At 42.9% G+C, this 135,535-nt stretch overlaps 2 protein-coding genes across 10 annotated transcripts; both read right to left on the reverse strand.

Annotated features, from left to right (window-relative positions):
* Window positions 1-8,091: 8,091 nt before the first annotated feature.
* LOC147885415 (gamma-glutamyl peptidase 4-like) lies at window positions 8,092-49,061 on the reverse strand. 4 transcript variants are annotated; one of them, XM_087396431.1, is made up of 6 exons: window positions 48,662-49,061; window positions 48,373-48,531; window positions 16,622-16,789; window positions 8,692-8,790; window positions 8,413-8,538; window positions 8,092-8,333 (listed from the first exon to the last, which is right to left on the reverse strand). In XM_087396431.1, exons 1-5 carry the CDS (start codon window positions 48,974-48,976, stop codon window positions 8,443-8,445), a joined length of 837 nt encoding a protein of 278 aa, XP_087252557.1. In that variant the 5' UTR covers window positions 48,977-49,061; the 3' UTR covers window positions 8,092-8,333; window positions 8,413-8,442. The 4 variants fall into 4 exon arrangements, with proteins under 4 accessions (XP_087252557.1, XP_087252556.1, XP_087252558.1 ...); XM_087396430.1 differs by lacking the exon at window positions 8,092-8,333 and having other exon boundaries at window positions 8,345-8,538; window positions 48,662-49,060; XM_087396432.1 differs by lacking the exons at window positions 8,092-8,333; window positions 8,692-8,790 and having other exon boundaries at window positions 8,345-8,538; window positions 48,662-49,057.
* Window positions 49,062-91,355: 42,294 nt separating this feature from the next.
* On the reverse strand, window positions 91,356-126,610 carry LOC147885416 (uncharacterized). 6 transcript variants are annotated; one of them, XM_087396450.1, is made up of 12 exons: window positions 126,442-126,573; window positions 126,189-126,243; window positions 126,012-126,085; window positions 106,777-106,862; window positions 106,606-106,683; window positions 106,389-106,501; window positions 104,924-104,989; window positions 103,849-103,950; window positions 103,131-103,713; window positions 102,842-103,047; window positions 91,941-92,104; window positions 91,357-91,688 (listed from the first exon to the last, which is right to left on the reverse strand). In XM_087396450.1, the coding sequence occupies exons 4-12, from the start codon at window positions 106,793-106,795 to the stop codon at window positions 91,553-91,555; spliced, it is 1,467 nt and encodes a 488-aa protein (XP_087252576.1). In that variant the 5' UTR covers window positions 106,796-106,862; window positions 126,012-126,085; window positions 126,189-126,243; window positions 126,442-126,573; the 3' UTR covers window positions 91,357-91,552. The 6 variants fall into 6 exon arrangements, 5 of the variants coding, with proteins under 5 accessions (XP_087252571.1, XP_087252576.1, XP_087252575.1 ...); XM_087396449.1 differs by having other exon boundaries at window positions 126,012-126,092; XM_087396446.1 differs by lacking the exon at window positions 126,189-126,243 and having other exon boundaries at window positions 126,012-126,092; window positions 126,442-126,579.
* Window positions 126,611-135,535: the final 8,925 nt, after the last annotated feature.

Here is a 135,535-nt window from a genome sequence, read left to right on the forward strand (position 1 = left end):
TAATTGTCCACTACTCCAAGACACCCCATGATGTGCACATGCGTGTCTAAATCCATTTTGAAGACACTTTTATCCTTCTTTCATCTAGGCACAACTTGCAAGTGGAACTTAATAGCTCTTACTACATGAGAGTACACAAATGTTTGCGAGCTCTTATGTAACCATTCGTATTTGTGGCCTCTCTTGGATGTCTTTTGTACTAGATAGCTCCAAATACTAGATCTCACTTCTGGTGGCTTGTTCTGCATTGATCCACAAATGCTTCCTCAACCTTGTCCCCCATGGATTGGTACACTGCAATACAAAGTATGGGTCATCTTCCTCATTTTCCCCAGAGTCAGCAAGACAACTGCAAAGTTATCCCCCTCTTTTAGATAGTCAATGAGGTCATCAAAAGGCTCCCCAAACTATGGTGAGTCATCATTTGTCTCTTCATTGTTTGTCACTCCTCTTCATGTAGAGGAAAAACTTAAACTATCTCCCATCTCTTCACACTTGCAATGTCCTCATGATTGTCATGATCCCCTATGATGCACACATTGCAAAAACAAGAAAGTTTTCTTCTTTTGAGAATGTGGTTGTTTGACAAGCCCCAAATGCTATGCAAACTACAAGTTCCTTTAATGGCCCCACAATCGTTTCTGTTTCTCCTTTGCACTTCATTCACTTTCCCTTCATGGAACACTCTACATATGACACTATTCTTGGTGACTAAGAGGTCTACAAGCTCCCTCAACTGAATGCTTTTATACGATAGTAGCCATCTCTTTTTCTCCGATCCCTCAACAATTATATGTTCAAATCTCCCCGATTTTAGAGCAACAGGGTTGTCTTCCCTCATTTCATTTGAACAGACATCATATTGCCTCTTCTTGAAACTACAATGTATGCATGTGCCACGAATGCATTCAATAAAGTGCCACTCAAAGTCTCCATTTGGATAGACTAGTGGCTCCCACAGAGACCTTAGGCTACCAAACTTGATCTTCATTATATTGCCTCTTCTTCAAACTACAATGCATGCATGTGCCACGAATGCATTCAACATATTGGCACGCAAAGTCTCGCTTTGGATAGACTAGTGGCTCCCAAAAAGACCTTAGGCTACCAAACTTGGTCTCCCTTGCAACACATGATGAGGATCCAGGTGGCCTATAGACTGCACATTCATCTGTGAGACATGGGCATCTATCTCCATGGAGCAATGATCCAACATGACCAAATCTCTAAGTCATTCAAAACTTGCCGAGCTAGGTCAAAGTCTATATGTGTTTTACAACAACACACATTCTTGTCTTTAAGTTTCTTGATGTACCAGGGCTTACAATGCTTAAATCTCCTTTTCCCAATCAAAACGTCAGGGTTCTAAGCCATAGACTTCATATGCAACTCTGTCTGCTCACCCAACATGCAGGAAATATAAAAAAATTGAAACAAATACTATGATTTTTGTACTCTATCAGGAAAACAAACACAAGTATATATAAAAAAATAATCTAATCAAGCTATTATAATGCAAAACAAATTGACGACCACAAAGCAAAATAATTCAACCATTGGGCTAGTTTAGAACAGACACATAACTTATGTCTGACAAGTACTAGCTCGGTGTTCCGACCATCTAATAATCACACTACCAATTGAACTAATCAAGCTACTAGAAAACAAAACAATTATACAACTAAAGGACAATCACATTAACCAACTGAATTAGATATTGTTGGTCCCAACCATCGGGCTGGTTTTGGACGATCACAATCTAAGCATGACCCAAACCAGCCTAGAAATGAAACAGATTTAACTACTAGTAAAAGAAACTAATTTAACTACTAGGAAACATAATAATTTTAACCACCAGACCAGTCATCAATTATTTTGGTTACAAAATATATTTCCATTTATTTTTTGTTTAACCACACTAGATCAAGACAATCACATAACTCATGTTTAGATTAAATCAGCTCGGTGATATATTGCAAGATGTTCCAACCATCGGGCTGATCTAGGAATGCCACATAAGTCCAAGCCAACCCGTTTTAGAAATTGATTGATATATGACCCGAACCAACCTAAAAATAAAACTTAAATAATTTAACTATTAGGAAACATAGCAATTTCAACCAACCATCGGGCTAGTCATCAATTATTTTTATTTGTGTAATATATTTCTATTTCAACCGACACCGGTTTAGGACTATCACATAACTCTTCTTTGATCTGAGCCAGGTCGGTGATATTTGCATGACGTTCAAACCACCAGGCTGGTTTAGGACAATCATATTGAGTCCAAGATAGCCCAATTAAAAAATTAATTGGTATATGACTTGAACCAGCCTGGAAGTTAAACATAACTAATATTTAACTACCAAGAAACACATCAATTTCTACCAGTGTCCTAGATAAAAATATGTTGTTGTTTCTTATGTTGCAAAATATATTGATGTTCCAACCACCACGCTAGTTTAGGATAATAATATTAAGTTCAAGCTAGCATAGTTTAGAAATTAAACAATAAAACTATTCTAAAACTCAATCACAAACAATTATCAAGCCAATAAAATATATTATTGTTCAACCGCGTTGGTTTAGGACAATCACATAGCTGGTGCTTGACCTAAACCAAAACAGTGATATAGTGCATGATGTTCCAACCACCAAGCTAGTTTAGTATAATCACATTACCAGTCCAATTCAGAAATCAAACAATCAAACATTCACAAACAACCATCGGGCTAGTGAAATATATTGTTGTTCAACTATGCTAGTATAGGACAATCACATAACTAGAGTTTGACCTACACCAGCACACTGATATAATTGCATGATGTTCTAACCACTGGGCTGGTTTAGGACAATCACATTTAGTCCAAGCTAGCCCAGTTTAGAAATTAAGTTAAATAATTAAACCATTCCAAAACTCATTTACACAAGGCAACCACTAATCTGTGTTGTATCAAGCATGTGTATGATGTGCTCATCCCACTGCTTGTGCACCATCCGCTTTTTTCAGGTGTCCTTATTTAGAGAAAATCATGTATTCTCATGCTAGAACGTTGTCACTAGATCAATAACTTATGCACTTAGGCTGTCTCTCCTTTTCTTGCATTCTATTGAAGCCTAAAGACTTCTCAGATCGAGATGATCTTGCATTTCTTCTGCTTTGCATCCAGCCGCTAGAATCATGTTGGTTCTTCTTATTGACAACATCTTTGACATTGTGCGCCCAAGCCGTTTCTCCTTTGTTTTAGAGGATACCGACACAACTAATGTCGTCCTCTTTGCCAGGAGGCAAATATACTTTAATATTCAAAAATTTGTAGGACAAGAGGTGAAATTTTTCAAAAGCGTGCGAGGATAGCAAAATTTCTAACTATCGGGATTCCTCCCCCTCCAACGATACACGTAAGTAAAATTAGATATACCAGTTTCCCTCAAGCGAGTGCAATGTGACCCAAATTGTTTCAAAATAGAAATAGGCAAAAGGGAAATTGGCTATATCGAAGCAAACATTGACCCATATTCTTTTTTCGACCCCACAAACTAATATATGTCATTTTTACTATTCACATTATAAGGGAAAGAAAATGTTGTATTTGTTATTGTTTCTCAATATCACATAGGTATGGGACAGTAAGATGTTGAGGAATATGACAAATGTAATGCTTGGGCCTATACCTCAAGTAACATGAGCTATGAATAAATGTGCCATAGCACTCTCTAATTGGTACAGCATATGAGAAAAAAATAATTTATTTCTCAAAAGTTCTAAATTGGTTAAATCTATGAGTTTAAGATCACTTAAAGATACTTTTTGATCATCTCAATGATGATACTTGAACTTGAGTGCATCATGGATCGCAATCTGAAAAGGAAATGTTTATGTCAAATATTTGCTCAAGTTTTAGAACTATCCGAGAGATGATGCTCAGTGAATGCCTTACCGATTCTTTCAAGCTTTTCTAAACCTCTTCAATTCCTATAATCAAACACGCAACAGCTAAGGTGAGTTGCAATCCAAGAAGGAGAGATGTTATGGAATTGTATTTTTGATATTTCTTGCTATGACATTATTTCATTTTTAGTCGTGTGACTATGGTAAAGTATTCCATAGGAGCGCACCCGACGAGGTGAGGGTCCTAATGAATGCTTTCTTCTTCTTTCTTCTTCTTTCTTCTTTCTCTTTTAGATAAAGTTCACAATATGCTTTGAAGCTCATGCTATTATATTTTTATGATTTGTTTGCATATTGTGAACTTTATCTAAAAGAGAAAGAAGAAAGAAGAAGAATGAGATTAAAAGCAACAAGAACAAGCTCCAAATCTCCATATCATAAAGACTCTTCTAAAGTCAGCAACAAGAATGATCCAGGGGTAGACTATGTGATGCTTACTGATTGCAGGGAGCCTTCTTGCTACATAGGCTATGATGCACGAGCATCAACGCAAGTGGAAGCATGCTATGAAGTTCACTCATGAATGAGATGTTTTCATAGCATTTATCAATGTTAACAATCTTATAAGGTAGGCTCCAATATGCATCATAAACTCAATCAACAACCCTAATGGGTTATCAGACTTCTCAAATATATCCTTTTTAAGTGTAGCTAAAAATTCCATCAAAGGTCTCCTACTAACAAGCTTGGAGTGCCATAGTGATGGAATTTATTGACTCCTAAGAAAATGCATACGCGCATATTTAATCCACCTAAAAGCGCTTTATGGGCTTTATAAGTTCCCATAATGTATGGTAAAAGAGTAATCCACTCTGACAGCGTGTAAGTCAAAACCTGGAATATCATATGCTAATTCTCTAGTAGTATTATACGTCAGATTTGCAATGAGTTACATTTTCCAAAAAAAAGAAAGAACGAGTTCTTTTAACAAAAATGTTACGCCTCACCAATCTTTGCTTGGATCAACAACACATGAGTATTCTACAAGGAAAGCACGAGTTTTAGCAAACTTATCAGTGGGTACTAAATAGCACAGGCTTGTGTGAGTTTGCACATTCCATCTCTTAGATTGTGTTGAGGTTTACTTATGAAGATGGAACCTTATATCTTAACATGTTCCTTAAGAAAAGACCAAGGAAAAAGTTTAAGGTTGTCATCCAAAAAGTTTCGTATTGCCCTTTCTTCATCCAATATTACAAGCAACTCTCTCCAAGTTTCAAGCAAAACCTCCAAAGTTTGGATCAAAGGACGATGTCTTAAGGGAATATGGAGGAGCTTCCTAAGCCATAACTTAAAAGGCAAGGGCCTCGTTCAAGTTCTAGGAAACAACCACACCATGGAAAGCACGAGTTTTAGCAAACTTATCAACGGGTACTAAATAGCACAAGCTTGTGTGAGTTCGCACATTCCATCTCTTAGATTGTGTTGAGGTTTACTTATGAAGATGAAACCTTATATCTTAACATGTTCCTTAAGAAAAAGACCAAGCAAAAAGTTTAAGGTTGTCATCCAAAGAGTTTCATATTGTCCTTTTTTCATCCAATATTACAAGCAACTCTCTCCAAGTTTCAAGCAAAACCTCCAAAGTTTGGATCAAAGAATGATATATTAAGGGAATATGGAGGAGCTTTCCAAGCAAAAGGCAAGGGGCTCGTTCAAGTTCTCAGCAACAGCCGCACCATGGAAGGGAGGGAAGACCAACCTACCAGCACTAATGTGCACCTCCTATTATCAATCCTTGATTTTCCATGAGTACCGTATATACAAGCAACTCTCTCCAAGTTTCAAGAAAAACCTCCAAAGTTTGGATCAAACAATGATATATTAAGGGAATATGGAGGAGCTTCCCAAGCCATAACTTAAAAGGCAAGGGGCTCGTTCAAGTTCTCAGCAACAGCCGCACCATGAAAGGGAGGGAAGACCAACCTACCAGCACTAATGTGCACCTCCTATTATCAATCCTTGATTTTCCATAAGTACCGAGGAAATGGGATATCCCCGATGCCTTGCAATACTCCAAGGCAGAAGGGTATGGGTCATTCCTTTCCGCACTGCCTATGTACTACCCTCAAAGGCATAAGGGAAGGGAGAAAGGGGAGGGGGGAGGGTATAGGTCTCGTCCAAATAAGGAGGGGGAGTATCTCAACCCCAACCTTGTATGTTTATTACCAGGAAGCTTAGCTACTATTGCTAGGCTTGAAGAGGATGAAGAGGGATCCAATCCAAATCTAGATAATGAGAACTTATAATAGCATCTCCACACAAGGGTGTCATTAGAATAACCGCAATATAGTAATACCTATTTGGGATAGGACAATTAACAATCTAACGCATGTGCACAAGAATATTACCTCTCTCTCTCTCTCTCTCTCTCTCTCTCTCTCGTGTGCCAATTGGGATGTTTAGAAGGATAGACTCCTACCTTTTCAATACGCCCCGCCCTCCCAAATCCCATGAGATCAAATCAATTATATCATATGATTGGATCTACTCGAACTCGACACGCCACGTACTTGAGGAGGGAGGTAGGAGTTCCTAACCAAGGTCCAATTCTACAATGATCACTCCCTACAAGTATTTGATGATGGAGTGAGTATCAAACCCCAATAATTGGAGGACAGATGAGTCTCACATGCATTAAGGATTGCATTGGGAAGGATCGAGGTAGTGAGAGCCATAGGCACAACCCAAGAGCAATGAATTTGCAAGCTATGCACATTCGAGGAGGTAGGGACAAAGGATCACTTCCTCTATACATGCCAAGTCTACTATGAGATTCATCACTGCATTTTCTAAGAGGGATAGGGGCTCGGACCACTTTCTCGCCTAATCCACCACCTTCATGGTCAAGTTTACTTGATTTGAGATGTGGTGACACACCAATTTTGTTGAGATAAATCAAAGAACAAGAGGTGACGATGATGCTAGAGACTGAGCTAGACCGGACACTCCATATGTCAAAAACATCTACACTTTCAAGTCGACACCCGGACAAGTGGAGTACAAGAGGAGCTAGCTGACATGAAGGTAGAGCGGATCAACAAGAAGAGGCGACCAGGAGCCATGGAGTCAGAGCCATAGAGACCAGACAATGCAGAGATAGACGAAAGCATGCACAACGGAGATCAAGCCTATCTCAACTCTACTCATGCGGGCCTGTTAAAGCCATGGTATCACTCTTGAGATGGCCCACCAAATACAAAGATCACAAAGGCCATGCCTCCCACCACAGCAAGAGACAACCCGATAGAGGCACATCCTCATATAACATCGGAGGACTACCGTGGCACCAGAATGTAGTTTATCCTAAGTAGCATTTTGAGGGAAAACTTTGAGTGTCTAAGGAGCAATGTGAATCAAAATAAGATGAGAATGGGGCGATGCAAGCAAGAAATTGGTTTCAAAAATTACCTCTTGCACCTTTGAGCACAAGTCAAAGCAAGGATCAATAGATATAGGGGGACCCCAGGGGAGGAATGCTAATAAATTATGACATGTAGAATAAAACTATGTATTGAGAGCTGAGCGCACAAATCATTTTAACAATGTAATCCATGCATCGTGATGTGTCATATCTACCCACCGATTTTATTTAGATGCGTGAGATAATCTTCTCAAGTTTGTTTCCCTTGAGAGTTTTGGCCACAAGGTTTAAACTTTGCAAGGGTTTCCAAACCGTCCTTGGGGGATGACCTCAAGAACAAGATGTTGAAAAAAGCGCAAAATTTTGACCTTGAGGCCAAATCTTTGCAAGTTGTCCAAACCTAATCTTGAGTACCTCGCATTGCTACTCTTTTGAATCTCTCATGTTGCAATGCCTAAGGAGAGAGAGAGAGAGAGAGAGAGAGAGAGAGAGAGAGAGAGGCCTAAAGCTTATCGTCAGTTTAAAGGCTGGGATAAGCAGACGCTTTAAAGGTTAGGCTAAGTTGTAGCTTCTAAATCTCTCTAACTTTAAACTTGAACATACATTTTTGTAACATGCTACAAGATATACTAAGAATTCCTACATCAAAGTTCTACCTTACAGGTGAGAGTGCAATATGTACATACAATCACAAGTCTTAAGTTTCAAAATGGTAGATGGAACTACTATCGACTCACGAGTATGAAGCAATTTAGTTGATATGTAAAATACTTCCTCTGAATCATAAATATCAAAATAGATAGTCTAAAAGGAATGCAGTTTAGAATTGTCCCTCTAGAGAGATCTATGTTTCTGCATGCCTCCATGTCTGAATATGAGTACCATCTTGAAGGATATAGAAGCAATTCTGGTCCTGAAAGACCACACATAAACTGATAGAAGAAAGGAGAATGCTCTAAGGAATGATACTTAACTAACCATTCAAAGTTTCAAGAGAATTTGTTACATACGAAAATATATAACGAATACAGAGGCCCCAGAATTCCCAAGCCATTTAGAAACACAGCTGGAGGTCGGTTAATCTAGCAGCATAAAGTAAGTTTAATCAATCTGTACCAGTGCACTATCATTTTTTGAGAAAATCCTTGCAAAGTTTCTGCCAAACCTCCTTATCTGGTTTATTTTCAGAAATCGATGCTTTGGCAGCCCTAGCCACCTCCTCCTGAGAGAACATAATATCCCGTGAGACTACAGTGACTTTCATAAGAAGGAACTATTATAGTTACAACCTGTAATGCCCAGATATAAAAACGCCCTAGAAAGGTGGTGAAGAAGACAGAAAACTGAGATTAACACACAGTTCTTACAATCGCACCTTTCTGCACAGGACCGACACGTAACTATGCCAAAACTTAAAAGAGGGGCATAACATTGGTGGCTTGTCTTGCCACTGCTGCTGCAAGGACCCTGATGACTGCATGCATACAAGAAATGTTCGGATGCATGTGCATGATGGTTGGAATCCATGAACAACATTTCACATTTTTAGGAAAAGTAGTTGTGTCATGCAACATGCGATCAGCCAATCACTTCTTCTTAGTTTAAGTTAAGTGCAGACAAGTTGTGATGTGAAAAGTGCCATAATGGATTCCATTTCCCACCTGTTTTCCAATCACCTCAGCCCTGTTGGGACTCATGGAGGGTGCTATACAGCACTACCCCTGCTCCTTTCCTTCCCCATTCCGAAACCCCTCCCTTTCCTTTCCTCTCCCATTCCTTTTTGAATCCCCATTCTTCCCTCTTCCTTTCCCGTTCCTTTCCAATTCCCTTTCCCTATCCCACACCCATTCGTTTCCCATTCCCATTCACTTTCTCTTCTTATGGAAATAGCAGTTTGCACCTCAGTGTTCTTAGGTGGTAGTTAAGGTGACTCCTCGTGGTCTGGCCACAGAAGCTCAAATGGAAGCATCCTCAACTCACATCTCTTATCATGTTATGCTTTCATGAGAGGAGTTCAATGATAGAGCAAGCATTGGGCGTCTGGTGGGTCCAGTCCCCCACTAGAAGCAGATCAAAGAAGGGTATAGGTGAGCCTTGCTTTGGAGGCAACCACATCCAGGAGGTGATGATATATGGACGCGGTGCGGTGTCTTTGTGATCAAGATGTCCACCCCACAGAGTCTCAAACAATTCTTCAGAGTTCTCCCATAAACCTCGAGCCACACTTGATTTTCTTTATACCATGGCAACATGGCTTTATAGTGGATGACATGGAGATGCACCACCAGATGAGGTACCTGGTGACTTTGAGATTCCTAGGCCTTACAAATGATTTCTCCTCCTTGATCAGTGCGAATTTTGGGGTCCCCAAGGATGGCAGACTCGGGGTGCCAAAGGTCCATTTGGTGGTTACGGTCCACGGACCCCTCCACCCTACTCTCTTGCATTTCTTTGGAGACCCTCCCTAAAGGGATAGTGCTCTGACGAATGGAGGTACTGCCACCATCGTAGGAAGCTGGGCCATCTGGCCCTGAAGTATTCTTGTCACTACCGTTCAGGTTGTACGGCCCACCATTGGAAGAATTGTAGGCTCTACCAAGGAATGGGCAGATGTCCCTCCTCCCTCCCATAGTGCCCTCAGGAGCTATCTTTGTTGCCATAGGGTTTAGTGCTGGTGGTCCCCTTATAGGTAGGTAGGATGGAGCTCTACGTGGATGTCTTGTTCATTCTCTTGGGCTTGCTCCTGTGGGGGGGCTCCATCTCCATAGGTACCCTAGCTTGCCTCCCTACCCACTTTGATCATCTAGCTCTTCGCTTTGTATTTTTCTTTGCATAATGTTGTTTTCTGCAATTCTGGGCTGGCATCCAAGCCATAGCTGGGGGAACCTGTGAAGATGTGTCATGCATTGGGTGGGAGGGCTCCTGCTACCGTGCAGGTGCCTCACCTCACCACCACAACCCATACTGACGAGACTTCAGGCAAGTCTTGGCTAGATGCCCAAGCTTCAATTGTCGCAGTACCTCCACTCGTCAGAGCACCATCCCTTCAGGGAGGGCCTCCAAAGAAATTTGTTCTGAAATTCTGGATAGGCATCCAAGCCATCCTTGGGGGAACCTATGAAGATGTGTCATGCATTGATGGGGGGTAGGAGGGTGGGAGAGCTACTGCTACTGATACGTACACTTTCTTAACGCTCTGGTTTTCGTTGATTCACTGGCTAATTCACAAACACAGGCGCTAGCATCATATTTTTCCTCCCAGCCTCTCTTGTAGACTGCAAGCATCTAAGGATACGTAATTTTCTTCATTCATGCTTATCCACAAGCCCTCAATTCCCTAGATGGTTCCCTCTGCCACATGTCATCATTTTAGACCTTTAGCTTGGTACACCATTTACCCCTCTCTTGGGGCACAATTTAAACATTTGCCCCTTGGCATTATTACACATTTAGGTGCACCTAGGCCTGAGCACTCAGAACCACCTAGTCGATGCCAATACACCCTCACCTAGGATCTTGGCAGTTACTTCCCTTGACCATTTGATTTACGCACATGAAATATTACAAAAGTCGGTCATCTAAGAGAAAATGCCCACCGATCTTTCCAAGATCATGCTATCTCAACTAGAGCATAACATTCCTTCCCTCTTCAAGCATCAGCGTCCTCGATGATGAAATCTGGGAACACTCTCCGTAACTGGTATACCGATTTCCATGTAGCTTCTGATAGAGGTAGACCATGCCATGCAACCAACACCATGGGTATCTTCCGATTGCGTACTTGCATTGTTCCTCGGTCCAAGATTCTTGTTGGTTTCCGTCTTGCATTATCCTCTATCTCCTGAAACAAAACAACACCTTCGATTAGTGAGTCACCAGTATGCAAAAATTTCTTTAAACGAGAAACATGAAACACTGGGTGCACCTTACACCCCTGTGGTATTTCTAATTTATAGGCTACCTTACCTATTCTTTTTAGAATTAACCATGGCCCACAATATCGAGGTGATAACTTAGCACACTCTCCTGCAGTCAAAGACTTAAGAGTGCGAAAGAACTCTGAGAAAAACTTTTTCTCCTTCCTTAAATTCTCTAGCGGATCGGTTTTCATCCGCATACGCCTTAGCTCTATCCATAGCTTGGCGGATGTTAGCTCTCGCAAGTGCTAGCATCTCCCGCATCTGAACCACAAAGTTCGCGGCACTAGGCACTTTCTGAGGTATTCCAACTATAGTTGGATTCGCTGGTCTATAACCATAGTTCAGCTCAAACGGACTGAACCCTGTAGAGGAATGTTTTCTATCATTGTACGCAAACTCCAACAATGGCAACCACTTGTCCCATGTATGTTGCCTCAATGACACATATGCTCTAAGCATATCCTCTAAAATTTGGTTGATTCTTTTGATCTGACCATCCGTTTCTGGATGATCCCCACTACTCATTTCCAACTCAGTCCTTAGTGTCTCAAATACCGCTGTCCAAAAATAACCGGTAAATTTGACATCTCTGTTTGACACTATGGATTTGGGTAATCCATGCAGACGAAATATATGTCTAATAAACAAATCCGCCACTTGCGGGGCACTAACAGACTCTCTAGTTGGAATGAAGTGAGCCATCTTGGTAAGACGATCAACCACCACAAGGATAGAATCATATCCACCTGGTGTCCTCGTAGGCAGCCCTACAATAAAGTCCATGGAAATGCTCTCCCACTTACTTAGTGGTATCTCCAAGGGCTGTAAAAGGCCGGGTGGCTTCACCCGCTCTACCTTACTTACTTGACACGAAACACGTGTCACATATTCATGAATATGCTTTTTCATCTTTGGCCAAAAGAAATCTCGCTTCACGAGATCATATGTCTTCTCGACCCCTGGATGTCCCGCACATGGGCTATCATGGCACTGTCGAATGACTCTCTGCCTGAGATCATTCTGATTAGGTACTACTACCTTGCCATTTCTTTTCAGCATACCATCCCTTATGGCATATCTTGCATAAGTTTGGCCTTTTCTGGATGCCAGGTCATCCTTTTTCCCAGGTTTTAACACATGAGCCTTAGGCCATAGACTCTGGACAAACTCGTCCACCTTTTGAGTTTCTCTAATCTCGGCCATTAGAGCACTCTCTAACACCCATCAACGGCTCAGCTGCTCCATCAACGAAAGCAGCTCTCTATGCTCACATCCTCATGCGATCCCTTCGTCCAACCTGAGGCTCTGATACCAAATGATACATACACTTTCTTAACGCTCTGGTTTTCGTTGATTCACTCGCTAATTCACAATCACAGGTGCTGGCATCATATTTTTCCTCCCAGCCTCTCTTGTAGACTGCAAGCATCTAAGGATACGTAATTTTCTTCATTCATGCTTATCCACAAGCCCTCAGTTCCCTAGATGGTTCCCTCTGCCACATGTCATCATTTTAGACCTTTAGCTTGGTACACCATTTACCCCTCTCTTGGGGCACAATTTAAACATTTGCCCCTTGGCATTATTACACATTTAGGTGCACCTAGGCCTGAGCACTCAGAACCACCTAGTCGATGCCAATACACCCTCACCTAGGATCTTGGCAGTTACTTCCCTTAACCATTTGATTTACGCACATGAAATATTACAAAAGTCGGTCATCTAAGAGAAAATGCCCACCGATCTTTCCAAGATCATGCTATCTCAACTAGAGCATAACATTCCTTCCCTCTTCAAGCATCAGCGTCCTCGATGATGAAATCTCCCTAGATAGTTCCCTCTGCCACATGTCATCATTTTAGACCTTTAGCTCGGTACACCATTTACCCCTCTCTTTAGGCACGATTTAAACATTTGCCCCTTGGCATTATTAGACATTTAGGTGCACCTAGGCCTGAGCACTCAGAACCACCTAGTCGATGCCAATACACCCTCACCTAGGACCTTGGCAGTTACTTCCCTTGACCATTTTATTTACGCACATGAAATATTACAAAAGTTGGTCATCTAAGAGAAAATGCCCACCGATCTTTTCGAGGTCATGCTATCTCGGCTAGAGCATAACAGCTACCATGTAGGTGCCAGCTTCTCTCCCCTTTCTCTAAAGTGTGCCAATTTTTATCTGCAGCTCCCTCGCCTTCACTAGTCTCTCTTCCCCCTCTTCTCCCAACCCCAAGCCTAGTTTTTGATATTGGTCCCCCCTTATTGTCCCTAATGAGGTCTCTAGTTTCCAAGCCCACCCCCTCATCAACTCTTGGTGCCTTTGCCTCCCTCCCTTTTAGCCGTCCCCTCCCGCCTTTTCCCCCCCTTGCACCCTCCCCCCCTGCTGGAATTGCCAGCCTCTCCCATCCCCTTCATTCCTACAACACCTCTTGTGACCTCTCTCTTTGTATAGAGGCTATCTTGCAATGGGGCTGCATGAGGACGGCAAATAGGAAGAGATGTTGGGGGGGCGATCCCCTGCTGCTCCCATCCATCGTCCCACGGGCATCATCTGATCCTTAAAGATCCGGTTAAATGTCTGTGGAGACCTCGCCTCAAATCTTCAAGCTGTATGTGCCTTAGATGCTATGTGGATCCTACATGGAGATAAGGCGAAGTGTGAGGTGACCTTTTCATTAGACATGCTTGATTGCCCTCAAAGTAGATGTGGATGGCGCCATTCCCCAACTTCAGCAGATGGCTGTCTCATACCTAGATTTGCTAACTTGATCTCAAAAATGTCGTGTGTCGTTTGTGATGCCCTTTTTGAGGCACCGGCCTAACAAGGATTGTTGCCCTCGAAAGCACCTGCCAAGATGGTCCACTCAGAGCTGTTATCGTAGGCTTCTAGCCCAGTGGGTTAGAACGTGTATGGCTTCCACAACTGTGTGCAATAGCAACTGTAGAAACTGATTCAGACAAGAGTTGCAGCCCCCTTTTTGTCATTCAACAGCTGTTTTGATGCTTCAAGTGCACATGTTCTCAACTACGGATATTAGCCACTTACTCCCAAGTCCTGGGCCCAAGATTTGGTCCTCGATGGTAGGATGTAGTGGAGAGTCTACATTTCTGTTGTGCTTGAGAGGTCTTTGATCATGGGGACCTGATTGATGGTCGGGCACTCTGGATGGACCCTTGCAGACATCCGGCTTGAGATACTCAATGTTTATGCATTTGCACACTGTCAGCAGAGAGCTTACTTCAGGTGCCAACTTACTAATTACCTATCACATGTGGACTCGTGGATGACTTCATTAGGAGGACGAGAAGCTGGGAAGCACGTCCTTTTCTGACATGCCTTCTGCAAAGAGAGGCACGTGGGAGAAATTGATCTTTTCTATTTGAGCACACGATGCTTAGTGGGATCCCGAGTTCCCCAATATGAGCATTGTTAATTTGTTTAAAGATAAGATTGTTCTTAGTCATTTTTAAACTTTCACCTAGGATAGGCCCACCAAATACAACCACTGCTTGCTCAATACATGGGTCTCAGTTCTTCTCTTTTTCTATCTCTAATGTTCTCTAGATATCGTCTTAGTGCCTGCCTGTGCGCAGCCTCAGATTATAGCCATTTTTTGCCATCGACATATCTTTTGACACAAACTTCTGAATGAGACAAAATAAAAACGAAAAACATAGATCTAAATGTCCTCTAGAATTTTATTTTTGCTGCCTGTAGCTCCATATATATTTGACGCACTGTCTGCAGGTCTTACAAATTTGCGCCTTCAGTCTGCCTTTCTATTCCTATGAACAAAGAAAGAAGTTGTCGTCTCTGGGTCCACCTCTAGAAGAAGAACTCAGTCTCTACTTGAACAGACCTCTCCTCTCTCTCACAACTAGGAGGATGTCTTGTCCACACACACAAGCAAAACACCCCAGCCCTCAGCCCAAGGAAGCAGGCTCTGATACCATCATGGTGGAAAATGGCAGCAGAGGAAGTTCAACGGGGTCGGAATAGAGCCATTTCTCAGAAGAAAAGAGAGAGGGAGAGTGCACGAGAGTTTACATTAAACAACAAGCTCAACTTTATTCATGAAAAAGACTTCATATATAGCCTTTCAAGACAAAAACCGCCTCACTCTCAATCACTCCCTAAACTATCGGAATCACACGAACTCACTCACACACACATCACAGCTTACTTCACACACGTACGCTCACCCATAAGCACTCATAGAGCTCTTGCAAGTTGCCATTCACCTCTAATACATCAATTTGCCCAAAAATATTTGTTCTAAGAACAACGTAATATTTGATCTGAGAACAAAGAAATCAGCATCCAAAATCCAAAAATATACAGCTGGGTGATTCTGTGTCAAGCCATGCATTGCCAGGTCACCCTCAAGCGCCATGAGTTAAATCCAAAAACAGACAAGCTTACCAAAAATAATCACATGCATCCCATACCACGTGGCATTAGTGCTCACCTTATATGGTCGTGTTGTTTGGCTGATCAGCCTGAGGCTTGACTCCATTATCACATTGGCATCTACGGTCAAAGAGTTATATTTTTAAGCATCGTCCCTCACTAAAGGTGGCCTAGCTTACATGTATATTTTGCTATCCAATGTCACATCCACACGTTTCTAGGAACACTTGGTTGTTTGCGTATCATCTCCATCCAGGACATAGTATTTTCCCAGAAAGTCGGGGGCGCTTGATTAGAGGAAAAACAGCCGAAGCTGGAAACATTACCAGGCCCTTGGCTATCATTGAAGCGTTTTGCTAATGCCTTTGCTAAGTACAACATCTGCAATGTCTCCTCCAAGGTCTAGACTCATCACAAACCTTTCTTGCCCAGAAGTCGAGGGGCCTCAATCGTGCATTGCAGCTTGTTCTCTTACCACAAAAAGATTAGCTCTCTCTTGGCAATCCAATTCATGCATGTATCAAAGATTGCCATCCCAACCATTGGACATCTCTGTATTTGAATAGAATATGCTTCCATTTAGTATGCTAAGAGCAAAGCTCTCTAGTCTCACAAAACCTTCAACAAGTGACAATCCAAATGCTTGATAGCATACGATTGACTTCACACACTGAAATTTAAATCATTGTTTGAGATGTACATGAGATTCATTACGCTAATTTCTGAATCCATTTGAATTCACTCATAAAAAGGAAGCAAATTCCATGCCAAGACAACATCAACTTTTTTAGTTGCATTAGAACCCCCCCCCCCCAAAAAAAAAAAAACCAAAATCCAAATGAACGATATAAACATGAAAATATTTTTAAAAGAACCCTTTCCAAATGAATGATATAAACATGAAAATATTTTAAAAGAAGGTTTTAGTCTTGTGCAAAGTATAAAGGGGCAACAAAGCATCAGAAATGTACCGTTATGATTCCCATAGCCAAACGAGTTTCCATAATATCCAATACGACATCCACCTCAAACTCTGGGTGGCCTTGAATACCCAATATATGGTCGTCCACAGCAAAAATCTCTATCGGCGTCCTCTTAGAGTAGCCTAGAAGTTCTCCACCACAAGGTATTTCTGAGACCTGTATCGAGGATACAAAGTTCATCTCTCTCTCTCTCTCTCTCTCTCTCTCTCTCTCTCAAAGGCTGTCCAGCTTCTCCTAAGAAAGAATAGAAACTCTGCATATCAGTTCCCAATAGGGGAGCTCAGGGTGAAAGCATAGATACCCTACATCCTACTGGCTGAAATAGGTATGACACCTCTAGAAGGGGAGGCGTTATGTCAATTTATGGCTTACGTCAACAAAGTTAGGAAGTGGATGTCAGTAGGATACCACGCAAGGCAATGGAAGCTACGCAAGTACACGGGATGGCACACAAAGGGGATGAAATGGCTAGAGTCATGGGGTATAACAGCAGCTGACATTCCAGAAGATGCATGTGAAATTAGGGAGATATTGACGCGAAAATGCTACAAATTATATGGCAAAACCCAGGGAAAAGAATGCAGTTCTACAAATAGGAAATTAATCCAATGGACAGCTATGGCACACAGTAATACCTCAGGGAAGACTAATCAATGTTCGAAAGGCACCTAATCTGCAAAATCAGGATCAGTTCATGTGATCTAGAGGTGGGGAGGGATAGGAGGGCAAGACCTAGGATCCCTAAAGAAGAAAGGACCTGCAAAATCTGCCCCATGGGGGAGGTGGAAAATGAGCAGCACACATCAAAGAAGGTTATGGGGACAATTAGAAATACTTTTAAAAATCTGCTAGAGCAGCCAGCCAAAAAGCTAGGAAGCTACTTAAAAGAGGGTTTGGAACACCGCAAGAAGGTACTAGGGCTAGCACACAGACTAGCCCAAAAGGTACTCGCCATGTAGCAAGTTTGTAATATTTTCTTTCACTGGATGTAAGGGATCACTATTAGTTAATAGGGATCGCCAGTCCCATAGATCCTAAAGCGTCTCACACGGACTTTAATACAATCATATCACATTATATTCTCTCTCTCTCTCTCTCTCTCTCTCTCTCTCTCTCTCAGGCAATACTTCATCGACACAGCTTCACCTACCAAGGAGAGCCAGTTGAGGTCGTGCAGTCATACACCTACCTAGGGGTAGTCTTTGTAGAACCAATCTTCACAATGAACCATGCAGCTAGAGCAAGACTTACACAAGGGCAGGGTGCTCTAGTTCAGCTAGAGCGATAGTGCTTTCAAGCACACTTCTGGGACCCCTCAACAAAGGGGTGGCTATTGGATATACTTATGAGGCCGACAGCCATGTACGTAGCACCCTTCTAGGGGAGTGACATATCGGCAACAGATTGGTGGTGAGAAGCCCTCAGTCCCCCATTAGACCGTACAGGCAGAGTTCGCCATGGCACCACTCCAAATTGATGCCATCCGGTAACATATCTTCACAAGGTTTGGGCTTTACCTAGTTGACCACTACCAAGGTTGCCACTAGAGTCTTCCAGACTAGCCAAGAGAGGGTTCGCACGGCTTGGTACACACACATATCCAGATGGCTTGCCAGTCGAGGTCTTCAGATGGACCATCTCCCTCTTTTTTTAGTACCGCTTGGATGCCCCTAATCCCATGGTCCCACGCGATGAGATCAGCGGTATCATACGGTTGGATCTACTCTAGCTCTATACGTCACGGACTGGGCGGGATTGGGAGTTCCCTACCAAGACCAAGTTCTACCGGGACCATTTCTTGAGTATTAGAGAATGGAGTGATCATCAGACCCTTGTATCTAGAGTCTCACACGCCTTGAGGATTGCCATCAGAAAGATGTGGGTCTCATCCCATCAGTTGAGGATCGAGGCAGGGAGAGCCACATGCACGCCTAGCAAGCAACGGATTTGCAAGTTATGCACGTTGGCAGAGGTTGTTGAGGACTCATTTCAACATCATGTTATAATGTGTGCATAGCACTAACACAAAGAGTGCTAAATAGCACTAGGGCAGGAAACCCTAACCCTAACCCTAAAGAGGTATGTGTATATTGATTCTTTTCAACCAATATAGTGTACTGTTAGTCATTTGTAGTGTGCTCTCTAGTTGTGCCCTCTATCCTCATCTCCACTCTTCTCTTCCTCTTCATATTTGTTTATGGTATCAAAGCTCGGTTGTACCTTCCACTGAGGCAACATTCTTGTTTGAGAGTGTAAGAGAGATTGAGATTAAGACGTTTCTTATTTCATTCCGTTACTGAGAGAAATTCCGTCCATTTTCATTCATTAAGAGTTCTTTCCTTCCAAGAGAGAGTGAGTGTTACTCTCGTCCATCATTTGAGAGATTTCATTCATGCTATTCTACTCTTTTGGGAAGAGACATTATAGATTCATTCGAGAGGAATCGAGATAGATAGATTTGTCTTTATAAGAAGAAAGAGAGCGCAATAGTTGTCTTCTGAGAGAGAGAGAGAGAGAGAGAGAGAGAGAGATAGTATCTCTATCCTCGTATCTCTATGCTAATCTATGCTCAGCCGACTAAGCAGCTAGTCAAAGTATCCTAGAACTACTACAGCGACTACTACAAGCAATAGCGCCAGTAGCAAGCAGATAAGCTACGACTACTACAAGCAATAGGACCGCCAATAGCAAGCAGATAAGCTACAGCGACTACTACAAGCAATAGGACCAGCAGCAAGCAGACAAGCTACAGCTACAACAAATTCAACGGTACAACAACCGGACTACGACCTACAAGATCAAATGGCGGACTAAGTAGAGGCATCTCCAACTGCGACAAAATGCGTCACAAACACGCAAGGCGGATAGAAGACCCAACTACAACGCTTACACAACAAGCGCAAGCTACACAAGAACAAGCAAAGCACTGAACTCAAAGCAAACAAAGAGTCTTCCGTACGCAGGTACATACGTACGACGATGCAGGTACAATCTTGTACGAGTGAAGGTACGGACGTACGATGGCACGTGTACTGTTGTACGGCATCAAATGTGGACGTATGATGGCGCAAGTACTGTTGTACGGCGTCAAATGTATGGGTAGATGTATGAAAGAAGTACGGATAGTTGCAGCAGGAAGACGAGTCAAGCCCTGAGCTCTGATACCACTATAGGATCGGATAGAAAGGAGAGAGTGCAGGTAGCAAAGGGTCGCAGAAGAACACCCGTCACGTCAAACTTAGATTATCCAAAACAAAAGAGTACAAGGTACAAGTACCTAGACCTAGGACTAAGTGTCCTAGGTGTCACATAGGACTAAGTGTCCTATGTGGCCTAAAAGACACTAACACTATAAGTGTCTTTATTTATGCCTACAAGGCACATACCATGGCCTATAGGGCATCACTAGAACCACCAGAGGATGGCCTACATTTCTCCCCACCTGAAAACTATATTTTTCTTGGTCAAGTCATGTAAGGGGGCTGCTATATCAGCAAAGTGTCGAATGATGTAATAGGAACAAAGCCCAATAAAGCTGCATACTTCATGTACCGAGGTGAGCTCTGGCCATTCTTATATAGCTTTAATCTTGGCTGGATCCATCCTAATCCCTTCTTTGGAAATAATGTGTCCAAGATAATGAATCTCGTCAAGAAAGAATTCACTCTTTTTGGCATTAATAAAAAGTTTATGATTTTTTAGTTCTTGAAACACAGTAGCCAAGTGCTCTTTGTGCATTCAAAGCGGGCAAAGTAGCAGACTCAACACACATGCGACTCGCAAGGCAGCCGCAACACACAACACAAGTCCACAAAAGCTCCGACTAAGCATCCACACGCTACTCGCAAGCACGAGCAACCAACTCTGACAACAAACAACATCAAGCTACGCAACTTCAACCTGCAAAGTGATCACTACAAGAGGCTTTGTAAACTACAACCAATCGGACGACTCTCGTACTCAGACCAAGTAACAAGACACAACGACCTACATGTTGGGGTAAAGGCTCTATGGCCACCCAAGTACAGTTAAGTACACTTAGTACTTTATTTGTTAAGTACACTATACCTTATCCTTTCATATAAAAGCTTCATTGTGTGCTAGGGGAGGTACACACATACCTTTTTTATCCCCACACTTCTTGTTGCTTGTTCTGCTTGTGTGTGTGTGTGCTCTCTCACATTCTCTCTTCCACAACTGGTATCAGAGCGTGGGCTAGCACATTCTCCTTCCTGCTCGTCTTCTCAGTTGCAGCTCGTTCTTCGTCTTTGGCATAGCCCAAACGTGGGTCTTAGCGAGTGTTGAGCAGCAGCAGCAGTTCGAGGAGCAGCAGCGCTAGCAGCAGCCAAAGCTGCTGCATTCGACGCCAGCAACGCCAGGCGCCACCAGCGTCGCCCAGCACAAGCGACGCCAGCCAGCACCGCCACTCATTCGACGCTAGCAACTCGCCTCACAGGAGAGCATCTGCTAGGTCGTCCAGCCAGGCGACGACAGGTCGCCCAGCCAGGCGCACCACATAGGCGATGCCCCAGCAGTAGCGGTCGCCCAGCAGCAGGCGAAGCAAATCAGGCCGCCAGCGTCGCTCACAGGCGATGCCAGCAGCAGCGGCTTCTTCGCCTTCTCCAGCACTCAAAATCAGGCGAAGCAAATCAGACCGCCAGCGTCGCTCACAGGCGACGCCAGCAGCAACATTTGTTTGCAGAATCAAGGGGCTTTTGTAGCCAGTGCCAAGAATTGGCCTGTACACGCATGCATTGTATTTATACTCCCGATTGGAGTTTGATTCTTGCAGATTTTGTATGCATTTGTGACCTACGGGGAGTGGAAAATGCATTGAGTACCACATTGAAGATTTAAGCACTGAATGTGCTAGTATAATTGTGGCTTTTGCAAGGTGGATGCTTATCAGTTCTGGGGGAAGCAACAAAATGCCTAATAGTTGTCAGTGAAACAGTTATGCACTCTAAATTCTGTGTTTTTTTTTGCCTCCAGTCAAGGGGCTTTTGCCCAATTTCTGTTCTAAACTGTTGTATACAGTTTTAGAAGTGTCTGGAAGCTTGAAATTGACATTTTTTGAACAGTCAAACAGTCAAATACTGATTCTGTACTTTCTGGTACAGTCGGGGACTGTCCTGTGTCAACAGTTTTGAATGAATTCAGTCACAGTACAGAGGTACAGAGTACAAAGTACACTGCTGTTTTTCACTGTGTATGCAGGGCAGATGCTTCTGTAAATTCAGAATCTTGCTGGTTGTACAATGGTGCATTAAATGATGCAAACAGAGTTGCTGTTCAGAAACTGCAGCAAGCAGTAAACAGTGATAAATCTCTGTTTAAGTGGGAGATACAGTGCAAGTGCAGTTCCTGTTTGTTCCGCTGCAGGAATTGGATCTTTGAGCACAGTTCAAGTGCAAGTGTGTACTTGGTTTGCAGGAAGTCAGGCACCTAAGTGTGGGTTATATTTCTTGCTGATTATAATGGCTTCATCCTCGGAATCTTCTCTTCTCAATATTAAAAAGTTACAGGGTGCTGCTAACTACCCAATGTGGAAAAAGATGGTCCTGAATGTTCTAATTCTCAGGCAATTTCATGCTCCTATTATACACAAAGGTGTGAAGCCCACTGGCACATCTGATGATGCTTGGGCACTAGCTGATCTCTCAGCAAAGTCCATAATTGAATTGTCACTCCATGAGAGTGTTGTTTGGAATGTGGATGGTGAGAAAACAGCCTGGGGTGTGTGGAAAAAGCTACAGGACACATATGAGCAGCAGAGTGTAGCTACAAAGATATATTGGCTGCGCAAGTTCTTCAATCTGAAGATGAAAGAAGGGACCTCCATGGATGCACATCTCAATGAGTTTAATTCAATTGTCACTCAACTTGCAAATCAAAAATATGTGGTGGATGAGGAAACCAAGGGTATGGCGCTCTTGATTTCTCTTCCTGAAAGTTGGGATACATTCACCACAGCTGTAACAAATGCAAACACTTTCATAAGTTTTTCAGATATCACAGGGCTGATTTTGCAAGAAGAGCAGAAGCTGAAAGCTCAAGATGCAGTAAAGCCTAACAATGCCTTAAATGCAAGGGAGAGAAGTCAGCAAAGAGGCAAATCTCAGGAAAGGGGAAAAGGGAGGAGCAAGTCCCGCTCCAACAAAGATGTTGAGTGCTACTACTGTGGTAAAAAGGGACATACTAAAAAGCAGTGCTTTAAACTGAAAAATGATAAGAGAGACAAAGCCAAAAATACTGATGCGTCAGATGCAAAAGCAATTGTACCAATAAGCAATGGTAAGAGCAGTGTGAAGATTGAAGAGCTTCATTCTACACACGGTTATGACAGTGAGGGAGAGGTTCTATTTCTCTCTACTTTGGATGCTCATTCTCTCCATGCAGGAAATCTTGCAGACATGCACTCTTGGATCATTGACTCAGGTGCCTCATTCCATGTTACACCTTACAAAGAATTGTTTGTAAGATATGCGGCAGGCAGTAATGGAGTCGTTTTTCTAGGGGATAATCATGCATGCAGTATTGTTGGTATTGGAGATGTCAGGCTTGTATTTGCTGATGGTACTCAGCTTATGCTTCACAATGTTAGGCATGTACCCGAAGTCAAGAAAAATCTGATTTCTACTGGCATGTTGGATGATGAAGGTTTCGTGACCAGCTTTGGTCATGGTTTCTGGAAGGTTACCAAAGGTGCCCTGGTTGTTGCCAGAGGCTCTAAGGTTGACACAATGTATACTCTTCATGCTAAAGTATGTAATCATGCTGATATTCATGCCACCGAGCTGCCGAATATTTCTATGTGGCATAGCCGGATGGGACATATGAGCATAAGTGGAATGGAGCAATTGGCTCGCCTTGGCTACTTACCGTCTCTTAAATTTTCTGATTTAAAGTTTTGTGAGCACTGCATATATGGTAGACAGTTACAGTGTCCTCATAAAAGGAGATTAGGACATAAAGATGCTCAACTTGAGCTTGTGCATACAGATGTGTGTGAGATGCCTAGTCTTTCACTTGGAGGTGCACGGTACTTTGTCACATTTATAGATGATTCCACAAGGAAGGTGTGGTTGTATCCTCTTCGATTGAAGAGTGGTGTCTTTCCAGTGTTTCAGAAATGGCTTGCTATGGTTGAAAACCAAACAGGCAGAAAACTAAAAGCTTTGCGGTCAGATAATGGTGGGGAGTATATGTCTAATGCATTCAATGCATTTTGTGATGCTAGAGGTATTAAAAGAGAACTCACTGCCCCCTACAATCCAGCGCAAAATGGCACTGCAGAGCGTATGAATAGAACCATACAGGAAAAGTCTCGCTCTATGATGTCACATGCTGCTTTACCTCATGGATTCTGGGCTGAAGCTGTAAAAACAGCAGTACACCTCATCAATAGGTCACCAAATAAAAGACTAGATGGCAGAGTGCCAGAGGAGCTTTGGACAGGAAAACCTCCTTCCTACAAGCACTTGAGGGTCTTTGGCTGCACTGCGTACGTGCACATACGCAGAGAAAATCGCAGCAAGCTTGATCCTAAGTCTCTTAAATGCATTTTTCTTGGATATGGTGACAGTGGTGAGATGGGTTACCGCCTATGGGATCCTGTGAATAAGAAGCTAATACGCAGTAATGATGTCTTATTTGATGAGTCATGTATGTTTAAGGCAGCAGATAAGCCTTCTGATGCTTCAGAGGTTGACACTTATGACTCGGGACATCCTGTACAGTTCAGGCAGGCTGCAAATCAGCCACAACAGCAGCGTAATCAGCCAATGCATGATGCTGCAGCAGGTCCAAATGGACAGCCCGCAGTGGCGGAAGATGTACTACGGGACATGCCACCTTTGGAAGACCTCCCAGGCCTAATTCTGCAGCCTGATCTACTAGAACAGCAACCTGTTCTAGATGAGCAGCAAGTTGGACAGCAAGACCAATGGGTCAGAAGGTCCACTAGACAAATGAAACCGCCAGACAGATTTGTACCAGGAGCAGATTTTATTATGCTTACAGATTGCGGAGAACCCTCCTGTTACAAGGAAGCAGTGCAAATGCATGATAAAAGGCTATGGGAACTAGCCATGAAGTCTGAAATGGACAGTCTCCATAAAAATGGTACTTGGGAATTGGTGCAGTTGCCTAAAGGCATGAAGGTACTGCCATGCAAGTGGGTGTATAGATTGAAAGTCACACTTGGAGCTAAGCCAAGGTATAAAGCCAGGTTGGTTGCCAAGGGCTTTAAGCAGGAGTATGGTGTTGATTTTGATGAGATCTTTTCTCCAGTGGTTAAGATGACCACACTCAGGATTGTACTTGCTTTGGTTGCATGTGAGAATTTGGAATTATGCCAAATGGATGTGAAGACAGCCTTTCTTCACGGTGATCTTCATGAGGAGATCTACATGCAGCAGCCAGAAGGATTTGCAGTCAAGGGCAAGGAGTCACTTGTATGCAAGCTTAAAAAGAGCCTTTACGGGCTGAAACAGGCACCAAGGGAATGGTATAAGAAATTTGATACTTTCATGAAGTCCCAAGGTTTCAGGAGAAGTGATGACGATCACTGCTTATATACCAAAAGGGCTGCAAATGGCAGCTTAATCATCCTCATTTTATATGTGGATGACATGCTTATTGCTGGTAAAGCTCGTAAGGAGCTTGATGATCTTAAGAAAAGATTGCAGGAGGCCTTTGATATGAAGGACCTTGGTGATGCAAATCACATACTGGGAATGCGGATACGGAGAGACAGGGGACAGCGTTTGTTGTATTTGTCTCAGACCGAATATATTGGCAAAGTATTGCACAGGTTTCATATGGAGGGGGGGAAGACCCTTAGTTCTCCATTGCCTCCGTATGTGAAACTCAGTGCAATGGACAGCCCACACTCAGATGCTGATAAAGCTGAAATGGCCAAGATTCCGTATGCTTCAGCTTGTGGCAGTCTCATGTATGCCATGGTTGCTACCAGACCTGATATTGCGTTTGCAGTGGGAGTGGTTAGCAGGTATATGGCAAATCCAGGCAAGAAGCATTGGAATGCAGTGAAAGGTATCATGAGATACCTGAAGGGCACACAGGAGTTATGCATATGCTTTGGTAAGAGAGATGCAAAGGTGCATGGTTATGTGGATTCAGATTTTGCTGGTCATCCCGATAACCGGAAATCTACTACCGGTTATGTTTATACATTCACTGGAGGTGCAGTGTCATGGATATCAAGGATGCAACAGTGCATAGCCTTGTCTACTACAGAAGCTGAATATATTGCAGCCACAGAGGCATGCAAAGAGGCCTTATGGTTATCTCGGCTAGTGGGAGATTTGGGCATTACAGGTGATATTCCATTGTTGCATTGTGACAGTCAGAGTGCTATTCAGTTGGCACACAATCCTGTCTTTCATGCAAAGACAAAGCACATTGATGTGAAGTATCACTTCATCAGGGAAGTGATAGATGATAAGCTGATTCAGCTTGTCAAGATTCACACAGATGATAATCCAGCAGATCTGTTGACAAAAGGCTTGCCTGCAGAGCGGTTTGCACATTGCCGACAGTTGATGGGTATAGGTTGAGCCTCATTTATTTTTTACTTGAGGGCATATTGCCTTTAAGTGGGAGGTTGTTGGGGTAAAGGCTCTATGGCCACCCAAGTACAGTTAAGTACACTTAGTACTTTATTTGTTAAGTACACTAAGTACACCGTACTTAGTGTTGTAACCTTATCCTTTCATATAAAAGCTTCATTGTGTGCTAGGGGAGGTACACACATACCTTTTTTATCCCCACACTTCTTGTTGCTTGTTCTGCTTGTGTGTGTGTGTGCTCTCTCACATTCTCTCTTCCACACTACAACCAAGCTACAGCAACGGATTGCACATCAATGGCTCATAGCTACAAGCTACAGCGACACAACAACAACACAAGCTACAGTTGAATGTAGACCATCAGCAAGAAGCAACACTCTACAACAGCTCAATGCAAGGCAACCAAAAACGATGCAATGGACAAACGGATCAGCCCCGGCTCACACAGAAGACCAAAAGCAAGCAACGCCAAGTCCACACAAAAAAGCAGCTGCGCCAACGACTCAATCCCAAACACGCGATGCACAACAAACTTCAAAACGAGCCCACACGCTCAGGGAACAGATTGACGCAGACACAAGCCAAAACACTAACGAACTACAACAGAGAAAAACAAGAACGGAAGAAGTCGGAGACAACAACAGAATCTCCACCTCCATCGGAATGTTCTAATTTTTCGACGAAATCTCGAGAGACTCCGAAAAATCTTCACATCTTATCCCTACATTGTCGATTCAACATATTGTAGGATTGAAAGATGAGGATATTCAGGTTATTGCCTCTTCCAAATATTTGCAAGACCAAATGCAAGCCCAAACATTTGAAAACCTTTATACCATCTAGCAAAGGCATGGTCAAATGCCAAAGTTTGAGGTTCATGAGATAGAGGACCAAACTTTTCCTTGAGCATTGGGGAATATAATTATTAATAGGTAATGAAAAATATTATGTAGAGCATCAAATATAGCATTTCCCACCAATGGAGAGCATAAGCTTAATTTGTGGATGACCCAATGGAAGGAATCACGAGATACTCATAGGAAAAATGCAAGAGAGAAAGGATCAATAGGAAAACCATTACGAGTGCCCTCATCCATTTTACTCAAATGGCTAGTAAGGCATAGACAAATCCTAACTCTGCACGGCTTGAAGGCAAGGGGATAGTAAAGATTGAACTTTGTACCCAAATTGTTGAAATGCTTCTTACAATAGGCAGGGAACGGCACATATTGAACTTTGTACCTGATTTGCTCACATGCGTTCTTACAATATGCACTTCTCCTTAGTAGCACTAACCAATCATGAACCCCCCCTTTTTTTTTTTTTGGAGGGGGAAAGGGGGGGGGGGGGGGGGGGAGTGGAAGGAAGTCAGTTGGTCAACTAGTGGACCCTTCCACGTGGCATCCCCACATCACCTTATCTACCACATCAACGTCGACCACGTCAACATCCACGCCAATTGGCCAGGTAAACAAGGCCACATCAGCATCCACATCATCTTTCACACCTCAGCACTCCACATCATCTGCAATTCTATCAGTGAAATGTGGCACAGAGTGCCAGCCAGGCACACTGACTTCTTCACAGGCACACTTTGCACTTTGCATGTGCTTGACACATCATCATAGTGCCCCATGAACTTTTATGACTCTCCACCTTGATCAAGTCATATCTCTTGATCCAGGAAGAATTTGAGGAGCACCCAAAAAGGTGAATCGATTGCTTTTTTGAACTCTATGTGCTTGAGACCTCACACGCAGGTTTTGGCACTTGCATCACATAATTTTTTGCCTCTACATCAACTGCTCTTCTATTATACATTGAAGCCTCTTCATCAACGCATCTAACCCCATCACACTAAAAGGAACAAAGGAAAAGAAACTATTTCTTACTTTTCATCGGTATGATAGTTGGTCTAGCATAGATTAGTTTGTCATAGAGGAGACGTTTGAATTCCTCCAAGAGCCATGCCCAAAATTCTCGACTAGTTCCTACTCAGAGTCAATCCCTTTGCTCACATGCAGTTTCACATCATAACATGTCCTGAAACCCGACCATCTATACTTCAGTGAGCATATTTCAGAGTTTTGAGAGGATTATTCACCACCCATCTAAATAATCATCAAGGAGCCAAAGTCTTTTCAGCCCCTTCTCTCCCTTTCTCCTCCTCCAGTTGAGTTCCTTCTTTCACCATCCCTAACTTTGGAGAATCCAAGAAGCTGAATGGGACTAATTATCCTACTTGGAAGGTAAAGATCCGGAGTCCTTTAGTGGCTCAAAAATTGTGGAAGCTTACAACGGGAGTGGAGGCGAAGCCAGAGGATATGATGGACAAAAAAGGGAGGACTTATACCTGTAGATGGAGAGGAACTCGAAGCATGGGAGGATAGAGCCCACGCCATGGCATGGATCATAGGGACTACGGTGGCCTCCGTGATTCCTCACATCCAGATGACTTAACACATAAGTAGAGGCGAGGGCCATTCTGAAGGATCTGTATGAGACAGATAATACATCCCAAATCTTGACTCTTCAGCATCAACTCTACAATATGAATATGGATGAGAGAGATTCCATACATGACCTCTTGACGAAGGTCAAAGTGGTGAGGGATCAACTAGCATCGGTTGGTCAAAAGGTAGACTCAGATCGGTTGGCCTTGATGGTACTTCGGAGGCTACCATGGAGTTTCAAGAGCTTCATTACGACTGTGACAATAGGACAAAAGGAGTTGGGTCCATTACTGCTCCAGAAAGAAGCTGAGGAGAAGCTCTACAACAATGACAACAATGACAAGGCGTTGTTGGCAAAGGAAAGGGCGAGCCTAACGGTGGCAAGCCCAAGAAGGATGCTTCTAGAGATGAAGAGGACATCCAAGAAGAGGAAGCACAAGAAAAAGTGTTTCTATTGTAACGAGCCAGGCCATTTTGCAAAGGACTGAAGAAAGAAGAAGGCGGATCAGAAGAAAAAGTAGTATGACTCAGATTCAGATGGTGATACAAAAGCCAAAGCTAATGTGGTAATCGGAGAGCTTCTTGGTGACATCTCCATGTGTTACTGAGGTCAGATATGCCGACCCAAAAGTCACAGTGAAGCTGTTTGACATTAAGATGTGCGCCAACGGAGCGTCAGAGACCTTTGTGAAGGTGAAGGACAGCGTGGAGTGCTTGGACACTTCCAAATACATAGTTGTTGATACTCACGAGGGTGAAATCCATGGAGTGCCCTAGGGTTTCAAGTTCAGAGGATTTTGTAGTACATGATTACATAGGTTATTTGTATGTGCATGAGGTGCATGGTTTGCTTTCAGAGCAAGCACACAGACACTGCCATTCAAGTATGTACTTGATGTAGCATGTTGTGGAGAGAATCTGCTCTTCGTATGTCTCATGTAATGCGAGATTGGAAAAATGGGCAAGGGAAAGCGTGGTGCTTCTTCAAATCTCAGACACAAATTGCTAGAAAGTGATTATGGACAAGGTGTACGGAAGCCAGAAGAGTACTTGCTTGAGAGCTTAGTAAGCGTTCATGGTCCAGGTTATCTAGAAATATTCTTGGGATTTCATTTCTCGAGATGGTTCTTTTGTTGCGGACCTTGTCAGAGGAAGGACGTCTTGAAACAGACCTTCAGAGCATGGTGCCTAGAAGACTCCAAGTTGTTCATTCATTATGAGGACACCTGGAAGATGGTGGCATCTCGAGTTCCAAGGCAGGAACGTGACTGAAGGTGGTGGTGCCATCTTAGATGGAACTGTGTACCAAGATGGTTTGCTTGTGCAAGACTGGACCTGGAGGAGCAAGAGCCACTGGTTGAAAAGCCAAGAACAAGAACCCACACCGGATTGTTCCAGACGGTTTCATCATGGGAGCTGTTGGGGAAACTTCATCAACGTGTTGGCATTGGGCCAAGATGTGTCGGTGAGAGAGCGTATTGGAAACGTCACCTCCCTCCTTGTAAGCCCCCAAATGAGGAGAGCATGGGGGAGGGAGACCTAGGGCAGGATATGCCCAGAGAAGAGACAGGGGGCTGCCACATGGGCAGCACCTCACAGCAACTATACAGGACTGTACGGAGCTCATGGAGCTGGCAGATATGGCACAAACATGGCAAGGGCAACAAGAACCTAGTGGGCCAGTGGAGAGAACAGGTAGGGCTCGTTGGAGCCAGAAAACTAGTCCAGCAATAGGGCAGACAAAGGGGCTTGGCTCCCTGCATGGAATGGAGGTCTGAGGCCTGGCTTTATAGAGCCCTTCACGTCGGTGGGGAGGCTGCAAGATTTCTTTTACCATTAGTCAAGATTTCGGTCGGGGAGAATTGGTTTATTACCAAGAGGGTTAACTGCGGTTAACCAGAGAACCATAGATCTGACTACAGTCAGAAAGTGTTGACTTCAGTCAACAAGGCTTGGCATGCACCAAGAGGGTTAACTACGGTTAACCAAGTTGTGCCAACTTCGGTGTTGGAGAGATGTGCCAGCTTCGGTTGGAGAGACTTGGCCATAATTAAGGCGCCTCGACCATAAGTCAACCAGAGAATATATATATATATTAAATGTGTGCACATGTGTTCAGTGGGGATGCCCACCGTGACTAGGATTAGTCCATAGATTATTATTTGCATGCCACAACGCTAACAATTAATGGGTGCCTATGGGACAAAGTATGGAATCAAGTAACTCATACAGACCACTGTGTGTTAGAAAAAAATACCCAACAGAGGGTACACACAGCGGAAGACTAATAGTAATGCCCAGGAGCTCACACAGTGTGCAGTGTGGGTGTGGAATCACAAACTTCTTTACTTCTGTGCATACAATGGGTGTGCAAACTCATCAATAGACAATGAACCAACCAGATAGAGAAACCACCAAATAATATATTTCCGTCCACAACTATGGACACAATACAAGAGAGACAGATCCAGAGTCCCACCAATGGTGTGGTCCTCTGATCTTACCACAAAGTCCTTCTCCTATCTACTGGCTATCTCTAGACTAGAGTCCGCGTGCTCCACCTCGAGCGTAAGTAAACTTTCTGTCTAGAATGTTCCTCTCCACCTTGCTGTCTGGAAACCAGCCTAGGTGGGCAGCCTCCTGTTAGCTAAGTCTGCAGCACAAGGTACTTCTTTCTCCTCCTGACTGTAGGCCCAAAGATAGCCCTGCTGCTGCTCCTTCTGCTGGTGGAATTGCTGCTCCAGATGATATAGTGATCTCAGCACCTTGCTGCCCTAGATGACAGCCAAGGTCCCAGCCCTTTCCTAGCTAAGTCTGCAGCCCTTCAAGCACCTCTCTATCCTCCTGTACCTTCGACTGTACCGTACGGACCGCCGTACGGATTGCAACAGGGAGGGGCTTTTTTCCTCCTTCGTCAGGGATCTGCGTCAAGAGAAGTACATTTTTTGAAAAAAAAAAATTCTGAACCCTGCAGAGGTACAACAGGTACACAAGTACTCTGCACAAGTACACTAGTACAAAAATACAGCAGGTACATCAGTTTTTTTTTAGGAGAAAGAGCACTCTGCTCTTCATTCAGGATCATTTTCAGTTCTCAAAACTGTGTTTTTTGAAAGTACAGCAAGTACCTCCTCGTGCTTGAGGTGACCAGTACCACAGTGTGTGGTTGATTGCACAGTTATCTTGTTTTGGGAAGGTAATGCCTTGATCTTGCAGAGGACTTTTATGCTTTTGCTAAGTGAAATCTCAGCTTTTGGGTGACATTATCAAAGGGCTTTTGCCTGAAAGCTTATGCAGTGTATGCCTTGAGGCAGTGTGGAGCCAGGGAGCCCACATTAGTCTTGTTTCCGCAGTGTATTCAGTGACATTTCTTGCAGGTCACATTTTCTGTACGACACCTTGGAAAATCTCAGTTGAGCCACGCTTGGCCAGGGCGCATCGAGTTTACTCGGTCCCTAACTGTCCATCGTTGACAGTGCTCAAAAGATTTTCTCTTCAGTGTCTGTACGTTGGGATCTGTGTTGTTATTGTGTACACACGGCTGTTTATGCATTGCATTGTCAGGTGAAAGTGCCAGGAGAGCGCTACATTTTGTATGCTACCTCAGTGTTAAGGTGTTCTTCACTTGGTTCAGGTGTCAGATCAAGGGGCTTTTGCCCAGATTTTGCTTGAGAGCACTTGGGTTACTGTCTGAGACCCTCAGATGCCTTTTATCCCCTTGGAAGAAGGGTGATTGCTTGGGATTTGTCCCATTTTCTGTTGCAGGTTTGTGACAGGCTGAAGTGTCTGGAGCCTCTTTTTTTTTCAGTGAACAAAACAGTGTATGCCAAGTGGTTTATGCATATTAAATCAGTGCAATACCTCATCTGAGGTGGGAGAAGTGATCAAGACAGCAGTGTTTTGTGCCTTGTCAGCTGATGATGCACTGTTAAAGCACTTGTGGAGCAGCTGCAGCATTCTGAAATTACTGTTTTTATGCCTATTTGAGCACGGTACAGTGTGTCAGAAGGTACAGTAACTGGAGAGAAATTTTCTGTTGTGCTGCAGATTTTCTGACAGTAAAAAACAGCACTATTGTGAGTGCTCCTGGCTCTTGATAGAGCAGGTTTTTTCTGAGAAATCAGAATTTTATTCAGTCTTTCTTGACTTACAGGGAGTCAGGTACTTTCCTTATCTGATATGGCATCAGGGGGAAGTGAATCATCAATTCTGAACATAAAGAAGTTGGAAGGGGCACACAATTATGCATTATGGGCAGAACAGTGTTTGAATGTACTTCTGCTTAAGAAGATTTCTAAGCCCATAAGGGTGAAGGGTGTCAAGCCATCTGGGATGTCAGATGATGAATGGGAGGAGCTAGATCTGTCCGCGAGGGCTGCTATCATGCTTACTCTCAGTGATTCTCTTGTGTACAATGTTCAGGCTGAAAAGACCTCTTATGGTGTATGGCAGAGGCTAGCAGAGTTGTATGCCCAAAAGAGTTCAGCCAGTAAGGTGTATTGGTTGAAGAAGCTGGTTGATCTTTGCATGAAGGAAGGTACAGCTATGACCTCACACTTGAGTGAGTTCAATGCCATCTTTACACAGCTGATTGCACAGGGGTTGAACCTTGATGAGGAGTTCAAGGCTACTTTCTTGTTGTGTACCCTTCCTGAGAGTTGGGACACTTTCAAGACCACCTTGTCTAATTCGAATGTCACTCTTATATATGCTGATGTAGAGAGCTCTCTCCTCATGGAGGAGATGAGCAGGAAAAATAATGCGGGCAGCAAGTCTTCAAATGCTTTGCAGGTACAGGAAAGAGGCAGGACTCAGCAGAAGGGGAGATCTGCTAGCAAGTCCAAATCCCGAAGTCAGTCCCGTGGTAAAAAGGATATTGAATGCTTTTATTGTGGCAAGAAGGGACATGTGAAGTCTAAGTGCTTCAAGTTTATACGGGATCAGAAAGCCAAGAAGGCTGAAGTAAAGGATGCAGGCAGTGGAAGTAAAGGCAAAGGCAAGGCCAAGGTAGATGACTTGGATGCAGTGAATGTTGCAGCAGAGGACAGTGACAGTGACAGACATGAGGTATTATGTTCTTTTGTTGTAATTGCACATACCTTGGTTATTGATGGCCATGACATGCACACCTGGCTCTTGGATTCAGGTGCTTCTTTTCATGTTACTCCTCATAGGGAGTGGTTTACTTCCTACACAGGTACTCATGGAGTTGTTCACCTTGGGAACAACTATGCATGTCAGATTGCAGGGATTGGCAGTATACAGATAGTGTTCCCTGATGGACGCACATTTATGCTTGATGGTGTTCGCCATGTGCCGCAAATCAAGAAAAATCTGATTAGCACTGGCTTATTGGATGACAGTGGTTACCACACCACATTTGGGGATTCCAAATGGGTGATTACTGATGGCCAGGTTGTAGTGGCTGAGGGTTTTAAGAGTGATACCTTGTACCCTCTTTATGTTTCCAGTGTGGGTAATCATGTTGTTGCCATAACCGAGCTGCCAAAGGTTTCATTGTGGCATAGCCGGTTGGGACACATGTCTGTTAAAGGAATGCAAGAACTGTCACGTTTGGGTTATCTGCCATCTCTTTCTTTTTCAGATTTGCCTACTTGTGATCATTGCATATTTGGCAAGCATTCTGTGACTTCTCATAAGAGGAGAACTCCCCAGAATAGAGCACCGCTTGATCTAGTGCACACTGATTTGTGTGAGATGCCACAGTTATCACTAGGGGGTGCAAAGTATTTCATTACTTTTATTGATGATGCCACACGCAGAGTGTGGGTCTATTTCTTGAAGCATAAAAGCGATGCCTTAGATGCTTTCAAGAAGTTTGTCGCTCAGGTTGAGAATCGGACAGGTCGCAGGCTGAAATGCCTCAGATCCGATAATGGGGGTGAGTATGTGTCACATGCTTTTGTGCACTTTTGCGAAGCTAAGGGCATCAAACAGGAACTCACAGCCCCTCATAATGCATCTCAAAATGGTGTAAGTGAGCGAATGAATCGAACTATTCAGGAGAAGGTTCGATGTATGTTGTCTTATGCTGCATTGCCCCATGGCTTTTGGGCAGAAGCCGTGCAAACAACAGTTCACATTATTAACAGGTCGCCAAACAAGGCTTTGGAGTTGAAAGTGCCAGAGGAGGTGTGGTCTGGCAAGCCACCCTCATATAAGCACTTACGTGTATTTCGCTGCAAGTGCTTTGCTCATGTACGCAAAGAACTGCGCACCAAACTGGAGCCAAAGTCTTTCAAATGCATCTTCATGGGTTATGGTGACGAAGGTGAAATGGGGTACAGGTTATGGGATCCCGTTAAACGGAAGATTATACGCAGCAATGATGTCATCTTTAAAGAGGATAGTGTACACAAGGAACCCGTGCAACCTGTGGAATACAGGAGGGTTATTTATGATAATGTTGGACAGCAAAGAATGCCCTTTTATATGCAGCAGCAGGCTGCTGCAGATAACCCTGTTCAAGAGGGTATACAGGCTGGAAATCAGCCAGATAATTTTGCCAATGATGCACCACTAGATATGCCAGCAGATGGGGCTGTAGAACAGCCAGATATGGTGGTACAGCCACCCGTCATGCATGACGAACAGGCTGGACAGCAGCCTAATCCGGAACATTTTGTTAGGAGGAGCACCCGTGTACAACGGCCTCCTGACAGGTTTGTTCCAGGAGCCAACAATGTGGCTGATTTTATCATGCTGACAAATTGTGGTGAGCCTTCCAGCTTCAAGGAAGCTATGGGAAGAACAGAGAAAAGGAAGTGGGAGAAAGCCATGCAATCAGAAATGGACTCCTTACTTCAAAATGATACATGGGACTTGGTGCAGCTACATGCAGGCAGAAAGGTTTTGCCATGCAAGTGGGTTTACAAAGTCAAAGTGGATTCAAATGCTTTACCGAGGTATAAGGCCAGATTGGTTGCCAAGGGATTTAAGCAGGAGAAGGGCATTGACTTTGATGAGATCTTTTCCCCTGTCGTCAAGATGACTACTTTGAGAGCAGTGTTAGCTCTTGTTGCTCATGAGGACATGGATTTATGTCAGATGGATGTGAAGACTACTTTTCTTCACGGAGATCTCCATGATGAGATCTACATGAGTCAGCCAGAGGGATATGCTGTTAAAGGGAAAGAGCAGCTTGTGTGTAAGCTCAAAAGGAGCTTGTATGGACTCAAGCAGGCACCAAGAGAATGGTACAAGAAGTTTGATGCCTTCATGCAGTCTCAAGGGTATCATAGGTGTGAAACCGATCATTGCTTGTACATCAAACGGGCAAAGGATGGCAGTTTGATGCTACTCATTCTATATGTGGATGACATGCTGATTGCCAGTAAATCTCAGCATGAGATTAGTGCTTTAAAGAAACAACTGCATAAGTCTTTTGACATGAAAGACTTGGGTGATGCCAACCATATTCTTGGCATGCGGATTACTCGTGACAGGTCCAGGACTTTTGTTTCTGTCACAGAAGGAGTACATTGACAAAGTACTGCAGAGGTTTAAAATGGAGGGGGGGAAGTCTATTAGTACCCCGTTGCCTCCACATTTAAAACTCAGCAGTAAGGACAGCCCCAGATCAGATGATGATAAGGCTGAAATGGCCAAGGTTCCGTATGCATCTGCAGTTGGTTCTTTGATGTATGCCATGGTTGCCACTCGTCCGGATATTGCTTTTGCGGTGGGAGTCATCAGCACGTATATGGCAAATCCAGGCAAGCGGCACTGGGAAGCAGTGAAAGGTGTCTTGAGGTATCTCAAGGGTACCAAAGACTTGTGCATATGCTATGGTAGGCAGGATGCATTGGTGCATGGTGTTACAGATTCAGACTATGCAGGGAATGCAGATAACCGGAAGTCTACTACCGGTTATATTTTCACATTTGCAGGAGGTGCTATATCATGGGTGTCTCGGTTGCAGAAATGCGTTGCACTGTCAACTACTGAAGCTGAATATTGCAGCCACTGAGGCTTGCAAGGAAGCAATATGGCATACTCGGCTGGTGGGAGACTTGGGCATTACAGGAGATATGCCAGTTTTGCATTGTGATAGTCAGAGTGCTATCATGTTGGCAAAGAATCCGGTCTTTCATCAGAAGACCAAGCACATAGATGTGAAATATCATTTCATCAGGGAGGTACTGGAAGACAAGCGACTTGAGCTTGTGAAGGTGCATACTGATGATAATCCTGCAGATTTACTCACTAAGAGCTTGCCTACAGAGCGGTTTGCACATTGCCGCCACATCATGGGATTAGGATGAGACCACTCTTATTTTATGGTCTTGTATACAGTAACTGTATATTGCTGTAATTTTTATTCTTTTCTCCCCTTTAGGCATATTGGCCTTTAGGTGGGAGGTTGTTGGGGTAAAGGCACATTGCCACCCCTTTATTAAAGATATGACACCTATGACTGTCTTAAGATAGTCATAGGGGGAAAACCTAATCCTAATAAAACTTAAGAGTTTGTGGTGTGGCTCATCACTTCACACCCGCACATTTGGAGTCTTCTCTCTCTCTCACTCTCTCCCTCTTGTACTTCTCCCACTTACCTTCTCCCTTCATGGCCAACCCATGTGCTGGTCTGTCCCGCCTCTGCTGCGCCACTCTGATCTGCCTAATTGCAGGCCCATCTGTACACGCCTTGCCACGTGGCATTGCGCCACTGGTCCAGGCCCTATGCGCCCTATTGTGGGCCTTCCTGCAGTCTCCAGCCTGCCCTGTTTGCAGCGCCATGGTTGCGCCTCTCTGCTGGAGCATCCTTGCCTCCTGCCAGGTCTATACCAGCCCCGTACAGCCATGTATGCATCCCATACCTTCTCCGTACTGAAGCACCGTCTGTCCTTGCTGGAAATCCCTATGCAATCAGGCTGCTGCAGGTCCCTGATGTCCACGTGTCTGCCCCGTACATCAGGAGCTCCACAACTTGCCAGGTACCCTTCCTGCTTTGTGTGAGGTGCTGCCCATGTGGCAGTCCCCCTCCCTTTCTCTTCTCTGGGCATCTTCTGCCCTAGGTCTCCCTCCCCCACGCTCTCCTCATTTGGGGGCTTACAGATGGGGAGGTGACCTTTCCAACACTGTGGGCCGGGGCAAAGGGCTCACTAAGGCCCTTGCTAAGTACTAAAATGCTATACTAGTACAAAATAGCAAAAAAGTAGCAAAATAGCATGAGGGTGGCATGAAAATATCAAGTGCTCAGAGCTAGAGTCCCAAGTGCATGAACCGGCTCCATGTATCCAAGCTCCATGGTGGCTCTCTGATGAGATGCAAAGAGCTCACGTATCTGCATCTATCGGGATGTCTCCCGTGGTGGTGGAGGGCATAGTCTCCTCGATCTCTAGATCCGATGGGCTATGTCAAGGGTGACGCCTCACCTCGATCGGTCTCTCCTAAGGAGAGCTCGTCCTAGTCGCCTGTCATGCCGTGTACGGTCTCTGTGTCCCTCGCCTAGCAGTGTTGTGTCGGCTCTCTCCACCGATCGATACATCTCTCATGTCGGCTAGCTCCTCCTCCTCTATCCCAGAGTGCCCTGGGGCTGAATCAAATGCATAGAAATCCGTGACATGTCTCTGCGCTCGGTCTACTTCGGCACCCTGCGGTGGTCCCAGGTTGCTGCTCCCTGATATGTCGTAGTAGTGTCTCCCTGTGTAATCGCATCTCCATTAGGTAGAGCCCAATATAGACCTGGTCCTGGAAGTAGATCAATCGTGAGAGTGGGCCAAAGCCGTACCCCTCCTGAAAAAGGCAGTGGTAGCACCCTTGGATCTCATAGTAGGCTGGGCAAACACATAGAAAGTGCTCCTCTGTCTCGACCACCCCCATCGAGCACAACCTGCAAGTCCGCTACTCTTAGGGTATACGTACACCTCTCCCTGCCTCGATCCTCAGCTGATGGGACGGGACCCGCATTTGTCCGATGGCAATCCTCAGTGCGTGTGAGACTCCTCTATCCTCGAGACACTGAGGTTTGATGATGAGCCCATCCTCCAATACTCTCAGAAAGTGGTCATAGTAGAGATCGGTCTTGGTGGGAAACTCCTGGTCCCCCCCCCCAAGTGCGAGATGTGTGGAGCTGGAGGAGATCTAACCGTATGATGCGGTTAATCTCATCCCGTGGGATCAACTTGGGCAATGCATCCATGCTATACTAAAACGGGGAAAGCTGATCCATCTGAATGCCATGACTGGCAAAAAATGCGGTGATCCATGCAAACCATGCTGTACCTACCCCACTCTCTACTACTCGTATGAAGGACTCTAGTGCCAGCCTCGAAAGTCTCTTACGAGGTAGGTCCCAAACTCTGTGGAGGATAGTCACTATCTAAAAAATGGCATCAACCTGGAGAGGAGTCATGGCAAACTCTGCATGTACTGTCTGATGGGGGATCGAGGGCTTACTCCTAATCATCCTAGAGCCCATAATCACCTGTAGCTGCTCAAATCTCCTCCATTCCGCTGATGAAATATCACACCCTCAAAAAGGTGCCGCATACATGGCAATCGGCCTCACTAGAGTGTCGAAAACCCAACACTTCGTCCGTGGATCCTGGAAATGCGCCCGGAAACACTGTCGCTTTAGTCAGGCCAAGGCACCATGCCCTCATGTGAGTCGTGCTCTGGCTGCATGGGTCATCGTGAAAATTGGCCCTATGAAAACTGCACCCAAGTGTGTGTAGGACTGCACAATCTCCACTGGCTGACTCTGGTATGTAAAGCTATGTCGGTGAAGCACTGTGTAAGAGGCGTTGAAAGATCATGACCTTGGTCTTCCCAAGGTTAACCATGAGGTCTCTCTCTCTGCAGAACACCATAGGGCATCTAGATGTCTCTGTAGTCCCTCTGCCGAAGATGACAGGAGGACTATGTTATCCGCGTATAGTAGAATCTGTATCATCAAGTCTACTAGTGGTGCTCCCTCGCCTCCTAAACGGTCTATGAAAGATGTAATCTCATCAAAATAGAGCCCGAAGAGAGTCGGTGAGAGAGGGCATCCTTGCTTTACTTCGATCGTGCTCTCAACCCAGTCTGATAGGCCTCCGGGGACACGAACTCTCCCTCTGAAGGACTCGTATGGGCTCACCACTCCCCAAATTAGAACCTCTGGAATCTGCATATCCTATAGTCTCCTGATCATGTGGGATCGCGAGACAGTGTCGAAGACCTTCCAAAAGTCTACAAAACAAGCGTAGACTTTCTGGCGTCTTGACCTCGCCTCCTCAATGATAGTTCTCAAGGTGAAGATGTGGTCTAGAGTGGAGTGTTGTCTCTGGAAACCTGACTGCCCTAGAGCACGCTGCCCATGTGCCTCTATATGGGTGCTGATCTCCCTCTCCAATATCGATCCATAGATCTTGGCCAACGTGTGGCCAATCATGAGAGTGCGATAGTTCCCACCCAATATCCATGGGGTCGCCTACCTTGTGTATCGGTACTATGGTGGTGGTACTCCATGAGGGTGGGAAGCCGTGACATGGCATGGTTAAACATCTGTGCTAGTACCAGAGCCAAAACCTCATGTCCATGATCGAAATGCTCAATCCGTAGCCCCTCATGGTCCTGTGCTCTCCGGTTATGAAGCCGGCTGAGTGCAGCCCGCACATTCTATGCAGTGAACAAGTGGCAAGTGGTGGGCTTGGGCATAGTGGACATATCCGGTGGTGCCTGCATCGGGACATCATAAAGAAAGCATGCATAAGTGTGCCAAACACCTGGGTCTGTGATCGGTATAGGTGGCTTCCCTCCGATAGAAACCCCCAACCAATGGTGGGATCCCCCCCCTTAGAAAGAACTGATTACCTCGTCCATTTTGTGGGTGAGGAAGGCCCGCCGCTTACAACGTGTCAGTCGCCGTGAGATCCGATGTGCCTCGGGTGATGTCAAATGGCCAAGGGCTCGCTCGCATGTGAGGTGAGCTCTCATCTCTTTGCACTTATTATCATATCAAGGATTCTGTGGCATCTTCCCTAGTGAGGCACGTGTAGATCGAGTCATGGGGAAAGACCTGATGGCTGCATCCATGACTACTGTGGCAAGGGTGTTTGAGGCATGGGCGAGGTCTACAACATCTCCAAGTAGTAGGGCTGGAAGTCCCTTCGCCAGGTTGCTCACATAGATGGGGTCCAAGGCACAATCAAAGTGAACCTGTACACGAGTGGGCGTGGGGGGGACCCTCCCTGTGACTAGCATACTGGTAGAGATACAAAAGGCTAAGTATGAGTGATCAGCACCGAGTGGGGGAGGGGGCACAATAAAGTCGTATATACGTGAGATAAGGGCCAAGGGACCCAATAGGTAGTCCATTGTGCTTGTCCCTCCGCCATATGGGAAACAAGTGAGACCACCGGATGATGGCCATCTCTGTAGACCATTGTAAATGATCAAATCATGAACAGCCCCTAGCTCAAGTAGATGTCGTCCATACTCTTTCACATGTGCATCTGCAGAGTGTCTCACTAACCCGAACTTAGCTGCATCTAGTTCTGATACTATGAGGGAATCCGATGCAAAGTCCACCTGCCTATTTTTTGTGCGTGCATTGAAGTCACCAAGAAGGAGGATGTCCCCCTGCCTAGAGAATTCAGTGATATCATCCAGAATCGACTCATACGGGCTATGCCCTTCTGTGGTGACCTCACGTGCATAGGATGAAGTATCTGGAGGGAAATAACACTGCTATGAGAATCGGTCGTGCGTCTGGTAGCTGGACTCGTATCCACATGTGTGGCGCATGCTCCTCTCTCCGTGCCACTGATATGAGAGGTCTCATGTGTGATCTAAAGAGGATAGCCACTCCCCCCGCCTCTCTCGGGGCTCCATGTGTCTCAATGTAGAAGACCATGTCTCTATCAGTGTATGTCTCCGAGAAACCACTTGGATCAGACCAGAGTGTGCCATGGCAATTCCTATTAGTGTCCCCTTGGCCCGACACCGTCATTATTGACCCTCTTCTTTCTCTTCCTTCTCCCCCCAGTCCTGATCTCCTCTCTCTCGGATGATCACCCTACCATCTCTGTATGCAGCCCATTTCCCTGCTTCTCTCGCTGCCATGACGTGTACCATACCTTCCCTCTGATGTTCCTACTGTAGGAGGGTAAGGTCATCATCCAGGTAGATCCGGGTTCCTTTCAAGGTCACCCTCGTGCTCATGAGGGTCTTCCTATCCATGACTGTTCGGAGCTTCATCACAAGTGGCCTTGTGGGTGCATAGGGCTTGCCAACTCTTCAAGCTGTCTCACATGTCAGGTTCACACCCATTTTGGTGAACAAAGCATTTGCATCTGCCATAGGAGTATCTCCTACCGCGAGGCCTTGGACTAAGACATTTAGGGCTTTACTGTTTCTTATTTTATGAACTCTTTCTTGGGGACAGCAGTACCTTTCTTGACCACATCGCTCCATTCCAAGATTGCAGCCTCTCTGGGTGAATTCAGCATGTTTACCCTTCTGAGTTTTTCATTCTCAGATTCTAGTTCATCTATGATCTTGCATCCTTCTTATGAAGTCCCCTTTGCCCCTTTGAGCTGCTTCATTTGTTCCCTAATGATGTTCAGCTCCTCGTGTAGGGATGGCTAAAGCTCCCCTTCATCTCCGTGTGTATTTGCCTTCAATTTTACATTCTCGTCTTGAAGACTAATCACCTGAGCTTCCAAGCTCTCTACCTTGGATGTAAGGAGACTGTTTTTCACGTCCATATCTCGCATCATATCCATCTGCATTTGATTATTTTCACGGGTGGCCCTCGCGGCTACTTTCTGCCCTTTGGTCCAAATTATGCTGTATTTCCTGTCTTTGTCCCCTCTAGTTTACTGATCGGGTGAGCTTTCCATGGCCTCTCTATTTCTCTGATTTTACTGATTTTTCTGCTCTTCTTTTGCAGGCCCCTCTTGGTTGGACTGCCCACCACCAAGGGCTTCCCATAGCAAGTCTTTCTTGATTTTGATAGGTCAGGACCTGGTTGGAGCAGAGGTATAGGACTGGAGTCAAGGCATTAGGGCTGTGAACAGCTCCCTTGTCTTGGTCAAAGGCCTCGTCCTGGCTAGACAGGGACTGGTGGCAGCCCCTAGAGCTGTTGGCGGGCCTGGAGCAGCCCTAAGATGACAACGCAGCCCACCCGAGCTAGGACACTAGGTACGGGGGCTAGTAGCCCATGTGGCCTGCGCGGGTCCTTGTGGCCTGCAATGCTGTAGTTGACAAATGGCAGGGATGGCACGACAGAGTGGCGTAGCAGATGGCAGGGGTGGCACGACAGAGTGGCATACAGATGGCATAGCAGATGGCACAGCTGCTTCAAGTGGCCCAACGGCCTAGTACCAACCGTGCAGCAGCAGGGAGCCCACGCGGGGGCTAGGAGGCAGCCCACGGGGGCCTAGAGGGACTGGGAGGGAGGGGACTGCAGAGAGAGCAAGAGAGAGAGAGAGAGAGAGAGAGAGAGAGAGTGTGGCGCAGGGAAAGAAGAAGAACCGCAGAAAAATTAGAACGAATTGTTCCATTGGGTAATAGTGGTATCAGAGCCAAGGCTCATGGCCTCCTTAGGCTGTGACGATCCAACAGCAAGGCGTGAACTAAGGCAAAACATATGGTGACAGCATAAGGATGCCTCTGACAGAGAGTAAGAGCAAATGGAAGCAATCACGAGCAACGTAATTGTCAGGGTATTGCATGTACACTCGTGGTGATCTTGGGCTTCTTGTGTCGAATTGCATGCCCGATAGCGTTCGAGGAGGCTACGCTATGGCGTTAAAGTTGCCTTCAGAAAGATAACTTTTTGCCTTGCGTGAGCACCGGTGGAACTATTTGGCGCCATAGAGAAGTCTATGCAGAGTGTGCACCATTGGAGTGAACAATTTGACGTGGTCTTATGGCGAAGGCAATGAGGCAACCCCAGACTTTCAAGCGACATGAAAGCGAATTGTGAGGGCCGCTCTTGCGCAGGTGCTTAGATTTGGTGACGGGGTACCTTTTGCTAGACCTTGACAAGAATTCCCGACAGAGAAGCTTGCAAAATGATATGCATAATCGTGCGTATGACATGGATCCGGTGAGAGTCAGGCGTGAGAGATACATGAGGCAAAATCTTCACGCATGCGCACTCTGTGGGTAATGACGTGGCACACTGACACGTGTCTAACCAGGTCTGACCAACTAACCTTGGTTTTAGCTAACCAGACCATAGCTGGTTAACTAGACTACAGTTGGATGAGGTCCAGTTGAGAGCCAACCAGGCCAGGCCTGACTAGTCTGGTTAGTGTAACCAGCCAGTTACTCGTGCAGTTAATGTTCCCAAAAAAAAAAAACAGTTGCAGAGATAGTTCTGGCCACCAGTTTCCACCTACCTGTCACAAAAACAACAGAAAATCAGTAAAATCCGAGATTTGCACAAGTAAAGAAATGCATGCCTTTGTGCACAGAGAAGGGAAAATAGAAGCATTCTGAGTGCTTTTTGCAGCAGCCAGAAAAGGGCCAACACAGTTGTTGATGCTTTGGCAACCTTGTGGGTTTGTGCTTTGAGTTGACAGCCCATTACTGGTACAAGTTCTGAATGCAATACACCTCTTGCTGAGGTATTTCTTTTGGGTAAGCAAAGGCTAAGTGTATCAGTTGCTTACACTGTGTGTGAGAGAGTTGCCATTCTCAGATTTTGGTTGCAGAAATGGCTTCACAGCAGCATGCCCAATCACCCCATGAGAGAATGGCAGAGTCTGACCAGGTACAGCAGGTAGAGGCTATACAAATAAATAAAGAGAATGCCTACAAAGAGTTGATTACTCAGTTGGGAGAGGCAACAAGCGATCCCTTGTTTCGCAGGATGGTACAACCTCTCTTTGAGGAAAAACCAGAGAAGCCTCCCTCTGGAGCAGATCAGGAAGAAGTGGTGGGCAAAAAGGGATCTGTAAGTTCTACTCCTCTTTCCACAGATGACACATTGGGAAAGAGTAAGAAGTCTCACTGTAAGGACAGAAAAAAGAGGAAAAGAGCAGGTCCTCTTCCTGAGAAGCATCATCACAGTTCATCCAGTTCGTCTTCTTCTTTTAGCTCTACCTCTTCATCCTCAACATCATCTTCTTCTTCTGGATCTTTAGAGCCAAAGAAGAAGAAGAAGAAGAAGAAGTCCGGCAGGAAGGCAGAGACTAAAGAATTTAAAGACGGTGGGAAGTCAGTAAGATTTGCCACTTACAATGGCCAGTATGGCCAAGCTGAAAAGGCAATGCAGTTCATAAGGCAGTTTGATGCTGCCTTCGGCTTGGAAAATTTCAGTGAGTCCTCAAAGCTACGTATGGTTCGTTTGCACTTGACTGGTACAGCCACTGCATGGTGGATAGCTAAAACAGCCAACTATGTAGCCCCCAGGAAATGAAAGGACTTCAAGAAAGCTTTCTATAAACTGTTTATTCCCAAACAGTTTCGGGATCATGTCCTTCTTGGTTGGGAGAGCATTCATATGAAAGCACAAGATACAATTGAGTCTTACAACCAGAAATTTTGGGACTCATACTTGCACGCTTCGCCTTTCAAGAAAATTTCTGACAAGACTCAACTCAGGAAGTACCGGGCCGGACTCACTCCAAGGATACAAGCCCAAGTGAGCACTAAAGATATTAAAGAAATATCAGATCTTATGCATTCAGCCAATGTGGCTAGTCTCGTGTACATGCAGGATCCTACTAGTGTGCCTTCACTACACGCAGGGAAACTGGGGGATAAAAAGCCAGCGACCCCCAAGTTTGAAACAAAAGAGTTTCCCAAGGCTCAGAAGAGGGGATTTCAGCCTCAGAAGCCGAGGGTAAACCAGGTACAAAGGCCTTATAGGTGGATGAGCTGGAGGAGGTGTACCATACTCTACGCAAAGGCCCTCAGGGCAAGGAATTTTACAAGTATCTTGTGAAATTCAAGAACTATTTGGCATTGGATGCCAAGTGGATGGATGAGGACATGTTGTCTGATCATCCACAACTTTTGGATGTTTACAAGGAAGCATTTTCGCTTGAGGTCAACTGAATAGAAGCCGAGGGGATGTCACTAGGCCCAAAGTCAAAGCATAAGTTGACCATTTATTGATCATAATTAAAGAGTTTTTCATTTGTGTTAATTATGGTCAAAGAGTTCTTTTAATGGTAAAAGAATTGACTACGATCAAAGATACTTGACTCTGATCTAGTAAGCCTAATTTCGGTCGGGGAGACTTGGTTTATTACCAAGAGGGTTAATTGCAGCCAACTAGAGAACCACAAAGCTGACTACGATCAGAAAGTGTTGACTTCGGTCAACGAGACTTGGCATGCGCCAAGAGGGTTAACTACGGTTAACCAAGTTATGCCAACTTCGGTTGGAGAGATGTGCCAGCTTCGATTGGAGAGACTTGGCCATAATTAAGGCGCCTCGACCTTTGGTCAAAACCCCCTTAATTATGATCAAGAGCGTTGACTCTGGTCAACTAGAGAATATATATATATGTGTGTGTGTGTGTGTGTGTTGTGTGCACATGTGTTCAGTGGGGACGCCCACCGTAACTAGGATTAGTCGACAGATTATTATTTGCATGCAACAACGCTAACAATTAATGGGTGCCATGGTGGTGCGCTTTAATTAATTGTTGCAGGTACTAAGAAGGGTTGATTTCCCAAGCGCTAAGGAGCTTAACAAGCGACCAGAAGATGTTCGTGTTACCAAGGAACATCGAAGACCCTAGAGATAGCCCTTTGTGGCATGTACTAAATTTTAGTTAGTTATTTTGACACTTGGCATGTTGACAAAGTATTGAGCCATGAGCTCTTTGTAAAAAGCAATTCACCTTTGGAATTTAAACAGCAGCTCTGCGCTGAACTATTGTATTCAATTTTTCTCTTAAGCAATAAAATCCTTGGAGGGGGTCCAGCCCGACTATTGTCCCAGGCCCTAGTACTGTGTAGAGTGAGAGAGAGAGAGAGAGAGAGAGAGAGAGAGAGAGAGAGAAGGAATGGCGCAGGGAAAGAAGAAGAACCGCAGAAAAATCAGAACGAATTGTTCCATTGGGTAATACCCCTTGGCAGGGCATTTGGCATCCAGCAAGCCAGCAGTTTGGGAGCAGCAGGAGCAGCAGAAGACTTACCCTCAGGCCTACATCCAGGAGGCAAAGGAGTCCAGTGGTGCTGCAGACTGAGCTCATCTAGGGCTGGAACCTAGGCTGTCGTCTAGGACAGCAAGGTGCTGAGGTCTTTGGACGCAGAGTCTACATACGCTCCAGGTGGAGCATGCAGGCTCAGTGATCTAGAGATATCCGGCAGATAGTAGAAGTACCTTGTGCTAAGATCAGAGGACGACATCCTGGTGGGACTCTGGATCTCTCATTTTAATTGTGTCCATAGTTTTAATTGGAAATATATTCTTTTGGTGGCTTCTGTATCTGGCTGGATACATTACTAGTCTGCACATCTATTTGAAGCACATGACATTAACAAGTTTGTGATTCCACACACCACATATTATATCAGTCTTCCGATGTGCATACCCTCTGCTGGTTGATTTCTAACACTAGGGCCACCTCAACTCAGCCAGCATGCACTAATGATGAGCCTTTTGGGTCCACCACCCACGAGGATCATCCAATTTCAGCAACTTACTCTCTTGGGGTTCCCACCCGAGGGGATCATTCAATCATTGCAATTAGTTCAGATGGGTCTTCCACTCATCCTGCATCTTCATTATATCCATCTAGTTCCTATGGGTCTTCCACCAACGGAGCTCAATCAGCTATATCAATTTCATCAGAAGATCATACAATTTTCAAGAGTCATTCTTGATGGATCTTCCACCCTTAAAGACATCTTATGCCCATCAGCGGTTAGAGTAGATAAGCCTCTTGGGTCCACCAGGCGAATGAAATGTTCAATTCCCACAGTTAGTTCTCTTGGGGCTTCCTTCCCTTGGGACACTCCAGTTGCAGCAGCTAGTTGTGATGGGACTTCCACCCATCAGGAGTCTTCATTGGCTACATTTAGTTCCTATGGGTCTTAAACCCATGGAGCTCTGTAAGCCACCCTGGTTTCAATCAGCATGACTCACATGTCACCTTCTCATTAGAAGTTTTCAGGACTAGTGGGCTCAATTTCCAGTCCCGTTAGCCTTGAAGCTCAGCAAGAGGAGGCATCAGAGGAGTCTGCCAGACCAGCTTCAGGCCTAGCACGAGGGAGTACCCTCACAAAAGAAGTAGCTGGTGTAGCTGTCCGCAATACAGGAGTTAACGCCTCCTTGCTAGTCAGTGAGGATAATCAGGCAGTTGCCTCCACCCTCCTCAATTCTGTAGGGAGGCAACAGTTGTAGTATCAGTCAGTAGAGAGGTTGACGACACCTTACCATTATTGTGTCCTTCACTCCATTAGGTTAGTCCTGCAGTTTCCTCTTCATCAGATCTCGGGCCAACCATGACCACACCAACAGTTCCCTTAGTGTTGGCAGCATTTCAGTCCTGAGTCGATTCATCGAAGGTGTACTTTCTGTTCGGCTTGGGAGTCTCTCGTACAAGTTCTTGAATGCTTATTTTCTAAAGTTTACAATGTAAACGATTGGCTTCGCAATGCGTATCACATGCCGCATTTAGTCATCATTGCATTGTATGTAAATGTTAAACTTTATTCATACTCGCGTTGCAGAAATTGCTTCGATTCAAATCACACTAGCGAGACGTGAAGTATACCTGGTCCTGATGTGACTCAATCACTCTGAGAACAGGTAGCAAGGAGACTCCATAAGGTTTTTTCATGAAAGCTTCAGGACAAAGCTTGATCTCTCTAGCGCCAAGCTCCCAGCCCACTGAAGCACGTCCTGTTTTTCCTCCCAAAGCCCTGCTCAATACCTGCGGACAGCTGAATGCCGTAAAAACAAGTGCACTCCTGATCTCCCGATTCTCTGTCCGCACATGGACACGATATATAATAACTGTGGAGTTTGATCTTGACACGCAAATGAGGAGCGGTTCTAATCACCTGGTGACCGAAGCAGACCCCTAGAACTCTCTTCCGCTTTAGATGCAAAGTGCGCAAGACATCGCAAAGCTTCAATATCCAATCCTCGTTGCCGTGAGCGTCGTGTCGACTTCCCGTCAAGGCAAAGCCATGGTAGCCGTCAAGCTCCTCCAAGGAAGGAAATACGCCATCAACGACGGGGAAGATATCCCAGGTTTCGCCGGGATCCTTGAGCAAGTCCACGAGCATCTGGCCATAGCCACCGTATTTGTTCTCAGAGTAAGGGGAAGCATAGCCGGTCAGGAAAACTGCGAATCTGGTTTGAACCTCGGCCATGCGATGAATTGGAGGCCCCTATAGGTCTAGGGGCCAAGGAGTAGCTTGACCGCTCTCTCGGATATTAGAATTAGAATATCTATAATTTCAAGAATACTTGTGGATCCGGGGCGGGCCACAACTTCATCTCCCCCAAGGTATGGGAAAAGCTTCAGGTACCCTTAAACCTCACCGTCGCTTTAGTAAGGGCTATCAATGGCCAACTCATAAGCACCTTGGGTTTTTGTGAACTTAAGTGTAACGGTTGTTCGCCAGGCAGAAAATTTACACTTTTATGTTCTCCCCACAGAAGCAACTAACAAACATATCATATTGGGAAGGACCTAGTGTTACGCCGTGAACTGTCAAATCGACTGGCAAGCACGAGCAACTTTCCTCATGAATGGTGGTAGAATTGTGGTAATCTCGTTGTGTGAACCAAGCTGTCACGTTCTTCAATGCAGAGATGCACATGTGTACAAATTGTTACAATACCAAAGAAACTGATTCTCCATTGTTTTTTGTAAATAATAAAAAATATAGTTACAATGTTGATTATGGCTGTAACTTTAGAGCCAAAACTATAGTAGAACTTCTCTGATTCTAACAATATGAGCCTAGAAAGGTTTAACTACTAGAGCGAAGGCGAGATCAGAACATGGAAGAGAAGCATTGGCTCTCCAAATGGGGTGGAAGGAGTGCCCAAGTGAGTGTATTTTGCTAGACTCTTCTCTACATGCTCCACACAATCCACAATCCATATGCATGCAAATGCCCATATTCACACACTGAATGACACGAGAGGGCGCAACCCTCATGTCTCTTGGGATCACATCCCTTGGGAATACCCCATTATTCTACCCTTAGCCTATGACCCTTTATGCCTACCATTGATTAATGCAATACCCATGCACAATGCTACCCTTTCCTAACCATCCTAGGACCTAATGCATACGTGCATACTTTATTATATTCAATTGGCCAATTTACAATGTTACAACCATAGGGTAATCGCCAGATTCCCTAAAATGATCCACAAGGATCTAATACAAATAATCATGTCGTGACGTGCCCTCTTGCTTAGAGAAGCAGATGTTCTCATCTGTGTGCTTTCAAATAATCTTCAACAAGTGCAAAGTAATCCTTCAAGTGATCTTCATCGAACCATTGGCCATCTTCCATAGGATATCCTTTAAACTTTACCAAATATCGAGATGTTTGTCTATTCCTGGTACTCCTTACCTCATGGAATAGTATTCGTTCTGGTTATATGCAAACTCTATTAGAGGTAAATATAATTCCCATAGGGTAGGATTGTCATGGACATAACTATGTAACAGCTAGATAATAGCTTGGTTAGCTATTTCACTTTGTCCATCAGTCAATGGGTGATATGTAGTGGAGAATTGCAAGGTGGGAACCACCTCAATAGTGCTAAGAGAACACAATTTCCTATACAAGCAGCACCAGAAGTGCCATTTTCTTTCCGTAAATAATCTATCCCTTTCTTGAGGAGACATGAATGGAAGTTTCACACATCCTCCTAGAGTAGGTTTCCCTGTTGGTTTGCTATTAATTGTTTGTACTCCCACTCACCTAGGAAATCGTCATCCATTTCAGTTAAAGTTGGTTGATCAAACAAAGGGTCTACTTTGTGAAGTTGACATCTCATATGTTACTTCTCTCCTTCTAGGATTGACTTTCCTTTCCGCTACCTCGGCCTATCTAATGGCGTCCTTTAATTTAGTCGGACTCAGGAGTTCGAACTCATGTCGGATGTTGGGTCTATGACCCAAGAGATACTTATATAATTTCTCCTCTTTCGTCTTTGTTGTGAACTCTATAGATAAACACCAAAATTTTGTAGTGTATTCGCTCACTCTCTCCCTATCAAATTGCCGTAGTTTCTCCCATTTAAACATTTGGTCCTTCTTATACTTAGGCGGGAGAAATGTCGTCTTTAATTCTTCTAAGAATTTAGACCACTCCTTGATTGGACTACTTTCTGATTGGCATACGGACCACCAAAGTAATGCATCCTTGTCCAAACGTAAAGTAACTAATGCTAACTTCTCATCTTCCGTACGATCAAATTGTACAAAATACAATTGGAAATGTCTAATCGACTTGAGGAGTTTCTCTGGATGCCTAGCCCCATCATACTTTGGAAACACAAGCCGCTCCTTAGGATCAAATCTTCTTTTCTTAGTCTTTTCTAAAGGGTCTGCATGATCCTCAAATAATTTCCTTTTTAAGGGCATTTCCCTTTGAATTGTATCACTTATAACTGCCGACAATCCTTGAAGGAATTATTGGATTGCGTTAACTGAGTAGTGTGGTGGTGATGGTGTCCTTGGTGGAGGTTCGGTAGGTGGCTGAGGGTTATGATGGATCAAATACGTTTTGGTAGATAGGGGTGTAAGGTGTTGTTCCCATGAGGTTTAATGTGAGTCGAGGAATGTTGTCAGGTGTGAATCCTTGATTAACTTCCATGTTTAGGAAATGCAAATGGAACCAATCAAGTTTTAAATTAAGCTTCCTGATGAGCTAAGAGTGGGTGAAATGAATTTAAGTGTGATAGAAAAAAAAGAAATTTAAATGTGAGCGAAAAAGAATAGTGGTACTTCCCCTCGCCCGTTTGATGAAGCGCCCACTCCACAATCTTGCCGTGACTCTTCGGTGCATCCTCGACCCTCGGAATGTACAAGGGCCCCTTTTCCTTCTCTTTCTCTTTTCTTTTTTAAAAAAAAATAAATTTTAAAATGACAATATGGGGGGGGGGGGGGGGAAGAGACAAGAGGAGATGAGAGGAAATATAATGGGGGAATTTCGTAGAGCAAGAGGGGGGGTTTTGAATTGCAAGGGAGGGATTTTTTTTTCCGAAAGTAAGAAGGGGGGTAAGAACGAATGATGAAAGGGGGGGGGGGGGGATTTCGAAATGCAAGGGGGGGGGGTGAGTAATGATGAAAGGGGGGGGGATTTAATGCGGACTATGCAAGGGGGCAGAGGTGGCTAGCAGGCTATACCGTGGCAGAGGCGGCAACGGGGTGACACATGGTAGCAGGTTGACACGTGGTGGTGGCCGCAGCGGGTCGACACATGGCAGTGGGGCGATGGGTCAGAGAGTGGCGGCTGGACTTGGGTATAGAGGACAGAGGGGCAGGTTCCAAGGGCTACTACGCCACATGGCTAACAAGCTACAAAGAGCGTGCAACGAAGGTAGTGTGCCATGCAGTTGCAAAGAGCGTGCAGCGGAGGTAGTGTGCCACGCGGCTAAGGCTCCAAGGGCAGCTCCCAAGCACGGGCTACAATGGAGATTGCGACCCTGCACGCCACACGCCACACAGACTTGGAAGCACAAGGCCTACACAAGGCTCCCCGCGTTAAGGACTGCACTTGATGGGGGTAGTTAATGTGGCCCGCGAACTGCACAAGGGCCTTGAAGGCCCGCGATTGGCAGCGTGGGGCCGATTCCCCACAAATAAAAAATTTGCCTATCGACAAAAAAAGAAAGCAACTTTCAGAGAGAGAAAGGAAGCCCCCTGGTGATTTCTTGATGGGTGAATCTGATTCTCTTCGATGACTTCATGTCGATGTCACTGATTGTTGCAACTTCCACATGGTAGGCTCTCACAGTCAAAGGATCTTGGCTCTGATACCATTTGTCACGTTCTTCAATGTAGAGATGCACATGTGAATAGATGATGCATAAATTGAGAAGCATTGGCCCTCCAAATGGGGTGGAAGGAGTGCCCAAGTGAGTGTATTTTTGCTAGACTCTTCTCTACATGCTCCACACAATCCACAATCCATATGCATGCAAATGCCATATTTACACACCATGAATGACATGAGAGGGTGCAACCCTCATGCCTCTTAGGATCACATCCCTTGGGAATACCCCATTATTCTACCCTTAGCCTATGACCCTTTATGCCTACCATTGATTAATGCAATACCCATGCACAATGCTACCCTTTCCTAACCATCCTAGGACCTAATGCATACGTGCATATTTTATTATATTCAATTGGCCAATTTACAATGTTACAACCATAGGGTAATCGCTAGATTCCCTAGAATGATCCATAAGGATCTAATACAAATAATCATGTCATGACACAAGCCCTACTCCTTTAGCTGCACCCTCGCTGACCCAAGACAAAGAAATTCTATGGGAGGGTGGACCTGAAGCTCCATCCACCTCCAACCCTCCAAACACCAACCCCCCGAAAAGAGTCTGACCTTGAAAAGGAGTAGAGGGCCAAGCATGGTGGCAACCCGGTGCAATTGACCATTACATCATCATTGCCATCCCCCACTCAGGAAAGTCATGTACAGCAAGTACAAGAGGCTATCCTTTATGCTCAACACTACTTCAACCGAAACTGACGACCAAAAAGAATCCAAGCAGCACAGGAGTCCCTAATCGCTAGAGACTACTGAAGGCATCCGTGCCAAGAAGAAGGGCATGATGCCACCCCGCAGTTCGAACTCTAGGCTCCAATCCACCTCCTCAACCGCAGCATCCCCCCAAGCACTGGGTCCCCACCAAGCTCTTGGAAGATCGAGATAATTACAACGGCAAGTAGGTCATTGTGGGGGTTAAAGGTCACTGTGCCTTAACCCCGGTTATGTACAATAATCAAACACATATATAAATGAATGAAAAAGAAGATTAGGGTGGTTCTGCACCCACCAAAACTTGTGTGGCTCTCTGTCTCCCTCTCTCTCTCTCTCTCCTTCTTCCGTTCTTGCTTCCGTTGAGAGCACTCTCAACTGGTATCAGAGCTTTTTTGAGCTTTTTCCTGTTCCGTTCGATGACAGAGACTCCATATTGACTTGTAGAGGCAACTATTGCTTGCTTTTGGTATCCACATTACTTCAGGAGCCTGGAAACACCTTCATTCCTGAATCTAGGATCATTTCATTGGATTTCTGAGTCACTGTGTCAGTTCCTACGTTTTTTGCCCGGGTGTTGGAACTCAAGTTTGGAGCAACCATTTGCAGATCTGTCAGTTTCGGTGGACTCAAGAGGTCCTAAAACTTCTATGTTGCTCATCATTCGCACTCCGGTGGAGTTTACAAACAGCTCTGTTTCCAAAAACGTTTTTCAGTCCGTGTGTTGGACCCAGTGATTGAGACCACGGTTTCCAAAACCGTCTGTCCCATTGCGTTCCGGACGCCCAAAAACCCCTACCTGTCAGTTCTTGCGCGATTCGGTGGAGGATTTTCAGAGTTATAGATCTCTGTGTATTCGATTTCGTCTCTCTGTTATGCATTTTTCATTCTAAGGTTTTGAAACCTTAGATTTATGCCACATGGCAGTGGATAAGTATTGACTCCCATTTCTCACTCATCGGTTGGGATTTTGGAGTTCTGGCAGAAGAGAGATATTTGCAGATTTTCTTGCCGAGTCCGATTATGCAGTGGCGCCCATGTTTTGAGGCATCTCAGGTTCTATTTTCAGTAGCGCTCATTACCGTGGACTATGATTTCTTGAGCATACCTTATGCAGATCACTCTGGTTGCAGTTTGAGTAGTGTGCTCTCATTCGTGGTATGCATTGGGTTGCAGTGGATGATTTATAGGCCATTTGGATGCATTGCGGTCCTTGTTGAATGCGCTGATAGGCCCAAATTGCCTTGTGGGATGCTATTTTTTATGGATGCTTTGCACATGGATGCTATTTTATGCTGAGGGACAGCTTTGACACATTGCAGGTGATGCACTGATAGTGCTATGCTCTCTTGGATGAGACATTATTGATGCATATGCCAGTGGACAGTGTTTATGCTTGAGTCATTTGGCACTTATTGGCATTTTCTTTTGGGCCAGATTTGCTCATATGGATGCATAGTATATGCACATGAGTCAGATGCTTTGAGCTTTGAGATTTGGTGATATTTCACTTTATTGTGGCATACACATTTGGGTGCACTTGGTATTTGGTGTGATTCTCTCTTGCAGGCACTAGCATTTGGGATTTTGCTTTATTTGCATCATGGCATCCTCTTCCATGTCTGAAAAGGAGTTTTTCAGCATTAAAAAGTTTGATGGGACAAACTTTTCTTTGTGGAAAGAACAGATAAGGGATGTGCTTATTCAAAAGAAGCAGATTAAACCCTTGGCAGGGATTGAAGCTAAGCCTGCAAATATGTCTGAGGATGATTGGAATGAGTTGGATGCATTAGCAAAGTCTACTATTAGACTTCATCTTGCAAAGTCAGTTTATTTCACAGTAGTAAATGAGCAGACTACAGAAGATTTGTGGAAGAAACTGTGTGCCACTTATGAGAAGGAAACTACCTCTAATAAAGTTTACCTCATGAAGAGGTTGTTTGAGCTGCAGATGAAGGAAGGGGTCTCCATTGCTTCTCACTTGAATGAATTCAATATTATTTTCAGCCAGCTTCAGGCTCAGAAAATGAATTTTGATGCGGAGACTAAGGCAATATTTCTCTTATGTTCATTGCCATCCTCATGGGATACCTTCCGTACAGCTGTCAGTAACTCTGCACCTGGTGGAGTACTGAAATTTGATGATGTTGTGGGTAGCTTGTTGGCCGAGGAGATTAGACGGAAGTCTATGGATGGCAACAAGCAGGATGCAGCCTTAAATGTGCAAAGGGGTAGATCACAGTTCAGGGGGAAGTCCCAAGAAAGAGGGAAGTCTCGTAGCAAATCCAGGGCACGAAACATTGAGTGTTACCACTGTGGCAAGAAGGGCCATATGAAAAAGGATTGCTACAAGCTGAAAAGAGAGCAAAAGGATAAGAAAAAGAATGCAAATTGGGGTGCAAATCAAAAGGAAGAGAGTCCAAGGGAGGACAAAGGAAAAGTGAAGATCGAGGAGATCAATGCAGTCACACATGATAGTGACAATGATGTTCTCTTCATGTCTACTTTATCTGCAGAGCTGCTTACCACTTCAGATGATGCATATTCCCAGGATTGGATTTTGGATTCTGGTGCTTCATTCCATGTTACTCCCCATAGGGAATGGTTCTCCACTTATGATAGTGGAAAGACAGGTTGTGTGCATCTTGGAAATGACTATGCATGTGACATAGTGGGAGCAGGTGACATAAAGTTTTCTTTTGCAAATGGGTCTGCATTTGTTTTGAAACATGTGAGACATGTGCCTAAGTTGACCAAGAGTCTTATTTCAGTGGGTCAGCTAGATGATGCTGGTTTTCACACCACTTTTGGCTTTCAGAGTTGGAAAATTCAGAAGGGCTCTATGCTTTTGGCCAGGGGTGCCAAGTGTGGGACTTTGTATCCCTTACATGTATCAGGGGTATTTGATCATGTTGTTGCAATAACCGAGCAGCCAAGCACTTCTTTGTGGCATTGCAGGTTGGGGCACATGAGCCAGAATGGAATGAAACTCTTATGCCGTTTGGGTTATGTACCGCATTTGAGTTTCTCTGATTTTGACTTTTGTGAGCATTGTCTCTATGGGAAGCAGACTAAATCAGCCCATAAAAGAAGGGGAAAGAAAGAGTTTGAAATGCTTGATTTGGTGCATTCAGACGTATGTGGTCCCATGCCTACACGGTCATTAGGCGGGGCTGCATACTATGTGACATTCATTGATGATGCAACTAGGAAAGTGTGGGCTTATGCTATAGCTCGGAAGAGTGATGTGTTCCAAGTATTTCAGAAATGGCTAGACTTGGTTGAGAATCAGTCAGGTAGAATGCTTAAATGCCTACGGACTGACAATGGTGGAGAGTATCTCTCTCGTGACTTTCAACATTTCTGTGATACTCGTGGGATTAAAAGGGAGCTTACATCCCCTCATACTTCAGAGCAAAATCCAGTTGCAGAAAAGATGAACCGTACCATTCAAGAAAGGTTGCAATGCATGCTTTCCAATGCAAGTCTTTCTGGTCGTTTTTGGGCTGAGGCAATGAAGACTGCAGTGCATGTGATCAATAGATCACCTAGTAAGAGTTTGGATGGTGGTATTCCTGAAGAGGCATGGAGTGGCAAGAAGCCCTCTTACTCTCATTTGCGTATATTTGGGTGTGAGGCATATGCACATGTGCCAAAAGAGCTTCGAAAGAAGCTAGATCCTAAGTCTAGGAAATGTATCTTTCTAGGTTATGGTGAAAGTGGAGAGATGGGCTATCGTCTCTGGGATCCAAAAGCAAAGAAGATCATACGCAGCCATGATGTGGTCTTCAATGAGAAGAAGATGCATAAGGCACCCATGAGGGATGTGGAAATGAGGAGAATCACTTTCCAGGATGTGAATCCACCTGCATATGTTGATAGGCAGCAAGCTATCCATGCACCAAATGTGCAAGAAATGGTACCACCAAGTACTCCCACAGGTATACAATCAAGGGTAGATGATGGATCATCTATTGGTGGAAATGATGAGCCAAATGTGGCTGATATGCAAGTGGGACAGCAAGCTGAAATGCCCTTGAGAAGATCATCTAGAGTGTCTAGACCGCTTGATAGGTTTGTTCTAGGGGTAGACTATGTGATGCTTACTGATTGCGGGGAGCCTTCTTGCTATAGAGAGGCTATGATGCGTGAGGATCAATGCAAGTGGGAGTATGCTATGCAATCAGAGATGAGTTCACTTATGAAGAATAAGACTTGGGACTTGGTTTCTTTGCCACATGGAAAGAAAGCATTGCCATGTAAATGGGTCTACAAAATGAAGGTCACAGGTGATGATGTGCCTAGGTACAAGGCCCGTTTGGTTGCTAAAGGGTTCAAGCAAGAGAAGGGTGTGGACTTTGATGAGATATTCTCTCCGGTTGTGAAGATGACCACACTTAGATGCATGCTTGGACTAGTGGCATCAGAGGATATGGAGCTTATGCAAATGGATGTCAAGACAGCTTTCTTGCATGGGGATTTGCATGAGGAAATTTACATGGTGCAGCCGGAAGGCTTTGAAGAAAAGGGCAAAGAGCATTTAGTTTGCAAACTGAAGAAGAGTCTCTATGGTCTTAAGCAAGCACCTAGAGAATGGTATCAGAAGTTTGATGCTTTCATTCAGTCCCAGGGTTTTAGAAGGAGTGAAATTGATCACTGCCTCTACACTAAAAGGGCTAAGGATAAAAGCCTGATAATCCTGGCACTATATGTGGATGATATGCTATTGGCTAGCAAGAATACTTATGAGCTAGATGCTTTAAAGGCCAAGTTGCATGAGGCCTTTGATATGAAGGATTTGGGACTTGCAGGTCATATTCTTGGTATGCGCATCACGCGTGATCGGAGTAGGAAACTCCTTTGGCTTTCACAAAAAGAGTATGTTACAAAAGTATTGCAGCGTTTCAATATGGAGAGGGGGAAGGCAGTGAGTACTCCATTGCCTCCATATGTGAAACTGAGTCATACAGATAGTCCCAAATCAGATGAGGAGAGGGCCATGATGGCCAAGGTTCCTTATGCATCAGCAGTTGGGAGTCTTATGTATGCTATGATAGCTACTAGACCAGACTTTGCATTTGCAGTGGGAGTTGTTAGCCGGTATATGGCTAATCCAGGAAAGAGGCATTGGGAGGCAGTTAAGTGCATCATGAGGTACATGAAGGGTACCAAGGAGATGTGCATCTGCTTTGGTAAAGGAGACATGCGTGTACTTGGGTACACAGATTCAGACTATGCAGGGCATGTGGATAGTAGGAGATCCACTTCTGGTTATGTGTTCACCTTTGCAGGTGGTGCAGTGTCGTGGATGTCTCGCGCACAGAAGTGCATTGCTTTGTCTACCACAGAGGCTGAGTATGTTGCAGCCACAGAGGGTTGCAAGGAGGCTATATGGCTTGATCGGCTAGTGGGAGATTTGGGGATTCATACAGGTGTACCGACATTGCATAGTGATTCCATGAGTGCTATTCAGCTAGCACGGAATCCGGTCTTTCATGCAAAGACCAAACACATTGAGGTCAGGTACCATTTCATCAGGGAGGTACTTGAGGACAAGCGCATAGAGCTTGTCAAGGTTCATACAGATGATAACCCTGTAGATATGCTGACGAAGAGTCTACCTAGTCAGCAGTTTGAGTATTGTCGTGTATTGATGGGCATTGGATAGTATGCTCACTGGTTGTTCTCCCTTAAAGGCACATTGTCCTTTAAGTGGGAGGTTGTGGGGGTTAAAGGTCACTGTGCCTTAACCCCGGTTATGTACAATACTCAAACACATATATAAATGAATGAAAAAGAAGATTAGGGTGGTTCTGCACCCACCAAAACTTGTGTGGCTCTCTGTCTCCCTCTCTCTCTCTCTCCTTCTTGCGTTCTTGCTTCCGTTGAGAGCACTCTCAGGTCATCTGGGTGCCGAAGTTTGAGTCACAAACCGTAGGGGTTCCGAAGGTAGCAACACAAGAACATGTGTCGACCCTAGATGTAGAATCACAAGAACCTACCGACGAACTTACCATCACAGTAAACAAGCCCTAGAGTCCCGAACATGCCCTATTACCACACAAATCGTACAACTCAACACGAAAATCACCCAAGGCAATGAAGGAGCAACACAAGAACCAACCCCTACAATGCGGGGTGTTACACATGAACCTCCCTCCAAACCCAAAGGCGAACCCTCAAGGGTAGTTGCGATCATACCATGCCAACCGACTCACAAGAGCAATTGTTTGCACCAAAGGTGATCACACAAGAACCTGCTTCTCTCGGACAAAGGACCATCCCGCAAGAACTTGTCACAATGCCAGTGTACCTCTAGCATCCAAGCTAAGACACAAGCTGGACACATGCTATATATGGCTTTTAACACGCTATGCGGCAGTGCGATGTTCGTCAACACCGCATTCCACATTATCATCAAGTCCAGGTCTAGGTGAGTTAGTACGGTAGGCATATCACTCGATGCACTTGCAGCCCACAAGTCACTGCCTTGCACATACACCCACGGCTAGCTCGGCGGTGTCTCCGGATATGTCCACCAAGGTTTGATGGATTGGTAACAGTGCTTAACACTTAGGTGAGACCCCAACCATTGTCATTTGAGGAGTTTTGTGCTTTATGTATGGAGGAGGAATTGAGGCTTAAAGCTTGAGATGGAGGCAGCAATGGGGATGCTACATTCTCTGCCACACTCTGAAAGGCAAAGGTGGTTCCTCCACCAAAAGTGAGTCCTCTACTAGTGGTGTGACAAAAAGAAGAAGGGCAGCAAGAAGAAGTTTCAGGGAGAATGCTTCTACTACAAGAAGAAGGGCCATGTGATTTCTGATTGCCAGGTCAAGAAAGCAGATGAAAATAATGGTACCCTGAAGAAGATGGATAAGGGGAAAGAGACAACTAACACATCAGAAGCAGAGTTGGATTTATTTCTGGTCATTGAGGAAGAGTGTTCCTCAGTTCAAGAAGCGTGAACCACTGATTCATGGGTGTTGGATTGTTGTGCCTCCCATCACATGACCTGCAAGAAGGGTCTATATTGTTCCATGCAACCTCTACAGGAACCCATCACCATGACTGTTGGAAATAACACAAAATGCCTAGTTGAGGGTATAGGTATGGTTTCATTTGTTTCTGTAAATGGAGATGTTAAGAAACTATCTAATGTGCTATATGTTCCACAAATCAAGAGATATTTACTTTCAGTTGCTTCCATAACTGACCTTGACCATGAGGTGAGGTTCAACAAGATAAAAGCAAAAATGTTGGATAGTGTTGGCAATCTTGTTGGCACAGGAGTAAGGAGGAACAACCTATATGAGCTAAGTGCTCTTATAACCACCACTGGAGTGGGCACAAGTAGACTTTGGCACGAAATATTCAGCCACATTGGATTTGCAGTGCAGAAGGAGATGCAAAAGCAATGTAAGGTTGCTCACTTACCTGCAGTAGCAAAAATCAAAGAACCATGTGAAGCTTGCATGATGGGCAACCAACAGAGAAAGGCATTCCCATAAGAAAGCAAGAATAGAGAAAATGCTCCTCTAGAGTTGGTGCATGTTCACTTGTGTCGTAAGATGCCTACATAGGCCTTGGGGGGATCTTCCTATTTTTTATTGATTGTTGACGACTATAATAGGAAGATGTGGGTGTACTTTCTTTGCAAAAAGGCTCAAGCTTTTAGTAAATTGAAAGAATGGCTATAGCTTGTTGAAAATGAAATAGGGAGAAAAGTGAAGAAAATCAGATCAGATGGTGGTGGTGAGTTTGTTTCTACAGAGTTTGCAGATTTTTGCAAGAGCAAAGGGATCAAGTGACAAATGATGGCACCACATACGCCTCAGCAACACTCAATTGTTAAATGCCGAATGCGGACCACTGTGGAGATGGGGAGGTGCATGTTGAAAGGTGTTGGACTACCAAACCACTTTTGGGCTGAGGCTGTCAATACTGCGGTTTACACCCTTAATCGCAACTATACAAAGGAACTTAAAGGTAAAACACCACATGAGGCTTACAACGGTAAGAAGCCATCTGTCTCCCACTTCAGAACATTTGGGTGTGAATGCTATGCGCATATACCAGGCAAACAGAGACAACCAAAAAGCATCAAATGTATCTTCTTAGGCTATTGTGATGAGAAGAAAGCCTATAAGTTGTATGACCGAGAGGCAAAGAAGATCATAGCGAGATGCGATGTGGTGTTTAGGGAGTAGCCACATGCAGTGGAGGCAGAGAAGAGCTCTTCCACTTTATCATCAAGTGAAGAGGTAATTCACTATGGACCTGTCCCAAGAGCTATAAAGGAGGAGGAAATATCAGATGATGAAGGTATAAGTCACCAACCTATTGTTACACCACCGAAAAATCCATTGCCGCGATGGGTAAGGCAACTCTACGACCATGATAACCAGATGCCTATGTCTATTGAGTAGCATGTAGATGGACCAAGGCAGTCTCAGAGAATCGAGGAGCAAAGGAGGGCTTCTACTCACATAGTCAATATGGCCTTAATGGCTGAGATTATTGCAGAAGTAAAGGAATTTGTGAGTTTGGAGGAAGCACTTGCAGACTGAGATTGGAAAAATGCTATGCAAGTAGAATATGACAGCATCATGAAGAGTGAAACTTGGGAGCTAGTAGATCGACCACCTAATAGAAAGGTTATTGGCACCAAGTGGGTTTGGAAGGAAAGTACAAGGCCGATGGGACTTTGGAAAAGTACAAATCCAAATTGGTTGCACAAGGATTTTCATAGGTTGAAGGGTTTGATTCTCAGGAATCTTTCGCTTCGACTGCCAAAGTGACCACTATTCACATAGTACTATCAGTGGCTGCTCATAAAAAGTGGCCAGTTTATCAAATGGATGTTAAATCAACATTCTTGAATGGTGACCTTAAGGAGGACGTGTACGTGGCTTAGCCACCTGGGTTTGACACCCGCCATTCTGAGAACAAGGTATGTAAGCTGAAGAAGGCTCTATACAATGGGCTGAAACAGGCCCCAAAAGCATGATACCAATGGATAGACAAATTCTTTCATAAATTAAACTTCAAAAGATGTGCCTCATATGCTAACTTGTATGTGTATAGGAAAGGTGGAAAATCTGCTATTATTGTTCTTTATGTGGATGATCTCCTTATTACAGGTGACTATGAAGACATGATCCAGCAGACTAGAAAAGCATTGAGCACAGAGTTTGAGATGACAGGCTTAGGCTTGATGCACTATTGTTTGGGGGTTGAAGTCTAGCAAGAGCCAGGCAAGATCTTCATCTCTCAGCATAAATATGCAAGGGAGATCTTGAAGGCTTTTGGTATGTCCAAGTGCAAGGAGATAGCTATACCTATGGAGGTAAATGCGAGGTTGTCTATGGAGGATGCCTCACCACCAGTAGACATCGGGAGGTACAAAAATTTGGTTGGCAGTCTCATCTATCTATGCAACACCAGACCGAACATCAGTTTTGCTATTGGCATTTTCAGCAAGTTCTCTAATAAGCCCCAGGAGAATCATTGGAATGCAGGGATGCAGGTGCTCAGGTATGTGAAGGGCACTCTTGATTATGGCATCACTTATGGTACGGGCACTTCTCCTGGTAACCACCAGTGGTCCAAGGTGCTCAAATTGTAAGGCCTCCATATGAGGAGAAGCCATGTGTGAGCCCAGGACATTGGATGGATCCTAACTTGCATGTCAGATGAGGTCTATCAATGAGACCGTTGATGGTAGAAAGGTGATTATGTGGGAGCCCCTTATTCTTGCTAGGGCCTGGAGCCCTTGAGGCGATGGTATAGGGAATATTTCTTGAATATTCCATGGATGACTAGTTAGTTCCATCGACTAAGTTGACTAGTCGGCTCCATCGACTAGGTTGACTGGTCAGTTCCACCGACTACGTTGATCCGACTATCACCCTTAGATCAGATCTTCCAGCTAGTAGCTCTTTACCTAGTATCTATCTAGATTGCCATCTAAGCTCCACTGTGGGAGTGCACAGGTGGACGGAGCCATCATCTATACTACATCAATATTGAAGGAAAATTTTGTTCCTCTCCAGTTTACTGTGTACTCTCTATTCTTTGTTCAGTTTCTGTTCCACTGCACCGTGTAATTTAACAGTTCAAACTAGACAAGAAATTAAATTGCTAAGCTAGACACATGAGCCAACATAAAAAAATTACAGAAAGTATCATGATATAATTGAAGGCGATGATGTAGTTAGAGTCAATGTGGTTGTGTAGTCGGGGGGAAGTGGGCTTTTTAGCTCATAGTGAAAGTGTGGAACATGGAAGTGTATGTGTGCATCTGTGTGTGTATGGGGGGGGCAGGGGAAGAATGTGTGTGTGTAAAAGAAAATTTGAGAAAAATGTGTGTGTGTGGCCCACCCCCAACCCAGAGGGTAAGACCACATGGTGGGGAGTAAGCCCACCATATGGAACTTACTCCCCATCTAGTAGTGTGTAGAGAAAAAATGGATCAATATGATAAGTGTCAAAAAGTGAAGTCACTAATAGAAGCGTATCCCAGTTCAACATTAGGGTGGTACCCATGTTTCTGCACATAAAAGGTAATAATTAGTAATCAAATTAAATTGAATCAAAACATTACCTATTGAAAAATATTTATCTTAAGCCAAAAATTATATAATGATAACATGACTACAAATTATACATAATAAAGAGTTATCCAATCAATGTGAATTAACTGTATGGCACTAGCCCATCCAAAGGCTAGTTGGGAAATCAATATGTGTGTTTAGATTTAATAGTCCCATTAATAAAGGAGCCATACAATTAATTCCACCATTTGGATAAAAAGTTATATATGAGACAAGTACAAAAATATTTATGACTTTTAGGTTGGAAATTACAAAAAATTGAGAGTTTGCAAAAATTCTATCAAAATTGAGAATTTATAATCATATTGAGTTTGAAATAGGAACACAAGATTAGAAAAGGGTGTTGAATCCATCAGGTAGTCTAGGTTCCAAGTTCAGGGTCCACCTACCTACCACCATCCAAGAAAAACTAGGTGTTAGAATATCATAGTTTCAATTGGGTAGACAGGTAATGCTTTGTATTCCCTGGCGTGTTATTGCTTTACCAAGGAACAAAGACATCCGTCAAGATTCACATATATCAAATTTCTTCAAATACGAGGATATCAGTGTCAAAATTTCATCATTAGTTAGCCACTAAAGTGTGTGAGACAATAAGGGGGGTAGTCCACTCCCTTAAAAGAAGAAAAAGACATGGTGGACAATCAACTCACTTAGGTTAGTCAATCTCAACATTTTACTTTATAAACCAAGGAATAATAACATATTAAAATAACCAAGTCTATAATAAATGATAAAAAAATCTAGACTAGAAACACTAAGGGATGAATCACCAATTTAATAGAATGCATATGTGGGGGGTATTCGACACCCAAGGGAGACTATTAATGCCTCTTTGGTATTTTTGAAATTTTGCACGCTGACCTCACAGTCTGCCCCACTCCTCACCCGTACACCCCATCTGTTCCTTTCTCTCTCCCACCTTCCCCCTTTTCCCCCTTTTTTCCCTTTCCTTACTCTCCTCAGACAGTATCTTGCTAGTTGTTGCTATAGTGATATCCCACCGATCATCGCCACCCACAGATCCTGCCAATCGTTGCCATCCACAGATCACGTTGGTCGCTGCCATAACTACATCCCACCACCATCGCCATCCACAGATCATGCCGATTGCTACCATAATCATATCCCATCGATCACTACCATAACACTATCACGTCGATCGCTACCACCATAACACTATCCCGTCGATCATCGCCTTCAAGAGATCCCACCGACTGTGGGGATAGCAAAATCTATATTAAGAGCCTTATCTCGACGGGTTGTTGCCATAGCAGTTTCCCCCTGACTCTGCCAAAATTCTATTGGAATTCTCATAGCTCCCTGCCCTCTTCCACACTGCAATCCAGCAATCAGTTTATGTCCTCAAACTCTTCTGATTCCCTCATCACTCGGTTGCCCTCATTCTTCCCCATGCATCTAGAAAATGAATTCTTTGAGTTTGAGATGGAGAAGGCCACCGGTCCCTCCGACTCACAAAGTATGCCCTTGGCCCCAATTTGCATGCCCTCCAAATTTCTAGTCGAGGATTTACAAGCGGAGGAGGAAGTGTCTATGCGACAGGCCATGCAGGAGGGTCTGACAACATCAGGCATGCCCCCCTCAAGGACATTAGGAAAACGTACCCCGGCTCCCACACAAGGAGAGTACAAAGTCGTGTGCTCACAAACGCACTCATCGCTTAGGGAAGCATGGCTCCAACAACTAGATGCATGCACCGTCCACTCTCGCTACACCTACGAGGGGCATGATTATACCCTCCACTACCACACAACAACAACTGACATGGCATTAAAGGAGTCATCAGTGCAAGACACACTAACAATGGTAGCTTTTTTATTAGATCTTCAGCCATCTAGTCTCTCACTTCTTTGCCCCTCTGACCTCCAAAATCTCACCACCCATCCCATTTTGCTCAATTTCCAAACCTGGTGCCGTAACATCACGGACTCCACTAGTTATTCAATGGATGATGATGTGATGCAATTAGCAAAGCCCGAGGAACTCAGCCCGTGGGTCTGCACCCTCGAAAGTTTGCAAGCTGACATTAATTGGATGCAGACCTACGGTCGAGTCTCCACAATACAATCTCAAGGGCATCTTGTGGCTTACCATTCCACCACCTACAACCCCCTCGGCATTATAATCCTCTTTAACCGTGTGCTACAAGCTCTTGGTGAGCAATTTTGAAACAATACATGTAGCATATCCCGAGGGAGTAGTCGAGGATGAAGGCCAAGAAGCCATATCAATATTTAATTCTACAGCCCCACCTACCAAAATCCCACAACCACATCCTTTGGATCCTGCCCATCCCACCTAGCAAGCCACCCAACCTCTCCTACCTCCCCTTCCTTGCACCAATCTACCTGAATATTCTTCCAATGCCTCTAACACCACCACCGCACAGCACAAGACCTCCCCATCCATCTCATCTATGGCTCCGAGCGACCTCCATGAAGAGGCTCTTAACACATTGCTCAAGGTAGCCTTTTTTTTTTAAACGTCTGATGATACAATGCCAACAAGCACACCAGAGGAGGAACCCATGCTCATTGAAGATGACAACGCTCTGCATTAATGGTTTGCGTCCTCGGAAACAAAATTGGGAAATAAACTCCAGAGATTGCTTACCCTTTCCTGTATTGAACTCTCTTCAAGTCTATCTCTTCACTTTACCAGACATTCTTGCCATATTGTATGTCATGTTCTTTTTTCTTGTCTGTCTAAAATTCTTTCTAGTTCATGTGGTAAAGTAGCAGGTTCAACGAGTTCATTTAGGATTTCCTTTCCAATTAGATTATCATCATCTCCTAACCTTCTTTTTAGGCTACTCACATGAAAAACTAAATGTACTCTACATCCCTATGGTAAGGCTAATTTGAAAGCAAGTTCTCCAATTCTATTAAGTATTGTGAATTGTCCACAATGCCCAAGAGACAACTTCAAACATTTACCTGTCTTTAGGGATTCAAAAGATTCAGGTACCCAAAGATAGACTTTCTCATTTACTTCAAACTCCGACCTTCTACGGTGGGGGTTTGCATACCCTCTTGTTCTATCTTGAGCCCTTCTTATGCTATCTTTAGCTAACTTAAGCATTTGATTCATATCCTTGAGAAAGCCTTTAGCCACTTGAGCCATCTCCTTTTCAATTCCCACTACCACTGGGGCTCTAGGTTGAAATCCTTACATCATCATGAATGGACTAAAATGTACCTGAATGTTTGGCATTGTTACATGCAAATTCTAATATGGGAAAATATTGTTCGTAATTAGTTTACCATTTACTTACATATGCTCGAAGGGGTTCGAAGCAATTCTCTATTACCTAATTGACCCTTTCTGTCTGACCATCGTGGACATAGCACTGAGACTACCCCTCGGGGAAGTCTGACCCACGGTGCTCATATTCAAAGAAGTTTCCAATTTCATAAATATAGCCCTCCAAAAATGGTTAAATTTGTTAACTTGATCACTAACAATTTTGGCCATAGCCCATACAATTGATAAATATGCTCCACAATAGCCTAGCTAATTATAGAGTTTTAACCTCTTCATTTGTTGGAATAAAATGAGCCATCTTGGTCAATGGATCCACAATTACCCACATAGATCATGTCCCCTCTGTGTCCTAGGTAATTCAACAATAAAGTCCATGGAGATACTTTCCCATTTGCCATATGGAATCTCCAATGGATGTAGGAGACCTCCTACCTTAAGGCACTCAGCCTTATTGACCTAGCATTTTGGCACTTTAATACATAATCTTGGACGTCCTTATCTATTCCAGGCCAAAAGAATTGCCTCTTCAAAAGTGCATACATCTTTTGAATTCCCGAGTGTCCAGCACTTGGACTATCATGACACTCAAAAAGAGTTTGGTGCCTAATGTCATTATTATCCAAGATGCATACTCTACCCTTGTAGAGCAAGTGGCCATCTTCAATCGTATACTTTTTTCATTTGAGTCATTTATCACCAACCTGTGGTGTGTCACCACTTCCATGTGACTCCTTTGAAAGCTCCTCGATTAGTTGGATCTCTCTTGTTAATTGCTTTCCATTTTTGAGAAAAGTGAGGATCAAACTCATATTTTCCTTTTAGGGACTCTAGGAAATCATTTTGGAATTGAGTAAAACTCAATTCATTAACAATTGGCTTTTGGCTTAGGGAGTCTGCTACCACATTGAACTTCCCCTTCTGATATGTCAATTGAGTATCAAACTCTTGCATTATTTCAACCCATCTAGCTTTTCTTCCTTTTGCAAAACCACTCAATGCTTTCTTGATCTCAAATTTGGCACCATACAAATAGGGTCTAGTAAGTTACAGTAAGTAGATTGGTAGAATATAGCAAGTGAAGTGTTCAATAAAGTGAGGGTGAAGAAATACTCTTGAAGTCGGAGCCGTGGGTGTCAATGCTGCAACCTCAATAGTAATTTCAAAAGGTGAGGTCTAAAATAAAAGGCAGGGTACCAGTCAAAGCACTTGTTATCATAGTACTTGTTACCATAGTCCACAAATAGTAAGGAGGGCACTTAGAAACCAAACTCCGGTGCCTCATAAAAGAAGACATGTAGATTCTGGCAAAGGGAAACCATATAGAGCATAGTGCAACCTTAATGGGTAAGATAAATCTCCATGGAATTTATAATTTCTCCAAATTTCAAATTCCAAATTATTGGTACTCAACTAATCACTGGGATATCTGCATGAAAATCCCAACTAGTAATTAAATGTCCAAAGAAAATGCTTTCTTCTATTGAAAGAAAAATCCTAGGTAATGTTCAAAACTCCAAAGGAAATACCCTCTTACTCCAACCTTCATATATACTCCTACAAGGGCTCAAGACAATATCCTAGAAAAGTATAAATTTTAGGGCTTTTTACTTAAAGAAAATCATCCTAAGAATTTCCTCATTTTAGCTCAAAAGATTCGCTCTTGAAGTGTGGGCCAAGGGAGCCACTACTATAATCTTGACATCAATTTTGAAAAGGAGACATCCAAATCAAAGAAAGAGTATTAAATTATGGGAAAATCCAATCCAAAGAATGTTTTAAAGGAGATCATTCTCATCATACTCTAGGATTTTGCTATTAACTCTTAAATATACCATTTTTATCCTCTAACAATCATTCCCATGTTCTTGATCCTTCTAAACATTTTAAAAAGATCTCATTAAAACTTTTAAGTATAGGAAGTTTTAGTCAATTGAGGCCACACAAAGCCATATGCCAAGAACCAAGGCATTCCACCATACTTAGGACATGGCCCTAGTATAAAATGGAGTTTAATCAAACATGGATCCATGAAATGAATTCATTTATTTCAAAACTTGATCTAACACTAGCGACATGTTCTCGGTCAAAATGAAATGGACAATCATTTCTGCTCTTAAAGCCACTATGATTCTATCAAGAAACATGTAGCTGTTAAATCCACATGATTTTAGCGATATGAGACATGATGGTTTTCAAAGGATTGCATGGCAGGATCACATTTCCTTTAAAGCGATCTTCGACCCATTTGTAGTGGAGCTTGAATATTTGACTAACCCTAAGCATGCTCATGATCTCCTCTATCTACCTCTACAACATATAAGTAGAAGAAGCTAATACAATTGTGGCCAAGACAAAGGATGAACAAACTACAGTGCTATGCCACAACACTTCCCTCCACAATTCTCTAACTCAATACTTCGACTATTGTGATTATAGTAATACGAGTGGTTAAACAAATCTTCATGCTAGTGTGCATGTGTATTTATCGGTTTGTTCCTAGAACCTAGGCTATTCTACATGATTCCCTACATTGAGGGCTTAAGCTACTCAAGCTATTATTTTATAATGTAAAATTGAGCTTCAGGACTTAGACTCAGCTTGTGTTCACTTTAGAAAAGGGATCCAGTTGTTGGATGTATTTCAAAGCTTTGTTCCTCGCTCGGCTGCATATCTCAATGTAAAGATTATGATGAATGGGAGAAGATGCACGATGAAAGCTATATGGTTGTAGTAGAGTGTTGGGTAGTCACGTTTGTTTAGAGCCTTTATTTTGTCCACGTGCATATGTAGGGACTTAGTGAATGCTTCCTTGAGCTGTGTGCTCAAGTATGAAGTCAATCCTAATATCTCTTCCTAGCCCTTGATCTTTGGTCTATTGGATCTAAGGGAAAATAATTACCTTGAGCCTCACACACTTCTAGTACTTCTATACTTTTCAAAGAGTGTCATCAAGATTCTCTAAATCTCCATTCTCAATGCCATTAGTAGGGGGTAGGAGTACTCCCCACTACCAATAACTCTCAGTCCTTCTCTATTTCTGGCCATTATAAATTGTGTATATTATTTTTTCCATCTTTGACAACCATTTCAATTATTCAAGTCATCTCCAATGTAATTGGAGTTTTAATTGCATCTCAAATGGTCAATTATGTCATGTATCCTTCACACTTTTAAGGCCTCCAGATTACAATGATCCCCATTCACATTTTAGAAAACCTCAAGGGCCCATATCTCAAAAAGAGTGAAGGTGAGGCATGGTGCTTCCAACACATAGGCTAATAAATAGAAAATCTCCTAAGCCACCAGTAGTAGTCCAAACCTTTTTAGGTACCGTGCAAAAATAATATACAAAAATCGATCATACTTCAAGTCTTAAACCTTTCTTTCATTGAGGTCACTAGCAAAGATGAAGCCAGAGCAAGACCGATTAAGTCCAAATATTTTTCATGCAAGGGAACTACAAAAATCCTCAAGGGGATGTGTGTGTGTGTGTGTGTGTGCACGTGCATGCACGTGTGTGTGCATGTGTGTGCATGTGTAAGTGTGTGCATACGTATATACCAAATGGTTTAGCATATACCAGACAACATGGTCAAACTAGAGGATAGAGGATTTGGAGGACATGTTCATCTTCTTAATGAGACATGTACACTTTATGTAAGGCATGAAGACGTTCCAATAATTCTTGACATAATAGCTACCGTCTTTGTTTGAAGAGCCGGCATCACTACGAGTGGCACCTTTTGAGCAAAAGAATACCTCCTTGGTGAGGCCTTAGAGTGGTTAATAGAGTTAAGGAGGAAGCGGGAGTTGAAGAAGTAATTTGAGTTAAGATGTTAACACCCCTGGTAGGCATCTTGTTTGCATTGCTCCACCTCTTTTGATGAGAGGTTACAAATGAAGGCAAGTAAATGAATCAAAAAGGAAGCAAGAGAGCTCAAGTAATCAAGACACCAAATCTTAAAATCAATAAGTGGAACCTTCATTTCTATGTGTCTAAGAAGAAGAAGGGGAACAAAGGAAGCAAAATTTTTGAGCTCTCTACTGTCAAGGGGCTTTGGTGGTTGTGGGAGGGATTGAGAGAGGGTTTTGAAAGAAGCCTTGTCTTCAAGGGATAAAAGGTCAAGGTTAATAAGGCTATGAAAACTAGAATTTGAAGGGGCTGACCCAATTGGGATGGGGAGGGTAAAGGCACCGTTGAGAACAAATATGTCATTGGTAAGGTCGAGGAGGATGGTATGGTAATCATTCAAAGCCTTTGTGTCATTGAGATTGATAGCGGCTAGGTTTGAGGCAACTTTTTCAAGTCTGGTGATGGCGCCATCACTTTTGCTTTGCGAGAATTTAAGAATCTTGATCTAATCATTAAGGGAAAGTGTTTTAATGAGTAAATGTGTGTTTTTTGAAAGGCCTCAAGATCATGCATTCTAATGAACGAAAAGAACTCAAGTTTCTAGAAACATGAGAGTACCGCTTGAGACACAAGAGAGGGTGTCGAGAGAGGATTATGGAGTGACATGGACTAAAGTGTAGTATCCCAGGAGTACTTCTGCAAAGACAAGAAGAGAATTAGTAACAAGATTTGTGTAAAATATAGGTAATACCAGTTTAATGAAAGGAGTCAAGAGGCTTTAAAAGCCTTGATGACTAAAGTGGACTATGTGCAACCGTCGAGAGTTGCAGGGGAAAGGACATGTGTGTGGAAGACAAGACAACAACCCCTTTTGCATAGTTAAGAGACAAAATGGTTTGGGAAAAGGACTATAAGAGTAGAATTAAGGAAGAGTTTGAGTATGTAGGTAAAGCACCTATGAAATTGCATAAAAAGTATGTAAGAGTTTTGATAAGAAGTGCCAACAATGTTTGCAAAAAATTAGAGCTTGGTCAAGTCCTAACAAGCATCTCTTTTATTGAAGAGGAGAGTCTACATACCTACCACCATCCAACAAGAAAACATGATAAGAACCAATTTAACAATACTTGGGAAGACAGGTGTCATAAACCCTCCTCCCTTGTTATTGGGGTCATAATAAATTAGAAGCTTAAACAAGAACTTGAATAGCTCGATGTAACATATTGATGCATTTTGGGAGAGTGATTAAAAAATAATAAAATGGAAAAAATGGCTGCCGGGGGCAGGGGGGTTGATATGTGAGTGGGGAGAGTTTGTAATGTGAAGGGAGAAATGGCTAAATCAATGAATGAAGAAACTTGTGAGGGGGTAAATCTATGAAAGGAAATGAAATTACAAGAATAAGATGAAAGAAGGAAGAACTTCTTGTGGTTAAATTCAATGAAAAGTGGAAAAGAAAGATAATGATTAAAGTGGTAGAGCAAGGGAGAAAATATTAGCGATTATAGAGGGGGAGTATAAAGGGAAGTTTTTAAAGGAATATTTTAAGGGGATATTGTAAAGGGAAGATATAAAGGAAAAGATTAAGAGAATAATAAAAAAAATAAAAGAAAGAAGGATAATATCAGGGGATATTATAAAGGAAAAACCAAAGGGTGGGTTTTTAGAAAGGAAAACATAAAGGACAAAGAGAAATAAAAGAGGACTAGAATTTTTGGAAACAGAGAGGGGAGAAAAAGGAAATGTAAATTTAGAAAAAGAGAGGGGGGGGTGGTCATAATGAGATTAAGAGAAGATAAATGCATAGAGAAAAAGCGTAGAGGGGGGCAAGGAGGGAAAAGGAAAAATAGAGCATGGGGAGGGAAAAAGAATATGTAGAGAAGGAAGGGGGGTAAATTGAACAAAGGGAAGGGGGAGGGGGGGGTGTGTGTTGTAGAAGGGCCTATGAGTCCATAATGAAGAAGGGTGGAGCAAGTCGATGGTGGCACAGCATGTGTGCAGGGGTGCTAGGAACTCGTACGGAGTAGTATGGTGTGGCAGGTACTTAGAAGGTGTGGAGTCACAGGGCTACCAGAAGAGCGGGCATGAAAGGTGATGGAATTGATGGGAGTCATCGTCACTCGTCAAAAACGAGGGAGTGACTTTGATTGGTCATACATGGGTCTCGATGTGTGCACAAGTCACAACAATAGCGTTTATGGTCAGACTGTAGGTCACAGGAGCCTGAGGGTTTCTGGTATGAGTAGGGCATTGGCACAAGGACTACTACAGAGGTTGCAGTGGGAGTTTGGTATGGGAGGAGAGCTATTTATGAGGCTAGTTGAGCTTAGTCAAAGGGAAAGGGAAAGGAGAAGTCAGAAGGGAAGCCAATGTAGTTGGGGAGTTTTTTCACAAATAGTTGGGGGAGAGGGAGCATGCAAAGTGACTTAGTTAGTTTGGTTAGAGGTAGGCTACTGAATGCAAAAACGTGGGCTAGAGTAGTACATGGTGCATATGGGGGTATGGGTAAAAGGCAAATCGATGGTGGGCAATCGGGTAGTTTAGAAATAAAGCGGGGTTAATGGAGGTGGAAAGCAGCAGGGAGGCGGAGGTTTGTGTAGTAATCAAGGTAGGTTTGGGGTTTTAATTAAAAGGGTTTAGGATTAGTTGCATAAGCTAATAAGAAATGAATAATATAAGAAAATTTTAAGAAATGAATAATATAAGGAAATTAAGAAAGGAATATTATAAGGAAAAATTAGGGAATTTCGCAAAAGAAAAAGGAAGAAGTAATAAAGGAAAATTAATGCATGTAAAATAATAAAGGAAAATAAAAATAGATGGATATAAAAAATAAAATTATAAGGTGGAAAAGACAAAAAAAGGAAGATTTATAAGGGAATTAAGAAATGTAAGGAGAGCATTAAGGAAAATAAGAAAAGGAAAATGAGAAGTAAAAAGAAAGAAAATAACAGGGAGAATAAAAATTTAAAAAGGAAAATTTTGAAAATTAATTTTAAAAAAAGGAAAATGGAAAATTTTGAAAGGAAAAAGGGAGAAATAAATTAAATGGAGAAAGGGTGAAAAGAGGAAATATTAGGGAGAGGAAATGAATTGGGGGGGGGTCCAAGGGGGGGTAGGGAAAGAAGATGGGAAGATAAATAAAAAAGTTTTACAAAAAGAGGAAGGGGTAGGAAGTGTGTGTGTGTGCATGCGCGCATGCATATGCACACATGCCATGAGTGGTGATAGCATGAGGATCCCCACATTGATAACTTTTGCTCCAGGCACTTGCATTTCAACAATAGCAACACTATGCATGCCTTGTATCATGTCAACATATGATCCTTGTCCAAGTTATTTCAAGTCAGATTTACCCAATTTTACCCAAGTTATTGAAGTAAATCTAATCAAGTTAATGTTTCTAGTGTCCATCTATAAACTCTCCTCCTTTTACACATGTGCATGGAGTTGATGTGAAGCAACAAGGATGCTTCATTCAATTTCTTTATCTTGAATGGATAATAAATGAATAATATAAGGAAATTAAGAAAGGAATATTATAAGGAAAAATTAGGGAATTTCGCAAAAGAAAATGGAAGAAGTAATAAAGGAAAATTCATGGAGGCAAAATAATAAAGGAAAATAAAATTAGATGTATATAAAAAATAAAATTATAAGGTGGAAAAGACGAAAAAAGAGGATTTATAAGGGAATTAAGAAATGTAAGGAGAGCATTAAGGAAAATAAGAAAAGGAAAATGAGAAGTAAAAAGAAAAAAAATAAAGGGGAGAATAAAAAATTAAAAAGGAAAATTTTGAAATTCAATTTTTAAAAAAAGGAAAATGGAAAATTTTGAAAGGAAAAAGGGAGAAATAAATTAAATGGAGAGAGGGTGAAAAGAGGAAATATTAGGGAGAGGAAATGAATTGGGGGGGGGTCCGACGGGGGGCGGGGAAAGAAGGTGGGAAAATAAATAAAAAAGTTTTTCAAAAAGAAGAAGGGGTAGGAAGTGTGTGTGTGTGTGTGTGTGTGTGTGCGTGCATGCATATGCACACATGTCATGAGTGGTGATAGCATGAGGATCCCGACATTGACAGCTTTTGCTGCAGGCACTTGCATTTCAACAATAGCAACACTATGCATGCCTTGTATCATGTCAACATATGATCCTTGTCCAAGTTATTTCAAGTCAGATTTACCCAATTTTACCAAAGTTATTGAGTAAATCTAATCAAGTTAATGTTTCTAATGTCTAGCTATAAACTCTCCTCCTTTTAAACATGTGCTTGGAGTTGATGTGAAGCAACAAGGATGCTTCATTCAATTTCTTTATCTTGAATGGATGTAAGGGCTAGTGGTTGTTGTCTTCTTGCATGAAAAGTGGGGAGAACATTCAATTCTTGGATGCTTCACTAACATACTTGTGAATTTTCTAGTTTGTGAGTAGTGGGTTTCTTGAGATCACTAAAGTATATCTAGTGTGAGTAGGTTAAGGATAGTGTTAAGAAGAATAGAAGCTATGTGTACTTGAGAGTGCACACTTGTGATCGCCCACTTGGGATTGTTAAGAAGAATAGAATCTAATTGTACTTGAGATTGCACACTTGGAAATCACCTCTTGAGTGTGAGCTATTGTTGGAGAAGTTAGCAAACTGAGTATTAGTGGTGACAACCTAGGAAAGGGGCCCATTGCATGTTAGCTCACATCCAATGGAAATGCTTAGGTAGAGGCTAGTGAAACTCACACAAAGGCACAACTATTCAGGCTTGAGACTAGGTTTACATAGTGAGACAAATTTGTACTTCTCCACCAGCAAATATGAAAGATAAAAAACAAGTTATCTAGCCCCTCTACTATTCCTATTAGAGATATCTAAAGACTATTAAACAACTAGTAATGGGCAAGCTAGTATCCAAATACTCTGCTACAAACAATCCTTGGAGATATTAAAACAATTCATCTAAATATGCAATGTAACTCAACTCAATGGGGATGAAAAATTCTGCTTGAGAGTCCAACCAAGTGGCATGAAGGATACTCCCTTGAACCTCCTCAACACCAAGGTCCACCAAGAAGAGGGCAATGAGCTTATGTGGCAAGATTAAAGGATTTATTTGGAATATACTCTAAAGAATCTAGCAATCACAACATATTTTTTCTTGAGAGGTCTAGATGACACATTATAATATTTTAACTCATGACCAATAAGGAAAAAAATTTCCCCATTTGTTGAGATAATCAAGGTAATCAGGGTCACACTCAAATTGGAAATGGTTGAGAATGATGATTGAGCTTTGGTTGTAGTGGCAATGATAAGAGTGTAATCACCACTCTTAGTTGCCCAAGAATAGAAAAGTTGAATATTGCGACATCTCCAAGAATGAAATCATTACTAATGATCTCATAAACAACCTCATGACCAAGTTAAGGCTAGGTCTAAAATGCATCCAACCTAGTCCTATTTGCTTCCCAAGATTGCACCCGAGTGTTAATAGAGACCACCAAATATTCTAATAGCAAATCTTAGAAAATTTATTTTTGGATATGTGGCAGATAGAAAACTGATGACATTATTAGCTACAAGTAAAATCCTAGAACATGGTTGGAATGTGATAGCAATATGCAACCAAGGGTGATTAACACATGAATGTTTTGACTTCCTCTTGGCACTTGGCATGCCATCTTTGGTGCTACCATCGCATATCCCACTAAATGCAAATTATCCTTCCATCCTTATACAATAGATGTGGAGAGGAATGGACACTTACACAATAAGAGATTGAAGAGGCAAGCCAAGATTTATTGTAGGGGAGGATTTGTAGAAAGCACTTTCTAGTTTCGACTTGCTCAATCACATTCAAGAATGATAATGAAACACACATTCTAGTTTTGACTTGCTCTACCACATTCAAGAATGATAATGAAACACACATTCTAATGTATGTACGAGGTCCATCTTTTTCTAATACATTGAGGAATGATGGAAAAACCATCAACTAGTTCAAGTGACGAGGCCCACATTGAGTGTTTGATTGTCCCTTGAGGATCCTAGGGTATGTTTTCAAACATCTCTATAGAAAATGTATTGTGGAACATTCAATCAAGGATTTTCCACCATGTAAGGAGGCAAACACAATCTCACTTCTCAAAACCATCCCCTTGCTATGCTCAAAATTCTTGGAGTAGAAATGGAAAATAAGACTAAGGAGCTAAATGTTCTAATGAAGGAGTGGTTAGCCTCATCAACCTCATCATTGCCATCTCTACCTAATCTAGGAATGTACCTTGAGACTGAGAAGATATTGTTCAAAATACCATGCTTTTGGATAGATAATGACCAAAAGATAGAAGCAATTCTTTGAAAACAAAGCATCCAAGGAGTTTGAATGCCTTGATCCCTAAATATAGAGCTAATCATGGATCTCCTATGTGCATTGAGTTTGCAAGTGTTGAATTACCAAATGAAAATGATAGAATCTCAATAATAACTTCCCTATCCAACACACTTTAGTAGGAATGAAGAAGTCAAACATCCTTGGAGCACATTGACATTGTTGGACTTGTCACAAATTTAAGCACACAAATCATAGTCCCATTGAGCTCCTTGCTTTGAACAAGTGGGCTTACCTTAAGCTATGGTGTAAGGAAGCTAAAAAATTCACAAATTTAGTTTCTATAACCACTAAGTAGCCACCCTAGAAGAAGCCAAGATGCACTTAATCAAGGTCACTAAGGTGATTCTCAAAAGGACACCATCTTGTTGGAATTGAAAAGTTTGAAAAGGAAGGAACACCTTTACAAGTGTTGAGCAATTTATCCCTTAGAGAAAATGAACTTTAATAGTGAACTTGTAGACCAAATCAAAGTTCCACATTTAAGACCCACCCGATGTGATACCCTATCCCTCCAACCGAGGTAGCCAAAGAATTAAAAAATTCCAGGACCTCAATGCAGCACAGCTCCGATGGGATTCTTTTTTTTTACTCTATAAGGTCCTTGACCTAGAAATTTGAGCTTGCCCTTATGGACTTTGGTATTGTACAACAGAACCAGGTCACCTTCCTTGATGTCTTTGTCTTTGAGGTTTCTATCAAACCATGCCTTCCTTCTTCATTTTTCTGTTGTCATGGCATGGTAGGCAACTAATCTGGTCTTTGTATGCTTCTCTAATCGGAAGAGTCTTTCTTTCATCGATGCATGATCTCCCATACATTTTTGTACTACTATGCGTAGACTAGGTATTACAAATTCTAGTGGGACCACAGCTTCAAGGCCGTACACCAATTGAAATGGTGTATTTCCTATACTAACCTTGAGTGTGGTTCTGTGTGCCCATAAGGCTGCATTTAGTTTCTCTTCCCAATCAGAATGCTCTAGTTCTACTACCTTGGTGAGGACAATACATAAAATTTTGTTGGTGGATTTGGCTTGTCTATTCCCTTGGGGGTAGTAAGGTGTGCTCTTTCTATGGATCACCATAAAGCCAGACAAGAGTTCTTGGATGACCTCATTAACAAAATGTGTGCCTCTATCTGACACAATTTCAATGGGACATCCAAATCGAGTGGTCACATTCTCATACAAGAACCTTGATGTGCTTCTAGCATCTGCCTTTCATCTGCCTTTCTGATGGATTTAGCTTCAGCCCACTTGGTAAAGTAATCAGTGGCCACAAGATGTAGCGTGCCTATGCGAGAAGGACTTTCCTTGCTATTCCTTCCCCTTGGAAATGTCCACTTGCAATGCCTTCATGTGCTTCACTGAGGATTGGCATGATCTCATGTGGCATCACACATCTCCTTAAAACCTGGTCCTTGCCCATCTTGTATAGTTGTCCTGGAATGAGTTGATAGGGTGTAGCTTTTAGAATTAGTTTCCTAGCATCCACTGCTTTCATTTCAGGAGGTGGTCTTCTTGCCTTTAACTACCCAATGATGTCTGCACACCAATCAGGCACACTGTCTATTTGAAATAATGCGGCATCTGGTAGGTCATCTTCTATGCCTTACAGCTCTTCTCCTGTCCTCAATCGTGACATGTGATGAGCAATGAAAAGTTGAGCTCCTTTTCTCACCTACGATTTTGAAATTGAATTCTTTAGCAATAGAATCCATTGAGTGATCCGGCCTGTGGTACAAGGCTGATTCACAAGGTATAATAAGGCTTGATGATCTGTGTAGAAGTTAAGGTCAGTAGCTAATAGATAGTGTCAAAATTTCTTCATGCTATACATCATTGCCAAGGCTTCTCTTTTTGTTGTGGTGTAATTCACCTCCGCATCATTTAGCTGTCTGCTTGCAAAGTATATTGGGTAGTCTTTGTTTTGTTTGCCAGGTTGACATAACATACTCCCTACTGCATAGTTGGAACCATTAGTATGTACATGAAAGTCTATGTCCCAATTTGGTGCCATTAGAACAGGGGTTGTGATCAATCTCCACTTGAGGGTTTCAAATGCTTGTTTGCATTTGTCTATCCAGATGAAGTTGACTAGGAGCTTATATAGGGGCCTTGCAATCATGGCATACGTCAGTATGAATCTTGTATAGTATCCGGCATGTCCCATGAAGACTTGGATTCCCTTGGCATTTAGTGGGGGGAGAAGTTCCATGATGATCTTTATTTTGTCCATGTCAGTTGCAATCCCATGTCGAGAGACTATGTGTCCCAAGACTACTCCATGTGTGACCAAGAATTGGCATTTTAGAGGATTCAAAGAGATTCCATACTCCTTGCATTTTTTAAGGACCTCTTTAAGGCATTTCAAGTGATCCTTTTTTCTTGAGTGTATGCACAAGTATTGAGGAAGACTTGTAGGAATTTGTTCAGAAATTCCTTGAAGGCGGTGTACATTACCCTTTGAATAGTATATGGGGCATTGCGTAAGCCAAATGGCATGACTTTGTATGCAAAAATGCCCCATTCTGTGGCAAATGCTATCTTTGTCTGATCTTGAGGTGCAATATTAGTTGGTTGTACTCGCTGAACCCATCCAAGAAGCTATACACTTCAAATCCCGCTACCCTTTCTAAAACTGTTTCAATCAATGGTAGGGTATAATGATTCATCGACGTTCTTGAGATTCACAGATATTCTGAGCTTCTTGTTTTTCTTAGGAACAATCACAATTGGTGACACCCAATCAATATGCTCGATCTCATAAAATGAAACTAGCTTGCATTAATTTTTCTAGTTCTTCATAGACATGGGTGCCATACTTGGGATTTGTCCTATAAGGTCCACATACCTTTGGCTTGGATCCTTCCCTTATTGTTGGCATGGTATGTACTATAGATTTTGAGGAAATCCCTTTCATTTCTTTGTAGGACCAAGCCATGCAATCTCTATATTCCATTAGCATTTCAATTCTTTTTCTTCTTCTAGAGTGATCTATTTACCAATGTATACCGTCTTTTCTTCTTCTCCGTCCAAGGCATGATTTAGTTTCCTTGTCTTGGCTGGTCCTTCATAAACTGGGGTATCCTTAATATTCTCTATTTCTTTGAGCTTTGATTCCCTGACTGGCCTAGGCATTGCTATTGTTGCTTCTTCTCTAGTGTAGCTTTTGAAGTAATCAGGAACTTCCCTTAGGCCTTCATGGCACTTTGAGGTGCTTGCTTGGTTGCTAGCTCCATTGGAAGATATTTGGTCCAATTCACGTGTTCTCTTGTTCTTCTTTTTTGTTACTATTCACCATTTCATTCTTCATTCTTACATTAGGTTTGAACTTTCTAAGCTTTTTGCTTTGTGAGTCTAGTGATGGCTTTTCAATAGGAGTCTCACTCCCAAGGAGTGGTTCTTCGGCCATACAAACACCTTCAAGCCCTTTAGGATCCCATTTAAAATTTGGGGACTCAGGTGCTTTTGTGGGGTTAGTTAAGTACAATTCAATCACTTTGGTCTGCATTCTTTCGATTCATTGAAGTGCTCTATCTTGGCCTTTTAGTGCTGTACACCCTCCTTTTATTTCCTAGACTGATTGCTATTGGATTGTGCTGGAGGATCGATCTTGCGGTATTTAATGGCCATGAGTGCTTGTAGGATTGCCAAGTCATTGTCAGCAACTTGGCCTTCTAAGGTTGCATTATCAGCTTCTATTTCCTAAGAAAAGGTTTTTTTCTTTTTAAGGTTAGAAAAGAAAATAAAAGACATCATTTTTAAAAAAAAAGGGAGATTATTGAGAAAATAAAGGATTGTGAAAGAAAAAAAGAAGGGAAGATAATAGAGAGAATGGCATGCTAGTTAAACATTTGGAAATTGAAGTACCAGAGAGAAGGTAGCGGGGGCAATAGAGTAGTTGGCACCATAGCCTTCTATTATGGACTCTTCAGGGTCACTGTCCCATTTGACACCTATCATGACGACTGGCATTTCCACTACTTCTGATTGGTGCTTCTAGTTCTATCATTTGGGCATCCACATCTGGCAACATCAGATGTCTTGTTTTACAATTATCTATTGTAGCCAACATCTATATCCAATTATTGATGTCACTTTATGTATCCCCCTCTATGGGATTTAGTGCATTGGTAGGTACAAGGGATGCATGATTGGTGGCTGTAGTGGAAGAAGTGTCTTCAACATTTCTAGGAATAGTGGGTTTGATTTCTCCTATTCCTAGATTTATCTTGACTGCAGTTTCTCTATTTTGGATAATGATCCTATCAGTGCCCCAATCATGGAGTACGGATGCTTCCCAAAGCCATGGTCTTCCCAACAATATCTAGTATGCTATGGCACCCTTGGGAAGATCCAAGATAGTAAACTAGAGCGTAAATCTTACTCTAGAAATTTTTGTGACACATTGTCAATGATGCCCAATGGCTTCATTTTTGTGTGGTCAACTAGGCGAATGTTAAATGTGGCCTTCTGCATTGGAGGTAGGCCCCATTCTTCATATAGATCTCTTGCCAGAATGTTTACTCCAACTCTACCGTCTACTATTGCCGAGTATTGACTAAAGGTTTTATGCTCCAGTGGGATGGTTACATTTTTTATGTAATCCCAAGCATCAAATTTTACCGAAATTACCTTTTTCTCTTCTTTAGGAGGGGGGAAGTATTGTGAAGATTCGATCCATCCCTTGAAACTTTCCCATATTGTAGGGCAATTTCTTCGTAAGGTCCCAATTGGTATTGTGACTGGGCAGCTTATCAAGCTTGCTACTGCGGTGCCATCTAATTGGGGATGTTTTGCATGTTGCTCTATTACCTATTGGAAGTTGTTGGGATCAATCACCGTGTTAATGCTAAGTGCTAATGGTGCTCTGATCTCTATTGTTTCCATCCTATCTGCCTTTAATTTTTCTTGTTCTTGTTGAACCCATTGCTTCAAGTCTTGGTAATGCGTCTTTTTAGTTTCAGCATTGGGGTATGCTTCCTTGGCTTCTTGGGTGGCACTTTCCATGGAGGTGCTAGGCATGGGGGTCTCACTATGTTGTGGGATTGGCATGGCTTGTTTTGCCAGAGGACTCTTTGATTTTTGAGCGAAAAGGAGTTTTTGTCGTGCCACTTCTTTCTATTGTCTTGTTATGATCAAGACTGGTTGTGATGCTACAATTCGTGTTGCCACACTATGATTTTCCACACTTATCATCCCCATGAGTACATGAGGTTTTACTTCCGTGGTTGGTTGAGGCTTTGTTCTTAGTGGGCAATCCATGCAAGCATGCCCAACTCCGCATTCCCTGCACACAAGTTGGAATGTAATGGGGTTACCCTTGTGTGGGCATTCTGCTATGCGGTGGTTTTCTCCACAACCAAAACACTTGATGGGTGTTCGATATGTGGTGGGCCTTACTTGATTAGCATACACTGGGATGAGTCCTTCAGCACCATCCATGTAGTACATAGGGTATTTTGTTTCATACTCATAGTGAGGTTCCAAGTCTTCAGGTTGGAGTTGTTGCACCGGAACTACTAGAGCAAGATTGGGAGCCCGTGGGTATTGCGAAGGATTAGGATTCCTCATTAGTTGAGGCACTTGTGTTCTCATCGAGAGTGGGTTGAGACGTGGCACTTCTGCATTAGGTGCCAGTGCTAGTTGTCTATACACTGGGATTGGCAACTCTGTTGGTATTGTTGTGGCTGGGTTGTGCTACCCTCATATTGTAGAAATAAGTATTTACATCATGCCCTGCAGCATTGCAAATGTGACACCATAACCGTGGGGGCTGAGCCACTTCTGGTGGGTTTAGTCTGTTCCTTAAGATTGAGCATTCTTTGGCTGTATGGTTGGCCATACAGTGTGGGCACCAAACATTTTCTCTCCATGGGTATTGTGGTGGCTGAGAGAGACGTAGCTTTTGCTCGATGGCCTGCATCATTTCATCTTTTACTCTTAGGGCCATGGCTTCCACTCTGTCCTTAGTGGTGCGATCTTTGTTGGAAGTGCTTCCCTTCTTCAAAGATTTCTTGTTGCGTTGACTTGATTTATAGCCATCACTGTCGCTGTTAGAATCAGTCACGCCATCCTCAATGTCAATTGCAGCTTCATGAGCGTTGCTAAAATGTGCATAGCTACTGACTTTTTTCATGTCCTTGTTGGCGAATGGATTTTTTGAGGCCAGAGATAAACCATGCTATGAGGTACTTGTCATCCGGATGGGGATCACACTTTGCTATTAATCTTATGTTCTAACCTTTTCTTTCTTGCGCATATCTATATGGCCTAATTGTAATGCGGGGTCATCTTGCAGCCTTTCTGTTTGGAATCTTCTTCTAAATTGGTCAACAGTGCCCATGTGGCTCTTTCCTCTATGAGAAGGTCAAGGTACCATTCCAAAGCCTCATCGATGAGGGCCATCGGGAACCAAGCGGCATTGGTTTTATTTGATTGGTCACCTCCAGCAGCACATGTTGCATCAAAGAGTTGAAGGAACCTATCGAGGCCCCCTCGTCCATTATACTTTGGCATTTTCAATTTACCAAAGTGTCATCTGCCATTGTTGTTGTTGCGGTTGCGTTGTTCTTTAAGGTGTTTTGAAGGATTTTGATCGTCGCTACTTAGTCCTTCTTCAATTGTTATTTCCTCCATGCTGCTTGTCGATGGTGAGAGGTTGAATTCTTGAAGAGCGTCGAGGGCCGAAGAAAGCTCACGAAAGTATGCAAGGGCTAGTCTTCATCTAAATGTGAGGTGCATACACAATGCTTAAGTATATCCTTTAAGTGAGTACCTTTGACTTTGAAATTCGCAATTGATTTCGACCTTAGAAGCCCAATAATGCAAAAAATATGCTATCGACGAGTCAAAATCAGTGCCTACATAATGGCGACTACCGAGTTTGAAAATGATGGTAAAAAGACTTAAAAATTGTTAGGGGGGTTATAGATGCATTAGTGTTGTAGGGATTGTCATGTTAAAAATATGCCTAGGATTGTTTCATGTGAGTGCGAAAATGTGTCGGTGCAGACGGTTTGTCAATCGAAGGTCACGGTGGAATCTTATGAGCGAAATAGTGCAAAAAAGAGGCCCACATGGGGGTGCAAATTGATTTGTGTTATGGATGCCTAAATGGTGTGAGATTGGCTGGAAAAAATTCCCATAGCTCAATGGTTCCATGTGTGAAGTTGTGGTTCAATCTAGGTCCAATTCGGGTCCCAAACGGGTAAGATATGGACCCTAAAAGCTAGGGGAATTGAGGGGGCCTTTTTTCTTAAGGCCAAGTGTGAATGGTCCTAGACCTTTGACCTAACTAGGGTTGTGAACTAACTGCTAGTTAGTTTGGACTTAGTTATTATAACTGGTCCTTAGCCTAACCTAGTTATCTAATTATATCAGTTAGTGTGACTGTAGTTAATCCAACTAACTAAAGTTAGTTACTAACTGATCCACATTTAAGTTAACCTAACCAATGGTCAACTAACCTAACCTATGGTCAACTAACCTAATCGGTGGTCAACTAAACTAACCTAATTTTTACTAACCTAACTATAGTTAGTTTGTTAGGGTTAGTTTACCCCTTTTTTTTCCTTTTTCTTTTTTGAGAGAAGGGGCGGGGGAGGGGGGGCGGCGGCGGTGGAGGAGGGGGGGGAGCACGAAGGGAGGGGGGAAGAGTTTAGTGTGGAGGCCTTTAAAGCCTCATGTGGGTTAGGGCACCGGAGCACCACTGGTGGGCGTCACTGGTGAGTGCAGGGTGAAAGGGGTTCTTTTTCACACATGTAAGCACATGCTCCGCTTTTGCTTCAGCACTAACCTCCCCGGCAACGGTGCCAAATGTTGTCTTTATTTTACCCAAGTGCAAGTTCCGAGGGTGTTGGTCACCTACATTCATGTCGTTGCTCGTTGTAGCATAGGTGTTCACAAGTGTAGCATAGGTCCTCGAGTCGTGTTCTGATGAGAGGTGTAGGCTAAAGCATGGAAAGCAGATCTCATGCGCGCGTGAATGAGAAAGAGAGCTTGATCGTAACGATTGGTGAAGGCTCTTGCCTCCACAGGAGTTCAACAGTTTAGAAGGGGGTTTCAAGGTTTGAAAGGGGGATAGGGTTGAGAGAGCTAACTAGGAGTTCCAGGGTTCAGAGGGGGTTGCAAGGTTTAGGAGGAGTCCAAGGTTAAGGAGTAGAGAGCTAGTCTCCTTCACGAATTCGAGGGATAAGGGTTGAGGAGGAGGGACAAGAAAGGAGGAGGAAGAGAAGGGAGGAGGAGGAGGAGAAGGAGGGAGGAGGAGGAGAAGGGAGAAGGAGATGGGAGGAGGAGGAGGGAGGAGTAGGAGGAGGGAGGAGGGAGGAGGAGGAGGAGGAGATGGAGATGGAGGAGAAGGAGGAGGGAGGAGGAGGAGGAGGGAGGAAGGAGGAGGAAGAGGAGGAGGGAGTACAAGGGTGAGGGAGGAGGAGGAGGGAGGGGGAGGAGGAGATGGAGGAGAAGGATGAGGGGGGACGAGTAGGAGGAGGAGGAGGGAGGAAGGAGGAGGAAGGAGGAGGAGGAGGGAGTACAAGGGTAGAGAGTGCAAGGGTAAGGGCATGCTAGAACATGTTAGTGTAAGAGAGCATGGATGCAATGGAGATCAATCGCATGAACACAATAGTGAGCTTGAACACTGAACCCCAAAGAGTGGGAGCTTCATTCCATTGAGAGATATTTATACATTTTGGTCTCTACACAATCCGTAGTAGGTACCTCCGTGGTGGGACCTCTTTTGTAGGAGACCTTTTGGACAAGAGTCCCTCCACTTTTGGGGGGGACCTTTTGGGTCTCTACACAAAGTGGAGGGACCTTAGAAAATGTAGGCTTTCAATCTTTCTCTCTCTAGATTTAGTCTTTATCTCTCTAGATTTAGTCTCTCTCTCTCTAGATCCTGATTTTGCAAGTATGATTGGATCTTTTCTAGAGAGGATTTTGGATATCCTCATCCTTTCAGATTTATTATACCATCTTTCAAGATCAAGATATTACAAGCAAAGCTTTGCCGCTACTGTACACACACAATGCTCTCATAGTTGTTGTCCTAGACTGCACTTCTGGCCCTTGTTGCCACAGGGTTAACAAGGTTGTCTATCTGGCTTTGTATCAACCTACAAATTATAGTCTACAAATCTCTTCCCTCGTTTAGAAAAGATGCAATTGCTAATAGATTATTATGTCAATGAGTGAGAGAGAGAGAGAGAGAGAGAGAGAGAGAGAGGGAGACTTCACAAAATGTGCCAGCTCATCGGGGTGTAGGAGAGGGAATAGTTGAGGTCCTCTGGGACAACAGAGAGAAGAATCTCGTTGCCTCTGTGTTGCTCAATGGATGCGACAAACTCGTCTGAACTCCCGACGAAGCCATGGGCTGCTATAGCAAAGGAGTTCCCCAAGGGGTAATCGCAGGGGTAGGCTCGAGAGGATTTGGCCAGTGGGGAGTCCACCCAGGGGTAGTTGCAGGGGTAGGCCCCTGAGGAGTCAGCTAAGTGGAATCGAAGTCCTCTAGAGAGTACAGATCATGACATCTCCTCCTACGATGGGTTCCGTACTCTTCGGACGTGTGACATGCTAACATGTCTAATTTGGGGGGATTGGACAAACACAGACACAAACACGAAAATAAAAACAAACACAAGAGCATGTAAGAAGGAGAAAGATAATTTTCTTAAAAGATAATACTTACAATTTACTTAAAAGAAAATTTATTACTTGAAACTCAAATTCAATTTACTAAAACTGTGAAAGGCAATTATTTACTTAAGATAATTTATATCCAAAAGAGTTTTCATATACAAAAATCTCGCAAAAATAGTATTGTTAAACAAAATTTCTCTCCAAAAGAGACATTCTCCAAAAATGCCAAAAGAGAGGAGATCTACTGCTCTGCATTACTATCCGAGGTACTTTCCTCCTCCTCACCACTAGATGGGTCACTCAGGACCTCATCTTCCACTTCTTCTAATATATAATTATACTCTTCTTGGACTATGTACTCGTGGTCCAAGAAGATGTCTACATAAGCTACTATGTCTTTTATAGTATTATCATGATATATAGTCAGTCGTAGTGATCTCTCCAAAGCTTACGGAGATCCCGTAGGTTGTTCTGTGCCTCCCTCAGTCCATGCCACTCCATATGCGATCGGTCAAGACCCCACCCACGCGCATGCACTTCGACGTTATACTTCACCCAATTTGCATCATGTGCAATCTTTTTTGCTATATGTGATAGCAGAGTCCAGCAAAAGGAAAAGGTACGATTGCTCTGAAGTCAGATGGAGTTGTAAAACAATTGTCCGATGTTCTTTATATGCCAGATATCATGAGGAACTTGTTGTCTGTTTCTGCGATCACGGATCAGGACCTCAAAGTTCACTTCGATAAGAATGGCGCACAGATTTTGGATCTTCAAGGGAAGGTTGTGGGTAAAAATACATGGCACAACAACATCTACAAACTCTCAACTTTTAGTGCTCGAGCCAATGTGAAGAACACTAAGCTGTGGCATGAGAGGTTTGGTCATCTAAACCTTAGTTCTTTAAAGGAGATGCATAAAAGTGGAATGATTACAGACCTACCAGAAATTATAGATCTGCCTGATGTATGTGAAGCTTGCATGATGGGCAAGTAGCATTGGCAACCCTTTCCTAAAGAGGCCAGTAGGGCAAATGCTCCTCTAGAGCTCGTTCACACGGACCTCTGCGGAAAGATGGAGACGGAAGCTTTGGGTGGTTCCTACTACTTCATGATGCTGATTGACGACAAGATGCTCGAATGTATTTATGGAAGTCGGGTAATGCGACAATGTGTCTCGTCCATAGCCCTATGCACAAGTTTAGTAATAGTCATTGGAAGCCTCTTTTAAAGAATAGCAAATTGTTCAAAAAAATGATTTGAAAAATACATATTTACTTGGCTGAAGATGGCCTTTTGATATTTGCAAGCAATGACACTACCACACTCACTACCGATGGAGCCGCTGTCATGTTTCGATGCTCGTGTTTGACCATAGGAAGCAAATTCAATAGAATGGCCTAGCACAAACTTTGCATATAACATTTTTTCACATACACTAGACTTGGTTTACTCTTGTAACGATGACATCCAAGGTGTTTTTGGTGGTGAAAGGCATCATCTTTCTATTGGTTTGGATGTTATCTATGTTCCTACTATGCTTTTGTTGGATGAGCCAAATTTTGAGCTCGAAAATGCAGTAGCTCTCAGTGTTAATGTTGCATTGTATGGCGAAAGCTCATCCATAAACCATCATCTTGAGAATCCATGAACCGGGCTATAAAATTACAAATTGAATCTTTCTTGGTCTGAGTATTACTCATCATGGATTCCTGCATCAACTCCTACAACTTCTTCTCTTCGAAACTGATCACAAAGCACATCTAGCTCACGTGATTGTTTTGGAGTATACCATCAATGTTGTGGCCTCAAAGGTGAGCTTGCAACTCTTCATGAGTGACCATGACAAAGGCTAAACTTCTTCTCTTCAAAGATGGGCACAAAATATGTCAATGGAACCTTATAAATAAGGATCATATAGATGGTATGTGCACTTTCATTTTCCATAGATATATAATCTATTGCTTCATTGTTTTTCTTCATACATCATTGTTGAGACATTTTTTACATTTTGCTACATCACATCCTTCAATTGCAAATTGACCTTTGATCAATTTCAAAAACTTAAAAATTATCATCATCGCCACAATTTCTCATGCACTCCACACATCATGTCTTTGAAATGTATATCGACCTTGGGTCAAAGTACAAGACCGGGGGGTGGTTTCTTTGGTAGACACTGGATGGCCAGAATTGCAAGATGTTCAGCAATATGTGAAAGAAGGCAAGGGCATTACAAGACAAGAAGTCCTCATTTGAAGGAGCTTAATCAAAAGGCTATGGCACTATGTAGTCAGTTTGATTTTTGCAAGTCTATTCATATAAACAGAAAAGAAAATCAAAGGGCAAATGAGTTAGCTACTCAACATGTTTTCATCAACAACATTGCTTCACACACACTCCACACATCACATTGGCATCACATCATTCACAAATGATAATGGAATAGTGCCACTATGCAACATTTTTTAATGCACCATCTCAAAAAGATATTTTGCATTCTCACACATAGCTTAATTGTTGATGCAATTCTTGATGGGCCATCATCCATGACTGGCATTGGCATTGGACCAAATAGATTGTATCTCGTCATTTTGGAGATGACAGTTTTTATGCAGTCCCATTTCCAACCTAAGGGTAGGGATTAGCCAAGGCAGTTGCAAGTGCCTCTTCTCTCCTCATTGGTTGTATGGTCGCATCAATTACATCCATTAAACATGTCATGGCTCCTTTGAGACGAGTGCCTTGGACTTGTGCCTAGAGCTTGTGTGAATGGGTGTGGGGATGATGCCATTGTGAGAGAAGAATATAAAAAAGCCTAAGAAGAAGGTGGTTAAAGAATATGAGCCATGTGTACATTGCACAATTTTTAATTTAAAAAAATTATTGCCACATGGCGTAAACATAGCAATCGTTGCTCACAATCTCCAAGAAAACTTGAATGCTTCAAAACTATCTGAAATTGTTAATACGTATAGTAGCAAATTGATGTTCAACTAAAAACAAAAGATAGTCAAGTTAGTTAAACTCTTATAATCAAGGATGCAACATTAATCCTATAAAACCATTTACCTATCTAAAAGTGACAAGTGATGTATATAAAAGCAAATTGAATACACACAAAATGTACAACTTCAAGAGTTTACAAAATTGTAAACACATGGTGTCAAAAGGTAGATCTCAAAAACACGCCAACATCTCCTCTCTATTACATTGTGACGTCATCATCATCATTGCGTTGGTGAAATCTTGTCAATATATTTTCCATTGTAGATATTTCTCTAAGAGTAGGCTTGCATAGACTATTTTGAAAATCCATCAAGAGCTTGATCACAAATCTTGCATGTGAGTTGTCTTGTAATGCACCTAGTTGGCTATTTCTTTGTCCATTGTCTACTCTTTCCTCAATCAATAATTCCTAGCCACGTCAATCTACCATCCCCCATGAAATCTAGCGTACAATTGTAGGCATTCAAATCTTGTGTATGAAACTCCACTAATTCTAAATACTCCTGATACTTTTCTCTACATTTTTTCTAGCAACAGCTCATTACCCTTTCCATTAGGTCATCCACAAATTATGCTTTTCCTCCCCATTGATGGGCAAGTTTACATATGATGCCTTGGCTAATATTTTCAATTGACCCCCCTTCGCTCAAGGAATGAATTGGTCCACTATCTCAAGCACCTATAACTTTGGCATTTGACCATGTCCTTGTCAGATAGTAAAAAAGTCTTCAAATGTTTGGGCTTGCACTTGGTCTTGCAATATTTGGTAGAGGCAATAGCCCGAATATCCTCATCTCTCAATCCTACAATATGTTGAATTGATAGCTGATGGACAAGCATCTGAATCTCAACCTTCAACTAGTCTCTGTCTCTCTCTTGGGTTCTCATGATGCATTGGTGTACAATGATCTAAAGTATGCAATAATCATTATGTAAGCACTCAATCAAATCTAAACAATGAAACATAACAATTATACACGCTATACCAATGTGAGTCAATAACTGCACCTACAAAAATAGCTATCTACACATGCAACACAATTGTCATAATGCAAAATATTTAAATTGAACAATGAACATTCACACCGGTGATACCTATGGATTTCTGTAAGACTTAAGAGAGAAAATAGCTTCCAAAAATCTCTATTGAAACAAAAGCAAATGAATTTATTTCAATGGAACATGCTTTACAAGGTACACATTGACATATTGCATATTTTTCTTCATGAGACAGTTGTAGGAAAATGAATTCAAAGCTATTTACATCAGGTGCACTTACAAAGACATCAGACCTGGAGTCAAAGGCTTAATTACTTCATATACAAGCTTTTGAGTAAAACAAAGATGACATGAATACAGTTACACATGGAATCTGCTCACATTTCATTTGACCCATTTTTATGCCAAGAGAAGGAAGCACTATGAACAGTTCTCTGCAATCTGACAACTCCTCACTCCCAAAAATTGCCTTGGACGCATATTCTTTCTTACAGCTTTGAAAATCCACCCCATGTGAGATTCACAGACACTACAATAGGCAATGGTCCAGGAATAGCTGCACAAGATCTCACAGTTTAGAAATCGTACGAAAGATTTCCACAATAGATCCCTTACTTATATAAGATACTAACTCTATACATTGCAACACATTGGATGGATCATGTGTGCAGGTTTGTGAGCCAAAAGTAACAAACCGTATTTCTATTAGTCTTGAGCACACTGATTAAAAACCTGTTATTCCTAGCTTTTCTCTGCATCTGAATTGATTATCCTTTCTTACAGAAAAGAACATGAATTTCATCCATACCCAGGAAACCAGCTGTGCTGGGTCTCTGGTTGCCCCCGCAGATTAAGTCCATGTGCCCTATGAAGGGTCAAGGTTTCATGTACATAGCCAAAGTTGTTTACATATGCACCCATGGGACCATCAGATGACATCACGAGCATGTCACTTCGTTGTGCTATGAGAAGCTGTCATGACCAGTGAATTTGGTAAATAGAAAATTTGAAAGTGCTACCAAAAAGGAATACTAAGAAGCAATCTTAAAGAACTTTCTTAAATGAAGCCATGAGGCACCCCAAACAGGTGTTTCTTCTCAACCTCAACCAGAGACCATTGACGTAAGGAACACGTGGGACTGAGCAAGTCCAGTTACCAAATTGCATAAGCCCTCCCTTGGCCCTATTGTAATCATTTCTCCCAAAACATGCATGGTACGCCTGTGCTGAACTGATCATGAGGAATCATAGGCTTCAGGGGGGCAGTTGCACAAATAAGCCAGCTGTCAGCTAATTGCTTTCTCTATGCCCACAAATCTTCCATAAGGGTGTATCCTATCGTTTGGTATTAGTACAGACCAAGCAGCCTGTTCAGAACTTTTATGGTTAATTCTTATGTATCAAAAAGTCGTGTGATATTTCTAAAACCAATAGACATTCTGTTTATTCATAATAGACGTGTGTCACTTGTGCAAATAGGATCATAATCAGAGAGAGTACACTTCATGCATCATCATGAACATGATAGCTAAATCTTTAAATTATTTACTCAATCTAATTGATATGCAATAAGAAATAAGTCAACAAAAGTACAAGGCTGTTTACCCATAAAGTTCAAAATTAGAGTTCAAAATTAGCACAATTAAAGGCAATTTACAGACATGGACCTTTAACAAGCATCTCATAGTAATAACAATTAGACTATTCCCTTAGATAATCAATTAGACTACTCCCTTAGATAGTAATAACAATTAGACTACTTCTATATATCAGGCATTCGATGTCCTCTCATCACTCAACCCTGTGATTGTTTTGGTGGGAGCATGCAGCTCTGAATTCTTTATCAGAAAGTGCACTTCCTGCATCATCATGAACATGATAGCTAAATCTTCATATATTTAAGAAGACCAGGGCCCAAAAATCAATCTAATTGATATGCAATAAGAAATAAGGTCAACAAAAGTACAAAGCCGTTTACCGATGAAGTACTGACTTAACAGAATTGAAGAGGATTTACAGGCATGGACCTTTAACAAGCATCTCATAGTAATAACACTTAGACTACTCCCTTAGATAATCACTTCTTGGTCTGAAAATGTTGAAGCTTGAGGCTTGAGTCACTCCAGCTTCATTATGAACATATATCATGCATTTTTATGACCTCTCATCACTCAACCTGTAATTGTTTTCGTGGGAGCATGCTGCCCTGAATTCTTTATCAGATAATAAAGCTAATATGAAGCCTTGGAAAAAATAATTGTAGGGTTATGTAAGTTAGTCAACTTTGGGGTTTGAACTTTTAAGAGTTAGCTTATATAGCAAGTCCCTTGTATTTTAGTAGTTGATGGTTCATCCTGGAATTTTCATCTTTTAGTCCTGCTTCTTGCACTCCTTTCACTGGCCTTGTATGGTGCTTGTTGATCATGAAGAAAGGAATTCCTTCCTCTGAGGAGTAGCTCATACCAGCCTCTCTGTTTCCTGCATCCTTTGATAGTTCTTGTTCACGAGCAGAGAATAAAGTATGCAAGTTGAAGGTAGCCTTGTATGGCTTAAAACAGGCCCACCCGGGCGCGGGCGCAACATGCAAAGATTGATGCGTACAGGACCAATCAGAGTCTATGTATTAGTCCAATTGAGAGCACCCTGTACATCAAGCATGGCATCCATTATGTGGATGATATGCTGCTCACTCACACCAGTGAAAAAATTGCAGATTTTAAAGCTGAACAACAGCCTACATTTGAAATGACAGACTTGAGGTTGCTGCACTAATATTAGGAGATTAGGTTTATGCAGACTGATACAGACATATGGCTGACACAGTCCCAATATATTCACAGACTGTTAGAAAGGTTCGAATTTCAGAACTGTAAGCCTGTCCCCACACCATTGAACCAGGGCTTAAATTGTCTATGCATGATGGTGATGGACCTTTTGATGCCACTTTTTACAGTCAAGCAGTGGGATGCCTCATTTATTTGTGCTTCACCAAACCTTTAGTTTGTGGTGTTGCAGTTGAGCAAATATATGCTAGCCCAAGGACACAATATTTGAAAAAAGAGAAGATGAACGAGTAGATTTGAATAGATGCTGTCCAAACAGGCCGAATCCTTCTACTGGATGTCAGTACCTTCCATAGCACCTTCATGAGACAAGAAAAAGATGGACGTAGTGATGCCGAAGTGCTCACTATCCTTGAGATCTCACCTTCTCAAGAGACGAGGATGTTAGATGAGATTGTGTGGACAGGGGATTGCAAACCCCCCCCCCCCCCCTTTTTATAGCCCATCGGAGGCCCAGAAATAGGACTGATCATGCCAGAAATAGGCCGACCAGCCTGCAGGCCAACCTGCCATGTCAGCCAACTTGACACGTGGTCTCCTTCATGAAGATATCTGAAGACTGATCTCTTTCGTGATGGCCTTTTGTCATACAAATTGGTACAGAACCTCAATGTGCATTCTACAAGCATGGAACATACGATTCATTGCAATAGCAGTCAGTGCAACTCTCTTCGTTGCAGTTCAGGATTGTTGAGTCATCCTAACCAGACCCATATCATCCAAGATCCAGCCAAGCCATACCGCTTCACATGTCACAATGCAAGCGGCCCACTAATCTCCCTCCACCAGAGAGAATGCATCTGTAGCTTGCTTTTTGGTCCACCAAAAATCACGGCTACCTGCCAGCTTTAAAAAATCACCTGAAGTAGACCTCCAAATGTTTCGCTCTCCTTCCAATCTCAATCACATAAGCCACTGAGAGTGTCCCTTCAGCTATACTTGACACAATACACTTGAATACCTCTGATGTGCTTAAGTAAACACATAGGGTTCTCCCTTGATTACTGCAAATATGATGTCAGGGCTCATACATACTAAATGAATCAATGAGCCTGCAAATCAACCTCCGATATTCTATAATATCCACCAAAGGGGATGTGTCTTCCTGGGATAACTCATCATGTGCCTCCATTGGAATTGGAGCTGATATGCATTCCGAAAACTGTAGAGCTAAAGAATTTCTGTAAAGTACTTCCGCTGTGAGATGAGGATACTATCACTCCTTTGATATACCTCAATTTTTAAGAAAGAAATACAACGAAAGAAGCTCAGTAAACTCTCTCCCTGGATTTCTTTAATCTCCTCCCCATGGTCAGATGTTGGGAATAAATCAACATAAAAAAAAAGCAACCCTTTTACCAAAAGAGATATAGGCTGGCACCTAAGGGACTTACCCGATGAGTCTGAAGTTGTATTGGGGCCATTTCGGGCCGTGCAGCAGTTTCTGGAGTCTACAGCCTTGTTCCCTGAAGGCTATTCCAATAAACTTCCTCTTCTAGGTTACCATTCAAAAATGTCAACTTCATGTCCATCGAAACTACTTGCCATTTAAAGCGTTGCGAGTGCGCGAATACTTCTGCTTGAGCATACTCTTCCGCTACAAGTCTAGCCTTGTACTTGCTAAATGAGCCATCAAACTCAAACTTCACTTTGAAGACCCATTTTGTACCTATGACCTTCATCGTGGAAAACTTAGCCACAATGTAATGATTCTACAATATAGATTCTATTCCAACCTTCATGACCTCCTCCTAGTTTCGGTCCCCCTCCATTTCATCAAACTTCTTCATCTCCTATCAGGGGAAAATATGCTACTTTGGCTTCGTCCTCATGATCTTACACTGTATCTATATTGGATTTAGAGTACTCTTCCTATGTACTCCCCCCCATTGTCATCATGTATCATCCAGTAAACCTCTCATCTTTGACATGTCAGTCCCTCCCAAAAGTGCAATGGCTCAACCTCATCTACTTTCTCATCATTTGTGTTGTCATCTAAGTGTAGCATCACAAGGACACTGCTTGTCCTAAACTTGGCTTTCTTTGGAAAGGGTTTCCTTGCTTGCTTTGCCATCATGCAAGAAGCACAAATCTCCAAGGGACAGCACACAAGCCTTCTACCATTCCACTTTCTCCATCTCATACAAGACACTTATGTGAGGATGTTAATACCATCTCATGGCATAACATTCTAGAGTCAATGTTGACCCGAGTAGTCAAAGTCATCGGCTTGCAGCAGATGATCTCGAATCCATTGGTCTACAAGAGTTATACCACTTCCTGTTGTTAGGCATGCACCTAGTGGCACCACTATCCACATACCACATATCCTCTCTGGTCATGTCCACATAAGCAATAATAGGTATGTTTGTCGCTACTTCTTCCTGCACACTTTGGCACAATGTCCTATTCTGTTGCAGTTCTTGGCCTTCCCGCTCTTCATACAATCTGGAGATCTCTCTTATTGATAGTCCTTTTTATTTAGAGCCTTGCTTCCCCTTCCCTTGCCCTTTGCCAGGAATTGAAAGCCTTGTTAGTATCATTGTCGTCAGACATTATCATCCGTAATCCTCCTCTCATGACCTTAAGTGATTTGGCTCTCCTCCAACCCATTTGTAGGTCTGTGAGAAAGCCTTGATGTTCGGGGGAGCTTACTCAACACAAGCTTGGTCGAATTCTTACTATCTAGTAGCTATTCAAGTGAAACCAATTTATCCCATAAACCTCGATCTTTGTAAGGAGCTCCCCCACGCTTTCACAGTCTCCTATCTTGAGACAATATTACAGGTTCTAGAGGTTCAAGGTCCTTGTTGAGTTGTCGGTCTCTTACTGATCCTTCTAATTTGGCCCATATTTGGTCATCAATAGGTGCCATCTAAATGCCTCATCATCACTAGGTGCCATCTAGACTAAAGGGATTGCATTTGGATGAGAGTCGCATATGCATTTGCTGAGTTCCCCCATGCATCCAACATAGGAAGATCTAAAGGCAACACTATGGCACATGTTCCCATTGTCTAGGGCTGTACAGAGGTACGATCTATAATCTTCCTTAGTGTCCATGATGTCAAGAGACTCTTGACCTTGATCTTCCACAGAGATGGTCAAGTCCATCAAGCTTACCCTCCCCCAAGTTTGGGATGGATAAGAACTTGGTTGTTGCCATCTCAAATTCAATTCTTGCTTCATGGAAGAACTTTGCATTGAGAACAGCGACTCAAGTAACCTCTTTCCATCCAAATGCTGCATGGATCACCCTAATGAGACGTAGATTTGCTGCCCACTTTGCTGCAGATTACTCATCTGAACAGCAAGCACTCCTTGTCTTCCTTGAGTTGGATCGGCCCATCGGTGTAGATCAGCCCCTCAAGCAAGTTGGTGTGGCATTTGTTGTGGATGTAATAGGCATCTAGCATACCCTAGCAAGCTTCTCTTGGACCTGCTTTTCCATACCTCTCAATTGAATCCACTTGGCCTGGAGAAAAATCACCATGCAATTATGCAAGACAGCTAAACTCCAGGGTACTTCACACATCTTGGGAAAGAATATGAGCAAGTAGATCTAAATAGAAGCTACCCAGAAAGGCCAAAGGAGAAGCTCCACAAATACACCAAGTAGCCACGCTCTCCTTCTAGTCGATAATGGTAGCATCCATAGCACCTTCTTGAGGCAAGAAGAGTGATGGACAACGTGATGCCCAAGGTCTCAGCTGGGGTAGTGAGATGAGATCATGTCGAGAAGGGAGGGAAACCTCACCTTTTCTAGCCCATGGAAGGGCCGACCAGCCCTAGACTAGCCTTACAGGTCGGCCTGCCGCATGGCAAACCTACCACACCAGCCGACTTGACATGGGGCCCGACTGTCACATTAGCAGGTTGCCTTGTGGACTGCTGATCAGTGCCTCAGCGGTAGATGCAAAACAGCCACGTGGACAGCCTGCCTTGCTGACACACCATCTGCCAATTTGTCTATTACAGATGGAGGAATATGACACGACCCCGCAAGATCTGACCCTATCACTAACCTAGAATCTCGTCCTCGATCCAACCACAATCATAGCGCAAGTGCCTTGATCCTCCCGACCACCCCCGAGCACGTGGGCTATAGCTCGACTCATCCATAGGCCCGTATCTAACCCAGGCATCCCATACCACCTGAGCCCGTCCAGAGGACCTTCGATACACCACCTACGATCCGCCATGTAGATGGCCAGAGTCCCGGCCTGGGTCCAAGTTCCATCCATCAGTTGAGGAGCGCTCAACTGATCTACACAATAGCACTGGCCCTCCCTCTATATAGAAGGAAACCCGCTATAGATAGCATAATGCTATGAATAGCTCCCTCCATATAAAGCGAGCACTATATATCAATCAATCTCTATATATAGCAATCTCGGCTAAAAATAGCCATCCAGCCCTATGCTATCCCATAACCCACGTTCACCTGCTTTCCAACCCTAGGTACACCATGCACATGACATACTCCCCTTCCTCTAAGAACTCTCCTGAGTTCATCAGAAAGCCCGAAAACTCTCTGTGAAGATGAATTGTGGCTTTGGCCTTAGATTCTCTTTGGTTGGAATCTCATGGAAAGTATAGCATACTCAAACTGATAGTCAGAGTATAGTCATTGATAACCAACCCAAGGAAAGTAAATCTCTCAATCTAAACAAGGTTACGGATCATCGGCATCCTCCTCGAGAAATCAAGTAACGCCTGAATCCACACAGTTAATTCCGTTGACATATCCGTACACAAGCATGGTAAAATCCGTACCTGAAGGTAAATGATTCTATCAACCTTATCTATTGAGTATCCTTGAACTCAAAATCTTAGGTTGAGATCGAGGAATCATTGTTCGAACAACCCCATCAATTGAACCCCTCGAGGCCAATTTTTGGGTTGCAATTTCTATCAACCCTAATTTTTGAATTACTTAGTATTCAGAAAATCCCTCAACCGAATACCTTTGTAATTCAAATTCTTGGGTTGAAATACATGACAAACTTTCCATCGCAGAACAATTAGGTATCCGTTCATAACTCATGGTGGAAGAATCTTCATGGAAGTATCAATGGGCAAAATCCTGACAAAAAATATGGTCCCCTTGATCTATCCTCGAAATGCCCCTACATGAGGATAATCAATAAAAATTCAGTCGGCTATATCCACTCAATGGTATTGTTCTAGACATGTATATAGTCAACCATCATAGGAATAGCATCCTATGTGATCCAAAGACTACGGAAATATACAATCCGAAATCTCTAAAAATAAAATCCACTATCGGATATCCTGTATAAACTTGTGCACAACAAACCGCTCCTATCACAGGATCATCCAGTTCTTAGGATCTCTTATCTAGGAACATCAAGTTCCAAACAAGGCACTGACATACCATCATAAGAAGATATGTGGTAACCCTCCCTAAGATTGAGTCTAGACTATGGAGCTCCAGGGTTGAGCCCAAAAAATACATGGCTTCTCTCAGGGTAAAGAATCTTAGTCAGCCCTCGTAAAAAAAAATCTAATCAGGTTGCCCCCAGTTCAATTCAGCCTACTTGTACTTCACCCTAGAGGTCCTTGGGTATTATTTCATGCTGGATTATACCACCACATCAGAGAATCTTAAATGTAACATACCTTAGTGTCCCATACCACCAAAGTATACTACAAATAAAAAACTCGGTGGACAATATGAGTGAATCAGGATAGCCAATCCCTCTTTACTCAGACCATCCCAGATTGAGTCAGGGTGGCGAATCCATTCTCAATCCTTTTCTTAATGTGATTATATCACCCCCTTGTGTTACAATACCCCAACCAATAGGTCAAAGAAGAAAACAAGTAGGTAGCATCCCTAACAACTCTTGAATCCTGACTATCCATGACCTCGGACTAAAAGAGTGAGAATCAGAATGACCCTGCCTTTGGACATGGTTCAAAGAAGGTATCCAACAAGACGAATCCTGGTCTAAATCAATAAGAACCTTCATGTGTCCAAACGGTAACTCAAAGAAACGCCATAACTCACAATCACATCGAGATCAAAACTTCAAATAGAAACCAAACAGGAATCTACGCACCAAGATTCGAGAAAGGGAAATCCAATTGTCTTAGTTAAGTCCAGTTTAAGATGTAACAAAGCTTCAAGCATCCTCAATGTACCATATACCTAAAAAAAACTTCAAGATATATGGAACAAAAGTATATATTATATAATTTGAAAAAACCAATCAAATTATAAATGCCACTGAGTTACAAATCATAACCAAATTAACCAAAACCTGGTCAATTTAATAACAAGACAGTTTATAATTCGTACAAAATTGGGAGCTTCTTGAACCAAACTTGGTTCAAAAGATCCAGTCGAGCCAAAAAAATAATTGGGTGTCGGTCAAAACTGAGGATGTCAACCTCTTCATCGCGTCTCAATAGCACGGAAGCGGTATAAAGACTCTAAAACAAGCTGTCTACATTTAGAATAGCATGAGCCTTCTTCAATATATTTCTGGTACTGAGGGGTTTTATAGTAGTGAAGAGCTGCCCAAAGTTTATCCATCAAGGAATCCATCTCTAGTAGCAAGTCAGGAGGTCTACAAGGAATAACCTCCGATGTAGCCTCGTCCTCCATCTCAATAAAACAGTAATCCAACGTAGGTGTCTCATTACTTTGATGTCCTTCCATGGCTGGAAAATATCTCGCACGGCAGAGGGACTAGAAGAAAAAATAGCTGCGTCCAACACGTGCTCTTCACACTAGCAAAAGAGAATCTGGTGCTGCGTGGAATCAAGGAAGAAGGCGAGTAGAGGACAGCAAGAAAGATGGCGGAATCTGATAGGCTGATCTCAGACGGAAAGAGGGTGGGAAATTCGCCTTCATGCGCTGAAGTGCTGAAGTGAGAAAGAGAGAGAAATCCCCGGTATATAAATAGCCAGGAAGGGCCATCAAAAGCTAGGCAAATTTAGGGTGGGTGCTTGATTTAGAGCAAGTGCTTTCCTTGCTAGGGAAAAACAAAAAAGTAACCTGCTTTTTAACCAAAAAACAGTCTCGCTTTTAATGGTTCCGCTTTTCTCCAGCCAGCCAAAAATAGCCAAAACGCACTAAATTTAGAACAAATGCTTTCCTTGCTAGAGAAAAACAAAAAAGCAACCTGCTTTTTAACCAAAAAACAGTCTCGCTTTTAATAGATCCTGTCCCGCTTTTCTCCAACCAGCCAAAAATAGCCAAAATGCGCTAAAATCAGGCCCTACGTTCCTTCCCAAATCCAAGCGCCCCAATCATATCGCCCATGTCTCCGATGCCCGAATCTCCTAGACAAGCCGCTTTCTAGGCTTATGAACGCTCTCTCTTTCCTCCTACTTCTCAACTGCAGCAAATCTAGGTCTCTAGGGTATCTCATCCTTGAGAACCTAGAGCGAATTCTTTCCCTAACCAGCCTACTCTTACCCACACAGCCAATCACATTAACAACCCAAGCGTGGGAAGTTATAGGTCAGAATATCCATCCTCATATCTCTTGCTGAAAGCATCAAGTCTTCTAATTGCCTACCCTTCTCAGGGAATCACAATTTCCAAACACGTAGCAACCAAGAGAGCACACAGCCTATGGACTTCTATTTCTTCCACAACTCTCCCAATCATGAGCGCACATCATCAGCCAACGATTCAGCCCATACATGAGCCGAAATTCAGATTTGCAAGAGCAATCTCAAAAAGCGTACCTGGAAGACATCTTTTCTGCATACCTCGCGTTGAATTCAATCGTGATAGGACGGCTCTGATACCAGATGACACGACCCCGCAATATCTGACCCTATCACTAACCTAGAATCTCGTCCTCGATCCAACCAGAATCATAACGCGGGTGCCTCGATCCTCCCGACCACCACCGAGCACGTGGGCTACAACTCGACTCATCCATAGGCCCGTATCTAACCCAGGCGTCCCATACCACCTGAGCCCGTCCAGAGGACCTTCGATACACCACCTATGATCCGCCATGTAGATGGCCAGAGTCCCGGCCTGGGTCCACCCAAGTCCCATCCATTAGTTGAGGAGCGCTCAACTGATCTACACAATAGCATAGCACTGGCCCTCCCACTATAGATAGCATAATGCTATGAATAGCTCCCTCCATATAAAGCAAGCACTATATATGAATCAATCTCTATATATAGCAATCTCGGCTAAAGATAGCCATCCAGCCCTATGCTATCGTAACCCACGTTCACCTGCTTTCCAACCCTAGGTACACCATGCACATGACAGAATACAAGATGCAGATGCATCCAAACATCACATAACCTGTTGCTCTTGGCTTGTCCTCAAATGGAGACTTTATAGGTGAGCATATCGATCTAGGTGGATGTCCAAAGGGTGGAACATTGATCCTCCAAAAGTATTTTCTAACACGTGATAGTCACATGTGCTTGGTAGCTGACATCTATAAGTGTGTCGTGCAGAGGATCCCATTGAAGTGGTTTTGGAGAAAGCTATATCTTGGAATACATATGCTTGATGAAGCCACGGAGAGGTCAGACCACATTTGGGGAAACCAGCTGTGTCTTACCTTCCCAAAAAATAACAAAGGGCCATTTTTACAGATATTGTTGAGTTATAAGAAATAAAACGGAGACGGGCATTACCCAGATTTATCACAAAGCAACTTACAAGCCACAAATTTATATGAAGTCATAGTCATTTGACATTTGAACGTAGTAAGAGTTAGAAAACGAGCCAGTTGCATTATAACATGCTTTTAATAAATTCACTTATTTGAATCTTATGGAACGAGATTCAGAAAGTTGCAAGCACCCAAGAGAGTTGGAGGTCACACTTTATGGCCGTGGAAAGACAACATACCATGCATTTCTTGCACCTAATATGATCCAAGGATTCTAACAACTGAATCTCTCTTCGAAGTCGAGGAACCACACCATCTATCTCCAATAGTTCCTGGCGGTTCACATCCTGCACAGGTATTTTGCTGGCAATATAGTATGACAATACATCTGGCTTTTTGACCATGTCGTAAATGCTTGGAAGTTCCACGATTTGCCTCCACATATCTGAAACATGTCCAAGGCATGTGATTTTAGAGAGGAATAAGATGTAGGTCCAAGATGTTTGACCATAAGATCCAAATATTCACCTGCAGCCCAACAAGCAAGGCTATAGGCATCAAACATCCTGTATACCCAGTGCGGCCAGGCAGTGCGCTGAGCTCGAAAAGCCCATTTTGACTCATCTAAGGCCCATGCTTTGCGAGCACCCTGCCACCCTCCTTCATCCTTAGGTCTCTTAAGAAGAGATGGCCTCTCATCAATTGAACCCCTAATAGTACCACGATCACTGAAAACCTCACTTGCTTCAGAGCTTCGCCAAAATCTCTCCTCTTGCCTTGCATTTCCCATCTCTCTTCTATGACTCCACAACCTCCTCTCATTAATCTCATCTTCTCTTCTACTCTCATCATCGAACCTGTCTGTAGGATTCAAAACTGTTTTGATATTTTCTCTACACTGCTTAAAAGAAAAATCAACCTCCTCATCTTCACGAATATCATCTTCAGACCCCTCCGAGCCAATTTCAGTGTGACTGTTATGAATGTCATTGGAGACCACTCTGGAAACTTTTCCACTCTGGAAGTTTGGAACAGAAGCTAGCACCGCAAATGCATCCTTTGGAATACGCACAGGTATATCCTCTGGAATGATCTGCACATCTGCACATGGCTGAGTATCCAACAGCTGGTAAGAATTTAAACTTGCACAAGATTCAGAGTTGCTGCTCACAAAGACTTGCATGATCCAAACAAAAGAACTGAAAAGTGCATTAAGTTAACAGAGTTTACAAAGACAGCTTCTTACAACGCCATCAACGTTTACCCACGCATGGAGCGTACGAAACCTCTGTCGACCTCGAGTGACCACGTTGATTGAACCATCTTCCAAAACTCGTCGCTGCCTAATCTGCTTAGCAGAGATAAAGTGTCACAAGTACTGAGAGAAACGAATCCAAGTAATCAAACCTTGCATTAAAAGAATAGGATTTACGAGTAAATATATTGTTGCGGTTCTTTAAGGTTCCCACTCCTCCAATTGAGAATCTTTTTAAGGCAGAGACATTCACACAGAGATTTATCTGGTGTAAGAAAACGTTACCTAAGAGTGAAGGCAGACTAAGGAAGTAAATCCATTCAAGATCTCTAACATATAAACCTTCTGAAGCCCAAATGACCACAAAATTTATACCAGTACAAAGTCATCAGTCCAATTTCGGCACATAGAAAAAAGTAATTAAAGGGGAAGATGCAAGTAAATCTAGCACATCATTTTGTCAAGCCTTGCATAACATATTAGTTTTGCAACTTCAGAAATTCATATAAAGAAATATTCATACAAGAAGACAATATCGGGCCCATACTTCAGACATGTAAGGTAAGCTAGCAATACTTATCAATCATAAAATACACTCTCTCCTCTGCTGTTTCGTTTTAGTTGTTTCGCCCAATATTTATTTTTTCTATTACTCCAAAGCTGCTCTTACATAACAGCAACGCCCAAGTTTATGAAGATTGCGCTTCATATTGCAGTTTTCCATTGAAAAAACCTGGTCAGTCCATGTTTCATGAGCAGGATCAAAGTTTAAGTTGCAAGTCAAACGTTAAATTTCAGTGAAAATTGTTAAGGAATCTATCAATTAATCGGTTGAACTACAGACTGTTCAACATTGTATCACCCATGAACCTTTCAAAGTTACAATAATCAAGGTATATGCAGTAGAAGCATTAAAGGAAAACTTGCCACTCTAATGAGTTTCAATCACATACACAACTAATCATCAAAACATTAAAAGAATTTGCAAGAACCCCTCCTGCAACTTGACTCATGAAACATTCTTCACTAGCAGGTTTATTGCACACATAGAGAATTAGCAGTGTACCTCTGCTGTTGTGCCAACCAAAGCAAAATGAAGACCATTATCCTGAGTCCTTGCACGAACATGGATCTGCATAAATTCCCATAGTCATCCATTTGTATGAATAGTTCATATAATGTGCACAACTTTTCTTTAGGATGACACATTGGAGGACGATGAAAAAAACGGAAAATACTTCTTCGCAAGTCAAGTCATATTATTCCACAATACTTTGCCGTATTGGTTTTTTTAAAACCTCAGTGATAACAGCACATCATGTTTTACAAGAGGATATTCTTAGACTACCATTACAACTTTGAGCTATCACATTGTGAGGTCTACAGTACCAAAATCTTTGGGAGAACTCGAAATCATAATTTCTAGAGATTTGTCTGACTGGACTGACAAGTCAATTTAATTATCTCTCTCTTTTGGCAATCCAATCCATAAACAATATTCAGTCAAAACTCAACGTAGATAGTGATGTATGCATGAATGTTCCCCTTTCTGAGATTTTAAGGAGGAGGTCTTCAGGAATTTATGTTCGGTAATTATCTCATAAATCTTTATGATCAGTAATTCATACAACTGATAGTGTATTCATATACTGATCTTTAGCTGCAAACCAAAGATCATCATCAAAATCCTTTAGGGTACCTAAGAGGTTGAGGAAGCATTTGACAAAGGGTCACTCGTTTTGAGTTCATTATTCCTACAGCAGGAATTTTTTGTGAGAATCCTGGAAATAGCTTAAGCCAAAATCCATTTGGATGATTTAGGGATAGGACATGATGTCTGTGTACCGAAATCGATGGTACCCACAGACATGCCTTTCCATCATCATATCAGTTATTCTCAGTGAATGCCTTACATGCAATTCTGTTGTTCAGCAAGTACACCACCAGAAAAAAAAGGTCCCAAACCATATTTTTCTCATTCAACTCTGGTTGAGTGAGGATACATCATACATGCTGAAGGGCTGCTACAAACATGAAGATGAAATGAGATTTTGGATGTGATAAAAAAATACTCATAAGCGCTTTCCAAAATGGAGGTTCCTTTCAGTGACAGCTTGCATGAAAGCTCAGAAGATCACACATTTTTATGAGTAAAGAGTGAATGACTCAAAGACCAAATACCCATCCAAACCTTGTCAACAAAGCCACTTATTTAAGGCGAAATTAAAGCCAGGGCAATAGCATTCAAGAGCCTAGAAAGCTGCCTAAATGAAACTCACTTTCGTAAATTGACTCATAATCACACAGACTTCCACAAAGTAAGCTTTAAAGCAAGGATGTACCATTCAGAGCTGCACTTTGGGTAGCTTTTGGAAGGTCTGAGTAAGGTATAGATGACAGGGCCTAAGCTTCATAGAAGCCATTGCCACATAAAACTACCAGACCAGCATATGCAAGCTCCAAATTTAAACGACCAAAACCTGTAGGCCATGTTTTTACATAGGTAGTAAGTACATGCAAGGAGGGCATACAACGCCTAGGGTGCACGGTGCTTCTTCTTGATGCATAGCAAGCTCCACGGCAGCTTTGAAACAAGGCTGGAGTACTCGTAACGGCAATGTAGCCTCTGGAAATAGCACGATCCCTGTTCCAGACACATCATTTATAATCATTGTCCATTTGGTAGCAATATGCAATCAGAAAACAGACTTGCCAAAAACCAGTAGAAAAGACACTGGAAATGTTTACCCTCTAAATAGAACATTGGTAGAGTGAGACAAGTCCCACCATCCAAAAAGGATCTCCTACAAGTAATGTCATCCACTTCTGTAACACCCCAAAAAAAAAAATCAGGAAGTTCCCATTCCCTTTGAAATCAAAATACTAGGTTGACAAAAGAAGAAAAGTGCATTGTCTCACCACCGAGATACGAGTGCATGCAAGCAAGGGATGTATCAAAAGTGAAACCACCAAGCGGTCCTGCTCCACCACCTTTGACTTCAAAACTGGATAGGAACAGCATGATTTAAATGAGATGTGTCAGCAGCCTAAAACAATGGTGGGTGCAAGTGTGTGCATGCATGTGTGTGTGAGAGTGTGTGTGTGGGGTTGCTGCTTTTTTTCTTCTTCTTTTGGTGGGGGGGTACATAAATGAATCCAGGAACATGCCTCAATCCATAGTGTCAAAGCAAATCAAACGGTCCAGTTTAACCTCAACCACTCACTGTAAATATCTAGTGATCACATTGTGATGCACCAGACAATATAGAATAAAGCAGAAACAAACCATGTACAGGCCGCATTTGATGAGAGTTCAAACTACAACAATGTGCAACATGATCTCCCACTAGAAAAGAGCACTCCTAAACATGGTCTATTTCATCACTCATCAGCACAAGGATCGTCTTTGTGGCTTCTATGTTACGAGTGCACACTTCAATCATATGGCTCTTGTTGGTCATTTATGCAATGGTATCAGAGCCACTGTGATTTAATTTGAAACGCAGGTGTAACTTCATCATCCATTGAAATGGTCCGGTGAGGGATACCACGATCCAGCTTTGGCATGCAAAGAGGGCTGGACTGTTGCAAGGCAGAACCTGGAAGGGTATGCATAGCCAAGAATAGACTAAATTGCATTTCCCTATTTATGATGCAAAATCTTTAAAAGGATTGCCAATCAAGTACACCATCTTATCCTTCTCCCTCTCCCCCAATATGCATACCACCAAGGATGCTGCCGGAGTCATGTGAACTCCTTTTAGAAAAAACACATGGTGTTTGCTTGAAGTAGGTGGTGTGGATGCGTCAGTGATGATAAAGGTATGTGTTCTATTGGTTGTCACAAGCAATTACGTTTGCCGATAATCCGCTTGTTCGATAGGACAGCACAATTGGTTCTCATTGTTAGAAGAAGATTGTGAAAACGAGGAAAGCGAATTGGAATTTGGGATTGTTGGAATTATCGCCATAATTCATGGCAGTTGAAGCCGGCCTTCGATCAACAAAAGGGCAGTGATCTTCTTCTACTCAGTCATAAACTTCATAAATGACCACAATGCAAGCTTCAATCACTTCAATCACTTAGCACACTAAGAAACAAACTTCAACAACAACAAAGGTGAGGCTAGAATGCCCCTACTCAATGAAAATAGTACACAGTGCACCCACTAGCCCCAAATGCCTTAGCGCCCCTTACAATATTTATTTAATGCTTCTGAATGGAAATGCTTTACAACAAGGGTTCAACCCTGCACTGTTCCTCTCTCCAAATCCTCTACTTGTCTTCAAGGCATCTAATCCAAGTGCACCACTAGAATTCCCACTAGCAAGGCATACTCAAGCATCCATACCTCTGACAAACTGAGCTCAAGGCAGCCTCAAGGCTATCACATGCATCCATACTGTCCCTAGGCCTTCCACAGGATCACCCTTGCCTCTGTTTTAGACTCAGTTTGAGTGACATTGCAGACATTTACTATTTTTGTAGTGTTATTTAGGCAGTTTTGGGCATTTGTAGGACATTTTGGGTGCATTTTGAGCCTTTGATTGGCTGTGACAATGAGTTGTCATTGTGGACAGATATTTTGGCAGATGTGGGTTGTGCATTTAAAATCCCAGGAAGGGATATTCTTGTCACATTTGCTGCATTTCGTTTTCTTTGGCAGTTATGGCCCTAAACAATCCCAATGAAGTGTTTGGCATCCTCACACATGAGGATAAGTTGGATGGTACCAATTACTCTTTATGGAGTTTTATGGTACGCAATATTTTAGTTGGCAAACATTTATGGGATTATGTCATTGGCGATGAGACACGGCCAGAGAATGTGGTTGCACCTACCACTCCTCCTCAACTATGGAAGAAAGTGCAGGACAAGTGCTAGGTGCAGAAGCTGATGCAGTGGTGCCTCCCACACAAGAACAGAAAAGGTGGGATTCACGTGATGCACAAGCACTTTCAGTAATCTCTCTTTCTGTCAAAAGGTTTATTATTCCGCACATTCGGTCATGTAAGACCTCAAAGGCAACTTGGGATATTTTGGCAAGAATGTTTGCAGCCCGCAATGATGCCAAGGTCTCTTTCTTGAAGAGAGAGTTGACTCATACTCATATGGATGAGGGTGACTCTATGTCTGAGCACCTCACCAAACTTCAAGATTTGCGAGAGCAATTGTTGAATATTGATGAGATCATTCCAGGTTCACAGATGGTTACTACCACTTTAAATTCTCTTCCTGAGTCTTCACCTGAAAATCAGAAATGCAAGTCAAAAAGGCATAGTCTCTTCCACTAAGTTGGCTCAAGCATCACCACCATCATGTGCATAAGGAGCTGAATAGATGACACTCATGCTTGAAATCTTTGTTCTTTTTCTTGGCAATTCTTTTCTTGCATTCTCCTATGTAGTGACCCGGCTTCTTACAATAATGACAAATGCCCTTTCTCTTGGGCTTCTCTGCATCATTCTTAGCCTTGTGAGAAGACTGTCCAGAATCAGCGTTATGCTGATGTGCCGGCTGATTTGCATGCTGCTTATGCTGCCCCTTCCATTTGGACTTAAATCTCAAAAGCATGGCATGCTCACCAACCCGTGAGGCCATGTTCTTCTTGGTTTATTCTTCCTGCAACAAAAGCCCTATCAACTCATGAAAGGTGAGAGGGTTGCCACCCACCCTCAAAGACAAGCTCAATGAGGTGTGAAAACCAAGATAAGACTTCAAAACACTCTATAATTGATGCTTTGCCTCCCTTGGAGTCACCTCCCCCTCATGCCTGTGAAGGGTGCATACTTGGGAAGATGCACAGGTTTCCCTTCAAAAAGAATGGTGCAGTAAGAGCTGTTCGAAAATTACAGCTCATTCATAGTGATGTATGTGGTCCCATGAGGACTCCTACATTGGGTGGTTATCTCTATTATGTCACATTTATTGATGACTACTCAAACTACACTTGGGTTTATGGTTTAAAGAAAAAATCAGATGCGTTTAAGCATTTTCAACACTATGTGGCAAAGGTTGAGAATGAAACAAGACTCACATCATTCTTTATGTAGACGACATGCTACTCACAAGGTCACATGAAGAAAAAATTGCAGATTTCAAAGCTGAATTGAAAGCTACATTTGACATGTCACAAATTAATGACTTGGGGGCAATCCAAAGTGTGGGTCGCCACGTGGCATGCCCATGCAACTCAAATTGGAAAGGAAAGCTTTGGAACAACGTGGGCTGGTCGACGGACGGGAAGCGGGAGCATGAGCTTGGAGAGGGATCTTCTTCACGCAAGAGAAAAGACACACGGAGGAGAAAGCTTGGGCGCCATAGTACGCACTACAAGTACGGCCAGCTTAGCAAGGCAACCTATATACAGGCATGTACACGGAACGGTCCGTACAGTTTGTATGGACTGCTGGACGTAGTACGGAACAGTCTGTACAGTTTGTGTGGACTGCAGGACATAGTAGTTTCCATCTATTGTCCTTTGCATGGCCCTCATCCAATGCTCATTGTCTTAAACATCCTCAAAACTACTTTGTTCTGTTGTATCACCAATGAACTCATCCAAGCTGCATCAACACAATTAGCTCCACCTGCCCTCCTTGAACCAACCCTTGTCCTACTAGAGAGAACGGCTGAAAGCAGAGTCTGTAACAGCCATCTAGGGACTGTTCTAGCTTCCTCTCAAGCAGCCCTCTCTTCCTTGACGACTCCTTATGTGTGATAGGCTGATCTTGGACCTACTCTGAAGCATCCAAAGGCTGCTGTGCGTCAGCATGTGTAAGCTGAATATTCTGATTTACTACTGGCTGCTCTGAAGGCACTGCCAGTGGAAGCAACCCTTCAAACACACCCTGAGTGCCCGTATGCAACTGTCTATCAAACTCGGATCTGACTTTTCTACAAAAATTCACATCTTTACTGACAAAAGTCCTTGAGGATTGTAGAGACGGTAAGCCTTGCTCTCACTACTGTAGCCAACAAAAGTGCATTTAATTGCTTTATCATCAAGCTTCTCAACTCACTACAGATATGTGCATAGACTACACACCCAAGCACCCCGAATTAGTCCACCTTTGGTTTTCTATTATACCCAGCATCAAAGGGAGTCACAGTTTTGAAGGCTTGTTGGGGCATTTGCTTCAAAAAATGTGCTGCATACATTATTGCCTCCAACCAAAATCTTGTTAGAATTATAGATATAATTCAGCAGTGACCAATGTAATATAATAAGTTAGTTAAGGGCACTTTTCCCTCCTTTAGAGGTTTTTCCCCCTAACTGCAGTTAGTTCACTAACTATGGTTAGTGACTACTAAGGTTTTGTCACTAGGACAAAACCTTATCCTTCTCACTTTGTGTTGTACTCTTTACACTCTATTCTATTGCAACTACAGCTTCCAAGCTTTCTACTCTCTCACTCCCTCTTGCTCTCACTATCCCCCTTTCCTTCATTTGGTATCAGAGCAGGTCCAAGAGCTTTGAGCTCCTTGCTCCCTTCAGTTCCAACACTCAGCCTCGATTTTCAGTCTGCTCCAATCTGTCCGTACAGTCCGTACGACTGTACGGAATTCTGACGCAAAGTGTCGCCATTTACGTACATCGCCGTACAAGTGTCGCCATTTGCGTACATCGCCGTACAATTTCGCCTGCCGTACAGCTCCGGTACAGCCTTCTTACTGCTTCCGTACAAGTCGACGTACCACATCCGTACGTTTCGGAAAAGGCGTCCGTACATCTCCGTACAGGCGTCCGTGCATCTCCGTACAGGCGTCCGTACATCTCCGTACACTGACCGTACAGTGCCGTACAGGGTGTCGTGTCTGTCGCAGGAGCATCGGTACACTCCACCGTACTGCCGTACACACTGACCGTACAGTTCGTACAGTCTGTCCTTGCAGATCTGCACCAGTCGCTGTCAGCCTCGGGTGTTCTTTGACAGGCTCATTCTTCAGAAAACTACAGTGTGGTGCAGTTGTTTTGGAGTAAATTTGGGGCATTTTGTAGATTGCAGACATTGCAATCATTGGGCAAGTTTGGAGCTATATCAAGAGCAAAATTGCAGATATAGTCTGAAATTTGGGGCTTTTGTATTAAAATTGCAGATTTGGGGCTTTTAGCTTTTTTACCCCTTTCTGGCTGCAATTTCTAGCCACAAATTGGGGCTTTTGTGTTTGGAGAGCATTTTTTGGAGTATTCAGTACATACTGCCTTTCTTGGAGTGTTTGGAACACTTTTGGCAGATTTTGGAGAGTGTTTTATGCTTGGACAGATTTCTGACAGCTCAAGTGCAGAAATCTAAGTTGCATATACAGCCTATGCTTGGCTGTGTTTTTGGGAGTTGTGCATTTTATTCCCAGTAAGGGAATTCAGCTTTGTATCTGCTTCAATCTCTTTCTCAGATATGGCCCATCAAAATCAGAATGAGTTCCAGTTCAGTGGTCTTTCACAGGAAGACAAATTGGATGGTACCAACTACTCCCTCTGGAGTTTCATGGTACGTAATATTCTGATTTCTCGCAATTTATGGGATTATGTCAATGGGGATGAAATCCGACCAGCAGATATTGCACCTGCTACCCCTCCTCAGCAAGGAGGTGGAAGAGGTCGTGCACAAGGTGCAGCTGCAGGACAAGTTGTTGGTGCAGCTACAGTCAATACTCCTGAGCAAAAGAGATGGGATTCACGGGATGCCTTAGCCTTGTCATGCATCTCTCTTTCAGTGAAAAGATCAATCATTCCGCATATCCGGTCGTGTAAGACCTCCAGGGCAGCGTGGGATATTTTGGAAAGCATGTATGCAGCACGGAATGATGCCAGGGTATCTTTTTTAAAAAGAGAGTTGAGCAATACACATATGGAGGAGGGTGACTCCATGTTAGCCCACCTCACTAAGCTACAGGATCTTAGAGAGCAGTTGTTAAACATAGATGAAATTATTCCTGATTCAGAGATGATTACAACCACTCTGAATTCTCTTCCTGAGTCTTATCTCAGCTTTCACACTTCGCTGAATTTATCATTGAGGGGGGGTGCAAATCCTCTTTCTTTTCATGAGTTGATAGGACTTCTGCTTCAGGAAGAGCAGACCAGGAAAAATTTGGCTTCACGTGCAGGTGAACAAGCCATGCTCTCAAAATTTAAATAAAAAACAAAGGGACAGGCAAAGACAGCAGCAAATCAGCCTTCCAGTGGGTCAGGACAGCCTTCACAAAAGGCTAAAAGTGATGCAAGCAAGCCCAAAAAGAAGGGTTTTTGTCACTACTGCAAAAAGCCAGGTCATCACATAGCAGAATGCAGGAAAAGGATTGCAAAGGAAAAGAAAAACAGCTCAGGAATGGCTGTTTCAGATTCAGCCCCTTGTGCATCTGACAGTGGGGATGCTGCAGCCAACTTTGTTGGTCAAGATTATGCCTTTTTATCTTGCATTTCTGATTCTAGGTTGGCTGTTCCAGATGCTCGGGATAGTACAGCCTCTTGCAGTGATGATACATATGCTTTTTTGACTTGCAGTTTTGACTCTTCTACAGATGCATCTGCTTTCAGTGTTGATGAAACACTGAACACATGGTATTTTGACAGCGGTGCATCCAAGCACATCACTTCGAGGAAGTGTCTTTTTACTTCCTTGCATCCACCTCCTGTTGGTGAGAAAGTCACTTGTGCCAACAACTCCTCATATTCAGTACGTGGCACAGGAGAAGTTGAGCTCACTGCAATTGATGGCTCAATTTTCAGACTTTCTGATGTCTTATATGTGCCTGGCATAACCAAAAATCTCCTTTCAGTGTCCACTCTTAACAGAGGGGGATTTCAGGTCATCTTTGAGGATGAAAAATATGCTGTCCGGGACAGGGAAGCTAACTATGCCTTAATGTTATCTGGTACTCTGCTGCGTGGGCTTTTTCAGCTTGATATTTTTGAGAAAAGAGCAGCTCATGCTTTGGCAATTTCTACCCCTACAGTTGCCATGCAAAATGCAGAATTATGGCATGCCAGATATGGCCACATGCATTACAACAGCTTAATGACACTTCAGAAATTTTCAATGGTTGATGCATTGCCACCTCTTGAGATACCTCCTCCACATGCCTGTGAAGGGTGCATTTTAGGTAAAATGCATAGATTTCCCTTCAAGAAGGATGGTTCAGTTAAAGCTGTTCGCAAATTGCAGCTTATACACAGTGATGTCTGTGGTCCCATAAGGACTCCGTCATTGGGTGGTCATCTCTACTTTGTCACATTTATTGATGACTACTCCAATTTTACTTGGGTTTATGGGCTGAAAAAGAAATCTGAAGTATTCACAGTGTTTAAACACTTTTCAGCCATGGTTGAAAATGAAACCGGGCTCAAGATACAGACATTACGCACAGATAGAGGTGGGGAATACCTATCTGCAGAATTTGATGCTTTCCTCAAACAAAAGGGTATTGTGCATCAGCTCACAGTCAGGCTGACCCCTCAGCAAAATGGCAAAGCTGAGAGGAAAAATAGAACCCTCATGGAGATGGACAGATGTATGCTGAAAAGCAAACACATGCCTCATAAATTCTGGTTAGAGGGTTTGATGTGTGCCAATTACATTTTGAACAGGGCTCCCACTAAGGCTTTAAAAACAAAAACTCCTTTTGAGGTCTGGAATGACAGGAAGCCTTCAGTGGATCACTTCCGAGTCTTTGGATGCCTTGCCTATGCACATGTGCCAGTTGAATTTAGGCACAAATTGTCAGATAAAGCCATCAAATGCATATTTGTTGGATACAGTGCAGAAAGCAAGGGGTATCGTCTCTACAATCCTGCTACACGCAAAATCATTGTAAGTAGAGATGTGATATTTTCAGAAAATTCAGCTCACACTCAGGCTGATTTTCAAATGCCTTCATCTTCAGAAGATGTCTTTCAAGGGTTGCTACCCATTGCTTTGGGTTCCCCTGCTGATTTTTCTGATCCAAATCAGAATTTACAGCAACCTTCAAATGCTTCAGTTCCGCCACAGGATGTCATGCCTCCTCCACAGGCAGTGGAACAAGTGGTGCAGCAAGAAATTGCAGACATACATGCAGCAAAAACAGTCCCAAACTGGCTGTTACAGACTCTCCGGGAGAGTAAACTTGATGCTCCGTTACCTGGCAGGACTCGCAGTGCAGCAAGGCACATGGAAGGTGCTAATTCAGTGGAATCAGCATATGCAGGTACTCTCCTTGATGAAGAGGAGCCTGCCACATTTGAAGAGGCACAAGGTAATGTGCATTGGATGAATGCCATGCACGATGAGTTGCAGTCCATTGCAAAAAATCAGACTTGGGATGTTGTGGACTTGCCACAGGGTAAACATGCTATTGGCACACGATGGGTATTTAAAGTCAAACGGAAGCCAGATGGCTCCATTGACAGATATAAAGCCAGGCTGGTTGCTAAAGGCTATGCTCAGAAAAAGGGCATAGATTATGAGGAGACTTTTGCTCCTACATCCCGGATGACCACCATCCGATCAGTAATTGCAATGGCTGCACATTTTGAGTGGAATGTTCATCAGTTGGACATAAAAACAGCCTTCTTAAATGGGGACTTGCTGGAAGAGGTGTATGTCAAACCACCTCCGGGTTTTGAAATTACAGCAAATGCACTTCAAGTCTGCAAGCTTAATAAAGCTTTATATGGGCTAAAACAGGCCCCTCGTGCATGGTATGCCAAGATACATGCCTTTTTGACCAGCAAGGGGCTGCACAATAGTCCTACTGAGAGCACCCTCTACATCAAGATGGATGGGGGGGAAATCTTAGTCATCCTTCTTTATGTTGATGACTTACTGCTCACAGGGTCCAATGAAGAAAAAATTGCAGATTTCAAAGCTGATTTGCAGACCCACTTTGATATGTCAGATTTGGGGCTGCTTCACTTTTATTTGGGGATCCAGTTCTCTCATGAGAGACGTGGCACTGTTATGTCTCAGTCCAAGTATGTTCAGAAACTCTTGGACAGATTTAACATGCAAGAGTGTAAGCCCATATCTACTCCTATGGAACCGGGGCTGAAACTCACAATGCATGATGCAGGAGAATCAGTTGATGCCACATTTTACAGTCAAGCTGTTGGATGCCTCATATATCTCTGCAATACTAGGCCTAATATTCAGTTTGCAGTATCTCAGGTGAGCAGGTACATGCACAGCCCCAAAACTATGCATTGGCAGGCAGTTAAGCGCATCTTCCGTTATTTGCAGGGCACCAAGTCTTTTGGCTTACTATTTCCCGGGGGGGGTGACTTGCAAATGCATGCCTACAGTGATTCAGATTGGGCTGGTGATTATGACACTAGGCAGTCCACTAGTGGCAATTGTTTCTTTTTGGGCAAATCTTGCATTTCATGGCTGAGCAAGAAACAATCTACAGTGGCTACCTCATCATGTGAAGCTGAGTACAGGGCAGCTTTCACAGCAACAGTTGAATGTGTCTGGCTGAGACGTTTATTTGCTGATCTTCATCTGTCTTTGGAGGGTCCTTCTCCAATTCTCACTGATAGTCAGAGTGCCATTGCAGTGGCAAAGAATCCCGTGTTTCATGCTCGCACGAAGCACATTGAGGTTCACTATCACTACGTCAGAGAGAAGTTGCATGCAGGAGAGATCAGTATGATCTTTGTGTCCACACATGACAACGTTGCAGATATTTTCACGAAAGCGCTACCACGTGAGAAGTTTGAGGCATTTCGCAGTGCCCTGAACTTATATCCGTTTGGTGATTGATCAGCCTTGTACATGACATTGGCACTGCAGGGGGGTGTTAGAATTATAGATATAATTCAGCAGTGACCAATGTAATATAATAAGTTAGTTAGGGGCACTTTTCCCTCCTTTAGAGGTTTTTCCCCCTAACTGCAGTTAGTTCACTAACTATGGTTAGTGACTACTAAGGTTTTGTCACTAGGACAAAATCTTATCCTTCTCACTTTGTGTTGTACTCTTTACACTCTATTCTATTGCAACTACAGCTTCCAAGCTTTCTACTCTCTCACTCCCTCTTGCTCTCACTATCCCCCTTTCCTTCAAATCTATGTGGCAACCTCTTCCCTTTGATTATGTATCTAGCCGTTTCCATCAACGACCTGTTCTTCCTCTTAGCAACACCATTTTGCTGAGGTGTATGAGGGGTTGTGCATTGATTGCGTAATCCCTCTCTCCCTCAAGAATTCTTTGAAGGCATCTGACATGTATTCCCCTTGTCACGAGGGCGTGATTTCTAGCGCACGCATGTTGGAAGGACCCTAAGAAAGCAAGAAGTAAGGTCCCGGGTTGCTTGGTGTGCTAGAACCCTAGCAATTAATGCCTTAATTTGTGGTTTGGACCAAGAAGGGGGCAAAGTACCCTTAGTTTTCAAGTTGAGCCATTGGAATGGACCCCAAGGGGGGGGGGGGGGGGGAGCGGGGTGGACAAGGGGCAAATTAACGAAATTGTGGGCTGCCACGTGGCTAGCCCATGCAAATGAATTTGGCAAGGTTGCCCATGGAAGCTTTTAGGAAGAACCACGAAGAAGAAAAGGTGGCTAGCCAATGGGCGACGGGCAACGAGTGACGGGCAATGGCACGGGCTGAAGCGTATGCACAAGGAGAGGCTTCACAAGACCTTGGCTGGCTGTCGCAAGTGTTTGGCTGCCCACAAAAGGCTACTTTCCCTGCTGACGGACTACGGGAAGAGAGCCGCTTGGGCATCGTATGACTTGCGAATACTGGAGGCCTTGGCTGATGACGAGCTCCTATGCGGGTGAATTGCCGGGAGCTAGTGCTGCCTTTGAAGCCTTAGTTGAAGATGCAGTAGGAGCTGTGGGATCCGTACATAGTTGCAGTACGCTCTTCCCTTGGCCATAGAGTTTGGGCTTGGTTGGTGTTGTGACTGGCAGCTAGAACAAGCTAGCTGATTTCGAATGAGCCCCTTGATGTGAGCATCTAGTAAGGCACGCACAAGCACGAGTTGGGGCCCCTTGCTGGTCGATAACGCTGGTAGAGCGCCTGGTTACCTATAGGGTCACGCCCATTGGCTATTAGCTGCTCTGAAAAGGGCCTGGTTAAATAAGGTCTACAGGACACAGGTCGGGGTCTACTGATTGAGACCAGCCTGGTCAGCAGTGGTTGTTTTAATGTCTCAGTTGAGCTTTGAAGGAGATGCTGGTCACATAGATCAGCTCACTTGTGTGAAATAGCTTTGGGAGCTTGCCTTGTTACAAAGAGCTTACTGTAAGCTACTCTGAAAAATCAAATGGGCACACAGGGAATCTCAGCCTATTGGTGAGCTGATTTTGGTAGAGCTGGTCACACACTCTAATGCATTTACTGAGCAGGGGAACTCTCAGTGTGAAGTCCTTCTCCTAGTCCAAGCTTCCATGGATGCTAACTGGATGTTTATGCTTCTATCCTTACTTAGAGGGGATAGGTGGTGGAGAGGGCACTTGAGGCAGTTGCAGGGGATTGTGAAATGGATGCCTGTTTGCCATGTTTGGTGGGAGCCATTCTCGATAGAGAACATGCATTGGTTATGGATGCTTGGTGGGAAGTGTAATACGTATTGTTGTCATGTTTGTCCAGCTGGTACAAACCCTGATTCAAAGTGCCTGTAGTGACTATTTGATAGTCTTTTTCTCTATCCCTAGCAATGCACTTATTATCTTCAAAAATGACAATGAAGCTGTTTTCCCATAGAGGACACGCAAAGTAAATTCTTATTTATCCTTGGCACATAGAGGACAAATGGACAGCATAAATCAGTCCCATCAACTAATGACATCAAAATCCTCCCAACTCTTATCATAGGATACAAAGAATCGTTGACACAAGCCACTCTTTTGCCAACAAGAGCAGGCTGCAAATCTGCAAAAAAATACTTCCTCCAAGTAATGTGCCTGAAAGCATCACTATTAAAGTATCATACAACATCTTATGCATCAATCACACTGAGTGAGACAACCTCATGATTGGCATCACACCTGGCATCATAGTTTTTTCCATACGTTACCATACGCATACATCATACGGGATGATTGGAGTATGGTTCAGCCCCGGGGCTGAATCATACGTGACCCTAATTTTCCAAAAAAACACCAAGAAAATATACATTGTACACATTTAATTGAGAGAGAGCTACAGAACATTCAACTTCAGACTTCAAACTTCAAACTTGTATTGATTTTAAAGTCATGATTCATGGAAGAGTCCAAGGCCGAGTCCAAGGACCAGAGTCATCTGGATTCTAATATATAGTGCTAAATCAATATTATATACCTAGATGAATCCAGGAACATTCCCAAACTCATCCTCTAAAAACACAACATAGTGCAGTTTCAATCTCACGAAAACATAGCAGTTTCAATTGATATATAGTGATAGACCAATATTACACCAAAACATCGTAGCAGGTAGTAGATACTAGAAAATTGAAAGTAGCCTCTAGGTACTAAACCAAAGCATCAAAGGCAAGCTGCAAAACATCATATAAGAAAAGGCTGCCAGGCTATCGGGCTGCCAGCTTGCAGGCTGCCACAGCCCGGAAACAAAGCTGAAATGCATCACAACTGATGAGGCTCAAGCCTCAAGCTGCATCCTCATCAACAGCAGCATCAGTGCCATCCTCCTCATCATCCTCATCAACATCATTCTCATCTGCCTCACCATGGAACTCCAAAATACTCGAGCTTCTTGAAGCTGCAGCAACATCCATCCTTCCTATAACAAGAGGGGCTGGAATTTCCTCTTCTCCCTCTATAGTCTCTTGCAAAGCAAGCAACTTCTCATCATCCTTCTCCTTGTTGATCATTTCCAAGGTCACTTCTATCTTCTCAAATCCCCTTTCCTTAATTTTGGAGATGAGACGCAAATTAGTATGAATGTATAGTAATTTTTTTGTATTCTTTGGAAGCAGCCTATTACTTCTTTTGGTATGTATAAGAGAGAACGTGCTCCAGTTCCTCTCACAAGGAGAAGCACATGTGCCTTGCGAGAGCACTCCAATAGCCAACTACTGCAAATTTGGATTGTGAGCCCCAAATGTCTCCCACTACTTCACCTCTCGGTGCATCCTCTTATCACCCTTCGCAATTGCCCAAGCAAATGTGCCTGACATGGACTTATAAATATCTAACTCATCAATTAAGATGCCCTGCCTCTCAACGTCATACTATCCACCCATTATACACCTCCTTATCACCATCTAGATTTTTCTCTCTCCAAATAGAATGGAGAAAAAAAGATGTTGCATGCAAAGGAGAGTGCATCATATCCCACCTATTAATACACAAGGCTCTAACATCAGCCAACTTTGAGGAGTCTATCCATCCATAGTTTATATCTTCTCCACCATTCGATCAGTGAGCTCATATACAAGTCCCATGGTAGCCCCTTCCCTATCAGCCAAACGAAGGATCTTCAAAATAGGTGCACATAACTTCAATAGCCTCCTGCCAGAATGAGGAACCCCATACAATGGAAGACACATGTTGTGCTTTAATAGTGCATGACACTTTCTTCTGGCAGTACTCATTACTAACAACCATACAACGCAATCCATTGTAGACTCTGTCATCCAACAAGTATGCTAACATGTAAGCATGAAAGCAAACCGAGTCTATGCAGGCTTCACCAATTCCTTCTTGCTGAAAGTTCTATATAATGCTAATACAGTGTGCTTCCAAGTAACAAACGTTGCAATCATGTTGGCATGTGCAAACACTGGCTTCACCCAAGCAAGCTGTCTTGCACCACATTTCTGGCCCAACATCAAGAATGGTGTCTTTCAATATCCCGAAAATGTACTACCCTGATTTGTAATGCCCACTAGCATCCATAGACTTCAAGAAGGCTGAGCCAAAAATGCATGACTGGTAGGCTTACGCCGAGTGTCAAACCATCCATCACATACTATGCTACATCCATATTTTTTCCATTTCTCTCGAAACTGCAACGACCCTTGATCAATGCATACCACCTCATTATTTAGCTCCTTCATGCGCAAAGCTTTATAAGATGGAGGCTTAAAGTTAGGCCCAAATGGCCAATTGCACATACCATTTTCAAGAAATAAGGACTCCTCACCTTCCAATGAGGATTGTCCTTTGCAAAGAACTTGCACTTGCAGCACCACTTTCCAAGGCATCTCCCAAATTAGCCACATTTGCATCAACCCCTTCTGCAAATTTTTTTAGCCTTGCCTTTGCTTCTTGCAACCTTCTGCATGTTTCTTTTACGTGTTCAAGGGGAGAGGTATAAAGGTCAACCCCAAGGCCTATCAGCCCAAGAAATGTGCTCTTATGTGGGTAATCTTCCAATTTGCTTAGCCATTCATAAAGCTCATTTGGTAAGGTGGACTCTCCCTTGAATTCTGCAACACTATTTTGTCCTTGTAGTCCTTGCCCATACTAGAACCTTGTTCCATTTCCTTTTGGATATCAACCTGAGTGGTCTTCACAAACTAAGTGAAAGACATAGCCTCTCTAACATCTGAAATAAGCCATCAACTGTTTCACCCCTCTTAAGTGACACTTGGTACACTTTGGATGACCTTCTGGAATCGGCACATGAGCTGGACTTATTTCTGTAGCACCTAACAGATTTGCATTCCATGGGGGCGCATGATAGGAAGGTTGTTGTGGATGAGACTTTCTAGCCTCTGCCATAAATCCGCCCTTTCCTGAGTTCAAACCACCCTGATTTGGTTCCATAACCTTCTTGGGCACATCATCCCTTAGGATTTCCTTCCCTCTAGGTCAGCTCTATTCCTTACCTTATTCACATCACTCCTCATATTTCTTAGCTGAGTGAAGGCATAGTCAAACTTAGTCTTGGATTCTCTTTCCACATCATCAAATTTCTGTTACAGCCTGACATTGAGCTGCCCAACTTGACCAGATAGCTTTTGTTGCTGATCCATAAGATGCTGCATCACTTTATTTTGCTTCTCCATATACTTTGCTATTGCTGCTGGAAAGAGGAGACTTGAGAGGTGATTGGGAGGTAGACCTTCTTGCCAAACCCTCATCTTCTGGCCCTTGCTCACTAATATGGACTTCATCCCCAAGTTCCAAGGCTCCAGCATGCTCTTCTCCCTGGCTCATTATCTGAGCTTCATCATACTCCATCTCAGATCTTAGATCTCGAGATATTTTACCTTTCCTAGAATCAGAAGCAAATTTCTTTGATTCCATTAGATTTAAGGAATTGCAAGATAGAATAGAGTAGAATGGCCTGCAAAATCAGAAAGCCCCAAAAAGAAATCCGAAGTATCTGACGGGATATTACAAACTGCGCCACTTGTGAGCTGATTTTCAAGCAAATTTCAAGGCAAATCATCTTCAATTGTTTCCAAACCTAGTTCATATGCTCCAAAGGCTGAGGCGACTCCTTGAAAGCAGGCATATCATTATTTACAGCAGGGAAACCCTAATTCGAAGCAGAAACGCAGGTACAGCCAGTCAAAATGCTTATAACTCCTCCACTTAGGCTCCAATGTCCACCAAACCTGGTGACCAGTTTGGTGCAAGAAGTACCAAAATCGGAGCAGTAATCAGCTAGACCGCAGTTCAGGCCAATTTCGCCTACGCCAATCGAATTTCGAGCAATTTCCTGGTCAAACCTACACCATTTTGTGTTTCTTGCACGTAGGAGTTATCAGGGAAGCAAGAGCTATCCAATGATGCCAAAAGCCCAAATTCTGAGTACCCTGAAAATTTTCTACATGCAACTCCTACATGCAACTTCTATATGCAAGTTCTACATGTAGAGAGAGAATCCGCAATCTTGGCCAGGTCCTTGATGTGCTTTTTGTATGCCTGAGAAGTTCCCATGAACAGGTAGATCTCCTCTACATTTGTGGGCTACTTCCAGTCCATGAAGTCTTTGGCTTTCACAAAGTCCAATCAAACACCAATGGAGTTGATAAGGTACCCCAAATAATGTACCTCTTCCAAAAAATAAGCTGCTCTTCTTGGCGTTGATATACAACTAGTTGTCCTTTAGAAGTTGTAGGACCTGTCTGGCATGCTGCTCATGCTACGTGTGGGAACATCAATCTATTCAATGTGGTGGTGCACTCATGAAACCAAAGGGCATGACGATCAACTCGCACTTAGCCCTCTTGGTGTGGGAAGCTAACTTAGGGATATCCGACTCATAAATTATAATTCAATGATACCCACTTTTCAAATCAATCTATGAGAACATCTTTGCTCCCTTGGGCCATTCCAAGATGTAGTCAGTTTGGGGGTGGGAAACGGACTCTTCACTGTGAACTTATTGAGTGCATGGAATTTTTGCACAATCTAGCTGAGCTATTACAAAAAGGATGGAAGTTGTGTATGGAGAATTGCTTGATCTAATGAAGCGATGCTCGAATGAGGGTTTGCATAGCTGCCAACATAGATTCAGCACTGCTGAGGCAGTCAATAGAGCGAGCGAGAAAAAGCGAGCGAGCCCAAAAAAGCGAGCGACAATTAGTTGAAGTGGTTGGAAAATCAAGCAAGCAAAGAAAGAATCTAAGTTTTTTATAAAATAATTGCTTGAAGTACAAAGTATTCAAAAAGGTGGTTATCTGTCACAAAATTTATATTCTGATGCACACAAGTTTTTTAGATGGTACAAAAAGGCATGATATTCATCTAAATCATGCCTTGTCATTTGATTTGATATGTAACATTATGCCATTTATATTTGATAATCAAAAGATGCAGGGATGTTAAAAACTCATTTTTTGGGCCAAAACAATCAAATGTTGACATCTTGCCAAAATATAGGGATGTGAAAATGTCCTCTTTTGGGCCAAAACAGGGAGCGCGTTAACGCGCTCCCTGTTTTGGCTCAAAAAAGGACATTTTTAGATCTCTGTATCTTTTGATTTACAAGTCCAAATGGGGTCATGTTACATATCAAATCAAATGGCAAGGCGTACTTTAGACGATTATCATGTCTTTGTGCACCATCTTGTAAAATTTAATGCACCAAAAAATGAATTTGTGACCAATTTACTGCATTGGTAAGATTAGTGGGAGGTAAGAATAAATCATTAGGGAAGGATATTTTTGTAGTAACAAAGAAACATGGGTTTTGTTCCAAGAGTAAATAGAGTTAAAAAACCTAAGCATTTACATATGCATGGAATCTAGACTAATCCATGCAAGGAGTCCTTGGAAAGATGATCTCAATTACTCTAGTGGAAGGAGAGAACTTGATTGCAGTAGGGTTTGTCTTTGATACAAACAATGACTTGGAAGTTAAACATACAAACTGTCTCATGGATGATGTGAAATTAGTGTTAATGGCTTTAAAGTTATATGCATGTTTAACCTTCTAACATTGAGGGAACATATGCACTTTTGAATAAGTTATTATTTTTTGCTACTAAAATGGGGGATTTATAAATCTTTCATTGTTTTTTATCCCTCGCTTTTTTTGGCTTGCTCGCTTTTTGTCGCTCGCTTTTTGGTAATCCTCAGCACTGCTTAAGATATTGTCAAATGTCCCACGACATCTAGAGGTGCACATTCTCACAATTACAGTGCATACATCAACGGTTCCCTCGGGGATGACAGTGTGGCTCACAGAAAGAGGGAAATGCTTTCCACTTCACAGCAAAGGTGGGCTCCTAAGCATATTCGCAAGTCAAGACTTGGTGGTGCGCCAGGTCACTCCACTCTGCTCACAACGTCCATCCTGCCTAAGGATGGTAGCTAGAAGAAATGGCTGCTTCCCCTTGTTAGCACCTTGCAGATGGCTGAATTTGTATGGATTTTCGAAGCATACCATGAGAGGTCCAATCATTTTAAGCGGGGGAAAAAGGAGCCACCTTATTAAAGTATATCCAGAATACCTGACTTTGTGACACCTTAAAAAATGATGAGTACCAACAAAGCCATGAAGTTGCTTTGACCACCAATATCCTCAATGTTTCATCTCTTCCATCACCATTAAAAATTAACAAATTTGAAGCTTTTATACCAATGTACCATGCATGCAAGCTAGCTGCTGGATCCACACATGTACGTACCAGGGTCTAAGTGCTCACATAAAACCAGGAGTGTGGAAGAGTATACATACATTGGGTGTAACTTGTGGCCCCCTCTGTAGAGAGCATTCCGGTGTTACTGAGTAAAAATAGGCAGGAATTTTATAAGACTAGGAAAGTGGACTGCCTTTGTGGGTGAAGATTGGGCTTTCCTATGAGTTGGAGCGATACAGTCTGCTGCTGTTGAATTGGGGGCTTGGCTGAGGTACAAGGCTGTGCTTGCTGATGATGTGTGAAACAATGAGGTCCTTTTATAGGACTACTCTTCAGGTAGCCAGCTTGAAGCCAAACAGGGTTGAAGTGGACCTGACCCTAGTGGTCACCCTACTACCAGTGGACCGACCTGTTGTGGGTGGGCTCAGGTGGAATGCCTGCCTCTTGTATGACCCCATCTTGTGCTTCACTGGCTTATGACTGCAGCATGCACTGCCATGGCCGACTGAGCTTCAATGTACAGCTTTATTCGACAGATGTCCATTCAGCATTCTTGCATCAAGCATCTTATCAGTCACCGTGCAAGCTCCTATAGAGTTCAAGAAAACTGTACAAGCTGGGTAACAGTGAGTTAGATACTAAAACGTTTGTACATACAGACTCTTGAACTTTCCCAAAGCTGCCAAGGCTTCCAAGCAGCTCTCCCTTGCACTATGAAGTATCTGCAGTCCAGTACAAACAGTCTACTGCATTCATTGCAAGACTGTTTGTACCAGTGAATGGAGTAGCACGGTGAGCTGAGGGCCTGGGGGCTTGAGGCAAGTCCTGCATGCCTGGGTCCAACACGGCCCTGGTATCTTCTCCAAATCCCTTCTAGTGAGCAAAGGGGAGTCCACCAGTGTTGTGGTGCCAAATACATAAGAAGGGGGGAAATAGTTCTCCATGAGATGTCTAGTGGGTGTTGTGCCTCAACCCTCAAAACAAAAACTTGTAAGACTCTAACCGGGTGCTCTTGGCCAAAGTTTTATAGGTACACATACACATGCAAGCGAGTATGTGCCTTATGCCATTGAAAAAATCAAATCCCCTATTAATCAGTTAGGTAAAGCATAGAAGGGCTCGTGATCATCATTTAAGCTAAGGAAGGCAAAAGTGGAAAGTGGCCTCATCCCTACAATGATTACCTCCCTGTTCTGCGGTGGTGCGCTCCTCCAATAGTGGATGCCAAGGTCCCTCTTTAATGCTTATATCAAGGCCGCTGCCCCCTTGAAATACAATTAAAAGAATATAAATTAGTGGTAGAGGTATATTCATGTGAGGGGAGGGGCACCTGAGTCCTAGTCCCCGTAAAACATGTTTACCTCTTCAATTGAGACCTCAAGCAATCAACCCCTCGCAACAACGCTTCAATTGAGGCTTCAAGCATTGGATTAACTGAGCGACGTGCCGAAGAGATCAGCTAATTAATGAATAAAAAGGAAGGAGGCCATTTATGGTATAACCGCCTTTAAGGAAAAAACTCTCTCAAGAAAAACGAAAGAATTCAAGCCGTGGGCATGGATACAACAGAGTAATGTTATCAGACCGTAACTTGTCCCACCCTGGTCTTTATACCTGTCGTCATCGGTCCCTGTGGCTTCTCCATCAATGCCAGCGTCAAACTCCCCTTCTAGCTGCTCCGTATCCAGTTCGAGTATGTGTAAAAGCTCATTGTAAGGCACGTTTTCCATTTCTCTGCCTATCGGGTGGCCATCTTCCCCTGATTTATTCTTAAACCACAAAATCGAATAAATCAAACCACAAAATCGCATCAGCGCAGCCAACAAGGTGAATAATATTTAATCATTCATAAGCCTCCCCAAGATTAAAAAAGCAAACAATAAGGAAATGGTGTGGACGAATACTACACGAGATAAAGGGGGGAGAAAGAGAGGGAGAGAGAGAGGGGGGAGGCAAAAAAGGTGGAGATGGCGTGTAAGAAGAAGACTTGAGGAGATAAAGAGCTGGAGGGAGAGAGAGAGAGAGAGAGTGCTTGTAAGTCAACCACTTTAAAGTGCATTCAAGTCTAATGAAGAAGAGTCAACATATTATCCAATAGCAAAAATGTAGTTCTAAAAATTCAAAAAATACCTAATTTTTGCTTTCCCAAATTTGAAGCGTTGCTAGCCAAAAAATTGGGACAAAAATAGCATGCAAGAAGAGCAAGAGAGAACGGGGGAGAAAAAAATGGGGACAAAATAGCAAGCAAGAAGAAGAAGAAGAGAGAGAGAGAGGAGCTGCTGAATTGATCCGGAGACTTCTCTTTGAGCCCTTCCCTCCTCATTTAGCATCTCTTTGCCTCGAGCTGTGAGCTTCTCTCCATTGGATCTCTTTCTCTCCATTTCTACATGCTCTCCTCCTCGTGGGAGCACTTCTTTTGCTGTAATTCTCATTTCCAGCTCTCATTTGCTCGCTTTCAAAGCCTGTCACTGCTGTTCATCATTGGGTAAGCCGTTGTTGCATTGGCTTTTTTCAATTTTTGCTTCATTGCATTTTGGAAAGGCCTCGTGTTGCCTTTGGGGATTTTTCTTACAACAGGTACACCTTGGGACAGCAGAGTCTTTTACAGACATAAGCTTTGAAGCTTGGGTAATTTTTTGGCACTTGATTCTGAGAGGTTGCCTTTCTCTCATTTGCTTTGCCAGTTGGTGCATTTGCCTTGTATTTCAGAACCAGATCTGGTGGCAAAGATGATTTGTTTGGGCTGATTGGGGCTAATGACAAGCTTGATGGCACCAATTACCCCATGTGGTCATACATGATGGGACATGTTTTGGTTGCCAAGAATCTATGGCATATTGTTTCAAGTTTTTAGGCCAGGCCTACACACACTGTTACTGGTGCTACACCTGCAGCCTCTACTTCTTTAAGTGATGGGTCTTCAGGTGATGGTTCTACTGCTACAGCCAGGACTCCTACTCCAAGTGCTTTGCCTCCTTCACAAGAGCAAATTCAGTGGATGGTCGAGATGCCAAAGCACATGCCTTGATTGCTCTTTTAGTGAAACGGGTTATTATTCCTCATATTCGGTCTTGCAAGACAGCTAAGCAAGCATGGGATCAGCTTGAATCTTTGTATCAGGTGCGGAATGAGGCAAGGGTTGCCTATCTCCGCAAGCAATTGAAAGATTTAAAGCTTGATGAGGGTGACATGGATGCCTATCTCACTAATGTGAAGGATTTGAAAGAGCAGTTGGCCAACATTGATGAGATTATGCCTGATTCTCAGCTGGTTTCTAATACCCTTGATGGGTTGCCTGATTCATATCAAGGCTTTGCTACTACATTGAGGTTGGTTGTAGGGGGTGATGCCAATCATTTTTCATTTGACCAGCTTGTTGCTCTTCTTCTTCAGGAGGAGCAAAGTCGTGTGAATTGCAATGCTACTATGGCTAGTGATCAAGCATTTGCTACCCATCATAAAACACAAAGGTAAAGGCAAGGTTTCAGCTAGAAAGCCCTCTCATTCCCATGCTGATCATTCACATGGTGCCTCTTCTTCAGAGGATAACAAAAGAAGAAGAGATGTAACTATTGCAGGAAACCTAGGCATGATATTTATGAATGCAGGAAGCACATAGCATCTAAAAAGTTAAAGAAAGAGTCTAGTCTTGCAGTATCTGGTTCTTCTAGTGTAGAAGATCAACATGAGTCCGCTAATTTCACACAAGACCACCATTGGGCTTTCTTGGTTACATGTCAGTATAATCCTAATGTTCATGATGCTTGTATGGCAGTTTCAAATGTTCGTGATGTCTGGTTCTTTGATAGTGGTGCTAGCAAGCACATCACTTCCTGCAGGAAGTTATTCAACTCATTGGAGCTTACATCTAAGGGGGGCAATGCCACATGTGCCAATAATGCATCATATATCATGAAAGGTATTGGGCAAGTTGCTCTTACTTTTGTCTCTGGTGGTATTGTCACTCTAGAGCATGTGCTTTATGTTCTAGGCATTCGTAAGAACCACATTTCTATTTCAGCCATTGCTACATGTGGCTTTCAGGTTATTTTTTATGGTGTGAGGTGTGCAGTGTATGATGTTACACATGCCTCTACCTTGGTTTTGACTGGCACATTGTCTAGCGGTATTTACAGACTTGATGCTTATGACAAATGTTCAAATGATGATGTTGCACTTGCTGATGCACATGCCTTTGCTATTGATTCTACCATGGCAGATACTCATTTATGGCATGAGAGGTTTGGACACCTCAATTTTGGAGCCCTAGTGAAGTTATATAAGAAAGATATGGTTGTGGATCTTCCCAAAATGCATATGCCTACCAAACATGTTTGTGAACCATGCTTACTTTTGGTAAGATGCACCATCTGCGTTTCCCAAGGATGGGAGAGTTGGTGCTTCACGTAAGCTTTATCTGGTTCATAGTGATGTTTGTGGACCCATGAGGGTTGCAGCCCTTGGGGGGTTCTACTATTTTGTTACTTTTATTGATGATTTCACCAGGTACACTTGGATTTTTGCATTGAAATCCAAGTTTGATGTTTCTTCATGCTTCAAGCACTTTATTGCTGTGGCTGAGAATGAGAGTGAGCTGCACATTGCTCACCTTAATACAGACAGGGGGGGTGAATACATGTCGAAGGAGTTTACTTTTTTTTTGGCTTCCCCTGGCATTAATCATCAATGCATGGTGCCTTTTACTCCTCAACAAAATCCCGTGGCTGAGTGGACGAATAGATCAACGATGGAAATGACCAGATGCATGTTGAAAGGCAAACGTTTTCCTATTGGATGCAGTCATGTGTGCAAATTGCATCTTGAATAGATGTCCTACAAAGGCATCGCAGACTATCACACCTTATGAGGCTTCGATGGGTCGTAAACCTTGCATTTCCCACCTGAGGACTTTTGGATGCTTAGCTTATGCTCATGTGCCTTCACAGAGATGCACTAAGTTGGATGATAAAGCTGTTAAATGCATTTTTCTTGGGTATAGTTCAGAGAGCAGGGGCTATAAGCTATATCAGCCCCGCACAGGCAAGTGTTTTGGTAGTCGGGATGTTGTGTTTGATGAATCTTCCACTTGCCTTTGCTGGACTATTAAAAATAGCCCGTTGTTGATGCCCCATACATATTTGACAACTTGATGCCTTTGTTTCCATCCGATGCTCGGGATGATGTTCCATCTGAGGTTGTCCCTCCTCCATTTGTTGGTCATTTACAGCCCCATGTGCATGAAGAAATTCAGCCTGATATGCCTATCATTGATCAAGATCATCTGCATTGGGCTCTTGACCAAGAAAGAGCAGAAATTCAGGAGCCTAAAAAGGTACCCTGTTGGCTCCTTGACACATTAAAAGACAGCAAACAAGACACTCCTTTGCCATCCCATATGAGAGCAGCTGTTCGGAAAGAGCATGCTAGTTTTGCTGCTTATGCTTTGGTTCCTACAGCATGCAATGAAGAGCCATTATGTCATCAAGATGCCTTTTAGAATGATTGTTGGATGAAGCCCATGCAAGCTGAATTGGATTCTATCCATCAGAATGACACTTGGGAGTTGTGTGATTTGCCTTATGGCAAGAATGCATTGGAACTAAGTGGGTTTACAAGATCAAACGGAAAGCTGATGGTTCAGTGGACCGTTACAAAGCCCGTCTTGTTGCTAAGGGCTATGCTCAGCAGCATGGCATTGACTTTGAGGAGACTTTTGCTCCCACTTCCAGGATCACTACCATTCGCATTGTTATTCCCTTTGCTACCCACTTTCATTGGCAGATACATTAGCTTGATATTAAGGCAGCTTTCCTTCCTGGGCATTTGTAGGAAGAGGTCTCTGTTTCCCAACCTCCTGGCTTTGAGGTTGAAGGTTCTGAAAGCAAGGTATGCCGCTTGAAAAAGGCCCTCTATGTATTGAAGCAGGCACCTCGGGCTTGGTATTTGAGAGTTCATTCTCACTTGCTCACACTTGGCTTTCAAAATAGCCCTACAGAGGCTACCCTATACATCCGCAAGCATGGGATAGATTTGTTGATTCCAGTCCTTTATGTGGATGACATGCTTGTAACTCGGACACATGCTCAGCAAATTACAGATTTTAAAGTTGACTTGTAGCAGACATTTGCTATGTCTGATCTTGGTCTTCTGCACTACTATTTGGGCATTCAATTTGCTAGCAGTGAGGGGGGCATTTTGATGTCACAATCCAAGTACATTGAACAGCTTTTGCAATGTTTTTAGTTTGAGGATTGCAAGCCAGTATCCACACTATTAGAGACTGGTTTTCACTTCTCTTCTGAGGATGGCAGTGGTACATGTGATGTCACTCTCTATCAACAGATAGTTGGTTGTTTAATTTACATATGCCATACGAGACCTGATCTATAGTATGCTGTCTCACAGTTGAGCAGATATATGCACAACCCATCTATGCACCAATGCCATGAAGCGTGTTTTCAAATATCTTAAAGGCACTCAGCATTTAGGCCTTCTTTATGGGGCTGATACTTCACTTGTCATGCATGGGTTCACTGATAGTGATTGGGCTAGTTGTTTTAACACTCGTGTGTCACATAGTGGCAATTGTTTTATGCTTGGTACTTCATGCGTTTCTTGGTTCAGCAAGAAGTAGAGTATAGTTGCTACATCTAGCTGTGAAGCTGAGTACATAGCGGCTTTTACAGCTACAGTGGAGTGTGTTTGGCTTCAAAAGCTACTTGTAGATCTTTGTGCATGTCAGACTGCTCCTACCATCATCTTCACTGATAGTCAGAGTGCTTTGGCTGTTGCACGGAATCCAATTTTCCATGCTCGCACAAAGCACATTGAGGTTCACTATCACTATGTCAGAGAGCAATTATCAATAGGTGATATTGAGTTGTCTTGTGTTCCCACTAAAGACAACTTGGCATATCTTTTTACGAAGGCTCTACCCCGACCTAAGTTTGAGGCTTTTTGATAAGCTTTAAACTTAGTACCTTTTGTAACTTCATCTGTTGTACTCTGTACAGTCATAGATTTCTATATCCTACAGGACAAACATTTGCAACCATGACACTAGATATTTAGGTATCTTGAGACATGTCCAGGATACTTCAACCCATACCATGGAGGGGGTTTGTAGGCTATCTCATGGGCTATCCACAGATGCCACTTATACCTTGGTATGAGCCTTGTAGTCCTAGTAATAGTCAGTTACGACTATTGGTACAGTTAGTTTATGTACCATCTAGGTTAGTTAGGACACTTAGTCTAGTTAGGGCAGTTAGTCCTAGGGTTTTGTCATGTTGGCTCTCCCTTGAGCCTCCACACTTTAGTTTTGCAGCAATCTATTACAGCATCTCATTTTTCTCCATTATGCTTCCATTTTTGAGCTTCCATTGCTTCAACCACCCAATGGTCAAATCTCATTTGATAGGCAAGCAAATACACAACCAAATTGCATGTGCTTGCCTATCAAATGAGATTTGACCGTTGGGTGGTTGAAGCAATGGAAGCTCAAAAATGGAAGCATAATGGAGAAAAATGAGATGCTGTAATAGATTTCTGCAAAACTGAAGTGTGGAGGCTCAAGGGAGAGCCAACATGACAAAACCCTAGGACTAACTGCCCTAACTAGACTAAGTGTCCTAACTAACCTAGATGGTACATAAACTAACTGTACCAATAGTCATAACTGACTATAACTAGGCCTACAAGGCTCATACCAAGGTATAAGTGGCATCTGTGGATAGCCCATGAGATAGCCTACAAACCCCCCTCCATGGTATGGGTTGAAGTATCCTGGACATGGCTCAGGATACCTAAATATCTAGTGTCATGGTTGCACATGTTCGTCATGAGGATATACAGAGGAAATGCAGACGATATAAAATCGCCAAGGTGGAATTTTGTTCCTAAGCATATAGCTCATCTTTTCCATAATGAATGGCTTTTAGTACTAGGTAGAATGTAGAGCTTGAAGGAGGATTGGAGTCTATGTAGAAATTAGATGCTTTGTGTTGGAGTTGAATTGTATGCAAGTCATTTATTTTTTGTGATGGAAAATTGTTAATTAATTTCAAGAAAGGCAGAAGCTCTTGTGTGAGTGTGATGAATGTATCAATGTGCTAGCTAAGAAAATGAAATTGGGCGTGGGCTTAGGTGGTGCACAGTCCCTTGCTAGTAAAGACATATGGAATTTGCTCAATGATATTCAGAGTGTAGCAGCAGCATGTTGAGAATTTCTTTGTGACTATTACGAAGAAAGAATGAAGATTTATTTGTTTGTGTGTTATCATACTAGCAGTCCCTTTCTTGGAATGTGTTTGGTAATCTAGGAATTTTGAAACTACTACTATGTGCCTCAGAATTGATCCTTGTATGTGTTACTATACTTTTATTGTTTCAAATAACTCTGTACTTGGCTACAGCTTTTGTATGTATAGTTGTATTTATGGCTTTGTTATAGTGGTGGCTTCTTGGGGTGATACTTAGTAAAGTGAAGCTTTTGTAACTATGACCGGATCAAACTTTTTGGTCTTATCTTGGAAATTTGGCCTATAGTGTCGTTGTAATAAGTTTAGGCTATGAATCAGCAATCTAAATGTGGTTTTATTAGGAAAAAGAAGTAACAAAGAAAAGTTTCGATGAGCTTGTTCTAGAGTCTTCTATTACTTTAGCGTTTCTATATTTTGTATGCTTCATTTTATTTCATTCTAATATTGAATGTGGGTTCTAAAAACCAATTCTCTAATAAAGCTAGTCGTGTGATAAGCTACAAAAGTCTATGTGATGTGTAGGTGGTAGGAAAATTAGAAGTAACTGATAAACCTCTTTCTAGTAGTGGGATTATAGGTGGCAGCAACATATCCTTCTATGTTGATGTTTGTGGAAATGCAAGCTAGGCTCATAATGGGATAAATTTTATTTCTTGTAGTATATTTATGTGAGCTTGGAATGAATATTTTTTTTTCCCCTATGCGAATCTGGAAGTCTTGAAGTGGGATTGTTTGCTCAATGTTGTCTATTATGGATATTATCTTCTGTAGAATGTAATCAAATGACTATTCGTTCTTTTAGATGATTGGTATATTTGAATGATATGCAAAATTTTGAAAGTTTTAGATGTGAAAGTAGTGGTATTGAGCTCAATAGTTTCATTTACCATATATGGCTGAGCTATTGCTCAAGTCACATAGAAAGGAAATTGTTGTTTATAGTTCTTATAAGCATAGGACGTCAACAAACACAAGCAAAAGTCTTGTTAGGACGTGTGCTTTGTGCACACTCATGAAAACAATGTTGAATGATTCACTTGTGCATTGGGTTCCTTTATGTGCCGATATATGTTTTTTAAGACACTGCCATGTTGTTGATGGTTGTAGTGTTCTAAATTATTTGAGATAAGTGTTAATGATTTGCACATGCAATTTGATAGAGGTTTTTTGACATGAGTGGATGCGATCAGGTGTTGTGTCAGTCTACTATTGATCCACACATTAGATTGGAAAGTACAATTAGTTTATAGGGTAAGCAATGTTTTTGGGAAGTAGAATATTAGTACCTAAATGGTTTGACCAATAGCAATAAGTAGTTTGTGCTATAGTTTCTAGAGTGTTAATATTGGTCTAGATATGATCTAACAGTGAATGGTAAATTGTTGTTATGATCAATCATTTGGATTCATGAGATGTGTTGAAACAACATTGCTAGAATGCTATATGCATGAGTTGTTTTTGTCGATCGATGTTGAAGTCCTCGAGGATGACTAGTGGTTTTCTATTGTCTACTTTTATCAGAGCTTCTTGGAGAATTATAATTTAGCCATTGATGCTCGTTTTATGTGCCTTCTATATGCCAATAATGTAGATCTCCTTGAACATTTAGTTCTTGAAGTTGGCACTTATTAATTCAACATTGACATTTGCTTTTCCTATGTTGTTGATGACTTAGTGTGTCTGTTTGTATAGATGCAAAAAGCCATGGTTGCCAAAGCAAGATAGGTTGGCAGAGCATAGAGTCTTGGTTCTCTAGTGCCTGTTTCTTGTAGGCATAGATATCGGCAAGCATGAGGTTATTGCTTTCTCTAATGTTTGAACAAAACTATATTCAAAGACTTGATGATTATGCGGGAGTTTTTATACACTGGTATATCATCCCACTTTGCTCTGACTATAGCTGTGCATTGTTGTCAACTTTTATGTGTTTATGCTTGAGCCTGCTAAGCAAAACTAGATGCTCTGGTGATGCAATTCGAGAGAGTGTTGGCCATGGGTGCAAATGTTTTGTGGATTGAATGTGACACTTGTCATGTGGTTAGCCCTTGGGATTTGTGTATAGTTCTAACATTGGTTGTATGGATTGGGAATTGCTTACATGTAATAACATTGAGATAACTTTTCATAATCAACAATTCTTTTGTCCTTTGATATAGTGGTGTCCATGTTGGGAAGATTCTATAATCATATAAGTGTCGATTTTCATATCAAGCTTTTGCACCTATGTTTATGTTGATAAGAGAATCTAGACAACTCATTAGCACTCAATCATTGTTATGGTTCAATCGCACCATTGTGACGAGCCCATAGCCAATGTCTATGTTGCATATGCGTATCTCAACTATCATTCAATTTTTTAAGGCTAGTGTTCCATGCAAGCCTCTTATTGCTTGTGGATTCTTTGCTGGTTTGACATGTTTGCTGCATCTTTTGTATTTTGTGTTGCT

This window comes from Dipteris shenzhenensis, chromosome 25 (assembly GCF_047967505.1).
Source record: "Dipteris shenzhenensis isolate YYH24624 ecotype China chromosome 25, Dip_SZ_1.0, whole genome shotgun sequence".
NCBI lineage: Eukaryota > Viridiplantae > Streptophyta > Polypodiopsida > Gleicheniales > Dipteridaceae > Dipteris > Dipteris shenzhenensis.

Excerpts from the sequence above, each read along its gene's own strand:
- LOC147885415 (XM_087396431.1), bottom strand. The coding sequence starts at position 48,976 with ATGGCCGAGGTTCAAACCAGATTCGCAGTTTTCCTGACCGGCTATGCT. Across the intron at positions 48,532-48,661 it reads GGGTCTGCTTCGGTCACCAG|GTATTGAGCAGGGCTTTGGG; the intron begins GTGATTAGAACC and ends AGCTGTCCGCAG. Across the intron at positions 8,539-8,691 it reads TGTCGGTCCTGTGCAGAAAG|GAGGAGGTGGCTAGGGCTGC; the intron begins GTGCGATTGTAA and ends ATGTTCTCTCAG.
- LOC147885416 (XM_087396445.1), bottom strand. The coding sequence starts at position 126,557 with ATGGAAAACGTGCCTTACAATGAGCTTTTACACATACTCGAACTGGAT. Across the intron at positions 104,990-106,388 it reads CACCGTGCACCCTAGGCGTT|ATCCATGTTCGTGCAAGGAC; the intron begins GTATGCCCTCCT and ends GAATTTATGCAG. Across the intron at positions 92,105-102,841 it reads TTAGGTGCAAGAAATGCATG|CTTCTCATAGCACAACGAAG; the intron begins GTATGTTGTCTT and ends TGGTCATGACAG.